Raw genomic sequence first — 127,725 nt, 5'->3', positions numbered from 1 at the left:
ACCAGGACAGTGCATGGGAAAGCACTTTCAGTAACCTGAACCTCAAACTCCCCTAGAGTGGCAATTCTTCCCATAAGTCCTCATGCTTCCTATATAGCAAAGGTCAAATGATCCCCACCTGGCAGATTTCACTTCACATGTGTGGAGTCATGAGACCTTGTGGAATAGGCTCATCAACCTCGTTTCAATGTTTAAGGTTCAATTGCTCCTTATTGCTAACGGAAAGAACCTGACAAGGAGCTTAGTGGTTAGAGTTGACCTAATGAATTAAATACAAAAGGCATGTAAGGGTCATATTTCTGCTAGTCATTCTGTGAGGAAAAGTAGTACAGAGCCTGTTAAAATAAGAAAAATAAATATAAATAAAAGAAATAAAAGAAAAAAGGAAATGACCTAAAAGGCAAAATTGGTGTCATAGATTTTCATCTGTCTAGTCACAACAGATAAAGAATATAGCAATCAGAAAGACTTTACTTGACATTAATGTTGTTTAAATTTGCTTTTCTGAGATCTCTTCTTTATGCAGGACTTTTCAAAATCTAGCGCCATGACCTCCGACTGCAGTATTTACTTTGGCTGCATATAAACTATCACGTATAAATGCCAGGATCTGGATCCTCACTCCCTATTCAGGTCAAGGGCCGGGCTGAAAGTTTTGGCTTTAATTTGGTTACATGACTACATTGCTGTCGTCGTGGTTTCCCCCATCTGGCAGCTAAGCACCACACAGCCGTTCGCACAGCCGTTCGTTCGTTCAAGGCTTGTTGGAGCTGTGCCGGGGGAACAATGGGGGCCCCTGCCTCCCAGCCTAAGACTCTCCCAGCCTCACAACAGTGCCGTCCATCCAGCTGCTCTATGTTGGCCAAGAATTACCCATGTTTTACCAACTCCACAGGTGCTGAGACCATGGTGGGGAATAGGTTGGGGTTAGCTTATCTGTCCTGTAGAGCGTTGACACATTTTCCAGCTGAGGTGTCAAGGGGAGAGAGGCCAGGAGTGTGCCATGGTCTGGTCCCATCGCTGTCTGTTTCTGGCTTTAAGAAGAGAAGGAACAACAGAGCAGCATCCCCCTGTGACCACGGGCAGCCCCTGCCTCTGTGCCCAAGAGTCTCTAGCAACTCACCAAGGCTGTCCATGCCCCATCATCCTGATGCAACGGTTGACTCCCGTCCTGGCCCGATTCTGTCACCTTCCTGCTTGCTGTTGGAGCCTGGTGGGTGTGGGTTGGGGCAATCTTACCTGTCCTGTAGGGCGTGGAGAATTGTCTGGCCCAGTGCTGGCAAGGAGCGGCCAGGAGCATGCCACGGTTTAGTTGGGTCCGTGTGCTGTAGGGCGTTGAGAGCCATTTGAGGTGAGGGCCTGAAGAGAGAGGAGAGAGGAGCTGAGTTCCTCTGGTGGAGTTTGTGTCCAGAGCTGAGGCTGAAGCAGGAGCAGGCAGCTGAGCAGCCTCCCCATCAGCACGGGCAGCCATGGCAGGGCTGTGTGGCCGTTGGGACCAGCGTTCTGGGGCCAAGGCTGTCCCCGCCCCTTTGTGACATGGGGCACCCCCTGCCTGCTGTGACATGGGCGCTGCATCCCCATCCCCATCCCCGGGGGGTGGCAGCAGGTGATGCGGAGCCCAGGCCCAGGCCGGGCGGTGGAAAAGGTGCCCAGGTGTTTGGGCAGGGCTGCGGAGCCGTGCCAGGCAGCTTGCGAGTGTGCTGGGGTCTGGCTGGGGCTGTGCTGCCCACCCTGCAGGGCTCTGAGAGCTCCCTGCTGAGGGGGCCAGGAGCGTGCCCCAGTTTGGTGCCATCGCTGCCTGTGCTTGTGGCTGGGAGAGGAGAGGCAAGCAGACAGGAGGCCCCCAGCTGCCCCCATGTCTGTGCAGGGTGACTCGTCTGTTCCTGCCCACTGTGGAAGCGAAGGAAGAACTAAATGTATAATAAACATTGAGAAGCCCAGAGCCATGGGTTGTGATTCTGGGGAGGGGAATCAAGTATTTCCAGCAGCAATTGCAAGAGCAGCTGCTCAGCAAAGGGGATTAAAATGAGCTTTTTCCAGCTAAAGAGTAAAGTTGAGGAAAGACTAGGGAGAGTTCTTTAAAGGAAACGTTTTGCATAGTTTGGGACAATATCACTGAAGAGTAGGTCTACTTACATGATTTGAGGCGAGATGAATTCATCTTAAAATTGTGCAGTTCCATTGATTTTATAGCAGGATCTTATTTTTTCCTGGTTGTGAATCTTCAGTTCATTGCTGCTTTTTTTTTCTCTCTCTCTCTTTTTTTTTTTTTTTTTTCTTTTTTTTTTTTCTAATCCCTCTTCTCCTCCTCGAGCAGAAACCAGGAGCGCACCTCTGTGAATGCCTCCAGCTGTGCACGGCTGAGTTTCAGTGCATGGGGCATCTCTGGATGCGCCTCCTACAAGAGTCAGGAGCGTGACTGTGCAAAAGTAGCGTCCCCTGGGCTTTTGTTTTGAATCCGTCCCAGTTTGTTTCTGGCAGTCGGGTTTGTAAGCAGGAGGTAGCCAGGCTGACTAGGAAGAAGTTGGCCTAAAGTGAGCTGTGATGGCCAGCCATGGCAAGGCTGGTGCATGTGAGAAATGTGCAGCAAAGCTATGAGAGGCACTTAATTTCCCAGATAGAAAGCATGGTTCTCTCTTTGATTTCCAGCAGTGGGGCAGCCCCCGCAGCAGCTCCACCTTGGGTCCAGCCCTCAGGTGTTATCCAAAGGCCCGGCTTTTGGGCCAGAGGTGTTTGTAGCAGCCTACGCTCTTCGTGGACAGTGACAACACTTTTATTTGGCTTTAAAAAAAAAGGGGGCAGCTTCTGAGTATGGGGAGGGTTTGGCATGTGTTTTTTTTTTTTTTTTTTTTTTCCTGTAAAAAATTCAAAGGGAATTTTCTGGTTTAGAAAGTAGGAAGGGGACTCTCTTGATTGAAGAGTGACAAATAATAGCATACAAAGAAAAAACAAGATGAGAATATATCACAATGATTAACTGAGAAACATATATTCAAATCCAATTTTACTACTTTTATACACATTTTAATGTGATTTTCTGAGTTGTTGTTCCAGTTCTTGTATGTTCCAGAAGTTGGTGTGCTGTTCGTCACAGAACTGAGCGATGTTAAGGCGTAAGCTGCCTCTAACAGGTTGTTGGCTGGTCTTGGCTCCAGTTCACTGAGAGTAGAGCACGCACTCAAGTATTTTGCTGAGCTGCGGTATTTATGATTTAGACATGCAACAGCCATTCTGATATTTCTAGTAATAAGGGTCCAAGAATATCTGGTCAGCCTGAGTAACTCCTAGCAATTACCAGCTGCTGCATTTATTTGTGGAATTGCTTCATACTATTCATTAAGCATCTTTTAATGTCGTGCATGAGATTTGCTGCGTTTTAGGTTTTGTCCTCAGAATTTGGGCTGTATTTTGTCCTCTGGCTCCCCTGGAAGCATTGTCAGCTGATGGAAACCCAAGCAGGAACTGGCTGAGAAGACAAATTTCCTTTGTCATAGCACTGTACAGTGTAATTTCTTGGTAAAAGAGAACACCATTTGTCCTACCAGCTCCCTGGCAGTAGCAGTTTACTTCTCCACCTTGAAGTATCTGGTTTTGTCCTCTTATACCTATTTGATTTCTGCAAGGGGAAAATTGAGCCCACAAATACATATGGAATAAGGCAGGCATCTGCTTTTTGAGATCCTATTTCTAGTTTCCTCCTCTTTTTCCCATTTTTTTCTGTACTAAAATACTATCTTTTTTGGATTTCCAAAGACTTGGTGTTTTCTGTAGCTAAACTGGTGTCTCCAGATTTATACCAACAAATTTAATCCACGTGCTGTCCATCTTTCCTTAAGTCTCACTAGACCTACAGTAGCTGTTAAAGCAGTTCTGCTGCTAAAACTTATATTTAGCTTCGCCTTTTTTTCGACATCTCTTTTGGAAAGATTGATGTCTGCAGATACTTTTAAGCTTTAAATCTTTGAGTTTCTTCAGGCCTCGTAATTAGAGATGATGGGGCAGTTACCTCTGTCATGGAGCCTCTGCAGGATGCCCCGAGTGCGTGCAGCCACCTCTGCTCTGTAGATGGGGGTTACAAGGGGAGCCCAAACCCTTTCATGGCTGGCTGGTGTTAGAGCATTTTACCTGCTTTATTTATTTGCCACAGCTCCAGTGTTTTCCAAGGTGACCAGGAGATCTGCTTAGGCATGCTGACGGGTGTCAATGTAAATGGTACTTTCAGCCCACTACAGCTAGGATAGCGGTCCCACCGTCCCCTTGCTGCTAGCAGAAGAGGCCCTCTTGCTGGCAGTTGCAGTAGAGCAGCTGAGACTTGAACAAAGCCCAGGAAACAATTTTTCAGTTCCTTTCCAGGGCTGGTGCTTTGCTGAGGATTTAGCTTTGTGGCTACTTGTCGTGGTTCCGCTCGAGTGGGCAGCCGAGCACCACCACAGGCACTCTCTCACTCCCTCCCCCTCCTCAAAGAGGAACAGGGAGAAAATATGATGAAAAGGGCTCAGAGGTTGAGATAAGGAGAAGAAGATCATGCAGTAATTATTGCAACTGGCAAAACAGACTCAGCATAGGGAGATTTATTGCTCATTACTAACAAGCTAGAGAAGTGAGAAACAAAGGAAAGAAACCAAAAGCACCTTCCCGCCCCCCATCCACCCTCTTCCACCTCCTCCCCCTGAGCAGCGCAGGGGAACGGGGGAATGGGGGTTATGGTCAGTCTACAGCACTTCTTCTCTGCCGCTCCTTCTTGGTCACTCTCGTCCCCTGTGCTGTGGGGTCCCACCCACGGGATGCAGTCCTTGATGAACTGATCCGGCGTGGGCTTCCCACAGGCAGCAGCTCTTCCAGAACTGCTCCAGATATGGGTCCGTACCACGGGGTCCATCCCTCAGGAGAAAACTGCTCCAACCTGGCTCCCCTACAGGCAGCAGCTCCTGCCAGATCACCTGCTCCTGCGTGGGCTCCTCTCCACGGGCTACAGGTCCGGCCCAGAATCTGCTCCGGCAGGGGTCTTCCAAAGGAAGAGGCGGCAGCCTCCGTCAGTGCAGGGCCATCTGCTCCACCGTGGTCTCCTCCACGGGCTGCAGCGTGGAACCCTGCTCCACCGTGGTACTCCATGGGCTGCAGGGGGACAGCCTGCTTCACCATGGTCCTCACCACAGGCCGCAGGGGACTTCTGCTCCGGCGCCTGGAGCACCTCTCCCCCTCCTTCTTCACTGACCTTGGCTCCTGCAAGGCCGTTCCTCACTGCTCTCTCCCTCCCAGCTGCTGTGTGGCACAGCATTTTTTTCCTGTCTTAAATATGCTTTCACAGAGGCGCGAAACAACATCGCTTATTGGCTCGGCTCTGGTCAGCAGTGGGGCCCTTACCAAACATGGGGCAGCTTCTAGATCCTTCTCACAGAAACCACCCCTATGGCCCCCTGCTACCAAAACCTTGCCATGTAAACCCACTACAAGTATTAGTCCAGATTGCTGTATGCATAAAGTATGAAGGATTATTTTCTTCTGTATACAGTTACCTTTTAAGTATTTGAAAACTTAATATCTCAGTCTTGTCTAGAGCCAAAAGTCCTATGTCTTTCTTTTAGATGGTGTGCTCTAAACCTTCACCTTTCAGGTTTGTAGAGCTGGATATGATGTCTTTGTAGACTGTGAGCTATGTTTGCTTCAAAGGACCTGGTAACTGGTCAGCCACCAATAGCACTAATAACAGTAGTTCTATGGTTACTGCCCGCTATGTCATCACAGGCTGATATGATCAGTGGTAGCTGCTAGGCAATGGAGATCAACATTTCACAATGTTTGCACATGAGATCTCATTATTATTATTATTTTATAATTTATATTTTGCTTTACTGGATTTTTTTTTTCCTTTGGAGTGGAGATTTGAGTGAGATGATGCTTGGGTTAAAACCTACCAGGGACAATTAACGTGCAATACCAGACAAAACTGTGTTGGAATGAAGTAAGGGACACCAATTATAGATGGGGGGTAGGGGGTGGGGAAGGAGTCTATTAGAAAAAACAATTGAAAACATGGCAGTATTGTTGCTAATTTGGATTTGAGCAAGTACCTGTTCTTATTGCCTATAGTACAGCTAACAAACAGAAACTATTTGTCTAAGGTAGGATTTGAGAGTTTCCTGATAAATACTATGTGAGAGATGAACACTCACCATTCCTGACTAGTTCTAGAAGTATGTTGGTCCTGATCACAAGAAACAGCACCGAAGAAGTTTTCTGAATTGTAACCAAGATAACTGGAGAGCAATTTAGAATAATGAACCTGGGGCTGGGTTTCAGACACTAATAATAATCAAGAACTTCTGCTGAAGAACAGTGTAACTAATTTCAGAACATAGCAGATGTTTTAAGGCAAAGTACACTAAATTTGATGCAATGAAGGCAGACTTGTCAAGCATACCTGTACAATTCTTTTGGAGCTAGTGGAGTATAGAGACACAAGAGGCAGAAACGATTCTTTTTGAGCCTTAAACCTTTTTACCTTGATAATTAGCAAGTATATGTTGTTTGGTACTCTGTTTTCCATGTAGGTGGCAACAACTGCATGTACCAAGTATTAAGGAGGAAAACAAAATGCAAGGAGACAGTCCAATGCAGTACGTTCAAATGCATTAGTGAATACTAGGAACTCATCCCAGATATGGTCTGAAAAGAAAAATGGTTGGTTGCACTTGCATTTATCCAAAACAACAGCTGCTGCTGTTCTCACTGGTAACCAAAAGTAGGCATTAGAAAAGGAAAAGATCTCAAAATTTTAATTTAAGAAAATGGTGCCATTTCTGAATTACAAAGGGCAGAGCAAGGTATTTTTTTTTTTCCTTATTTTAAGAGAACCATATGAGTATCATCAATTTTGACCTGGACTATTTGGTGGTATGATTTGTGCCACTCTTGACATAACAACATGAAGCTTAACTACCTATTGTTACATTAAGAGGAAAAAAAAAAAAGGTAGTACATTCACAAAGCAGGATGACTTCTACACTAGCTCATATTGACAACCTGTGAAAGTTACTACAATCACACAGTGCAAGTCAAAACAGCTTCTGTTTTAGGAGTTGTACCAAGACTACACATGGTCATATATATGTTGTTAAGCCATAGATAATTGTAGTGTCATAGAATAGCTCACACCTGCAAGGAAGAAGCTGTCAAAACACATAAAAACTTCAGGTTTCATGATAGCCACCTTCCAGATGCTCAGAACAGGAGCATCTGTCAGCATAGTGAAAGTGCTATCCTGTAAGAAAGAGTTAAAGATATGCCACTGCCTGAAAGAAAGCATGTGCAAGCTCATGAGAAACAGAACTGGCACCAACGCATCTGAATGATACGTTGCTCTAGTGGTCAAGAAGTGAGTATAATGCTGTTTTGAAATAGAAACCAGATTTTTTTTGTGCATTTGATTTTATTTTTTTCCCCAATTCTCTTACACACTGTACCTAAAAGGTCACCAGGTTTACTGTTTTAGACATGTAAATTGAAAAATAAGTCAAGTCAGTAGTCTAAAACTTCAGGACCTTGCAGACCTTGGCTTGCAGCAACAGTGTGGGTGTGCTCTTGTGTGATGGTGCTGGAGTCTTCCTCACCCAGAATGATCAGGTCTTCTCTGGTCATTCTCATTGTTCAACTGTAGTAAAAGACAGCCTTTAACAACAGTCCGTAGTTGAACTTGTGGGGACAGTTCCTGGAATCTTTTTTTTTTTTTTTTTTAAAGATTTATTTGCTTTCCTGAGAGCTGTGTTCATTTCAAAGCACTGCAGAATGATATGCAATGTTTATACATGTTGATTAAGTAAATCAGCTTGTCAGAAATTCAATTAAAAATAAACACATGAAGTACAAAAAAAGCAAACTGGAATAGATTCATGCTAAGAGCCCTTTTTGTGACTGCTGAATCTGTAGCATAACTTATCATAGAATCATCTAGGCTGGGAAAGACGTTCAAGATCATGAAGTCCAACCATCAGTGTTATGTTTCTTGGCAGCTGAGGGATTTCAGGTGGGCACATTCTCATCTGTAAGTTTAATCCTTGTATGACATACTCAGTTTTCTCAAATTCCAACATTAACAGCCTAGAACCGATTTGGTGTCACACTGTACATGTAGCCTTGCCACAAATGGAAGATAGAGAATCCTACAATGAGGTGAAAAGTCTCATTCCCTGTTACTCAAAGTTTCTTCCTTCATAATTCACTGGCTTTGGCTCATTTGGAATTTTTTTTTTGCTAATTTTAAAGGCCATAGCAGATCCCTGTTTGTACCATGAGGGGTTGCATGCTTTGGCTAAGGTGCTTCCGTAGGAAGTTTATTTGGTGCTGCTGGATGTGCCGTGCTCTCTTCATAAGGAGGCACTGGATCTGTAGAGAGCTCAATGTGAGCCTCGTCCAGGCTGGTCTTCATGGTGGCCTCCTCGTACGATGGAGGCAAACACACAGAGAGGAATGTGGCATCAGGGACCAGAGTGGAGTAGTGGAAACTCTGTTCACTGGTCCAGGGCAGCACGGAAAGGAAATTGGGCACCTCGTGCTCCGGCAGGGCCTCGGGGAGGTCGATGCTGAAGATCTGCCCCTGCGGGGTGGGGCGCTGGCAGCGGCGGTACAGGAAGAGCAGCAGGAATGCCAGGAAGAGCATCATGGTGGCAGGCAATATGATGCACAGAAACGGCTCTATGTCTTCTTTGGTTGAACTTATCTGCTGTCTGCTCTGTAAGTAAAGAAAATAGATAGCGCACTAGGTTCCTGGAGACCCCTTAATATAAAATACATCCTCCACCCCCCCTGCAGTGACTTAGCTGATACACTCCCAAGTTACTTTCTGCCTGTATTAGTGACACTCACCAATATGTTTTGCAGTCTAGTGATCTGTCAATTTTTATTTGCCCATTAAAACAAAATACTGTGACAACTAGACACAAATAAAATGAAGTTGAGGAAACCCACCTCCTTGGGAAGGGGAACAACAGACTGGAACTATATGTATTTTGGTGTATGTCTTTATTCCTCTGGAATTATGCTGGGACTAGTCCTCTTTGGAAGAGAGGTTAAACTTTTAAAACTTGAGACAACACTGAATTGCAGAGTAGGGCTAGTGATCCGCTGTCTACTGTTGTTTCTTCCTATTTGGAAAACTGTACTGTTTAACAAACAAATATTGTGACAACTTCCCCTTTCATCAGGACCTACTGCCTGCCATACCTGTTGTTTGGCTGCTATATTCTCACAGGCCAGCCCCAAATAATACTTGGTTTGTCAGGACCGCCTGGACTGGAGCCCTTTCTTGTACTTGTTCTGCCAGCTACCCAAGAACCAGTTTCCCTGTTTAAAACTGTGGAAAAAGAACTTCTAGGAATCTTGGTAGCAGCTGTGACTGGCTTGTCAGCTTTATCTCCTGCATAATACAGCACAAACGACCTCTGTCCTACAGCTGCTGAATTGTGCTGTAGTATTAATAGGAGTTACAAGCTAGTTTTGTTGTTGTTGTTTTTTATAACATTTGAGCACTTCGGCTGTGTTAGTTTAATTTTCAAATGTTAATATAATAAACTTTCCCATTTAATTTGCTCTAGCTCCTAATAACTGGATCTCATTCACAGTTTAGTTTAGAGTAGGGAAGAAAACCTAAAATGTCACTTACTGTCAATCGTTCCCTTTGCGAGTACACAAAGAGTAATCAGATTGCTTTTTCACATTGTCATGGTGAGACTAAATAGATCAATGTGTCAGATTTATTTTTTAATGAAGGTGGTTATTTTCAAACCAGGAAAATTCTAGTGTTTTTTTCCTCAGACTACTTGGAACAGGAATACAATAGCCTGTTTGCAGCAATGCTTCTTGGGGGTGGGGGGGGGGAGGAAGGAAAAAGAAAAGGCAGTAACTGATACACCTTTTTTAGTCTACTAATACTTTCTCTGCTTATTAAGAATCATGGTCATTCTGTTAGCTACAACATCAGTGTAACCTATATTCAACTGATTACCTACCGTGCATTTGTTACCTCTCCACTGCATAGTCATATTATTAAATTATTAGTATGTGGTCATGCTTCAGAAAAAAAAAAAAAAAAAGTTTTACTTTACAGCAAAAGAAATAGTGTACAGGAGATTTCTGCTTTTTTTTTTTTTTTTTTTTTTTTTTTTCCTTTTTATTTCTTTTCCCCTGAGGTATTGTGGGTCTGTGGCCAAACCCATTAAAGTCATTTTAAAATACACTGAAACTGTCATGGACTCACTATTAAGCTTTTTTTCCTCAGCTGTCTTTTAACCACAGAAATACATACTAAAGAGTTGTCTCGTATCTACTGATCATTTCTTATTAAAGAGTTTCTGGCAGTACAAGCAGTTGTCTTACCTCACCGTTAAATGAGCTACAAGAAACAGCAGGGTTGGAAGAAAATGTTCATCTATTACTCTAATGCAGACACTAAATTATTTAATAAAATGAGATTTTTTTCTTATCAAGTTTGCTACTTTTTTTGTTGGTTGTGGTCTTAGAAGGTGCATAAAACAGTACACAGAAGAAATGAAGGAAGGATTGTGTTACTTCTGTGCATTATGGATATTGAGATTCCCTCATACAGTTACGCTAGCATGGCTTTTATAATGGATATTTAAAAGAGCTGAGCTTTTGTACAGCACTTTTCATGATCCATGAAGAGTACACTTCTGAGGTTTAAGTTTTGGGTTTAATTTGTGGGGAGCATGCTTTTGATCAGATTTAACTGTTGTTCTTAAGATCTGTGAGTTGCACACTTGTGGTTGTTGGTGAGGACAGAAGGTGAGACTGCTAGCATTTGATATATGAGGCTAGTAGAATCTTAGAATCATTAAGGTTGGAGAAGACCTCCAAGATCATCTGGTCTAACCATCCCCCTATCGCCAATATCACCCACTAAACCCTGTCCCTGAGCACCATGTCCAACCTTTCCTTAAATGCCCCCAGGAACGGTGACACCACCACTTTCCTGGGCAACCCGTCCCAATGCCTGACTGCTCTTTCTGAGAAGAAATGTCTCCTCATTTCCAACATAAACCTCCTCTGGCACAACTTGAAGCCATTCCCTCTAGTCCTATCACTAGTTACCTGTGAGAAGAGGCTGACCCCCAGCTCCCCACACCTTCCTTTCAGGCAATTGTAGAGAGCAATGAGGTCTCCCCCGAGCCTCTTCCTCTCCAGACTAAACAACCCTAGTTCTCTTAGCTGCTCCTCACAGGACTTGTGCTCCAGGCCCTGCACCAGCTTCGTAGCCCTTCTGTGTACACACTTCAGGGCCTTGATGTCCTTCTTGTATTGAGGGGCCCAAAGCTGAACACAGCACTTGAGGTGCGGCCTCACCAGAGAAGAGCACAGGGGGATGATCACCTCCCTGCTCCTGCTGGCTGCACTATTCCTGATACCAGCCAGGATGCCTTTGGCCTTCTTGGCCACCTGGGCACACTGCTGGCTCATGTTCAGGTGAGCATTGACCAACACCCCCAGGTCCTTTTCCTCTGCACAGCTTTCCAGCTACCCTGCCCCAAGCCTGTAGCGCTGCATGGGGTTGTTGTGACCAAAGTGTAGGACCCGGCACTTAGCTATGTTGAACCTCACCCTATTGGCCTCTGCCCAATGACCCACCCTGTCCAGGTCCCTCTGCAGGGCCTTCCTAACCTCTGGCAGATCGACACTTCCCCCCAGCTTGGCCTCATCTGAGGGTGCACTCCATTCCCTCATCCCAATCATCAATAAAAAGGATGGGTCCCAACACCGACCCCTGGGGAACACCACTGGATTTCACTCTATTCACTACCACTCTCTGGGCCTGACCATCTAACCAGTTTTTAACGCAGCAGAGTGTACCTGTAAAAGGAATATGAAGCCCGATTATCTCACCTTTAAGCCCAGTGAGCTTCACTGGAAGGAAGCTTATATTTTAATCAATAGCCAAGGACCACTGCTATATCCTTCACGTGCTGAGGAAAGCACAGCCTAGTGTTACAGCTGCATGGTGCTTCCTGGTCTGAGACGTGGTCTCGCACAGGGGCTCCGTTGTTGAGAATCCACAGGATGGCAGGAAAAAAGAAGAGGGACTGATGGAATAGATGCGAATTTGCTGATGCTCATAACTTGAAGGATAAATCATGGTGACCTACAGTACATTTTGATATTATCTTCTGCCAAGCATTGTACATAAACTGGTTTTACATTGAGATGTGGCACAAGAAGTATTTACTGTAGCTGATGTCTTGTGGGTATATCCAAACACATCATAAGTACTGGGAGACAACTGAGCAGTGTTGGTCACTGTTTTTCTGCTCTGTTTTTGTGCCTTTTCTGAGAAGAGTGGCTATGGGGCTACTGAAGAATGTTATGAAGATCTTAACATAAAAACTTGGAAAATCTTATAGCCGTAAGAACATGTATACCAAAAACTATAATTAAACTAAACAAACATCTTTTCTGAAGCTTTAAAGCTACAAAAGAAACAATGGGCTGGTGGCTATAGGTACTGGAAAATAAGTGCTCTAGAAATGAAACTGAATCTTCAGTAATTGAAAAATGTAAGCAAATTAACCAACTGCTGTACATATCAAAAGTAAAATTTTAACATCTGGAAGTTTCCAAAGCAAACATATTAAGTCACTTAGTGAATTACTTTGTAGCATTTCCTTGATTGGTTTCTTTTGATACTATAGCTTCAGGTGAGGTCTGTATGCTCTGCCTGTGTTACCATGAGCAGCTATGGTGGATTTGTTAATTGACATAAACAAGACTTGGACTTCCAGCCTGAGATAAGCTACAGACACACAAACATAGGAAAAACAGCCTGTATAAAGAGGAGAAAGCAGAAAAGTGTGCAGCAGTAAAAGGAATTAAGTCTCTAAAAAGTCCTCTCTTTTCCCAGAACTGATTTTTAGTAGGATGGTTTGGCCATTGGGGCTTATTTCCCATCATAATCATTCTTTTCATTTATACCTTTGTGAGGACAGAAACAAGGGGTCAGTTTTCTGCTATGTGTTCAGTATTTTAGAAGTAGTAAAGCCTTTCATTAGTAATCTGTCTGCCTGTGTTTGTGTTTTTTTTACCATGCTGAGGATGTACAGTCGCCAGCTTACAGATTACATGACCCATATCAGTTCAGATGAGCTTTTGTTCATGTCTGTTGATAAAGGAATGAAATGGAGAGTGCAGAGTTGTGTGGCATTTCCATAATGAGTAATTTAATGGTTTTGGAACTGAACTTTTAGTATAGACAAAAGAAACCTAGTACCTACTTTAGAAGGGAATGACCTAATAAAGCATGAGTTTAAAGGAAGCTTTTGTGTAAGGATAAGGGGGAGAGCGGGGAAAGCTTGCTTGGCTTGCTTAAATTCCCATTGAAGTGGCTGTTTGGTGCTAGAATTTATTATGTGAATGATTTGCTAGGGCACTTAGACCTTTATTTACATGACTTTTAAAATATAGTCCATATTTATGCTAATAGTTTTGATATGGTGTTTGAAGTTGAATCAAGGAACAGGTACTTCTGAATGTTTTAACTGGATTTGGAGCAAAGTCTCCTTTGAAGTCAGTAGGCTGCGGCCCATGCATAGGTGCTTTCCTAAGTTCCATTCTGCTTCTCAGAGATGATTCATTATTGCTTGTAAAAAGCAAAAACATTAAACTTTGGAGAACAGAAAAACATTTTGACGTGCTTTTGTATCCATTAATAACTACACAATTTTAAAGAGATCCTAGACTTAAACTGCATTTTCAAATACTTGTTAGAATGTGCTGCTGGTGCTGCTGTGTGTTTCCCATTGTCAGACAAAAACAGCTTCAGGGCGTGAAGATGTTGCCATTCAAACTCTGGCAGTCTTAGTGATGAGGTAGACTATTAAAATCATAGAGGCATTAAAAAAAAAAACTCTTACCCCCTTTCTTTTTACAACAGTATACTTGAATGCTAAGTACCATGGCCAGTTTATTTGCTGGTGCTACTTGCCTCAGACATTTACTAGGGGTATATGTGAACCTGAAATTTTTATTCCTCATCAGAGAACCCCTTTCTCTGCATCCCAGCCAAAGACAGAAAAGCAGGCTGTGTTTTCATCTCTCCTCCCCCCACTTGCCTGCCTGTGATCCTCTCTCTGAGAAGTAATCAGCGCACAGCTTAGAGAACAAGAGTTCATTGCCGCCTGCTACGGACTGTAAACGTCTGTAGAAAGGCTTCATGGGACCAGATCCAAAGAGTAAATATGTATTTAAAAGAAAAGAAATCAAGGAATAACAGAATGAATTATGCTTAAAAGACAAAAACTTCTTTAACTGACACTCCAGCAAGGTTTTCCTTCTGATGTTTATTTTTTTTCACCATATCTATGGTGAAAAGAACTTAACAGCAATAAATAAATGCTTTGATGATATGTAATTGCACATTACTGCTTTGATACAGCTTGATACCCATGTATTAACTATGTACGTACACTGAGGCACTGTACAAACACACACACACATGCAAAGTCAAAGGAGATGCCACAAACACGAGCAGGAGGGTACAGACCTGGAGCTCTGTTTCCAGCAGTGGCCCACCTGGCTCATTGTTTAGCCAGTCGTAGTTCCCCCTGTCTGCGTGTCCAAATTTCCTCCAGTTGCTGCCCAAGAGCCACCTCATGCTTTCATCCAGCTGGTCTTCTGCCTTCGTGCCTCCACCTTGCTTCGCTGCTTGCCACCGCGTCCCCGCCTCCCAGCCTCAACCCAGCTGGGCTGCTCTCAGCTAATGATCGCCTGGAAATTGTATCTCTCCTTTACAGCACCGAGGAAAGAAAAAAAAATAAATAAAAAAAATTAGACCCCCACCCCCCATCAGGAAGCCATGCAAGCAGATCTCTGATTCTCTCTCCACTTCCAACTCAATCTCCCTGGATTTGCTTCAGTGGCCTACATTACCAGCAAAGCTGGCATCAGGTATCAGGGCGCCGTGGCTGATAGCGCTCTGATTGGAGAGCTCCCCGCATTAGGATTATTAAAAGGGGAATTTGCATGGGAAGCTGAGACCACATGGTCCTGGCTCCATGTGGATAAATAACCGCCTATATTTAGGTATCTAATAAACACTTTTCCAACAAAAAAAAAATAAATAAGAACTTCTGTGTCAAGAGTGAAAGTTGCCTCTCAGTTGCAGGGTGTGAGGAAGCACTGAGGATCCAGGCAGGTTTTTCTTCCCTGCTGCTGGCTCATACAGTAAACAGTGAGAGCAGCTTCTGGGTAGACAAGCAAGGACACAAGGCTAAATGCTATACTGAATTATTTAGCAGCTCGAGAATGTAAATGTTAATGATAAATCCAGAGAGAGAAGTCTGCCAGAGCAGCTTTGGTCACTGAGAGCACATGAGCACTTTCAATAATGAGTTGTCAGTGTAGTTAAATCTGGACTCACTAGGATGTGTGTTGTTAAATGGAGATTGTTTCAAGTGAGAAGCCTTTGTGGTGTTTTTTAAGGAAAGAAAATGTCAGTGATGTATGTTAACATCTGAAGGGAGCAATGTTTAATCTAAGTTGAATGAAGGTTTAACTCTTACTGAGAAGTTGGAACTGTCTTTTCCTTTTTTGCTCAGAGCAGAGGGAGAGGCTGTGGTTAATATCCAGTTCAAGTGTAATATATCTTGTGTGGCTTCTCAAGGTCAATGCATTAAAGCAAAATTTCTGTTCATGACTGATAATACAAAATAGGGGGTCATAATTCTCACGTTTTATTTCTTGCTTGGGCTTCCTTAATTCACTGCTCCCAGAAAACTGTAGGCCTAACTGATGGCAGGCTGAATTCTCACAACTCCAAAAGAGTCAGTAAGAAGTGTCAATTCTTGACATGTCTAATGAGAGGATTCTGGAGGAGTCTGTTCAGAGATGGGCTTTGATCCCTGCAGCTTTGGCATACAGGGTGGATTTACCCTGCAGATAAATCTGGGCTGTAGGAGAAAAATGAGGTTGATAAATGCAGCCTGTGTTGTTACAGAAGTGAGCAGTGAACAGTGAGCAATGCTGACTGAGAGTTTGCTCTCAGTGCTAAAACACCTGCACCGTTCATCAGAAATGGGATCCTACTCTTGCTGCTGCTGAGGAGGTTCTGCGTGAACTGAGGAAGGTCACCTAAGCAAAGCTTGTCTGAAGACTCCTCCTTTCCTGGGACCCTCACTTGTCATCTTGGAAAGCACTTTGTGAAGTGGTGAAAGCACACATCTGTGGGGCCAAGGTGTGAATTGCAGTGTCCCCTGAGCAGCTGGGTCCTAAACGTGACTCAACAGCACACGCCAAGATAGCCAAATACCTGCCATGATGTCTCAATACCTTGTGTGGAAGCAGGAATGACAACTATATTTCCCAAATTGTGGTGTTAAAATAAATTCCTAAAGGAGTTTTGTGACTGCATAGTTTAAATCTGTCATCTCACTAGCAGGAAACTTTCATATACTATCTTAATTAGGGTCTTAATACAGCCCCTAAGATTATTAATGCTATTTTTAAAACCTTGCTGTAAATTTGCTTTGGGACTGTCATGAATAATGAGGAGAAGTAAAAGATTATGTGTACTTAGAGTGTAAACACTCTGTTTGGCGCTCTTAGAATACAGTTAGATGAATTTTAGCCAAAATAAGGTGTGCGCTTTTAAGACTAATTGACTTGGTATACTAAGTGCTTTGAATTCTTTGTCTCTGGAAAATATTTAAGAATGATTTAATTTAGTAGAGCTATGGCCAAATGGGAATTTGGGGAAATGTGGTCACCTTCGTCATGCAGGTAATTGGAATATAAAATAGTAGTTCTCTCTTTGGCTTTATAATCAGTGGACCCAGCAGGAAAATTACTGAGAGGATTGGAGAGAGTCTTTCTGCTGCCAGTGAGTGGTCTGAAGCTCATGTGGTATACTGCATTTGCATGTAAGACCTGCTTGTGCAAAGCTGAAACATGGCCACTCTGGACTTATGTTGTGATGACCAATCTGTCACAGATTTTTAGCAACTCCGTGAGTCACATGTGACTTATTTCTCCTTCTCAAAGAATTCATAGATATCACCATAGCTTGGGCATGCTTTAGTGTGGAGACTGAGAGGAGGAATATCCTTGAACCCAAGCATCGTGGCCAGGTGTTGGCTTCATGCATACGAATGTGGGGAAGGCAGAACATTGGAGGTCTTCAGACTTTAACAGGGTCAAAGCAGTCTCTTCACCCTCTGCCTTTTGTTCTTTGAAATAATTCATTGACTCATTGTGATTGATCCTGTCAGTCTGGAAAAAATAGCTGGCATGGAATGGTACCACCAAATTGATTAAAGTTAGGTAAAAACAAAGAAAAAATTACATTTGTCATTATCATTTAGAGTTGCTAATATCACTTCTAATGAGGAGGGAAAGAAGCCAGGGGATAGGAAGCCAGTGCAGAAAATGGGCACCTCCTCTGTTCTCCATCTGTGATAAATAATTCATATTTCTGATCTGCTGAGATGTTTGGGGCTAGTAGTGTAATTCTACGCTGTATTGCCACTAATATTAGCATGGAACAGAATGTTCACAGTGCCCTAAATGCCTTTGAATTTTCTTGCTTTTTTCTTTCCACACTTTTTTTTTTTTTTTTTTTTTTTTTTTTTTTTTTTTTTTCTGCTTCAGTGGCAAACCTTCCCTGCTATAATGACCCCTCTATTTGAGGATGTGTGTGAGGGCCAACCTGAATAATGTGAATGTGATTAATTGTAGGGAAGGAGGTGTTACTGCTGTAACTGTATGATGTTATGAGGTGTAGGTTTATTGGATGAAGTGGAGGAAGATCCTAACTCCTGCCTATAATCAGCTTATAGGTTTAAGCCACAACATAGGTGTTTCTGTGTCCTTTGGGCAGGAGTGGTGTTTGCTCCTGTCCCTTCCTCTTTACTTGTGCAATTAAGCAGGTCCTAATGATGTGGTCTTTACCATATTGAGATTTGAGTTGTTGTTAGACATCAATACCTTTATTTTTCAAACTTTTTCAAATATTTTCAAAAAGAAAGCACCGTCTGAAAAGCAACCCTTCCCCATGCCCCACAACCTATCAAGCTACAAATGCGGTCACTCTGTGGGGTGGAGGGAATTGGGCATAACCCCACTGAAAACCAGTATCCTAGAGAGCAGCGTGTGTTGACAGGCTGAGCACACTTGTGGCCTACAAAAACAGAGTCAGGAGGAACTGGTTACAAAATGCTTCCTAGCCTGGGAGCTTGGTGCTGCCTGCCTTGGCACAGAAGCAGCAGCAGGATGTTTTGCTGAGTGCTGATCCAAGGCTGGGGGCTGGCAGCTGAGAGCAGAGCAGTGGCAGGGCCCCAGGGCAGGGCTGCGGCCGCCCCTGGGCTGAAGCAGCCAGGACTGCTGCAGGCCGTGGCCTGGGGCTCCATGGCGTGCAGCTTTTGTATTTTTTTTTTCTTTATTTTTTAAATGTTTACCATTAGTTTCTGTCAGATTTGAGCCCCTTCCTTCACAGCTGGTCATCCTTAACCTGAATTCTTGTTTTCTCCTATTTAAGCCTGCCAGTGTGCTTTTATTTTTGCTTGAGCCCATGTCATGTTGCGTAACCTCTTGGCCATCTTGTCCATACTTTGTAAATCTTTCAGGGTGCTGGGGCACCAGGCAACTGGCTATATAAGAGCACCATACAGCAGTGTGTGGCAGCCTTTGGTCTCAGGCAGAATCCAGTGCCTGGTACAGAAAGGTGGATACACAAGGGGATCAGTAGCAGCTGAGGTGCCATGACTTCCCCTTGCGTGGTAGGATGCTGAGTCTACAGAGAGCTGTAACGCAGGCACTGTCTGGATGATTGAGCCCATCAGAGCAAATCTAGCAAGCAAAATCCTGAACCTTTCTTTGGGCCTGAGTGTGCAGTGACCTCCTGTGAGCGAGCATCTGGAGGACGTTTCGCTCCTCCAGGAGTGGCAAAGGCTGGAAAGGGTGAATGTTGTCAGGAGCCATGAGGTTTAACCTTGAGCAGTGTGACATGTTTTTCCTCACTCTCCTGAACTGTTTGTACGTGTGTGTGTGTGTACGTGTGTGACTTACAAGTTTGGGAACTGATTTCAGTCCCCATCATGTTTTAGAGAAAGGGAGATTGGGTTGTGAGTTTTTTGGGGGAACGAAGGATTAAAAGCTGTTGCATCTTTCATATTTTCAGCCTGAGATATGCCTATTTTATTTATTCTATCGTACTGATGTTGTCAAGTGCCTCTCCTCCTTGTGATAATGTTGGTGAAAGTTTTGTTACCATCTTTGGCTCTGACTCTTTGCTATCAAAGTTGGTCCAAATTTTGTTATCAGTTCTGCATGAAGGGGCAGATAACGAGCTCTCTATGTCATTTTAACCTGTCAGAGCTTAAGTTCTTGCATGCCCCTGTTCAGTGGAATGGATTTTTAGTTGTGTTTATTTTAGTAAAGTGCAACTCAGAATGTATTTATCGGGCATAAGGATTATACTCCAAACATATCCAAAGCAGTTCAGTTTCCACTGGTGTCCAAGCTGCATGTAGCTCCATGTACCTGAACACTTACATAGGCTAACTTATCCTAGTGACTGTGTGGCCTCCTGGTGATCGTGTGGCCTTGTGTCATGGTGTCTGTGCTGCAGCTTGTCAGAGGCTTTGCCTTTGGTCCTGAAGAAAGGCCATTCTTGACCGATTCTGCTTTTCTGTGAGGGACTGAGCCTTTCCAGCTGCCACGCACTACTTGTGCAGCTACTGCTTTTCCAAGGTATCTAACAGCTTTCAGTCAGCCTAAGTTGCAAAAAAATCTGTTTATTTTCATCAATAATTGAAACTGAACCTCCTAGCATGGAGACAGATAGCCAAAAAGTAGCTGCAATGAATAATAAATTAAGATATGTAAGTATGCATGAAGTACAGGAATAGAAAAATGATACTTAATTTGTATAATAACACTTCCACTATTTTATCATAAGTTTCCTAGCCTTGCTGCTGAGTGCTGGATTTAAGCTACTTTTGTGTGATTCAGAATTACCACTGCTCTCCTTGGAAATCCTATAGACCTTGTAAGCAATCTGTAAGTTTTTTGACTGTGTTTATTCAGCGTGTTAGGAACTGATGAAATCATGTATTATAGTGAAAAAAAAAAAAAAAACCAAAAACAAACAAACAAACAAACAAAAACTAGAAAACTTAGATTACCCAGATTTCAACTTCTCTTGCAGCATTTTTGAAAGATAAATACCAAAATGCCCATAGCATCCTGACATCTCTTTTACTATCATAATTGCAGGAAAAAAAATATATATATAAAAGGGAGACTTCTCTTTTCTCCTGAATATTCTTGGGGTGCTGATTAAAAGTTAATCATCCTGTTTTGCATTTTTTTTCCATGATCCAGGAGTTCTAACTGTCTTTCATGAGTATATCTAAGTACTTGTTTCTTGATCGGTAGGTAACTGTTTGTTTTGTTTGCTTGTTTTTTTTGTTTTTATTAGATGTATGATTCATCCAGATCGAACCCCACTTTTTTTCACTGCTATTTCAATAACCTCTTAGTGCATTTGGATTTTTCTCCTTGTATGTGGTTGCAGCATCCTTCTGTACCATGCAGGAATTTAGTTAGTTCTTTATATTAATTATAATTAGTTATATTCAGGTTTGCTAATGACAGTGTGACAGAACAGTATGTAATTCTGGCTATTCTATGATCTTACTAAACCAATTCATCCCAAACAATTGCAGTCAATAATGATATGATATTTGCCTACCGTGACTGAATTTCAATCCATTTTACAAATTTTTGTGCAAAACTTTTTAACTTTCTGATAGACTATTGTGCATTCCTGCATCAAATCCCTTGACATTGTGTCTAAATACAGCAGTCTCCATGTCAGTATTTGTTGCTAGCATGGTATGTCTTGTACAAAAGCATGATTGTATTTTCATAGCCAGGTCTGGTTAACATAATTTGCTGCTAAAAAATTATCAAATCTCCATGCCAAAGGAACAGGGTTCTTCCTAATGTAGGGAGCCATTATGGCCAGAAGCACTGTTTGAGAAGGGAACCCCTGTCAGCTCTTCTGACTACTAAAACCCACTCAGTTCTTCTCCAGATTGGAAAAAATAGATATTAGTGACTTCTTACTCCTTTGTTATAGCTTTAAGGTCAGGAGCATCTCTAGAGCAGAACAACTGTATGTATTAACATCCTCCCTTGCAGGATTAGAGAAGCCTTGGTATCTTTGCTGTCATTAACAACGAGTCTGTATGACTACATTTGCTGTTGTTGAAACGCTCAAAACTTTTCAGAGCTTGAGAAATGCAGCTGTTGAAATACATTCCTCTCCCAAAGCATATTTAGTGATAACAGTAAGAATGTGTGAGCTGAAAACTCTCAATATAACCTGAAACAGCTGATGTAGTACCTGAGCTTGTCGAGCTGAGTGGGTTGCAGTTGCACATACACACATGAGGATGAGCTGCATGATAAACCTGACCAAGGACATGGTAGCGGGAGGCATTCAAGATCTGTAGAAAGTTAGGCAGTGCTTACCTGCTTTCCCTTAACCCCCTTTTATGCCTGGTGAGGCAGCTTTCCTGCAGCTGCAGTTTGCACCTGTATGGGACTGTACTGGAGATACTTGTTCAGCTCTATGCTCAGCTGTCAAGGAAAGGCCCTCCTTGGGGGAGAGGGAGGAAATTGCTCCAATCTGCTGACTTCTGCATGCATGTGAAACTTTCTGAATTGGAGTGTGCATTATTTAACAGAGCATCAGCTGAAAGGTTTTTGGCAATTTTGTGCTGTTTTAATTTAGGTGAACTGGAGCAGGACTTTGCTTGAAATAACACACGTTTTGTTTCAAATAGCACATGCACTGTTTCAATTTGGAGTTCGTGTCCTGAAGCTGAATCTGTTCTGAATCTGGAGATTCCTACTTCGAGCATATGGAGGAGGTGCACAGCCCACTGCAACCTGTAGGATAAAGTTTGCTATTGAAATGAAATACATGCAGAAAATCTTAAAAGTCCTGAGACATTGCAAAAGCTTTATTTTCTCAAGTGTGCTTGTTAATGGTTCAACTTCTCAGTAAAGTTAAGTCAAACCTCAATTCAAGGATGCGACCCTTGTTGCACAAAGGCAGGTGGGATAGCCTTAAGTGCACACAGCTTTACAAGCAGGGCTGATGGCATACATTGACCTCAATGCTATCTGAAGAGGCAGAAAGGGAGAGGGAAAAAAAGAGAGAAAAATTATTCCACCAGGCAGCAGGGAGATGTGAGGGAGTCCCAGGGAGGTGTCCTCCTTGGGGTGTCCACTTGGTTCAGGAGCTGCTCGAGCTCCCTGATGGTTGCTTTTGCTTATGATGCTGTCAGCGTCGACTGCATCAGCTATGATGTGGTGCACCTGTGCATGCTGGTTGGCCAATTACAAGGCTTTGTGCATGTGTGTTACTGGGTAATTTGTATTGGGAAGGCAAACAGCCATTGCCTGAGCAGGTGCTAGAGTTATCAGTGAAAAACTGTGAGGGGAGTGTTGAAAGGATCTCACTATGGAGCTGTAGATTGAGAACTAAGATGTGATAAGGCAGAGAGGGAAAAGGGATGATAAGAACAGGAAGGGCAGATGTTTTCTGACATAAGGGATAAAAAAGAGCTCCAGAATCAAGCTGTGCAAGGCCATGAGGACAAGAGCACTTGGGACACCAGGGAAAAGGCACTGCCATGGTGTCCTCAGGCTGGGAGACAAGGGTTGCCAGAGGTGCTAGTGGAGAAGACTGAAAGCAAAAGGCCCTTGATATTAAAAAGGTAAGGCACCATGCAATGCCCTGGAGAGGAAACCATGGGTGCGAAGACAAGGGCTTTAATTGTGACTTCTTAAAACGAGTGTCATAGCTGGGTTTGGCAATGGAAAAAGGAGATCACAAAATAAACATATTGTCTGGGTGATTGGAGGGGAATAATTGTAGATGAGAAATATTTGGGCTGTGTAAGGTGCTGAGGTATACTTACTCAGTGTGGCTACCATTGTGGATAATGGAGTATTCTTTTCCATCTGCTCTCGTCCCCCTGAAATGCTAAAGGAAGTTTGATTGGAAGCTTGTAAGAAAAAAACATCAGCAAACTAGATTTTAACTTCTGCTTTTCTTCTCCTTCTTCTTTTCCCCATGGTTGGCTTTGCAAAATAATAATCTAATAATCTTTATTCTCTTGGGCTTGGCGGCTGGTCACAAGAGCCTGAGACCTTCAATTATTTAGCATCCTTTCAAAAGAAAAGATATTGTATACAAGGGAGAAGTAAGATCTGCTCTGATGAACATCGCTACAGCTGGGACTGTAACAGAATATTTTTATCAGGGCACACAAACCTTCCCCTTGCTCTTATGGCGTGACCATTGCAATTCTATCCGGGAACTAATTCTTGTGTTTTCTCAAGAGAAAATTAATTGTTTTTGCAGGTAAGAGCCAAGAGCCTTGTCACCTTCCTCTCCTTACACAAGTTACTGCACTACAAAACCATTTTTTACTTTCTCATTATGTTTGACATTCTCATTTCCCAAGTCTGATAGTTTGTCTGTTCTGACCTCTTGGGCTTACTTACAGGGACAGATTTTAGTACAGCATCTTATCCACTTGTATTTCATCTGTTGGTCTCCCCAGAGTCTCTGGCACAAAGGAGACTGCTCTGAAGTACAAAAAAAAAAAAAATGGCCAGGAATGTAAGGTAACATTTGAAAATGTAGTAAAAATCATTAAAAAATGCTATGTGGGATAAATATTTTAAATTATTTTAATCTTAAGTCATTTTTTTTGACTGTGGTGGGAAACGAGGATGATGAGAGACAGAGGTGGTCACACTAACCACAGCAAATAAAGAGCTTCAGTGTGTCTCCCTAGAGCTGCCAAACCAGAAGCATTGTTCCTGCTTCATGGATACAGATCTCCTTTTTCTTTTTTTAAATGACCCAAGCCAAAACAATAAAAACACATTTAGTGCCTTGGATTTCTGAAGATTGCACGTGCAGCCTGGCTTTGATTTGTTCAGGATGCTGTTGGATTTTGAAAGCTGGGTGCCAAGTGCGCTGTTCTAGGACGTTGTATTGGGCATATGGATAAAGAGTTCAACTTGTGTTTGTTTACAGTGACATTAGATGTTAAGAGGTTTATCCTGATGCTAGCTTCTTTGCCAGAAGCACAGACACTGGAGATCACCCTGTGTTTCATGTGACTCAGCCGGCAGAACCCAAACCACCTTTTATTTCTACTTCTATCATAGGCATACTCAGTGGGCCAGTAGAAAGGTTTCTTCACCTGTAAAATGTGAATACCTATCTTGGAGAGAACATGCTCCCAGCAAGGTTACTGAAAATCAGTTCCCATTATTGCCATAGTTCTGAGTGCACGAGTGTGCCAGCGGTGTCCTATATGACCCTATAGTGCATTAGCCAAGTGTTTCCCTTCTCTTTTGTCCCGTTCCTGCTATCCCGCTGGATGTGCTGCAGCTGCTCAAAGTGTCTCCAGTATTTTCTCTTAGGTTGAAATTCAGCTTCCCCTTTGTCCCCACATCAGTGTAAGATAATATTCTTTGAAAAATACTGTGATTTAAAGTATCAGATTTTTAAACAATTTGGGAAACTTTGAATTTCCCTCCAGGTAGGTCAGGACAACAGAAGTTTTAGTGTTTAGTTTGCCTTGCTGTTTATGCTTCCCATAAACTGTCTGTACAGCGGGTTGTTGTTGTTGTTTCTTTCCCCCTCTGGCCAGATTATCCCACATGTCTACTGCCGTGGGATAAGCAAGAGGCCAGAGGACACAACATAGATGCTTGGGGGCCTTTTGAAGTCAAGGACAAACTTTTGACTTGCTCACTTTGTTTTCATCCCTTCTTTCTTTTGCGTGTATTTTATATATATTTGGTAACAGCTGTTTTCTTTATAAGTGTTTTTAATTAAAGCCAACAAATGGGAGAAGTACAAGTGTCCTATGTGTAACTACAAAGAAACTTCACCATTTCCACCCTGTGTAGACCTCTTCCTCTCCCCGCAGTGGCAGCAGAAGCCAGGCTAACCTGACCCCACTGTCGAGTGAGAAGACAGACAGACCTTGTTCACGTGAAGAGTTGGTGAAATAGTGGAGTAGAATTTTCTGTATTTAACCCGGTTGCTGTTTTACATTCATGAATGCTGTTGAGGAGGAAAAGAAAGTCTTTCTAATGGGATCTGAATGAGACATGTAAAGCAGCAGAAGGCAGCTTCCTGGAATTGAATTAGATCAGAATGTTGGGATTTAACAAACTCCCGTTTTGCCAGAAATGCCATAAGATTATTAAAGCGTCGCAACCTCATTTAGTTGCTTTGTAATCTGCTCTAATACATTTCTTTTAACCTTCCTGCTGATGAGGCTGTTGTGTAACAAACATTGATGGCCAGACCTCGTGGTGCTTCGGTGCTTAAAACATTGCAGGGAGTAATATTATGGTGGGAATAGTTGAAGAAAATACCCATTCAGAAGAACAGAGGTGAGATGTTTGTGTGGGCAGAGAAGCTCCTACTAGCTTTAATTTAGTTAGCCAGAAGGAATAACAGCAGAAACCTGGCCGTGCCAAATAAACTCATTGTGGCAGGGAAATACAACTAGGGAGTGCCTGGCTTGGAAACCCAATGCAATTTTGCTGTGAACTTGCATGCTGAGGATCTCCGTGCCCGCTGCTTGTGGTATTTGCAGAGCATGGCTCTGATGCTGGGGGCATGGCAGGGGACAAGGCAGTGCCTGGATTTCGGTGGCAATGGGGTGGTGTACTTTGATTTGGAACTGCTCTTCTAGAGTTCAGTCCCTACAGCTTTTTAGGGACACTGGTACGACTGGTGCAATTAGGACACTGGTTTTAACCGAAATAGATGTCTTTGCTGCCATGGTGTTTTCTCAAAACTGCTAGCTCCAATGAAATTAAAGTCAAAAATACTTTGCTGGATTTAATGAGGGGAGAAATTCTTGGCTTGTTCTGTGAAACTCTGCATTGTGTCCGCTTGCTCCTTCAGCTGTCTCAGCAGCTGGATCCTTCTTCCCACCCCTCCCCGCCCCTTCCCAGCCCAAACTCCGGCTGGAGGTGGTGTAGGGCTTACTCCTTGCAGTGCTTAGATCTCAGCTCCCACTGAGGAGAGAGAAACAACAGCAGCCTGCCCAGTTCTGTTACCTTGTACGTAGCCAGTAACCGTGAAATAACTACCTTTAGCCAAAACAAGAGCCAGATGCATTTTGCATTTGCTTCTTTATTCTACAACACAAGCAACATAAATAGTTCATAATTTTTCTTTTAAAATATTTCCACTTCAGGATTCAGTCTGAACAAAATATACACAAAATACAGGTTGCAAGCCAGCTTACAGCGACTGCTGGAACAATGGACGCCAAGGAACCAAACAAAGCTAGCAGCACAAAGGGACGCGGCGGGCACGGGGAGTTTCTCTGAGTCAGAGCAGAAAGGCAGAGGGAGGAAACATGAATGAAACGGGGGGACTGCAGCTAGGTATGAGCTCTGTAGAAGGCAAACCCAATGTAAGAACTCTTGACAAGGCGATTTACGGTCTCTCTCAAAAATGTTAGTGGCTCCTCCTGAATATACAGCTATAGAGATGAAGTCCTGGGAATAATGTTTTGTAGTAAACTGCTTCGTATGGCAGCCATCATCACGGAAATAAAACTTGTTTTTCATTTTGGAATAGGAAGGATTAGGTCTTTGGCAAAATGGAGTGTCCACTCCCTTTGGCTTTCGTTCAGTTTTCAGTTCTGGTCAAAGGGCCCATGGAAGTGCATCTGCAGTATCATAACTAATGATAAAAAGGAGGTGGATGGGGAGGGGGGAACTGAAAGAAGGTGCTCGCTCCTGTCATTGCATACTTTCAAATCTCTAGCTCCCACCTGCTCCAGCAAACTGTGCAGTCTGGGGCTCAGGTACCGCAGGGGTCTGCCCTTTCCCTTTGGTATCTCCCTTTGGTGCTTTCCTCCGCAGAGCTGGGGCCTCAGGAGCCACAGCCCAGTTGTGGAGGTGATATTTGTCCCTTGCTGAACCTCTGTACCTGGGCTTCTCTGCTAGCTCTGTGCTCTCTCATTTCAACTGGCTTCATGGGGAAGCTCAGCATTTCACTGCAGCCCAGACAAACCAATGTGTGAACAGAAAATAGGGCCCTAGTGCTTCATGGTATTGGGATGAAATTTGTGGAAATACATAACTACTTTTTAAATGTGATATTGGGGTAAAAGAATTGAAACAGAATGCTATGTTTCTTAACAAAAAAAAACGCCCTCCATAAACCCAGTTCCCTGAAACAATGTGGCAGTGGAGACCCTGCAAACCTCAGCCCGTGAATTTGCCAAAAGTAAAGAGGATTTGAGAGATCTGGTCCCACAGGCAAGCTCATTATTGCATTAATCCAGGATCATACAGTGTAGCTCCACTGATATCCACAGTCAGAATTAGGACATTTTCTCTTCCCTCTGCTTTTAGTTCTTGGACCTCTGAGTGTTAACTGAAAAGAATGATGCATGCTCATGCCAGGTGCTTTTTTTAATTGTCCTTTTAAATAGCCAGCCTGCTGTGTTTGTCCAAAGCTGTTTGTTTAGTATGAAATGAAATCATACAGTCAATATCACGTATAAAGTGTATATTGAGGGGAATTAGTGGAAACAATACAGAGGGGGTAATGCTTCTTCCTTGCAGCCATACAACTTCCTGGAGAGCCAGGTGCGTTGCTGGTGAGGGCTGCTGATGGACCATCAGGTTGTATCCCTATAGAAGATCTACTCAAAATAGGGGGGGTCAGAGAAGAGGGGTCAGTCAATAGCTGCCAGATGTTATCTACATTGCATAAAATCCAATATTTGTGCTTCTGAGCTATGGTAACTTGGTCCTTTCCTATTAAAAAAGGATGATAAGGTATGTATAATTGATGGTATCATTTAATTTTTTCAAAGAATTGTGGAATGATCAAAAATTGGAAAAAAAAAAAAAAAAAACTATCTCATTTCATGTGCCATGATTAGCACTACACACAGATCTTCCCAGAAATGATCATAATGAGAATGATAAAACAGTTTGCTTAAGCATAATCTTATCATACCCCCACAAAAATAAAGACAAGGGAAGAAAGGAGGTTCTTCTTTTTTTCTTTTTAAATTAGAAACAGCTTATCACTGAGTAATAGCATCTCTAGAATGGTTTGCTAAAGGTGAAAACAACTACACGGCATGCTTAGTTTCTGAATAAGCTTGTACACAAGAGCTAGGTAAAAGTAAATTACTTTGGCTCACTGTGGTCAGCTTCTTACACATTAAAGTGTAAGAAGCATTTTGCACTTCTGTGCAAAAGTGGAAGTTTTATTGGGGGGCACTGGGATGCAGAGGAGTATGATGTGCTGGCCCTTGTGGATTTTCAAGCAGAAGGGTATAGAGGACCACAGCAGAGAAAAGTGACATCAGAACTATATAAGACTTTCCCTTTCCTGAGAACTTGTGAACTTGAGTGCAGGGACTGAAGGATTTCCCCTGATTTCAACAGCTTAGGCATTTTGAGCATGGGCTTAAGTTGCAGCAAGAGAGCAAGTGCAGGCAGCAGGCAGAGCTGAACCTCTCTACTTGTTAGCTTGTTGGCCACTCAAGTTTCATACTGGTCCTGCTCTGAGCTCCACAGCAGAGATACCAGCGTTGATATACTACTATATCAACAGCAAATGGAGATTACGTAGGGTAACACAAGATATTAATAGGTGGCAGTTAACCTCTGTGGCAGATGAAGACTTGTCAGTGAATTTTACTCTAAAATTAAACAGAACTTGAAGCTCAAATTAAAGGCAAAGTACCTTACTAGATCAAGTTACGGGTGTAAACTCTGCTTGGCCTTGCCAGGAGCCAGCTATACTCCAGAGGACGTGTATTGTGTAGCTGTGATGAGACAAAAGCTGTGTTGCCAGCGTTCGGAGTTTTACAAGGAAAGTTTTGCCAAGGTCTATGTAAATCTTTCTCTAGTAATTATTTTTTGACGTTGAATTAAGTAAATTACTCTAAAGTGTCCATTCCTAGCAGAGTATTAAATTTGTATCTTAACATCCGAAGACGTGAAAACATGTCAACCAGGAGATGGTGTTGCCAATTCTGTGGCTGCTGAGTGCTCAGGGAGGAGTAGGGAAGTTACCAGAAGGACTGTGCTAACTGCTGATGCCAGATGTCACTGCTGACCTGATGCAAGCATTGCCAGAGTGCACGGTGAACATCCTGGCAACGTAGCTATCCCTCTGCTAATATGCAGAGTGCTCACAGTGCCTGGAGCACAGGCACAAGCACACCTCTCCTGCGGTGTGTCTGCATGTAATGGCACTGCAGAGTGACGTGACCATGTGCTCGAGGCCTGCAGCTGGGTCGGGCCCTGCTCCTGTACTGTGCAAGTAACTTCTGATGGATGGGTGTGCCACTTCTTCCAGCTTTAAATATTCGCATGGTGAAGTTATTCCTTGTGAGTAGAGGTGTTGGTTTCTGGCTAATGGCAGCTTTCTCTGTCAGTGGCTGCCTGAAACATCCTCTAGAAGACAACGCTGCCTCTCCCTGCTGCAGAGGCCTGCGGGGATGGCGTGAACTGAGCCAAGGCAGTGGAGCCAGCGTGCGGCTCGGGTACCCGAGCAGGGCTGCAAACCACCATGTCCCTTTGGAAAGCAGGTCACCTAAACAAAAATCACTGGCTACAGAGTTTTAAAAATAGCTAACTTGCCAGTTAGTTAGATGAAAATCAAAAAACAGCTCCTACAGAAGCCTGTGTCAAAAAAGAAGGTGCGAGATAAGAACGTGGTCGTTAACCAGAACAGAGGATGTACAGACTGCAGGTGGGTTGGTTGTTTTTGTTTTCCCCGAAAATAAATGTTACGATTCAACTGTGAAGCTGGTAATATGCTGCTGTTACCCTGTGCGTTAGGTGATATGAATTTGAGATGAAGAAATTTGGTAAGAATTTGAATGAGTTACCCAACAAAGACTGACATGTGGAGACAAGGGCTACTTTGTGCAACTGTCTGAGGTGCCTCCCCACTCAGCAGTGGAAAGCAGAGAAATGGCTGTAAGGTGGTGCAGCTGGCCATGCCTGGTGAGGGCAGAATTAGGGAGTCCCCTTCTGAAGCTCGTGAGGGGTTGCTGCCAGTACCTTTCTCCTGAGCCTGTGCTGCACGGGCACCTTCTTTGGGCTAAAAGCTCACAAGCAGCCCTAAGTATGCATGAAACAGAGTGCACAGGCCTGTGAAATGGTGACTTTACACACTTAGCATTTTACTTCTTCGGGGCTTGCTGCTTTCTGTGGCTAAACTAGCAACAACAACAGCAAAAAACTGATAAACCAATGCCGTGCTCTTTTTTTCTATGCATAAGATTAATGGTTCCTGAAGTGGCAAGGAGTTGTTGTGCTCACCTGCTTTACATTTCACAAAGAAAGAAGGAAAAGGAGAAGTGGCATCTGCTAGGCTTTGCTCATTTAAAGCCTGCTACTACAAAGGTTCCTTCATCCTCATCCCATTTCTGGAGTTACTCAGTTACATCCTCTTAGGGCTGCCTACGGGAGGGGTGTGAATGAACAGAGGCACTGAGGGTGACAATGGGCACTTAGTGCGTAACGTGGAAGGAGAAGTTTGAAATAGGGCAACAGCAATATTTTGAGTCAAGCAGCTGGCTAATCACATAACACCAGGCTATGCTGTGTTTGTAGGCCTGGGTGGGGCAGGTACTTTCATTCCTAGAGCTTTTCTTTCTGACTTACAGATAACATAACCACAGTGCTTCCTAGATACTGGGATTGCTTCTGGACTCCTGAGTGATTCTATTGGTACTGCTACCAATTACACTTCTCTAATGTGTTTCAGGGATTTGCTTGTTTTAGGTAAGCACAGTGAAGAGTTGAATCCCTTAAATGCAGATATAATGAAAAATAGCAGTTAGGGGTCTTGCATAAAGTTTATTCTGATTTTGGTTGCTGCTAATTAATGTACTGCTTTAAAAGCAGTTATATATAGATGCCCTATAAAAAAGATTAACAAAAATATAACCACCCTTTTACTTTACCTAACAATGTGTAAGAAAGACATGGCAACAGAAATCAAACATTGTCACCACTCCTATATAACAAGGCCTAATTTCACCTGGCCCCAAGGGAAGGACTCGATCTGTTGTGAAAACTGGCTTTGTAAATAAATAATTTAATGCCTTTATCAATTGACAATGTAGGTGGTGAGAGAGAGTTGTTTTTAAGGATTTTTTTTTTAATGTTCCTGAAACAATTTAACAAAAGGAAATTTTGAAAGAGAGGGAAACAGTGTGACTGACACTGTAGGACGCTGTAGGACCAAGTATGACCTGCAGGAGTCTAGCAGGTGACGGACAGGGAGTGGGTGATGGAGGGCAAAGGCAGGATGGTGGTGGCAGACTCTTAATAACACATCAGCTTGGGTGATGGCTGGTCAGTAGATCCTCTTGGACCAACCCTTTTTTCTTTTTTTTTTTCTAGTTCAAGATGCTAAAAACCAGTTAGATGTGCAAAGTCCAGGCCTGATAGAGATGATGTTTTTGAGGATGCTTTGTAGCAAGGACTGAAGCTGTATATTTAGTTGGTGTGCACGTTTTAAAAAGCCTTGGGATAACATCATTAAGGGGTCACCCAAGATTAAATTCAATTTAGTTTCAAGAAATTATTTAAAAGTTTGATCAAATTATGTAGCATGGGACTAGGAGATGGAATGTCCCAGGGGCTGTGACATAATTTGGGTGGCAAAGTAACCCTTCACTGTGTCTAGTGTGAAGAGCACCATGTACAATACAAAGTCAATCCTTCCCTTTCTCCCCAGTAACCATGTTGGTAAACCATAGTAGTCCTCATAGAAGCGCTGCACAGTGGGGTTGTACGTACATGAGGCTCTGTCCCTTTCTGTTTACAGTAACAGCTGAGAAACAGGGAAGTTAGTTACCTTCTTTTCAGACTATTTTCCATCTTGATTAAGCTCAATGTGGAGTGATAGGCTAAGTTTGATGGAGGTGGTAAGGGTCCTCCTGGCTACAGCAGCTCTACACATAGCTCCATAGAGCTCCAGTAGAAATACAAGCCAGCTTAGCTGCAGTGGTGCTCGAACTGGAATGCTTTATTCTGCTGAGTGTTGGGGACTGTCATAGGGCCTGGCTGTAGCTTTGCTCGTGGTGTCTTCCCCCGTAGCATCACAGGAAACAGAAAAGCAAACTTCCCTGGTGCCCCTGGGGGGAACTAGTTGCATGTCAAAAAATGATCAGCTGAAGTAGCCAGGGTGGTGGTGTTAGAGGGCAGCCGGACTGTGCATTTTTTTTGAGCAATACTCCACAAGGCCAATGAAAGGATGAATAGCCTGTGCTTGGTTCACCAGTTTTAGACCTGGGATACATGAATTGTCACTCACTAGCTACCCTGAATGTGGCCAGACTGCAAAGGCTCTTCTCAGAGCAAAATTACCTTCAACTTTCTCTAGTGATCAGGACACATAGTTATTACAGTAATCTTTATTTGGCTTTCTTATCTCTTGCTAATTTCAGAAGGGAAGTTACTTCAAACAAGTGCCACTGTTTTACTTGTCCTGCAGCCCTCACCTTTTTCCTGCCTTTTATTTATTTAGTTTTAGTTATGTAGGCTTATTTGCCTGGTGTGATACCTAGATGACAGTTTCATTCACAGCTAATTGCAAGTGTGGAAGTTCACCTGAGTTTGATGTGGCTCCCACTGTTGCAAATTTCAATGAAAATGAAGGCTACTGAAATGTGTTATGCCTTTAGGTGCCAGCCTGATTTACTGGCAGCTTCTGGGCTCTGGGGCCGTTCTAGAGCCCCCTGGACACATTCAAGCTTCGCCTCCTTTGCTAGTGAGTGAGGGACACACAGTCTCAAGTGGATAGAGGATACACATCGACAAGCTCATTGTTTCTCAATTTATCACCAACGAATAGGCAATGAATGAACCCCTAATACGTCTTTGCTGTATACCTTGGATGTCTTCTCCCCTTCGCAACAGAGCCAAGCGGGTTTACACGATGATGTCGTAGACACGGCCCACTCGTCCCAGCCATTCCCGCACCGCCTGGCGGACGCGGATGTCTGTAACGTGGCAGGTCAGCTGGCTGATGCAGGGGAACACCGCTGGCTGCAGGGCCGTGAATGTCTGGTCTGGCAGGGCCTGAATCTGGTTGAGAACGGTCAGCACCATGTTGGTCCACGCCTACGAGCAAAGTGGATACAAAAGACTCTTTAGAAGACCTTTCTGTGGAGAGGGGTCCATCTGTTGAGGCAGAAAGAAAGGGATCTTGTGGGTGCAGCCTCGTGAAGAGGGCTGAGTAATGCCAGCATATTAACTTAACGTTCACCGTGTATGCATAATTCAGCACTGTAAGGCACTGTTTGACTTTGTATTGCAGGTATCATGCCCACCCTCAATCAGCTATTATTTCATCCCATGGTGAACAAAGATTTCTAAATTTGACGCTTCCCCTGATTTGCTTACTTGGACATGCAAGTAGCAAGTTCCTTTTTAGCAACAGAGCCCAGCACTTCTGCTCTGGAATTAACAAAAATCTTCTTAAATAGAAAAGCATTGCAGCAAGTACCCTCACATTTTCAAAAGCCTGTAAGTGGCATGGAGGCCATAGCAGCAAGCAATGAGGAGACCATGGGTTGATAGCTCTCAGGGAAGAACAGCTCTGGCTCCAGTTACAAAAGCATTCTTGAAAGATGTGCTAGTATATGCCTGATAACACCTGCCCTGAAGACTGCTCTTCTTTTGATGGGAAAGAGTTAGCTTTTTGTCAGTGTGAGACTCTAAAATAATCAGCCCTCATCATGATGACTTCTTTAGGTGAGGAAGACATTTAACGTAGAAATTATAATCACTGTAATAAAAGCAACAGAAAAAAATATTTATAGGTATCTTTAAAATTATTGCTATTAGTATGAGCATTCTACAGGTGTCCTACCTGGATCTGGGCCTCGGCATCCCTAACAGATATATTCAGGGAGCTGACTGTGGATCCTGAGCGTGGTCTCTTCTCTTGTCTCAGGACCTCTGGTCCAGCACTGAACGAATGCCTCATTTGACCTTGGTCTATAAGATGTTGTGGCCGCTGGAGTATTGGCGAGTCCTGCCCTCTGGAGCCCAGGAGCTCCCCTTTCTTTTCCACTTTGACCTCTTTGGTGAAGGATGTCATGGCCTGTTGCTGCTTTCTTTTCTTGTATTCTGTCATGAACTTGGAGATGGTTTTGTCAGCGGCTATGGTGTAGATCTTGTTGCCCGCACTCTCCCACCACTCTTTTCTCCTTGTTTGCTCTTTTTTCTCTGGTTTAGGACTCAGGGGCGGGGGCAGCAGCAGCATTTCTCCACTTCGGGGTGTCAGGCTGTCTCCCAGCTGGTCCCTTATTTGACTCCGGTCATCTTCTGATGGCGTGTCCTTCCCAGACTGCCCTCCAGTTGATGGGGTGGAGGTTTCTGAGTGAAAGGATGGTAAAATAAAGAACGGGTCGCCTTTGAACACTGGAGGCTCCTCTACGTTGTTCTCCAGGTCTAGATGCATCTGGATGTAGTTGTTGCACAGCTCCATGCAGAGCTTGTGAAGCCGCTTGATTAGCCACCCCCAGTCTGCGTTGCTGACGGGCTGGACGCTCAGAGATGGTATCCGAGCCCTCCACTGCCTCTTCTCCTTCCCCCGGGGCGGGCTGACCTGGGCGGTTTCTTCAAAAATGTCTTCATCTTCTGAAGAGCACTGCTGCGATGAGTCTGTGCTTCTCTCGTCATCTTCAAAGAGGATCTTCTTCACTTGCTCTGCAGTGATGTTCTCCTGGTTTGTCAGGATAGCACAAATTAAAGCATGGAAGTAGATGTTGAAGCTCATGGCTGACTGGCGGTACAAGTTGGCAGCTCCGCTAATGCCTGACACTTTTTTCAGCAAACACTTCAACCCAGGTCTGGTGTCAAACTCTCTGGCTGTTCTGTAGGAGTCCAGCAATAAGTCAAAGATGACAGCCAAGTTTTGCATGGAGATGTACCTGAGAAAACCCGCCAACTTGTTTTCTGGTACTTGTATTGTCATTTTCTCCTCCAAGTTAGAAGGACCTTTGACAAATTCTTCCAGTAAGATGTCATATAAATTCTGGAGCAGTACTTGGTGGGACAGCAAGCTCACCACTATCGTCCTGAAAGGAATACTTGGTAAACCAAGCATGGGAAGGAAAAAATATATAATTGTATCTTATGCTTTTACTAATAATACAGGAGTACTTAATAGTTAGAATCCAACATGAAGGATGCAAATGAAGGCTCAAATTTTCAGAGCCTTGTTACAAAAAAAGTGGAGGAATGTGAAGTGGTCTAGAATGGTCTCTCAGCTATTCTTTCAGACACTTTCCTAGAAGGGAAGGCACTTGTAGGTGTTAAGAAAAATAACCATTCACAGCAAGCACTCTACTGGAACTTAATGCAGAGGCAGTATTAAAACAAAGCTCTGTTATATATATTTTTTCCTTTTCTTGAGACAGATTAAATACTCTGTATTTTGATTTCATGGCAGGTGCAGGTACTCTGAGCATTTCAAACTCCTCTAATTGAGGAATTTGTTAACATATTATGCAGCATCTCTGCCACTGGACCCTAAATATATCTTCTATTGTTGTTGTTGCTGAATGTCAGTTAAGTTGAATCACTGCTAATACTCCTCCATTGGCATCTCAGCAAATTTTAACTTTGCCACGACAAAATGAGCCCTAAGCTCCTTTACCACTTGGCTTCCATTTCTAGTAATGCCAGGAGTACCTCTTAAAAATAAAACACAAAGAGCCAACCAACCAATACGAAAAATGTGTAAAACCACCAGCAGTGCAATGGAACATGCAAAGAAGCTCAAGTCCTGCTGAATGTTTACTCTTTAAGACTTCAGCCTGACTATGGAGGTACTACCATGGAAATGTCTATTCCTAGCCCTGATTCTCACATGTAATACTGGGTGATTCTCTCCTGTTAGGGAGATGTTTGAGTTCTTTATCTCACTGATTTTTGATTTGCACAGGGAACCTATGAACAGCAAACTCTGCCAGACAAAGTTTTTAGGTAATTCATTAGTAAATAATATTGAGAGGCAGAGGAAGTTAGGAAGAAAATGCGGATAGGACTGTTGTTAAAGCATGACATTGGTATCTCACAGATTAAAAATTATAGACTGTGAAACTTCTCTGAAATAATTTTAATAGAAGTCTTTTTATCAGGTTACATCTGTTTCAAATACAGATGATACTCTCATAGACGTAGCAATAATTATTTTGATTTAGGGAACTATAGCAGATCACATTTTAAGTAGCACTGCTACCAGGTGAGGAAAAGGTTTTTCAGTTTGCTTGCAATACTGAAGTCTTAGGTCTAAGTCAAAGTAAATCTTCATGCAACATGAGATGTTCAGTTGTTGGCCTATAAAATTTTGGTGCAAAATTATTCTACTTTCATTAAACAACTTTCAAAAGTGTTTTCAAAGTACCAAAACAAAATGTTTGAATTCTTTTCTGGATTGCTTTTTTTGGGGGGAAATTGTATCAAAAAGTCAACTTAGAGAATGTAATGTTGACTTAAAAAAAAAAAAAAAAAAAAAAAACACAACCAAACAGAAGAACAGCTGCTTTAACTCTCAAAATTTTGCCTTATATTAATTGATTTGTTGATTGATTCATAAAACCAAACAAATGGTCCTGATTTAAAAAGAAAGACAGTCCTAAGAGTTTCAAGGGATTTGCATACACTTGACCATGGAGAAAGTTAGATTAGCTAACCCTAGAAGCACTGTTATTTCTGACCTATGTCAGCTCACTTACCATGACTATAGCTGTCAGTGCTGATACATCAGTAAAATTTAATAGTCTTATTATCTGACAGTGGAAAACTCTTGATGATTAATACATACATTGGAGCTCTTTATAGGGAAGTAGTTTTATGCTGTAAAAACTCTTGGAAGCCTTACTCAGAAAAGCTCTTAAGAGCCCATATAAAGTTAAATGAGTGCTTCATTTCGGGAGGCTAATCCTGTTCCAAATGCAGGATCAGAATGAAGGAGATCTGCTTTATTTGCAATAGCCATAAAGCCCAATTTACATGGCCAGTTTAAAGTACTGCTTAATTCTGAAAGAAACTGGTACAGAGCTGGTGGTGAAAACACATGATGCCAAAGCTGGATAAGGACAGTATTTTCTTATTCTGCCCGAAGTTTGGAACTGGAATATATTATTACTTTTTAGGAAGAAGAAAAGCTCCCTTACCCCAGCTTCCTGTGAAACGATGCAGCATTAAGGAAACAAAAGCAAAAAGGGAGAAGAGAAACTCCACTAAGGTTAAAGTAAAACTTTTGAAAGGCCACAGTAACTAGCATGCAAGACTGGCATATTACTGCACTGCTGTAGCAAGTAATATGAAAACTAGTGGCACAGTCAACTTTTTAGCCCCATTTAGGTGAAAAATGAACACTGCTGGGGTAACATTTCCCTGTCAGGGAATACACTTTTTGCAGTTGTTTAGACAAAGAGCAGTGTGAAAGCATTCAGAGTTTGTATTAATTGCAAGCTTCATTTCTTTGTTTAAAGACAAACATGCTGCCTTTACAAATGCACTGTTAGACTACATAGCATTATGTGCTGTGAAGGGAGTATTCCAGTCTTTTGCTTTGCATTTGTTGTTACAAGAAGGAGGATCTGCAAACATTTAGGATAAAAAAGGTATTTTCCCACCAAGAAGGAAGGGGTTAGACTGTAATCTCAACCTTTCTTCATCTCTGTGCAGGGCCCTGTCCTGTGACATTAATTAAGGCAACAGAGCACCTGCTCTTGGGGGAAACTTGTGTGCACCTGCATAAGAATGGAAACGTCTTGCACGGTCTTTCCTCCTGTCCATCACATTCTGTCTCCTTGTTACATTCAATAGCTTAGTTCTGAAGAAGGATGCCTTAAGTGGTAGCTAGCGTAAGGGCCATACCACTTACACTAGTGTATCTAGTATAGGACAGTTATATGCCATATATTACATACCTTGCAATACAAACACAAACCCTGAATGCAGAATGCTAATTCTGAGCCCTATTGATGTTATAGTGGTTGTTCAAACAACCAAGTGCAAGCAAAAAGAAATATTGTTCTGCAGGATAAGACTAAGCATCGTGCAAACCCATGGGTCTCTGGGGTGGTAACATACAGGAGGATTTCCTTAAAAAATGAAAAAAGTGCCAAGCAAAAAAAAGTTCCCTAGATCAATATGTTGACAGTTTTGCAGCTTTGGGTGTGACCTCATTAATTTATACTAGTCCAGTTTGCCCATTAGATTTTCTCCACCTCCTTAATCTGACAATAGTGAATTAAAGACTATCAGTGAAGCAGACGTTATTTCATCTGCTAAGTATTATTACAAACATAACAACACTTCCAAAATTTTCTTCAAAAGAGTATTTTTACTCTACTTTTTTTTTTTTTTTTAAATATCTCAGTATGAGAAAGGTTTTTTCCAATATTTCCTATAAGAATTCTTTTCCTTATTTCATCTACGTTTCCTTTACTTGAAGGGTTTTTGTGACCTTGTATATATGTATTCTTCAGGTATTTGCAACCTACCAACTCTTACTACCTATTAAGAGCATTTTCCTCATCTAGTTTTCTAAAGGTCACGTTACAGAAACTGCCACAGGCCTGTCTGTAACTGTAACAGCTCTTGCACATGCCTGCCCTAGTGAATGATGATGTAAACATTTAAAGAACATATAGCAGCAAACAGTTGTCTCCTGTGTCAAAAAAAATAAGTAAGTATACATATTTCATCAGTGTATTTCTTGTTTTTGATGAGACCTGTAGAGAGGCGTAGCTTGCTAAGGCCCTGTTCATATCTGACAATATTTTTATCTAGCTTTTAATACAATATTTATTAATACAATATTAATGACAATATTTTTATCTAGCTGAGAAGCTGCTTTACCTTCTCTGGGTATGCCCATTTGGTTTTTTATCTGGTGGCAGATCAATAATGAGCACACACGACTGGGCATGTTCAAACCCTTCCTTGTTGCTGGGGGTCTTCGGGGAGCACTGAGTCTCCAACATGAAGACCTGGAAAACAACAAGTGATAGAAAACAATCAGTTTAGCACTTGCACTGGGCCCTTCAAGAGCCTGACAGTAGGATTTCCTGGATTGTGACAGATCTGGTGTGACAACTTATTTATAGAGATTAAAGGACTGCAAGGTATCCACAGCAAACCTTCCCTGGAGCATGCTGCTTTGATAAACAGCCTCAAAGCCATGGGCTGCCTCCAGACACCCAGCAGAGCACATGGAAAATGACACATATCTTTTTTGCTGAACTTGTAAAAGGTATGAACTAAAAGCCAAAACAAGCTTTGTGCTGTGTGCTACTACCTGGAAGCGTAACATATAGTAGAGACAAGGACCTGTCTACATAGTTCATCTGTTCTACCTAGAAAGGTTGGTTGATGGAAGGATCACTTTCACCCACAATCAGACAACAGACACCTTGCTTGTACTTATTTGGGAGGGAAATGGGGAAACTGCTCTCAGTTGCTGTGGCTTTGTTTCACAGCTCAGTAGCTGTGTCAAATTCCCACTCAGAAGGACTCAGGCAGTGCCACTGAAGGGAGTCTACTACAGAAGTCTAAATGCTACGTTCCCTTTTTTATGAGTTTTGCCTCTTTAAAACTTTTATTTTAAAACACTTTTTCCATTCAAAGCCTACCACTGTCACATTGTTTGTGATCACAAATCTGAGACATCTCAGATTTTTCAAGCAGCATCAGGGTATGATTAATCAAGTCAGAAATCGACATCAAACATCTGTTGGCTCTTTAATCCATCTGCTTTCTCACACTGAAACTGTCATATAGTATTGACAGTTTTAAGGCACCCTGTAGGTCATTAAGTTCAGTCTGCTATATTTCAAGGAACTTATTTTCTATAACCACTTTCTCAGAATGAAAAATCTATGCATTTATACTTAACCCATGTATTTATAGATATAAAACCCAACTATATACTCCTCTGCAAACTCTGCTTTGATTGGTTGAACAAACCTAGTTTTTCTAGCATCACATCACAGTCTCTGTTCTAATTTATTTTTTGCCCTTTGAATCTATCACTCTTACAGAATAGCCAGAAATGTGTATGACATTTTAGATGAGAATTCACAGTGATGCTACTATTTCTCTATCAGAAACACTTCCAAAGCTGTATGCTAGGATTGCCTATTTTAGAGCTATGTTGTACAATAGGCTCATAGTCCTGATTCAGGTATTTTCCCCCACCCAAGCATTCCTTATTTCTGCTTATAGGGTAACAGTTTTATTTATTTATTTATTTTCCTAGCTCTTATTTCTTTTTCTCACTACTACTGTTAGATAAATAAGTGTTAATCTAGTGACGAGGAAGTATTTTTCAATTTGCCCATAGGGTTTGTGAGGAAGGTTGCGGTAAAAATGTGCTCCAAGGAAAAGCCCCAAGTTTAAAAGATTCTCTGACTTTCCCTGAAATGTCAGTCTCTACCTGTTGTGCCATGGCTCTGATTCTCCAGTATTCAGCTTCAGCACTCGGTGAGAGGGAAGGGGCTGCCACCTTCACTTCACAGGCATCTCCACTAAAGCTTTCAGAACCACTGTGGAAATAGCCCAATAGGTTCTATAGAGAGACACAACATCAGACTTTCACTGTGCGTTAAATTAAGTCAGTGACTGTAGAGTTGTCCAGCCTGTTCGTGGTAATACAAGATTCGTGGTGATCTCTCCCAATACCATCAGCCGATCACCTGCTGTTTAGCATTCAGTGTATTTGATGCAAATGCATTACACCTTCTTATGTAGTCTGGCCTGTGATGACTTAACAGGATTTTTTGTTACAAGACAGTGAATTGGGAAATAATCTATATGGAGCATGCAGCAACAGCATCAAGTAAGCAACTTTGTCTTCTGTCTAGTTTCAGACAACCCAGAAGAAGAACTGGATCAAAAAGTAAGTAACTCTTCTGATTTCATATTGGCAGGGCAATTTAAAATAAGTCTGCACTGTTAGTGACTACTGTTGTATGTACCATGTTTAGAAAAACTGATTTCAGTCTCCATTGTTGATCCAACACCTTTCATCTGAGTGAATCAAAAGATAACAAAAGCAACAACATAATCTTTAAGCCTCTGTTCCTGGCTCAGTACCCAAATAACTTTTATGGGGGGAAAAAAAAAAAAAAAAGGAAAAAAAAAAAAAAAAGCAACCTGTCAAAAGTTAGTGTCTGTAATTAGTTTTGACTGATAGCAAAAAGGCAGTTTACCTTCACTGGCTCCAGAGTGGCAGAGAATGCATCCTGCAAGGCACAACATGCAAGCCTCCACATCTCCTCAGTAAAAACAGGTCCTGCTGTCACTAATACATACCTATGAGTATGGGACACAGGAAAACATTACTGTAAGAAAGAACTAGACAATTCTCTCCTGTAATGGGAGCAGGTTGAAAACTAAAGAAAAGGCCCACTCAGCAGCTAGATAATGATGAAGAATTACCAGTTGTCCTGACCTATTTTTGTAATTACACTGTACTTCTGAACTACTTTTTCCTTTGATTTTCCTCTTTAAGCAGCCATCTCTCCAGGACAAGAACCATAATGGAATGCTTATTTTGACTATGATTGCAGTAACCTGGAGACTGTGAAAGGGATTAACTACATCCAAAGACCTGTGAATTCCAAAAGAAAGCTCCTGGATTATGTTTCCTAAGGACCAATTATTGACCAACTACAGATAAATACTGTACAAGTGCTTTTCACGGGAATGTTACACGTAGCAATGCCCAAAATTACAGGTTCTGAAGAAGAGAGAAAACAGCGAAAAAGGCTGGTAAGTCTAAAATTCATTGTTCAAATAAAAAGAGATAGATATATTGTAGACTTCTTTTGGGATGCTAGCCAACTTACTCAGTCAGAGTATGACTTCAGAGTCATCTTCAGAGATAATAAAGACACGTTTTTTGAATATTTTACAGAATAAATAGATTGTTACCTGATACATGAGCAGCCAACTCTGGAAATGATTTCTGTTGGCTCTGCTACACAGGCTACCAGTAACTTGAAAAGATCTTTTAGCATAGCATTGATCATATTTTCATAACCAATATCTGTAAGGAAAAGATATGGACTGGTTTTATTTAACATCATTGCTTTTCATTATAATTAAAGACAGACTTGCTAGACTTACTGCCATTCAGAGACATTGCAGAAACAATTATTTTTATGCCAATAGCTATAGAGTTCAATTTGAAACATGCATCGCATCAAACTGAAATAAGAACAGCCCTTTTGATGTTAACAATACAAAATATCTGGATTTAAGTGGTACTAGAGAAATTATGTTAGCTCCTGTTTCTGGAATATTAGTTCTTTAAGATCAAAGTCTTGCCATCCTCTTTTGGAAAGCATAATACAGACTGTGATGATTTAATTTTGAAGATAGCCCTGCTATGAGTAGGAGGATGGACTAAGTAATACAAATAACCTCCATAGTTCCCTTACAAGTTACATTTTTCCATAATTACAACCCCTTTAAACACTATTAAAAAGGAAAGCAACAAATTCTCAACCCTCCTCCTCTTATTTTATGCTTGAGTGACCAAAAACCAATGAAATCACCCTTCCAAGAAGCTGTTAATTAACATGCCACCAATGACTGTCAGTAGAGGTGATGGCGTAATGACATACCTGAGTGGATGAAATTTTGGATGTGCTCCACTACGAGTTCACAGGAAAGGCCAATGGCATGCTTGAAATTAGCGGATGCCACATCCCAGTAAGAATGGTCACCATGGCTGCGATGGAGCCAAAGGGACATCGTGGGAAGAAGAAGATGTACAACTGCATAAATGCCAAATCCTGGGCCTTAAAATAAACACAATGATGATTGTATATTTTTGCTTACACAGCCTACGTTTACAAAGTTGTTCCAAGGTTGAGGCCAGGGGTGATGCTAAAGAAAGGAAGTTCTGGAACTTTTTTTTTTTTTTTTATAGGATGAGATGGGGAGCAGTTTTGGATTTAATAACGAGGTAGTATATGAACATTTACCCAGCTGTGTATCTCCAGTGCTGCCCAGCATGTCTACGGGACTGTGTAACTTTATCAATTTCCTGGACACCAAGAAAACTTCTTCCATGGCTAGAACATTGATAGAGTACTGCACCTCTTTAATTGTGCATGTGGAACTGCAACTCCTACAAGGTGCCTTTTGTCACCATAAACCAATAGGCTAACTGGAACCACAAATCATGTTTTGAGAAAAGCCCTTTGTATTTGAGAACATCTCTGTACAGCTCTAGCATGAGGAATGCGGTTTACAGAGGTTGTTTAGGATTCTAAGAGTGTCAGGTCAGGGCTCTAGTAGCTCACAGTTTATCAAGACCTTTAATTACCAGGAGTCTTGGCAATGTCCCTCAGCAATTCAAAGAGCAGATCCAGAGTCGGAGGTTGGTGCTGGCGGGGACAGTTGGATATGGCAGTTGTTAATTCTTCCAGTAGAATAATCCAGACATTGATAAGACCTAAAAGCAAGGAAGCAAAAATTATGAGCGAGGGAGTGCATTGACCACAGGTGGAACTTGCCCTCAGAAAGTGATGGAGACTAAGAAATTAATTAACTTAAAGATCACGGGTTCTTACTCAATCACTGCTGCTGTATAATGGTGGTGGGCAGTATCACTTTTTGAAATGATGGTCCGCTTTTCTTTCCTTTTTTATTAGGTTTCCTGTGTTGTCCCTTCCATCCTGCTCCACACACACCTTGTTGTGGTGTTTTTTATTAATCTGCTGCTCCCACTGGTCCAGATGGTTTTTTTTACTCCCTCCATAATGTATTTTAAAGTCTAGTATTGGCATCAGCCAAGTCAGTCGGTGAAATTTGTATCTTTTAGCTTTTTCCTTACAGAACATACAAAATGTGAAGTCCAATAACCAAATGAATGTCCTCTGAAGTGTTTCACAGCAGTTTTGTTTTTTTTTTGCTGTCCAAAAAAAAAATTCTCAACCTTTTCCAAAGACTTTGAATCACCCCTACAGAAAGATCTTATTAGAGTAAATACTGTGTTTTATTTACATCTTGAAATTTCACTTGGGAAAAATCAAAACTGTAAGAATATGAAGCAAATCCTGCAAGCAGTACATGCATAATTAGACATGAAGCACAGAACTCACTAAAGGATCTTATAAAGAGTAAATGCTGCCTGGAATGGTTTTGGCTATGCTTTTAGATAAGGGTCCTAATGTGACCATCTGTAATTTAACTGACTTGATTTGGTACCCAGAACTGAAGAGTAATAATGCCTCATGAAGTATCATCGGGCTGCCTCATGTCATCTTTAGGTCACTGAGTATTAAATATGAATACAGCAGAAAACTGCTTGAAAAGCAATCAGGATGCAAGCAGTACTGAGACTTTGAATGTACATTAGCAAACCCTTAAAACATTATAGGATGCAACTATTTTTCAATATGAATTTGAGAATGATTAGGAACTGCTGCCCTTTAATTTTTCACCAATCACTTAAGTACTTGCTCATTTCCTACATTATATCAATGTTTAGAAGGATCTTGCACAGTTACTCACCGCTCCTGTAATGTATTGTGTTACTCTTGCGGTAAGTCTCCTTAAAAGCTATGGATTTATTAGGTTAAAATTGATTTTACTTTGCTTTGCTAACAGGCCCATCTTCTCTGCCACCTGTAGCCATGCTGATGCAGTTAGTTTGTGTCTGCATGATGCTTGCTGGTTAATTATGTTACACAAGCAATAAAAAAGTCTGTGAAGGATCGTTAAGATGCACCGAATGTGCTGACTGCAAAAGTCTTCCTGAGAACCAAGGAAAACAGAGTGGGATCCTTCCTCAGTTACTGCATTGATCGGTCATTTATTCACACAGCTTTCTCGGGGTACATTCAGTATGTGTGGTGACATTGTCCAGAACCATACAGATTTATTTAATGATCTTTCTAAACAAGGAAACAGCACAACTCACTCAGCGCTAAGTCTGGCTGTCTTCAAATCTGGAAGAACTGAGAAATATCCTTGTTTAGAAATAAACTCGAGGAGTTTGTCATGGAATCAAAGACAGCATGAAAACACACTGCACTACCATGCAGCAAAGTAGGCTAAAATGTTTTGTTCCTTCTTGGTACTGACTTTTGGGACTTGAGTACCAGGTGAAGCATGGTCTTTTGTCTTTGTAAAGTCAATTTTCCTAGTGTTCTTTTAATACCATTGCCAGCTAAATAAAAATTGGGTGAAAGTTTCAGTGGTTAGTTTTGATAAGAACCAGATCAGAAGGCTTCCCTGCTGCAGGGTGGCATTTCTAATCACAGCAAGCAACGCAGTGACAGGCAGAGCCACTTCATAACAGTAGGTGAGTAGTGCTCACCTGAGGTGGGGAAACCCTAGATTAAGTTCCAAGCCTGACTCAAAGCAGAGAATTCAGTGCTTTGGGTTTCCCACATCCCAGGTAAACATCCTAAAATTTCCAGAGACAAATTAAAACTCAAAAAAACATAGAAAAAAGAAAGTCCAAGTGTTTCTTTCTTTCTTTCTTTCTTTCTTTCTTTCTTTCTTTCTTTCTTTCTTTCTTTCTTTCTTTCTTTCTTTCTTTTTTTTTTTTTTAATGAGGACTTGTGGTTTGCTTTTTCAGAGAGCAAAAAAAAAGGTTTTCTTTATCAAGGGCAGCAGTAGAACAGCATAATCCATGTGATGAAAAAGCCTAAATAAAAGGAGGTACCAAGAACGGCTGCTGAGGCACCTAAATTAAAGGCATTGGAGTCAGCCAAGTTTTCTAAATGGTTGGAGCTGATTTTTCAGAGTTATTTGGATCTGAACAGCTCTGTAATTCAGAGGTTCAAAAGTGACTGTACTGCTTCAAAGGGCCATCACAGGTCCAGAAGCACAAAGTCTGCATTCCTCTACTGCTTGGCTCCACACACATCTTGTTCTGAGGTTCACCTGGTTAATCCACAACTCACATGAGCAACACTGATAATCAGGAGGTGAAATGCTGCTTGTTTTTTTCTGGAGGTCATAGTGCTCTTTATAGATTTTAGAAATACATCATTTGGTTCAATAGACCACAGGACATAAGTTTGGGAACATATTTAAGCAAGTATTTTTTATCTTTCCAAACTTTAACTCAACACTGATAATTTTTTTTTTTTAAAGGCAGGACTGCCAATACCAACCTTAAAAGGTTTCACTCCTTTAATGAAATTGTGGTCCAGAAGGTATTCTTATGTTAGCTCTTGGAAATATATATAGTTTGTCTTATGAATGTCAGGACAATTAAAATATTATTAAATTAATTACAGTGTTATTACCTTGTCCCAAGAGACAGGCTGTATTTTTCTCATATATAAGCTGTGTCTTTTAACATAAGGGTGTTGACAAGTTCCAAGCTGTGTGTGTGTGGGTTTGTGTGTGTGTGTAGACAACAGAGGCAAGCTATGAAAAGCTTTTCCCTTCCCTTTTTGCTTTTGGCAGCTGGCAAAATTTATGGTGACGTGTGGAGGAAGCAATCGATTCATTCCTCATTTACTGCTTTCAGTGCACTTACCAGTGTCGTCATCAAAGTCAGAAAGGATGCACTCAATACCATCCTCACTGCTGGCTGATTGTTCCTGCACTCGTCGGGGCAAATTAACAAGCCGGCCACTGAGGAAGATAGGTTTCAGGGGCATTTTATAGATTTTGGCTAACAACTGGAGAAAAAAAAAAAAAAAGAGAGAGAAAAAATACATTAGAGAGAAAAATATATACAGGAAGGTGTGCAAAGGCTGTCACATACTGCACAGATAATAAAATAAGATGAAATGAAATGAAAATGAAATGAAATAAAATTAAATTTATGAAAGCAGCATAGTACCAACATCTGCTCTGATCACCCAGCAACAGTGTAAATTTAAAACACAGCGTGAACTCAGTGACCTTCTGACTATTGACAAGAAAGGGGTTGGGGTGCAGGGGGGGAAGAGAAGGAGAAAATTAATTTAAAGAACATTTTTTGGGGAAGGGTGTGTGCTCCTTCCTCATTTGTGGAAGACAAATGCTACTACTTACCAATTGCACCTATGTCCTGGGAAGCTCCATTAACTGTACACAGAGTACTTTGGAGCTCTGAAGGGCTACATAAATACTGATAAAAGCACCTGTACTGGTCTACTGCAGAGCTTCCATTACACAGCAAATATAAAATTTGCAGAATTACGGTAATAGAGGAAGTTAATACTTACAAGTTTGGTAAGCTGGGATGCTTACCAGAGTTTTATTTCATGGGACTTTCTAAAGTAAACCATTTTTCTGCAATATACAAACAGGCTTTCTTTTTAATCAATCCATTTTTTCTTCTACTGGATAGTTAAAATGTATAGCAAGACAAAAATGCCATAAATGCTTTATTTTAAAATGGAGAAAATGTTTCTGCCTCGCAGTGGACTGGGGTTTGTAAGGATGTGATGTGATGCACATAACGTATAGGTAGAACATACATTAGATATACACACTATATTCAGTATTTTTTTTTGAGGCGAGTGTTTATTAGACTGAGCTGCCTTATTCTTTCTTTTTCTGCCAGTCAGTGTACTGAATACACCTGTTATCACTGAATTTAGATAGTAAGTCATTTCAGCTATTGCAATGTCCTTTGCTAAGTGTTTATTATACCTAGAAAAAAGATGCCCTGGGTCCAACACAAAGACCTGCAAGTACTACAGAAATACAAACAACACCATAAAAATCACACAAAAACATCCTAATAACCCTGGACAGTAATCTGTGCTACCTGCATGGAGAATACAGGGAAGATGCCAATTTTCTAATTGTTAGAGATTTGCCCAGAGCTTCAGATGTATTTTCATGGTACAGATAAGCTGCTGCTGTGTTCTAGGAGGGTATAACTTGTCACTCTTCTTAAGATCTGAGAACTTTAATTGACTTTTTCTCCTTTATTTTAAATTCTGTTTACAGTAACTGTTTAAACAAGAATTAATGTAGCTTTGGATGTGTTGCTACTGGGTTTTAAATGTTCACATTTTCCCAGGTGCTCCTTGTTTCTGAGTGCTGTTACCTCCTCTGTTTTCCCACTGTTTAGCTGGCCTAGAATGCACGACACTTGTTCAGATTGCCACTCTATCTGGCAGTGCACCCTATTACTGCTGGATTTATAACAAATTCTGTGGTGTTCATGCAAATTATCTGATTTTTGATACTGATGCAAAGCCTGGAGGTAAGGACTGTTTCCTGTATAACATTATTCAGCATACCTGAGAACATCTCCTGAGGTAATCAAGCGCGGGAAGGCACAAGTCTGTAGATGCTGATCCTGGCACACAGTCACCCATCTCCTTACAATCTACTTCCCCTGAGGATGGCAAAGGCAGCATTGGGAGGGACAGAAGAAGAGAAACAAAGTTCCAGTTGACTGCTCATTAGAAGTTTTGCATTTCACAGAAGGAAAAAAAAAGTCAATGCCACAGTTCAGTGAAAAGTGTCAAATTCTAATGATCAAGGCAGCATTCTGGACTCAACTTCTTCACTGCCTCTCTCCTCCCTACCACACTCTGCATTATGTAATAAGATTCTCAGCTTCTGCAGAATCTGACGTACTATGGCTTAACAGAATAAAAGGAAAGTAAGAATATTTACCCAGTCCTTTCACAAACTTCATAAGGCACATAATATAACTGGTGGCGGCATTAGCAAAGACCTGGATGCTGTCTGTGTTTAGAAATGCTTCAAAGACATCAAACACCGGGGCCTGGCGTTTCCCTGTGGAAATAACAAGATGAGACCTTACCCCCATCCCCCATAAAGGTGATGTTCCCACAGTTTCTCAACAATTTAATTGAATCTGTAGAATATCTTCTATTCTGGGCAGAGACAGAAATGCTCTAGAAGTAAAACCTAATATGCTTTCTTCTCTTGCTCCTGAGGCAATTTGTGTAACCCTATACAGAAAGTAATACAGACTGCCTTGTCTTATCACTGCAGCTTACCACTGCACAAATAGCAAGGAAAGGTTTAAGCTCTTGAACTCAGGTGAGTAGCTAACAGTTCTGTTTAGTGGAGGTTTGTGGTTCAGTCCTCAATATAACTGTCAAGATGACAGCACCCTCAGGGAAAACTATTCTGACTATTCTGATACAAAATACCCTTGTTTTTCCTAAGTAGTTTATCAATCTTCAGAAGCTATGTACACTTGCATTTTGCCATTGATCGTAACCGATCTGAAAGACAAAATTTAGGAGACAAATCATATCAGTCACTACTACTAGAGTTCGCTGTATACTTCTATACTAGTAATGTGAATCCCTGTGGTTAAGTGCTTGGACAAGCACCTGCCTGGACTATCACACTAACTGACCTTGATGTGTACAAGCACCATGTCATAGTAAGAAAAACCGTCCACATAAGAAATGGTGGCTATATGCACTATGCTTCCCTGCCCAAGCCCTGCAGTGATGAGGGCCCAGCCATGCTTGGTACTCCTGCACTACCGTTTTGCTCAAAAATGTTCTAACAGGCTTGAAGCATGTTTTTCTCATTCTACTCATCTGCCAGAATCTAAGAGATAAAAACAACATTACCTCTGCTTTCCCTCCCAGCCCAACTAATAAACCAGATACTTCACTACTGTCTTAGAGTATTACAGCACCACCGCTACATTGTGAGCTGTACTGTTTCAGAACATCTGTTCAGGTGGGGCATTTAAAACATACCGAGTTATTTGCTATGTCCCCAAGGAATAAAGTAGTGAAATAAAAGCACATACAAATAAAATGCACAGTCAGTGCAGTAAGTCCTTACCCATAGAGTATTCTCCTACAAGGTATTCTTTAACCTCTGACTTATTGCCGCTGTGAACTGTTTCCAGGGCACTGAACAGAGGTCTCCATCCTGACTGGATCTGGGTAGAACACATTTCCACCAACTCACCTATAGAGGTGACCACCTGCAGACAGAGTAGGAAAGGTTGAAAGAATAAAACCAAAAAACGGAACTGATACATAGCTGGACCCGCAGAAGGAATAAGGATAGCTTTAAACCCATCTTGAATTCACTCTGTTTTATCTAGATTTGAAAATCTAGGCTATTATCTTAGGTATATAATAGAAAAATGTATTTAATCACTTTAAAAGCAGGTGTACTTCTACTGAAGAACTGGTCTAACAAAAAAACAGGTAAGTGACCAGGTGTAGAGTTCTGAAAACACAGTGCTTCTGCGACTCTGCGTAACCATTCTTTGAAGGCACTGTTCTAATTAATATCTGTTATGCAAGAATCTCAGGAAAAGAAATACTGTGGTAGGTGTGAATATCGCCTTTGGGTCTGTTTCTGAGGGAAGACCAAAATGAAGAACAGGGCCTCATAGACACCACTCAGCAACTGCTTTGCAGAAAAATAAAACAAAACAAACAAACAAACAAAAAACCCACAAACAGTAGGTTACGCAGAACTAGAGTAACATGTCAGTGCTCTTTTCCCGTACAGAAAGATACCTGTACTCTACCACAGGTCGGCAGAGTCCTTCTGATTCCTTTAAGATAATTTGGGGACACCATTTAAAAGAAATTTGGGAAAGGAACCCACAGACCAAGTGCGCTATGGAGACCATTCTTCTTATGGGCACGGTGGGTTAGATACAGATACACTAATCAGGGCTGACTTGCCTGGTCCTGAACATCCTCGTCACACAGCTCTAGCTGCATGATACGCTCAAAGGGGCGGAAAAGCGACTCGTTAAAGTGAAAATGAGAAGGTTCACTCCAGTCTGTCAGCACTTCAGTGAGGATGTCGTGGATGAAGGAGACAGCCTTCCGAGACACGTGTCTCTCCTTATGACAGGCAGCCTGCAGGGAGAACATGAGTGTAAGACTTCGCTCAAACAAAAAAATTGCTTTTAGTAAGACAATTTTAAGGGAGGCAAGCATTTCATGTTGCTGAACCCTGAAGATAGCTTCACCATTAATGTGACTGGGGACCCCACTGCAATGAAAAAGGACTGCTATGGAAACAGATGACTGAGAATCTGAGCTGCCTGGGATCCTACAGATGCCTGAAGGTTTGATGAAAATTCAAGAAGCACAGAGGCTAAAAATAAACAATAAAACCCACAGAACAGATCTCATGTTAAGTGCTGTCTTTTGTTTCTACTATGTGACCATTTTTTCCCTTCATAAAAGTAGTTTCTGCATATACACACCGTAATTGAAATATGCATGATCAATGCCACTTTTTATTTGGCTACTTATGAAAACTGAAAGTGAAGAGAACCTGCTCACTTTGGAAGGGCTGTGAAAAAAATAAGTACCAGTGAATCTGGACTTAAAGTTGCTCTATTTTGACCCACCATGCAGGTTATACTGAATTCCTTTCCCCGATGTTGCTCCTGCCCAGTAATGCCCTCATCTTCACTGAAGTCAGCCACAAAGATTGACCACCTCTGCCTTTGAAAAACATGGAAATGATTTGAGGAGTATAAACTGGTTTGGGATATTGAAAGGCTTAAAAGTGCTGAAAACATGGAGAGTATTTAAAATGGTCTCAAGCTGGCATCCAAAGACAAGTGAGACTTAAATTTTCAGGATAAAGGGCTGTTAAAGCGTACAACAAAATTACTATCTGTAATTTCTACTTCACTTAGAGGTATTCCACTGAGATTCCCCAACGTCTGAACTCTGTTGTAAGATGCTCCACACATTTTCTTGAGTCAATGAAATTAAGCGCTATGGCAATTTACTGAATTGCTTGCTCATCTTAACCTTTCAACACACCTAGGCACATGATACCAGGTGCCTCACTAACAGCAAACAAGTACTGCACATTTATTAATATCAATGATATAAATCAAAAAGCTCTGAGAAGTCAATGCACCAGCATTTCACCAAATAAGACAGAAAGTTTGGTTGAGGAAACGGATTATGTGGCTGCTACTGGCATGCCACTGACCAGAGTACACAAAGAATAAGAGGAAAAAAAATTTAACAATCTTCTCAGTTGTGCTGTCTTTATATGGGCTTTTTATGCATCCTTTTATAGACAGACTTGTAACGATGCAAGCCTTGACTCAGAAAATAGATGGAGAACTTGCTTGTAACCTCTTCGGGTGGTTTCAGTTTTTCACCACAGACAAACAAGAAGTATCACATAACAAAAATCCAATGTGCTGTCCCTAGACCTAGCCATTTCAGTTAGTTATTTAGAAGTACAATCCTCGTGGCAGTATGACAAGATGACACAGTATATACAATACTGCAACAGGACTGAGACAAAATTGGACATAATGTTGAAGGTTAATATACATTTTAAGAGCTATCGAGCCTTCTCCATCTGTTTCAGCTCTGCCATCTCTTGCACCCATTCCCATTTTCTCCCCCACTCCTACCTCCACCAGGTGAGGTGCCACCAGGCTCCAGCAGCGCATGAGGTGGAGCAGTGGACGGGATTTACTCCTTACGATTCTGAGCATGGCATCACCAAGACGAAACAAGTGAAGTGCGCTTCTCCTGTCCTGGGTAGATTTTACTTCACCTACAAGGAAGTAAAAGCAAATAAATGGAAGCTAACAAACAGCTGTTCCTCTATCTCTGGATGTCTAAAGAGGAATTTAAATCTGGTTAGAAATTAATACAACTCAGCTAGAAAGAAATCCTAGTTATCCCTGTGTAGGTAAAAGAACAAGATATGGACCGACCCAAGCTTTAAGAACAATGTACTAAAATCACTTCATTTTTATTTAAGTGATGAATTTTTTGGGGAGCACTTTTAAGACATAAATAAGTGGGAAGCTAATGCATTATAATTCTGTTATGATGTCCAGTACAGGTAAGTGCAGACAAATTAAGCAAGGTGTTAAACAATTGATACAGAGAACCAAAACAGTAGTTGCAAAAACCTTTAGTGACATCTACAGGAAAGAACACAGACTGCAGATTATTTAGCTTTGGCTTGTCTTTTGTATTTCTTGCCAAGCAAAGGATGTGAAGCAGAGAATTTGAGAAAACGATCATCTGCTTGTGAGCCACTAATACACTTTATTTTCTATTGAAAAGGATTCATTTTCCTTTCCTCTTACAACATTTGGAAACACACTTCATTGTCTCATTAAAATATGGGCACAACACTTTTAATAAAAAGATGTATGTGCAATTAATTGCTCTGTCTTATTTTAATAGCATTATTACTAACTACTGTTGATTTACTGCTACATATAAGTCACTATTTATTAAAGTGACATACACAGTTACTATTTATTAAAGAAAGTGATCAGTGTTGAGGCCTGGAGACAAGACAGAACAAAAAAATGAAAAATTATGTTTCACATTGAGATAATGACAGATAGTATCTCAGGGAGAGGGGAAAACAATTAAAGTGGAGACATACACAAGATAAAATCCATGTCTGCCACAGAACTGACAACATTTTACACGCTTTGTACTGTAAGGTATATGCTCCACTTTTCTGGGGAAGAGCAAGCAAGACAATTTTTCACATTCTTCAGTTGTGTGCTTTGTTTGCTATCATTTATTTTATGAAGACATCTAAGGTTATCCCGAGTGTCAAATATTTAAGCTAAATCCACTGTCTTAGCTCTACATTCACCCTGAGTTTCCTTACCAGATCTGGTTCGAAAATGGAGCTGTGATTAAATATTGGTGAATAATTAATGCCCCAAAGTCCAATAACCAAATGAATGTCAAGTGTGGATGTAGTCCCTGTCCAAAAAAAAATTCTCAACCTCTTCTAAAGATTCCTACAGAGAAATCTTACTAAACACTGTTTTATTTATACCTTGAAATGTAACTTGGAAAAATCAAAACTGTAGGAATACAAAGCAAATCCTGCAAGCAGTACAGTTGTACAAGAAACACAGAACACTGAAAGGGATCTTTAGGCAATTTACCTGGCATTGCTAGAGAGTAATCAACTGTATCTGTGACTGAATGGAAAAGCTGGGCCTGAGAAGCCTTCTTGAGCTGGTAAAGAAAGCCTGCCAGTGCCATCAAGTTTAACTTGTCAACAGCATCTTCAAAGAGCCTGTGACAAAAAGAACAGAAACCAATTGAAAAATTCATGATACAGAGACTTAAATGTGCATATAAGAGGAAAACCCTTATGTGTCAATAGCTTCAGTGTGTTGCCTCTGGCAAAACATTGGTTTATAAGGGGTTTCTTTATTTATATTGTGCTACAGAAAGACTTTGATACCGAAATATTAATTGGAGAGTGGGAAGCAGAGTGCCATAGGACCAACCAGAACCTTTCCAATATCCAACTGCAGCACTAAAACAAAAAGTCACTTTTTCAAAGAATCACCAGCTCCCCATTACTTTATCTGCCATAAGCAGTTTGCGAACAGTGATTCAGAAAATTGAGAATATGCTCAGTCCTCACAGTTAACATCACCATAGCTTCAGTGACTTTAGAGTTGCCGCAGTTTGTTCCATCTGAAAAGCCCCTTACATGAAAACAAATTAATTTAAGTCTTAAACTTAAAGTGGCTGTATCTGAATTGCTATTTAGGAATATAAACAGTTGTTATTTTCAGCTGCAATGAGCATTTACGATTTAAGAGTTAAAATATGTACCCTTTAAAGCAGTGAAATTTTGCTTAGATAGGAGGTAGGTTTCCACAGAGATCACAAACAAATTCACGTGGTACAGCCAGAAGTACAATTTCCTGCTGCTGCTTTTCATGAAGAAATTTCTATTGTCCTGGGAAACTAGGCATTGAGTCCTAATGATGTCTGCATTGAAGGAACAAACCTGTGTCCTAAAATTATAGTACTGCTGTTATTTAATCCTTGGAATGAGGCTGGAATCGTGAGCTTAGTGAATAAAAGGTACCGTCCATGCACAGAATCAAACAGCTAGATAGCTGACACAAAAGGATATTAGAATCAAGCAAAACCAGGAAGTTTTCAACTGTATCCTTGGCTGACAAATAAATGGCAGAAATAGCAAGAAAAAAGTCTGTGACACATCAGTCTGCAGACTGTGCTGTAGGGACATTTAACCTAGCCAGTCTGTGACCATGCATGGCAGCTTTCCCTCCTGCAGCACCTTGGGGCAGGCTGACAAGCTGTTCACATTGTCTTGACATTCCTAACTGACAACTACATTTTTGTCTGCTCTAAGGAGCAAAGACAATAGATGAATGTACATGCCAGCAATAAATCTTCTACTCCCAGGATGCATGTGATTTACATGGCATATTCACTGTTGTGTATGCACGGACATACTCAGCCCAGTGCTTCCACAAAGCAGGGCAGGTACAGCAGAGGTGCAGAAAGGCAGGTATTTTAGGAACTGCTGGTAATGACACGCACGTAGCTCTCTTGTGAAACTCAACTGAAACAAGTAGCTGCAGCAGACATAAAAATCAGGCCCCACTGCACCACAGAAAGGTCTATTTCATCCTGTCCTGTGAACATGGACTCTAGTCATGCTTTTACCTATCAGCTTGTGTGGAGAGTGTGAGAACAGCCTTGGCAGCACTGGTCCCACACAGCAGGCTGCCCCCACGGAAGTCGAAAGCTCTGCCCTTACTGCTCTCCTTGATGAGCTCCTGGATGGAAACCGGCTGAATAACAGGATTGCTGCTGAGGGTGGTCTCTTGCTCAGGCGTCAGTTCCTGGGGGGACTCCCCCAGCTCCGAGTCTGGTTGCAGGCCTCCAGGTGCCTGCTGTGACTGGGTGATGGTAAGGGAGGGCTGGGAAGCACCATCGCTGAAGTGGGTGTGCTCCAGCGTGCTGATGTACTCACACACCCTGTGAACAAGCAGGAGAAGGAAAAGATGGATAAACACCCCAGAACATCAACTCTTGTATCCCTAAAATCAGAGGGCTCGCTGAAGAAATGCTTGGATCTGTACTCCAGAAGGAGAGTGTAAGTGAAGCTCTCAGCCAGACCCAATACAACCATAGGTAACTTGTCTTCTTATAGTCTAATAAGTAACTTATGGTTACTTATAGTCTAATAGTAACTTGTCTTCTCTTCTCTGTCTTTCTTTGGCCTCCCATGCTTCTCAACAGCAAACAGCTTAGCTGAGGAGCCTGAAAGGCCTTTTGAGTTCCTGGGTCTGCAACAGTTTTCTGGTAATGCTGAAATTTCTAAACATTGATTTGAAGTTTCTAAGCATTGATTTCATCTCTAAGCAGTGGTGAAAAGAAGTGTCTTTTCTCTTACAGATAATAACAGTTAATTCACTCTGATACTTGTTATACAGAAGACTACCAGAGTATGTAAAGTCTTTAATCTCATTCTGGTACTTTCAGGCAACATGGTATAAATTCGGTTTCTTTTGGGAAAGCTGCTGAGTACCTGAACACATGAGGCCAGCAGTCCTGATTATGGCTTCCCATCTCCAGGCCCACGTTAAGGACTGCATCCATACACAAAACATGAGCAGTGTGTAGGCAGACTCCCTGCACTTTCCCCATCTGCTCCAGTTTCTGCTCCACTTTCTGTTTCACTGCAGCATGAAAAATAAAAAGAACGTTACCTTATTCAGCTTTTCAACAAACATTTGTTTGGATGTATGGTGGAGGTAAATGCATACAGTCTGAAAGCTACAAAAAAATGGGGATTTCAGACAAAAAACAAACCACAGCACCCCATTTCTTCTTCATAAACATAGGGCAGTTTTAAAATTAAAATTCCATTTGGATTGATTTTATGAGCATGAAAAATCAGTCTGAGACTGACACTCCTCCACCCCCAAATTCACATCTTGTTGCCTACAGAACAGATGCAGCATTGCCAGCAACATTACATGTTTCTCTTTTGAGCTGGCTGGATTTTTATTTATTATTACCAAAATCTTCTTTGCTACAGAAAAAAGGGTTTACTGATTTTACATCTATTTCCATATGAAATTGTCATCAAAGAGCTTTTGGTAATAGATACTCTGTCAAAGCAAAATTAATCCCGATCTGAACTACCAAGCATTTGGATCTCATTCTTTTTCATGAGAATCTCTGAAATTTTCATGTTGCATTGGATTTGAAACAAATTTTGAAGCTTTTTAGGCTTTCATAAAACAGATCTGTTGGCCTCTGGCCACCACTGCTGCCTCCTCTTTGCCTCAGTGTGGCCTGGCCAACTTGCTCCAGTTATATCAAGCAGAGTGATCCCAACACAGATTGTGCTCAGGCCTATTCAGTTTTGCTTTCTCTACTGAGTCACCAAGCAGGGTCATTTGTGCAACACTATGTTCTGTTATTATTTTTTTTTTTGTCATTAGAAATCAGATGTTATCTCGTTTCCCACCAGGCATCAGAGACAACAATTGACTTACGCAAGCTCAGCTTCTGTTACCACACAACACATTACCAAACTACTGTTTCTCTGACGTCCTCTGGTTGTACCAGGATCATAATTTGTAGTGCAGGTTTCAAAATGCAGTTAGCCTTATCCGTTGTTTTACTGATTTCAGTTCTCTCTATATAACAATCAGCATGACATAATGTTAAGAACTCAGGACAGCAGGACATGTATTGAAGCCTCTAGACTTACATCCTGTATGCTTACAAGTGAGTAATGCACAATAGTGACATCTCCTTCCATCGTGCTTCTGTGTATAGCAAAGTACCTTCCAGCTGCATCTCTGCAGACAACGTGAGATAAGGTGAATCACTTAATCACATTGTTACCTTGAGCTATAGCATCACTGGGCTCTTGGATTTCTTTCTCCTCTTTCTCTTCTTGGACACAGGAGGCAGCAGCCATTTGGGCAAGAGCAGACGCACAGTTAGCAGCAACACCTGTAAAGCAGCAACACAATGTTGAACCAGCATTTCCTCCCCATCCCCATGCAATCTGAGCAACAGTTTGTGTCAAGGGAAAAGATGGATGCACTTGTCTATGCTGTAGGTCAGAGGGGCTCCAAGGGGAGTTCTACAGTCCAGGTTCCTCGATCATCCTAGACCACAACAGGATGCTGCTTTTCTCTCTCCCAAATTAATTCAATCAAAGTTATCCTAGTTTACAAGCCTGCCATGACAACCCACATGCAGCAGTACCTAGAGCACAGCTCAGCCGGGCTGCCCTCCTCAGTCCATCCAGGCTCACACAGATGGAGTCCTTCTCCTTTTGGTTCTGCTCCTTGGCTCCTTCTGCTCCCAAGATGAATGCCAGCCCTTTGGAGCTGCCTGCCATGCGACCAGTTAGCGGTGTGGACAAGGTGTCAATCATGTTCTTCCAACAGCCGATTAAGAGGTATCGGGCAAAAGCAACTCCTGGAGTGAGAAATGCATCACTACTACTACTGGAAAATGACTTAATAGCATTGGTGGTTAAAAAAAAAAAAAAGAAGTCGTAATTATTCTATGCATACTGGACTGTCTATCTGATTCACATGTAGGATGTACTAACATACTTCCCTCAACCCTTAAATTGTCCCTTTAAAACCCAATTTTTATAAGTTTATGGTATAAAACAACGCATCGTCGGCAGATACACTTGTACTTACAGTACAGGCTCAATACCTGCAACAACAGAATCATCTGTCTTCCGGCTTTGGGAAAGAGGAGATTGGGCTGAAGCAGATGCCATCAATTGGCCACCAATTGCACTGCTTCCCAAGCCATCAATGTCTGCCAGAACATTAAAAAAACACAAACAGATTATTATGCAACACGCAACACAGAGATGACATAGAGAAAGCATCTCTTACTGGTTCCTTGTTCAAGTAGGTTCTAGTGCTCCTGATTTCTCAGGTATGTCTTTTAGTTCCTTTTTTCTGGCAGCCTTGTGAAGCCTTGCTATAAACATAAGCTGTGGCACCTTATGCTTTGCCCAGGATAACCAACCTTTTATTGGAGAAGGGAAATAACCCACTCAACAGAAGTTACACAGTCAACAGAACTCTTAGTAAAGATTTCATGGTATTTCTTACAGTTTAGAGCCTCCTGCACCCTTAAATCTCTGTATTTCTGAGTATTTCATTTCAAGTCTTGCTAAATCCTGTTACTGTGTGTTCCTAGACACACTGGGATCCTATGCCCTAAACGGGATTTTTAGTAGACTTACGTGGGTTCAATCTCAGAAGAAACACAACCCTTTCTCCAACACAACAAGATTATCTTTGTAACAAAGAATTTAATATTAGGGACATCACATTGATTTGCTTTCTAGAAATTCCCTTCTCTCTCTTCTCCACACAATTCACACCTATTATTTTTCTGAAGTGATTTCTTCAGCTTTCCAACTGACTATTTATCACTCAACTCAATATTTAAAGGCAACTCTGAGCTCAAAATGATAAGCAAAAACTTCTCAGAGCATTGTTCTTTGATGGCGTTGCTCTTTGTTAATGAAGCCAGTGTTCTCCCTGCATACAATGTTTTAATTACCTCATCATAATCATACCATACATACATTCAAACAGTGCATTTTATATCAGTACAGTATCATAGACATCTTGCTGCCTTTCAGCAGATCCCATTTAATTTCTCTCCTCAAATGAAGCTAAGGGTTGTTTTTCAGCACTTGTTAGAGGTGCTGCGGGTCTTCAGCTTCTTACTACTGCCATTTGGCATACCTCTGGCATAGCACAAATCTGAACCAAGGGGAGCCCAATCTTTGGAAGGCTTCCAGGATCAGACTCCACTACTTCTATTTGTATTGCACCACAGGCATACTGAAATGGCTTCGCTACGACATCAAGAAAACAGCAGCCTTATTGCTTGTCATTAACAGGTACCAAGCCTACCATAGTTGAAGCTGAAAGAATTAAAATAACTTTGGTTCAGTGAACAAATCTACCCTTCCTGTCTCCATTATACTTTTAGTTATTAAACAAACAAACAAACAAAACAAAACAAAACACCACAGTATGTTATTTTCTAAAGGTAAGCAAAGTTTGTATTATTTTACAGATAGGTTTTTAGGAGTAATAGTAGGTTACTGGATCCAAAAGTATGTAAAGAAGCATATTTCTTCCTGAAAAAAATGCCTGAAGTCTATCTGTACCTCTTGAAGTATCAGGCAGCCACCTTTCTGAGAAAATAACAGAACCATTTTTTTGGCTATATCTTGATTATTCATCTCAATTAGCAAACATTCCTCTGCAGGCAATAAAGAGGGGGTTCTGCTCATTTGGATCCTGATAACTACTGTGACTTTGGGACACTGCCATCACACAGATGGTATTGTACAAGTCAAGACAACAGGACATTCCAGTCTGTTCAGCTTTGGATGCCACTGGCCACAGAGAATCAAGACTACTACTAAATTTCAGGGGTTTTGTTTGTTTTTAAACCCAGGCTCCAAAAGCTTTCTGCCTGATTCAGAACATGCACTTAGTATCTGCTGCAGCTGAGTCTGATTCTTTCTTTACTTGTACTTCAGCGAAACACCACACATTGAATGATTACACACTGTTATGTATGCAATGTAGTGAAGCAGTGTGCTATTGTAGCTTTAGACACACGTTTGGAAGTTATTCCCTGATATCAAAATATAGTACTGACCAGTCAGCATGGTGATAAGTGGAAGGCTGTGCTCTTCAGGGCTTCCCCAGTATCCAGCTTCCCCCAGCATGTTCCTTTCTAGTACCTGGTGGTACAGCTCTTCAACCCAGGCCTGGGAAAACACCATCAACACTCCGCTGGACTGGACCTGCTTCATGAACTCTTTCTGCAGACAACCATAAAAGCCAGATGTAAGACAACAGTAAGTCCTATAGCACGAGCACTTCAGGCACTAGATCCATTCCTGTGCATAACATAATGCAGGAGTAAAAATGCAGTTATAGAAAAATAAGAATAAACCGAGGATCACAACGGCTGCCCCTAAAGGAAGTTCTGAGTTACTGATTTGCTCTTGCAGCTGCTGAAAAGCATACCAGAACTGACGATGATGATCATAACCAGTTGTTTTTAGTACTTCCTAGAAAATATATTATCTTATGTGGGAAATTCAGCAGGAATGGTACTTTTTGACAGAATGTTTTGGCTTGTTCCATATATGTTTGTTCCTTGGTTTTGGATTATTATTTTTTTTATTTCTAGGAAAACTGGAATGACTCACCTTCAACAGCTTAGTTGAGAAGCACAGATTCAAGTTTTAGAATGCCTGTAGCCTCTAAAACAATTTAAAACAAAACAACAACAAAACCTGAGGAATCCCAGGTGTCACAAAAATTACCGGTTATATGACTAAAACCTAATTATCTCACTCAAACTTCTCATGTCTTCATCTATGTAAACACAAAGCTAGTATTAAGCAATAAATTTGTCATTATGCTCAAACGGAGTTGCAAGATTAACGTTTGTCCCTTGACAGTGTGCACTAACAATACTTGCTCCATTACACGATGGTAATGAAGATTTGTTTTGCAGATGCAGTATCCATCAAAATGACTGTTACTGTAATGATCATCAGTAAGCAGCATTCATTCCCCCTGAATTTCAGAGAAGCTGTGTAATTCAGAGGCATGACATTTATCATGCAAGATTCATAAGTAGCGTGGAGAATGCTTCATTTGCAATTATTATTTCTCCACTTAGCAAGCACCATGAAGAACATTTATGTGTGGGCTGCTTTATGTGAAAGGAAACAAAATTTTTTTTCAAAACAGTTTTCCTGTATTCCATAACTCACCAGCAACACAGGGGCTTGGGCAGGCTTCTTCCTGTAGTAATCCGAGTTGGCCAATTTTAGGTTCAGCAGCAGAGTATAATGTGAGACCATGTAGAGGCTGTCTGCATTCATCAGAGTCTGGAAGCTGAAATTTGGGTTTCCCTCAAATCCTGGTGAGTGCATCATACCTAACAAAAACACCATGTGAGCTCTCACATTTAACAGAGAATTTGCCTGGAAAAAAAAACATCAGAAACTAACCCTAGCATTTCAGCAGCAACAGATTGCTAGAATAGTTAATGAATCATCAGTAGAAGTGACTCTATTAAATGAACTAGAGTAGGGAGTAGAAAACTAAATAGTCCATCTAGAATGCAGTGCTGCAAGGGAAATTGAACACTCCAGTCACAGTCCAGCAAAGCAGCAACAAGCTTAATTTGAAAGATGTGAGTAGTCATCAGGATGACTGCCAGGTACAAAGCAAAGGGCAGGATAAATCTACAACCCTAACCAGAAAGGTGAGCTGGGAAGGGAAAGAGGCAAAGCCTGTGTACTTATAGGAAACTGAGCATACATGGCACCAAATGGTGCTAATGAGGGACAAAGCTCCTTTAACTTCCCAGCAAATCGGTACCAGATACATGAGTTGTTGGATGGGGACTGGAGTGCTCAGTACCTTGCAGGATCAGGCTGTAATCATCATCCTTTCCATGGCCTAGAGGTACGTGGACAAATATTTAGGGTCAAGCTGGCTGGGACTTGTTACAACTCCAAACCCTGCTTAGTTCATACAAGACCTGCTTTCTAGACAGCTGAGCACTTGCAGCTTTGTCAGACCCAAAAGCCGTCGTCTGAAAGCGCTCAGTACTCCTGAAAACACTATTTGTATGAAACTACGCCCCTACAACCAGGCCCAGTGGTTCAGTGCCTCCTTCCCAGGTGGAATGGGCAGCACATACATTTTCCTTGGAGTTAGCTGACCTACTGGTAGAAAAAAATACATGGAGTATGAGAGATACTTAATCAAATCCCTGGGATCTGTCATTTGAGACATGAAAAATCCAGAAATATTTGACTCCCTCCCCCCAGGAACCACAATATTTCATGGTTTTCACAACAACTGTGAAATCCATTCATATAACATCAATTAGGGAAAATTAAGGAGTGAGCTTTCTCCTACAGGAACATTTGAAATGAAACAAAAACAACAAAAACAAAAAAACAGCTTCCAAGGTTAGTTACATGATGAAGCAAAGCTGTGTCATTTGGTAGCTGCTGAAGTGGTTTTCTCTGAACATACTCCTCCCACCACAAAGCTCATGCCTGTTCTTAGACAAAATACAACAAACCATTAACAGTAAGAAAAAAATAAATAAAAAATAATCCACACACAGAAAAGAAGCAAATGTTTTTCTTGCCTCGTGAGGGTTTGAAAGCTCTGTGCTGCTGCCTTCTCGGACTTTCCACTGACGTCACTTTGGGGGCGTGGATAAGGTGAATAACTGTTTGAGGTTGGATTTAGAGAGAGAGTAACTGTTCCAGGGTGGGTCCAAAAAATGAACAACTCTTTCAAGGGAGCAACCTTTGTGGAAGAGGGGTGAGAGGGCTGGCCACACACTACATCCACACAGACCTCCGTGCATTTGCGGTAGGTTTCTTGTGGTGAATGTTAACAGAGAATCTTTGCCTAGTCCCAAAATCATGACCTGGTGCTTCAAAGGAGGCCTGTGAGTAGCTGCGGTGACCCCACCACTCAAGTTAAAGATGCTTTTTAACATGTTACTGGGTGGAGGAACATGATATAGATGTAGCTAAACTATGCTGTTTTGATGTTTGATGTCTCTTAAATAAGTACCTCAGGGACTACAATCAGCTACAGTAAAAAAAAATAATAATAATAATAATTCAAAGTAGAGAGGTATATATAAGAAAACATGGGACAATTGCTTAAAAAAGCCCACCTATGTACAGTTGCACATAAAAGTGGCTAGTACCAATAAGGTATGTCTTTGAGCACCCAGAAGTGTTTGTAAAAAATCAGACCCCTATCTCCCTCTGAAATACTGGAGAACAACCAGTTACATTTGACAGAAGCTCAGCTCACAAAAGGGAGAGGATCAGCTGATGGGTAAACTTGCACTAATGCTTAACATAAAAACCTTGCCACTAAAAGCTGTGGAATCAGAACTGAAACAAGATGCTAAAATTTTTGCTATGCCTATTAACACAATGGCACACAATTGTTAGAAGTAATTCCTTGATACTGCAATTCGTGACAGTAGTTGACTCTGAATTAAGATAATAGTGATCATCAAGTTTAATTATAAAAATCTGCCAGCCAGAGCAAACAGTGAAGTTAGCACGCTATCTTAAAGGAGACAGCTCATTTACATTGGCAAGGTCAAAGGGGGTCCACATAAAATGCAAATAATATTTTTTGCAAGTCAACACAATATTAAGAATTTTCAGATATTTCAGTATTTTTAGATAGACATCACATTCCAGTGTCACGAAGGAATTTTTTTTAGCATTGGTTTTATCTAGCAACAAGTAAGGAGGCGCTTTCTAAGGGAAGATCATAACCAGCTGAAAATGGCTTTTAACCAACTGACTTGCAAATCTTACTTTTAACTCTCTTTAGCTTCACTTTTTTTCCATGCTTATGTTCCTGTGCCAATGTCTCAAATTCCTACCTCCTTTCACTGTGCTTCAGACCTATGAAAATACAACATTGCAACACTGTTTAAGCACCTAGCTTGTAGGAAAGACTGCTAAATTGCGTACTAACCTATTTCCCCCTCCAACATAAGAAAAACTGATGAACAAATCAAAGCAGCTGGGTAAAGACTCAGAAACATAAGAATACTTCTTTCTGTCCTGTATGGTCCCAGAACTGCACCTGTCTCTTATTCTCAACTTGGATTTTAACTGCTACTCATACTTCCTAATGCATTCTTCAGGAATTATACATGAAAAGACATTGTCCATAAAAGTAGTAGGACCATTTTTTTTTTTTTTATATTCATCACCTAATTTATGTATTGAATTTCTGGTGCTAATGAGGAAGCCCTGGAGTAAATACTCCCTGTGAAAGTACTGATGAACTTCTGCTTAAACGGGCTGTTTTCAGCTGGACTGGGTCTCATGCCAGGTTTCTGTCTGAAACATGAACTGCACAGACTCTCTTTGTGAGAGTTCAGAAGTATCCCTCTTACAGAGGGAAAACACTAAGATACATCACATAGCTGTAAAAACAGCAGTAACTTGTTATTGTATTTGTCCGTGATTCCTTGCTGAGTGGTATTTTGTCCATTACTTCACCAAGTCAGACTAGAAATGTGGTGCACGTTTTTAAATAGAGGGTTAGCCACGTGGCTGCCTTTCTTAGGAATGCAAAGGGCTTTCCTCAACTCAATGGTCTAAGTCCATGATGGTATCTTTTTAAGAGAGAAACCAGGAATTATGGACTTAATGCAGAAATTAAGTAATATCCTTATATCTTTGACACTGTATTAGTCATACTGAATGATAACTGAAGATGCATTTAGCCTTAAGAACTGGCAATCTGTTAGGTCTACCTCTTCCAACACTTTAAAATCTTCTAAAGGGATTTGACAGACAAAAGGTTAAGAGAAAACAAGTTTTTTGCTATCAGGCAAACAAAAGTTAGAGCAAGAGTTCTAGTCCTCATCTTTTGCTAAAACCTCACTATTTTACAGGAAAAATAAATTCTTTGTGACAGGAAGGATGCTTCTGAACACCTCAATTAAGAATGTAGTTAATATTAATGTCCCTTTTAAGATACCCCCTTTCTGTGATATAAAAAGGCTACTGTGTTTCTTACAAATGTCATTTACTATCTTCCTGACTTAGGGAAGGGCTTATTTGGGCAGCATTTAAACGGAATATCAGGAATATCAACTTTGTGTGGTTTTATCAACACATTCACCCAGCTTCGTATCTAAATTATGCTGTATGATGATGGAAGGCATCCCTTCTGACTGTATCAGTAATGTGTGTGAGAGCACAAATGAATGAAGCAATGATTAGGAGAGGAGTGATGGAAAAGGCAGTTGTGAATTAAGAAACAGAGAAATATATTTTAATGAACATTTCCACCTTGGCCACTGTCAGGAAAAAGAAACCTTTCTGAAAATATGTATATTTGTACACATCTCAAATATACTATCAACATGACAAACTTGCCTTTGCACAGCCCTTTTTTGTTTGATTGACCAAGTAAAGATCCCAAAGAATCTAACCCTGAAAGAAGAGCAATTATTTCATATCTTGAAAGGTAAGATCTTTAACTATTTTTCACTGGGACTGGGCTTTGAGCTTCAGATTTCTGACATAGATAGCAGCATAAAATAAGAGAAAAACAGGAGCTGCTCCTCTTCTCTTACTCTTTCAACAGCTTACTGTTGCAGGATTCTTATCATCTTCTTTGCACGGCTTGGGTTTACTAACAGTAATGAAGTAATATATTAAGCTACTTGAACCCCTTTCAAAATGGGTGTTGGTCCTCCCCATTCCCCAGTTTTCATGCTAAGGGGCAACCCCAACCTCTCCCTAATGACAGCACATGCAAGTTTTGTCAAAAGATCTTCACAAACCCGTGAAGAGGTATCTCACTACAGAAAAATTGATTTTTCTATCCACTGAGGACATAATCCAAAGTCTTCTAAGAGTGGATTGATCTCCCTTTGAATCATCATCTGCATATTCAATTTGCTTCGCCCTAAATGAAATGTGCTATTGTAGACGAATGTGCTTTGTAGAGCACAAACCACATGATTCTGAATATGTTCTCTGAAGATGAACTCCCACAAGAGAATCTGTGTACAGTGCTGTAACAGTGTGCATATTGGTTAGACAGTAAATATTTGCTTGCAAACCTGAGCAGAAAGTTGAAGAGAAGCTTTGCAGTGCTCCATCTACCTCCTCTATGCTGGGGAGAGCTATAAGCCGAGGAAGAAGAGCTTCAAGTGACTGGATGAACAGCCGTGCACTGTGCTGGTCTGCTTCCTGGTTTTTCAGCAATTTCAGAGAGAGAGCAGCACTACGTAAGGACTTCTGACCTGGACAGTCCCGTGGTGTCTGCTCCTCATCGGCCAGGGAGCAATTGTCAGAGCCTATGTCCGAAACATCTGACCGGCCAGAGTCCTTCTCTGCTGCCATGGAGTACTGATCGCATGAATCAAACTCAGTCCTAGAAAGATCTTGGTCGTCAACACTGAAGTTACTTTCACTGTATCTGGATCCATAGGACCGGGTCTTGCAGTCCACTGATAAGAAGTTAGTTATATCTGGATAGACTATGGTGTGGCTTCTCTGAACGACATCTGGCTGGTCAATGGTTTCTGACTCTGGTTCTCTGTAATGAATCTCTTTGCTTTCATGTGCAGCTGGAGATGACAGTGAGTTTTTTTGACTTTCTGGATTATCCTCTGGAGTTGTCTGTCCCATATCCCCTTCCAAAGTGGTCTGACCAGTGTCTGTGGTAACACTAATGCTAATATCAGGACTCTTCTCATTTCCTGATTCCCAGGCAGGATTTTCTGAGGACAGGATACGCCTCTGCCACCGAAAGTCAGCATCGTTGATCTCCATGGAGTCCCTGCTCGTCTCGGTCCCATCCTTCAGTTCTTCTTGGCGCCGTAGGAGCAAATGGACCTGCTCCTCACTAAGACCTCTGCCTTGGCTTAGCTCATCCAATGCTCCGAGCAGGGCAAATACACATGACACTGAAGCATAACATGCTTCAATACCACCCTTGATGCATGCTTCTGTCATCCCATCCATGATACTACAATTAAAACAGAGAGCTTTTCTAAGAGATGCAGCCTATTTAGTGAGCTCGTTGCAGTCATCCAACACCATCCCTCCACAGACAATGAAAAAAAAAATCATCCTGTAAGACTACTTTTGAGAAAGACAACTAGTATTACACAAATAATTACATCTCCCAGGTGGACATGGCCATTCTGTAAAGGGACTGACAACCAAAGAAATAGTTACTGTACATTTGTATGCACAGCATATTTTCCCTTACAGACAAGCCCTTACACTGGAAAAACAAAAACACCCAATTGAAACTAAATATAAAGTCACATGAGTCTTGAAAACTACCCTATTGACAAGATACATTCTTTATAAGGACTGAGAATGCTTTTTGCCCAATTTGACATTTAAATTTGGATCAAATTTTTTGACCTTAGTACTTCCAAATAAGCATGATTACTTCATTGAAAGGTTACTACCCGAAACCTAGAGTTTCCAGCTGTTAAACAATTTATTACAGGGTATTCTGGTAAACTCCCCAGGGTGGTTACCTATGGCTTTACAAACAGGCCCAGACTCACTTTAAACCAGAGAAAGCTTTTACTCGTCTCATATTTTCACAGCTTATTTAACCCTGACTAATTTTTGGATATGCTTCAGAAGGTACAACTGTTTAACCATCATGTGTGCACACGTTTAAGAGAGAAGAGGCTAAAAGAGGAAACCAGGCATACAGCTTGAGAAGATCCAGATGGGACTTCCTTTTAGAAATAGACCTCTTCCTGGATTCTGACTCAGAAGAGCAGGGCCCTGCCAAATCACAAAGCCTCCGAGGACTGCCAAGTATCTGAAAGGAAATAAAGCAGAAGTTACTAGAAGGTGATTTAAGCATCTTTTAAATATAATGAGTCATAATTCTGTCAAGTCCTGGAACCTGAGGTAGCAGTACTGTAAATTCTCTCAGCGAAGGAAAACAGCACACTAATGTTCTATATATTAAAGGTATCCTTCCTCTTTTTAAAAGGAGAAATACAGATAGAGAAAAACAGCATATGCAACATGAATCACACACAAAGTGTTCTCCAGTGCTTTACATTTTTGACTGAATATGCTTCAGCTGAACTGCACACAAGACAATCTCTATGCCAAAATACAGAGCAAGTATCTTGCATTATTTTATATTGTATACTGAAGAGAGCCTTGCTCTTCAGTCACCCAGTTACAAAATGGTAGTCATTGCCTTCTGACTCAACCTGCTGGGTGGCAAGTCCTGTTAATGCCAACCAGGACATACAGGGAGAGAGCACATTAATGAGCAGAAAGAGACAACATATCCTGCAGAGAAAAAACATTAGCTAATATTTTCCTAAAACTTCCTGAAAATGTAATGCAGATTGTCACGTTGCTATTGTTTAAAATTAGAGGAAAGCAACTGCCAGCAATGACTGTGAGTTCAGACAGCAACCCAGTGGGTGGCTGTGTGGTGTCAGGTGAGATCTTCAGATGCAGAGCAGCCTATCCATGTACAGCTAGAGCAAAAACCTAAAAAAGACTGCTGTTCATCAAATTATGTAAGCTGCTTTGCATTCCACAACAGGAGAAAAAGGCTGCTCACGTGAAATGGAAAAGCCCAGGATTTCAGCTGCTGCTCAAAGAGGTCTCACACATGTTGTCACAGATACTGGGTGACAGGCCAGAAAGGACTGTTCTTGGCATGGCCACTGGAGACATTCCAGATATTGTAATACAGCTCAAGGAAACAGCATTTCAAAAACCTGACACAATTAAAGCATATGCTTAACTTAATGTCTAGCATACTATACTGTGAGGATGTCTCCTTCTAGAGGGAGCAGAGAGTGGGGAAAGACGCCAAAGAAGTTGAGAAGAGGATCACTACACTGTATCTCATCCAAAAGAGCAGTCATGACTCAGTGATAAAGGCCTCCTCCATGCAGTACCACAGCATGAACAGAGTTGCCATAGCAGCTTGCATTATGGAGACAAATATAGCTATTACGATTTGTAAAACTAAAAATGTTTGTCAGAGTGGCTTTGACATATGAGCTGTGCTCAGAAAGGGCAACTTCAACATCCCTAGTGCTAAAGAATGGAACGGACAGGTATGTGCATCTCACCAACATTTACCATTAAACAAACGTTTTGCTTTATTTGCCTGGATTTGCACCTGCGATTATCCTACCTCTTTCATGATTTTGATGGCTTCTACTCGGTGCTGAGGTGGTGGGTAAAGCAGCATGCGGTGATACAGAGACTGCAGCACGGGCTTCATGGATTCCACCGACCCCACCAGCCGAACCAGCTCGGCTGCAATGTAGTAGATGGTCCGTGCAACAGGCCCACTAAGGGCAGGTGCCGTGGATGAACAGCCTGAACCCCGGCCGTGATCAGAGACCCCTGAGGAAGGCGAATCTGCCTCAAGACAGATGCTGCTGTGGGCAGAGGTGATGGTTTTGTCGTGGATCGGATTTCCCAGGATTACTACTAAGGCTGGACACAGTTGCTTCCTGAGAAAAAGAGAAAAAGCAGCAGATGGTAACTGTAAAAAAAACTCGCAGGAACAGACTGAAAATAACCCACAGTTAAATGAGATACACACTCTTGTTTTAATGATCAGTCAACAGCAGTGGTTAGATTGAATAACAAACTGTGCCAGGCTCTTTTAATCTCCCAAGCATCAGCATACTAGTATGTATGGAAATACTTTTGGGTGCTTTATAAACACGATACCGATTTTGTAAGGTCATTAACTGCACCATGCTGTCCTTCACAGGATAGCGTACCTGCCTCTTTAATTGGCTGCAACCTACCTCAAGGTAGGAACACTAGTTTTCTGCTGCCAGGTGTATTTTCTTCTGTCCAATTGGGAACTTAAAAAAAAACCAAACTGACCAAATGAAACACAATCTCTGTTAACTAGAAGGCCTGATGTTCCATAACTGACCTGAACATGCAAGTATTTTAGTAAGCACCCTTAGTTACGAGCCTCTGTTTTGATGGCTTTTTACAACATAATTAAAGCCCCCTACAGAAACTCAAAGTGTGCACTGTAACTCCTCACGTGCCACTAACCACACCACCCTTCCTTAAACTGTCTTTTGGCAGAACACTCAAGTGATTCCACACCAGCAGATCACTTCTCCTCACCAACACAGTGGAACGAGAGCCAAAATCAACTCAGCACTTAGCTCAGCTGTTATTTCAGCTTTGCCCTCATGCACTTGTCATTTTACTTTGGTGCCCTAATTTAAAAATCCAAGTGCTGTATGAGAATGCAATCCCAAACTCAATTTTCCCCCACGTCTCAAAAGTTAGCACCTACAGCAAGCACTCAATGACACGTAATGCTTCACCATAAAAAGAGGCACATCTTCATGGGTATATACATCTGATTTCCCAAGATTTTCATGTTGCCTGGAACTTTCATTGCTTCTCTTAAAGTGCTTGCTAAATTGCTAAAACAGCTTGGCCTCCTGAAGTCACAGTAAGAAAATCAGTTTTTAATCAGACATCAGATATCCCATGTCTTATGGAATATCTGCTTAATCCATTTCTTTAAAATGTACCCAATTAGGTACATTTCAAAATATATTAATACACTGCTTAAGAAAGGTGCCTGTCTCAGAGCAGGTATAAGCACAGATTGCTTAAAAAGTCCTGACCCTCATGGCTTGTCCTTATGATAAGCATGTATGAATACAAATACCTGTAGATTTGTAGTGTGAACTGGATCATCAAAATAATAAATTCAAAATAAAACAGGAAGTGTTTTCGGGATGGCCCCACAAACAGTCAGATAAGCATCAACAAATGTTGGGTGAAATTCATGAGCAGAATCTTCTGAAATGGGCTTGCCATGGAAGAGAGAATGCTGCTGTTACATTGGAGCTCCCAGAGGCTTCAGGACAGGGTCCCCATGCAACATTGCCAAGTGTTATCAACCTGGAAGAGCTCCCAGACCTGTAGCCACTAAGCATCAGGTTATCTGATTTTTTTTTTTTTTTCTGGGACAGCAAGGCATGCTGTAAGTGCTCCTATACATTGCATCTTTAAAATTGGGCCAGAGCCTTACAATTCAGTTTCAAAATAACAGGGTAGAAGTGCAAGAAACACGTCTGCCATTAGCAGTCCCATACAGTATTCTTAACACAACCACCTGCAAGATCAGAAGATGGACATAGACTTGATATGGGCTTTACATTATGGGTTTATTGTTATGACTTAATTATCTATAAGCTATAAAAAGAACTATTGCAAATAAAAAGACAAGGATTACTTCAGTCACTCTGAGGTGATGGCATCAAACAATCTACAGGTAGAAGTAAACATTAAAGACATCGAGTCTTTCTGGTGAAGCATACTAAAGAGGATTTCTTGATAAAGTGGAAGTACCATAAAGACCATTTAACCTGGGCCCTTATACAATACAGGTCATAAGTATTTTTGTTCTCCAACACAGCATCTGACAGTGATTCTGCTTACCTTCCTGTATTACCACACTGGACCAGGATCTCTACAGCACCTTATTCTACTAAGCAGAAAAACTGTGTGTTTAACGCCACACAGCTCCAAACTCTCGCAGAAAGTATATGAGATTTTCTCTTCTGTGTGAATATGCCAGACTTCATGACAGTGACAGTTCACTACAGGATTTAATGTGCTAGCTGAGCTTGAGGTCCTACGAAATCTTGTATGAGGCACAAAATGAACTGATAGTAGGTCAACAGAGAGCTCTGCTCACATCTGGTGATTTACTACAGGTTCGTTTGTACGGGTGGTGTTGGGGAAAGGCCCTTTTATACTTATAAACTGAGTATTTGTATTACTCTTCAGATCGACTCACCATATGAGATCTGTGAATCCTTTATGCTGGTGCATGCTTGGAGAAGAGCTATTTAACATGGAGAGGATGCACTCCAAATAAAGAAGCTGAAGCTGCCGATTGTCACTGGCAAAGAGAAAATACGCCATTCATGTTGCATTGAAACAAAGATTATTTCATTTAAAGTAACTACATTAGTTCACTTGAAAATTGTACCACAGTTTATAGCAGTGATTTATTTTGCTTCTTCCTATGGACTTACAATGGTGTGATCACCTTTATCACCCCATTTATTTTGTATTGATCACATGCAGCAATCTACTACTTTTTGTACATACTACAAAGAAAATGGATTTCAATCATCAAATTTCAGAGTGAAGAACAAGAAATCTGTGTGACAGAAGATGAGAAAATTCACAATAATTTTTCACATTCAATCTGTAAACTTGAGGTAGAAGGAACCTTTAAACAGAGGAAAAGGAGACAACCAGAAGATGTTGGAATATCAGACAGCTTCTTCAGGTAATTTGAAAGGCATTTAGGCTGCTCTCTTCCAGTTATTTTTTCTGTTTTCTTGATGACAACCACATTGGTCACAAGTCAATGTCTATGGGCATAAAGTTACATGTTCACATGGCTACCTTTGAGGGACTTGTCAGTTACTCTATAAATCAAACACAGCCTCAAGAGGAAGAGTGTGAAAGATCCTGTGGTCATTTGGAATCAGTGTGATTGTAATGTACGATGTAGTTGTACCTATTCTCAGAATTAGCTGCAGGATTCAGGAGACAAACAAAGCTGAGGTCTGCCATATGAAGGTAGCTTCCCATGCCAATTGCACTCACATTCTGATTTCCATTTCTAAAAAGAAATGCTTGTCTCCACGCTTTTTTGGTCCAAGACGAGAGCTGGAGGAATGCATTTTATAACATATGACAGTAGGTAAAGAAAGCTGTAAAGAATGGATTTATCTTAAATGAAATTAAGGAATGAGAAATGTCTGCTTTCTGTCACTGTCTGTCTCAACACCTTCTGTTCACCTCAATGAATTTTCATCCAAGTAGAACAGCACACATTTCACATTCCATATCAAAAATAATGAATCCTGAAGTTGAAGCTAGATTTCTAACTCTGTGCTATGAAGGGCTTAAAACTGATGGCTGGTATCTTTTCTTGAGGTGATGGCCTTTTCTTCACAACATTCCATACCTATCTGCACAGATGCATGTATTTCAGTTACAATTGCCTTCTTTCCCGACAGCTTTTTTTACAATATGTCTTAATGCATATTATCAACATCTTTCAATTGATACTTGCATGAGCATGCACAGGGCATCCTACATTCCTGATTGCTTTGATCCCTCTTACCACCGAAATGTTGTGCTAAGAAATTAGTAGTGTACTCCTGCAAAACTCAGTGTAGCTAATAGATTTACATCACTGCTGCCACAAATTCCAGAGTCACCTGCATCACCAGTGGTCCTGCGACAAATTTCAGCTCCCTGAACAATTTCTCATCACTCATACTGTGCCTCCCACAAAATAAAATTTTAATAAGCTTGAAATTTAGAAGAGAGAATTAAAATAATCTTCAGACTAAGAAACTAGAACAGGCTGGATAGTGTACCAAAACCTCACTTCACTGACCTGGAGGTTAGAAAGGAGTATTAGCTGCTGCCAGCAAGGTCTTTTGAAGGGGGTACCAAAATTGGCCTTGAAAGAAATAAAGGCTTTTCATTCATGAAGTTCGTTCTTTAACAAGCCTCATTAAATTTATTTCCCTCAGATTTGGTCAGAATTCTTCACTATACTTTGCTCATAGAGATGCTAACAGTCTAGGTACGAGCATGAAGTAAATCATGGATGAGTGAGTTTTTGTAAGTCCTATCAATTTCATACTGTGCTTTAACAACATGTCTGAATCAGTTCCAATTTAGCACAGTTTTACAAGGAGGGGGGATTGCAGGTAACTTTTTAAGACTTCTTGTGATTTTGACATATCCTGTCAGTCAGTTTAGTTTTGTTATTTCATGGTAATTCAAAGTTATTATCATTTGGTGGACCATACTTAGCAGATGATAGATGTTTACAGCTTCACACATAGGCAAAATTACAGTTTGATACAAAGAATGAATCTTTCAGCTGTTTTTGCTGTCTGCTATTTTTAGACACACACCTTTGAAGGTGTCATTTTATTGCCCTGTAACTATGCACACAACTTTAAAAAAAGTTCCTTTGGAAGATTCAGAAACACGCTTTCGCTTTCCCAAATGCTGATACCAATTAAATAGTGCTAAGTAAGGCACTTGTCCCTTTCAAATCATGCTGTAATTAGATATGCTTATGGGAGAAAAGTCTAGAGAAGAATAGTACACAAAGATGTTTGTACAGACTTCAGCTCTCATAGCTCCTAAGCCAAAATTCTCCTGAAAAGGGTAAAAAAAAAATAATATAAAAGGATGCATCAACATATGCTTATTCTTTACTTTTCTCCCTTCCCTGCATTCCTCACAGGCTGCTTTCAGAGACATACAGAGCCTGGTGGTCCAACCAAGGAGACAGCATGATGCTAAATGTAAAATAGTTTAAGATCACTTTTTTCACTAGCATTCAGATAATATTCTTTGCACCTGGCAGGAGCAGCAAGTTAGTTTTATTTTACTGACATGATAACAATGCTGTCAAGTATGAATTTGTTTCTCCCCTTAAATTTGAAAAAAATAAATAAATCTAGTTTGCTATATTTATATTATTTAAATAATTTTTGTATGGTTGCATTGCTTTTGGTTGTTTTTCTCTCTCCTATATTACTTAAGGCTTTCTTTTTTGGCTCATTTCTTAACAGACAATTAGTCAAGCAATGCTAGAATGCCACAGGAAGTAATTCTTAATGCATCAGTAAGTATTTACCAACAAGAGACTCTAGTATTTTAATGCAATGTAACATCCTATTCCTGCACATAATAATCACATTTTAAAGTTAGACTCATGCATTTTTAGGTAGAGCGTATGAAATTTCCAAACATAAAGAATGCTTTTAGTAATGCAAATTATTTCAATCTGATAAATGCTGCCTTTCCAAGAAGGACATGTTAATTCATTCTGCATATTAATAACTGCCATTATGTTTTTCCACGTCTCTTGTAATTGTTCTCTCTACAATGACTGTTTTCATGACACCCAGCAAGCCAGAAAAGAAAACTTCTCCTTTGACAAGCATTTCACTATTGCATGGAAGTTACTTAGAGATTAGATTTACTGGAGGCTCTTTAAAGCACAAAGAAAGCAAATTAGTATCTCATCTCAAGTGAGGATTAAATTAATGCGTGATGAACAATACTTCTAACAAACACTTCATTTAATCACAGCTTTGCTCCGTAATCCCAGAACTACAACAGGATAATCACACGTATCAGTGAAACTCTCCAAGTAACAAATTCAAATTATAAACTGAAAGAACTCACTTTATGACAGCCTGGAGCTTCTCACAGAGCACAGTGAGGACAGATACAACATCATCACAAAGAGACTCAGCTGAAGTACCTCCAAAAAGGACAAAAATCATGCATTACATATGCGTAGCTAGACTGCAACCTCAATTCACTGCACGGACTTTCAAAGTTGGTCGGAGCTTCTAAATAATGAGCAGGACTGTCAAAATTTAGATGAGATACAGTAGGAAAAGTCCAAGATTGGAAAACGATCTCTGTACAATGAGAAACCAGTAGTCTTAAATCCAGAGAGAGCATTGATCACTTACATGCATTTACAGAAGGTTAGCTGAAATCTAGTTAAGATAATAAAATAAGCAATCATAAATAATAAAAAAACAATAAAAATAAAAAAATCAATAATAAAAAAGGACTTGCTCCAGTACTTCTGTGAGGCAGCTAAAAATATCTGCATCTCTCTACACAGTTTGTGTCTACACAGAGGATAGTTGTGTACTTCTAAGATTTTAGCCTCCATCCACACAAGTTCTCCCACAGAAATCCCTCAGAGAAGATGAAAAGCAGAGAATATTTTAAACAATCAATGAAGATGGCGGATGTTAAACCAGAATGGGAGTAAAAGAAAAAAATCTGTTATAAAATAATTGTTTGGCAAGTGTGAACCCACTTTTGCTAGTGATGAGCTTTCAGAAGCTGCCATTACCAAAACCCTATCTCTAGCCTGAAATACAGTAACACAGTCATTTCCAGATTCTACATCCTACTCTAAGAATCTGCTTCAATTTAGGAATCCACTTAATAAATCTTCCTCCAGAGCACTGAAACACCTTAATTATGGAAGTTAGTGCCTTGAAGCGATCATTTATTACTATATTGAGTACAGTGATGTTAACATGGATCAAGTGAAGACACAATTGGAAACATCAGGAGCTAACATGGCTGTCTCAGTTCTTATCCCAGGTAAAACACACAACATGAAGCTATGGAGAAGGTAAGAAATCCTTAAGATGAAATTTCTGTGATACCAACAGCAGCGTGCTGATGAAAGTAAAGTGAACATTAAAAAAGCTGGATTGGAAGGAATCACTAAAAAAGTGGTAGATACCTTGACTCTTGAATTTCTGCAGGGTGTCATTATTTTCAATTGTCTGTTGAGGAAAGAAAAATGTCATATAATTAGTGCACGTATTAGGAAAAGCCCTGTAAAAACAGTGCTGTCTTAACAGCAGAGCTTTCTTAACAAACCCATGTCTTCTACTTGTTTTTTTCTTCATTTAAATTTTAAGTGAAGCTTTTGCATAATGTTTTCAAAAGTACCTAAAGATCTGTTTAAACAGTCATTTAGATTTAAGAAACTCACATCTCATTTAGCTAACCTAGGACCTCTAAGCCCTTAATGGATTTACTATACCTAGGAGAACACAGCAGTAAGCAGGCATGTAGGTCCCACTGAAAACAACTGACAGGAAAGTACAGTCTAGATTTCACACAGTACTTAGAAATTAAAGTAATTTAAGTATTGGAGTGTTTATCACACCTTTATCACTGACACTACAGTGCCAACACGATTAATGGCAACCTGGAAATAGAAACAACCTCTTACATCATTTGGTTCAGCTGTGGTACAGGACTCCTCTATCAATGTACAAAAGGTTCAAGCCAAATTCTTCTCTCAAACATCAAAAACAAATTGCAGGGAACTAAATGCAGCTATCACATACTTTCAATTACTCTGCAGTTAAGAACAGAACTAACAAAATTCAATTTTCAAACCCAAACAAAAATTTCAAAACTACCATTTTATTTTTTTCTAAACGTTTTGTCTAGTAAAATGAACCTACTTAGCATAGAGAAAGGATAAGTTTAAGTAAACCTATGAATTCCATTCTGCAGGTACTTATTAGGATAAAAATAGTCTAGTCTAACAATGTAAAACAGAAGTGGTCACCTTTAGCCAAAACTGGTGTAAGGAAAATAATCTGTACAAATACAGTCCTTAAAGTTTCCTAATAAACACAAACTATAAAACCCTGTGTGGTACCAGGAGTTGGACTTGATCATTTTGTGTCCTTTCTAAGTCAGGATACTCTATGATGCTATGAAACAGAAGTGGCCCTTACAAATAATACTTTTTTGATTATACACAAAGAAGCATGAACAAATACAAGAAGCTGATGCTGTTTCAGATACTTAGAACTTTTACAGTTTTCCTGATGATGTGCTGGGATTTCATTCAAACAGCTCTCATGGATTTTAATAACCCAATAAATGGAACTTTTGGGTAACAACCAGGCAAAGTATTCCTTTGAATTATCTTCAATAATAATAATAATAATAATAATAATAATAATAATAAAATAACAATATAAAACTCCATTACCCTTTCAACAATTGAAAATTGGTTTGAATTATGTAAATATTTATCATGCAAAATATTCTGGCAAAAAAAATTTCAACAAACCTTAGGAAATCAAGCAAACAAAATTAAAAAATGGTAAGGAAAAAGGCCAAGGTAGTCTGACATCAGGACAAAGCCTCTTTTGCTTAATGGAAGGACAACAAAGATCAGCCAAGCGGGGCTGACAATGCGAGATTTGCGTTTCTGATAGTCTGCTCTGATGCAGGTGCCGAGTCAGAGCCCAGAAAAGCTTTCAAACAGGCTTAGTTGTGGAAGTTTCAAATAAAATCCATAAGGCGCAATAAGCCAGTACAATACACTGCATTCCGAGAAACAAAAATGTACGCAGTCATGGAGGTGGAACCATTTGTTCGTGCCAGAAGGCTCACCATATTTTCTTGCTTTTGTCGTAACTGTAAAGTCAAGTCACTCAACATTTGGCTGAGGGTTGCCCGCACAGCGGTGTTTATGCTCCGCTGGTGACAGCTAGATACATATGTCTCAATGCACACCTGATGAGGAAACAAGACAGCAACACATAGATATGAACTATAACTTACCAGTAACACACTTTTTAAGAAGATACCAAGGTCTCTTGCACGCAGATAGTCAGCCGTCCCTATTATTCCTTATTATTCCATATGACTCTTTATTAGCACACAGAAAGTTTTCAGCAATATGGATAACTGAGTAAAAAGCATCAAGAAGCAGCATGCAGTTCATCAGTCAGTAAGTCTCACAAGCTGCAGGAATGGTAAGGCAGAACTGGAAAATCTTCCCCTTCTGTCAAAACTAGGTGAGTTTGGCACTTGCACTGTACTGTAAACAATTCTTTAAATAATTCTTTAAAACATAGTTTGATTGTTCTTTTCTTGATACCTATTTGTTACTACCACTCTGCAAGGCTGTATCTGTAAGATAAATATCCTCCAACTCCTAAAAGTTGTTGCTATTGTCATATACCTACTTGCCACATTTTTCTATTATTAATTAGTAAATACTGCAGCATATATGCACACACATATATGTATGCAGTATTATTTACCAAAGCGTGTGTACTTACATCTGAAAGCCTTTGAAGGGCTTTCCTACTACCTGGACCAACTGTTTTCAGTTATCTCCCAAACTCCAGTGGACAAAAAGTCCTAAAGCCACATACAGCCCTTTGCAGAGGCCAAACCACACAGTGCTGCTGAGCTGCTGGCAACAGTGGCATGATTATTCTCTGGAGCTCTAACTCTTTTTCTAGAGTTCCTGAATTAATTGATGAAATACCATCCTCAGTGATAGGCTGACGTTCTGGAAAGAGCATGGTTGGTATCTTCTTCTTCCCTCCCCTCCCCATGCCTGCTGATGAGCAACAGTACGGTCCAACTGAGCTCTGATCTTACAGGCCTCTGTAACAGCTGGGCAAGGTACCTTTTGAAAAGCCATTGATGAAGAAGCACCAGTAAAAATTCGAGAGCTCAGGGCCCCAAGGAGGTATGCAATGGACATTTTGATCATTTCATGCATTCGAGGACTTCCAGCTCTATGGCATGCAAAGCATAACTACAAGCAAAACACAGAGGGGTTAGCCAATGAGACAACAGAGTCAAACACGGCAAACTTACAAATGGTAGATGGGAGCAACAAATACACACATAAAAACAAACAACAGTCAGAACATGACTAAACTTTCTTGCAGGAATCCAGGCAAGCATGAGAAGTTGCACACAGCAAGATCTAGTCTGTTTTCAGTACTATTAATACTTAAGCCACATAACGTAGTACTCTTCTTGTTGCTTCATTAATTTGCGACTGATAGTATTCAGTAGGATTTGAGGTGCCAATGTTTTGTATACATGAATTGAGACTTGCTTGTCACAGGGAGTCCCCAGAGGGAGTTCCACGTACAGGCAGCACCTTTCCAATTCTGCAGTGGCTCCCACTTTGCTACAGAGGGCAGGCGAGGAGAAGCAAGGGACTTGGAAAGAAATGCCAAACAGCAGGGGCACCGGAGCATAGAGCTCCGTTCGGCCACCTTTCCATTACAGCGAGTCAGAACAATAAATACTGAGGTTAAGCAAATGCTGAACTCTGAAATCATTTTTCTGTGTCCTACTGCCTACACCTTGCAGAATTCAGATAGAAAGCAGTATTGAGTCCAACTGCTAAAGCCTTTGTCTTACCTAAAACCTGGCTGGGAGGAACCCGAGGAAGCATATAGGTGCTTGGTGGGATTTGCTAATTAGAAAGAGCTAGGCATTCACTGAGACAGCATTTTCTCAAGGAGTGAGGGGAAAACAGCTGTACCTCTGAACACACGGAAGACAAACACGTGACTGCATTACAATTTATTCTAATTCCCTGAAGGAAATAAAAGTTCTGTTTGTTTCAGTGGCAGATCTCATCAGCCCCCATCAGGGATCTTGCACATTTCAAAAGAAAAAAAAACTACCATTGTGCTAAGTTATACCATTATACTAGCAAGGGGTTTTAAGAGCCAGGCTAGCCTTCTGGGAAGTGAAGTGCAACTACCAACAACAGCAGGGTTTAATTCCAATCTATGAAAAAATATTTTCAGGATGCTTTAAATGAATAGCAGGCCTATTGTTATTCAAATTTACAGAGAGAACAGAAAATATGATTTTTGATACAGCTTATAGCACATGGAGCATGACTGATGGATCATTTTCCCCTAGTCTCAGGCACTACTCTTAAAGGCTGAAATCTGAAAGGTTTAAGAGCCATTAAATGTTCTTCCCAGCATGTATTTTGTCTAACCTAGAGCTCTTTACCTACAACAGAGATGTGTTAAGCTGAATTCATCAGTTTTTGCTCTGCATGTTAGAAAGTTTGCTGAGAAACACTGCAGGAGGGGAAACTATCTGTATTTTTTATTTTTTTTTTTTGCTGTGGTGCATTAATGAAAAGAGGGTTTAGTAAAACTTAAGAAGTTGTAACTGGCTCTATATACCAGTTCATCCAGCTGTACATTAGAATTTTATTTTCCTTTTTAAATAAAAAAATTCCCTTCCTCCCCCTCCCCCCTCAAAAAAAAAAAAAAAAGAAAAGAAAAAAGAAAAAAAAAAAAAAAGAGAAGGAGCACAGCTCTAAGAGTTTATATATATGAATTTCACTTGGAGTTTCCAAAGAAGCGTTTTAAAGAATAAGGGGCCCCTCGCCATAGTCCAGGCTGAAGTATGGCAATGCTAGGGACTGACAGGCCTTTTTTAAAAAAAAATAACAGTTAACAAATATGTTGGAAGTAAGGAAATGGTACATGAAGACCACAAGGACATGATGTATATAACCCTTACATTGCTCCATGGGCATCAGCTCTCCCCTATACCACATTAACAATATAATTTTAGAACACATTCCGCATATATGTGTGCTGTGCAGGAGGTTACGTGTTCCTGTGCATTCTCTCTAACCTGAATAAACAGTCCAGTGCCTTGCTACACACTGCACTAAAAATAGTACCCATGTAGAAATGATCACTTGATAGATCTGCACATTTGTTTTTCTACAACCAAAGCTACTTTATAACTTAATTTGGACTAAAAACTAATGAAGAAAAAAAAAAAAGGAAAAGAATGACTAGTACCACCAGGACAATACCATATATCTAGAGTTGTAATAAATCCTTTACCTGGAAGCATTAGGAAAAAGACAAACACAAGGCTAACGAGGCACACTGCAGCACTTGTGCTGACAAAGCACTTTATAGCCTATGCACCTCTCTTGATGAAGATTCAGTAGTTTTAGAGTTGCACCAGGTAAGCAATCAGCACAGTGCTGCTATAAAGAACTCAAGAAAATTTTTTCTATTGCAAAATGCAAATCAAAATAAATATGAGGAATACTGAACATGCAATGCTGTAGTATACAACTGTCAGTCAGTTTCCAAAAGTGTGCCTTCTCATGCAAGCCCATCAGCTATGTCCATTTTCCAGCTATTTCTTCATACTAGACATAAGATAGTATCGGTCCCTAAGATGGCAATTATGATATGGACTACTTCAGTTTCAGGATGCACATGGAAGACACACAACAGCTAGCGGGGAAACACTAAGTGACACCAACAATGGTATGACAGAGGCACTTACCTCAGCAATCTTCAACACTGAGCTCCCATTCAGCTCGAATGTGGAGGTATACGTTATACAGAGCAGGACCTTGAATTAAAAGAGAGAGAGGAGGGAAAGAAAATTTAAATTTCATTTGTAATTACCTCCCTTCCCCATCCACGTGCTTTTAGCCACAACTCCTCCTATTCTTACAGCAGGTAGCAGAAACTTTTTAGCATCACATGTTACTGGAATAAATGAGTTGGCACAATCAAGGTGCTTAGCTTTTTCTTTCTGAAAATCTGAAACTGTTGGCCCCAAAGCCATAGCCCAATGGATTATTTTTCACTGTCTCCTGCACCTGACCAATGAAAGTAAGACAGTTCTGTGATCATCTCTGGCCTTGAAAGCCAGAGTTGATTGCCAGAATCTGTTCATATTTTATCCACAAGCTTTGCTGATTTATAACCAGTCCTTCCATTTATTTCTATTAGTATGACAAATGAGAGAGGAAAAATGCATAAAATACAAATTATCACCCAGGTGACACAGATACACGTGTATTCTGCGAAAATAGCCATTAATTATTGCTTGACGTGGAAAGTATTTGCAAGCCTAGGATATTTCCAGTAAATGGATTGTAGTCACTTGATAATGAGCAGCTAAAACACAATTCATAAGCCCCAATTTATGAGGGAAAGCTTGTCCTGTATTGAACTCAGCAGGAGGAGTAAGAACTAAAAGCTCTGTACCTTCCCTCGAAGAGAAGAGGAGTGGAAATACCAGGGGGCAGTGTGGTGGGTGAGTGGGGCAATGTGGTGACATGCTGAGGCGTGATGCCTTCAGAGGCTGGCGATGTCCTGACAGAGTCTGATCTACTGTCCTTTCTCCTTGAATGTCTAAAATTCTCTGTGTTGGAATTTATGGTTTGCTTGAAAAAGCTGAACCAGCCAGAATTTCTTAGGACAAGTGTGCCAGGAAAATATCAATCACACTAACAGTAATATATTGGTCCCTAGAACTTCCTTAGTCCCTAAGTACTACTGTTCTCTACTTCAGAGGAAACTCAGGTCATCAGATAAGTTAGCACTGCTGACTCTTAATCATTTCTCTCATTTATTACATGCTTCTCAGTGGAACTAGGTTTTTATTTTATGGTTCAATTCCTTGACAGCTATACATGACATCCTGGGGTAATCTCCTTAGCATAGTGTGCAAAGCAAATAACTTTACCACAGCATGTCTGATCAGATCTTGCAAATTACACAAACAAAAAAAGGAACCAAAGGGACAGATTTGGGAAGGTTATTGCCCTTGAGCATCATTTTTCTGACCTTTCATTGTATTGCACAGTTTCCACATTACAATGGAACAGTAGAAAACTGTAAAGTAACAACTTGAAATAGCAAACTAGATTCACCTCTCGTTTCCAAGCTATAACATCTCTCTAGGTAGTAATGATCTCTACAATCATCTCAGAGCCTTCATAAAGAACAACAGAAAAAGCAGACAACTCCTCACTGTAGTGCTGCTTAAGCAAGCCGCAGCCCCTGAGCCCCCATCCTTCCTACTTCATCTGTTTGGGAGAATTCTCCTCTGTGCAGTTATTTTGTACCAGAGGGGAGAAAATCCATTACTGGTAAACATGCATTTAATAACTTCAGGGGAATTTGAACTCTGTACACGAGAAGTTTTGCTCTTACAGATGGGGATAGGAGAACCTGTCCATGGATGAGTGCGTCATTTTTCTGTTGAAGGACATAAATAACCTCCTTTGCATTTTGACAGTCAGTATGAAAAGTTTCTATGCACTGAAATGCACTGCATCTTTACATTTTTTTCTTTCTTTTTTATTTTTATTTTTTCCAGCAAAGCTGTATTTCACTTCAGGTTGTCACACTGTCACGATTTTCTTTGCTGTTTGCTTTGTTTTAATCAAGAAAATACCCATTAGGAGCTTGATCCTATTCTTACAGAAGATGATGGTTCTACTATAAGAAGTGTTTCAAGAAAACCATATACAATGGCAATTCTATATTGTCTATATATGCCATCCTGCCCTGATTCTCACCCAGTCCTTCACAAACAGAAGCTATTAATTTGGACAAACACTAGAGGTAATGGGAACACAAAAAGTCATGCTACTCTTCTGAAGTACAATAGCCCTGGTGCTATAACCTCATTTTTAGATACTTAGCGTTTAGCTTTAGAGCAAAACAAAGTTTCGGAGCCAAGTTCCTTCACAGCTCTCAAACCACAGAAACTTAAGTTATCAGTCAGACTTTTTGCATACTCTTGGCTTACTCCACTTGTTACCATCTTTCCTTACAAATCATTTCTAAGATCTGGAGGATGGTCTTTCACCGTGTATAAGACTGCTCTCAGCTACGATTTTCATCAGGAGTGCCGCAGGGCTCATTTATAGTCTTGGCAGTGTTCCAGACACTTAACTCACGTGTCTTCCCATTTCTGTGGAACAGAACAGGAAGAGAAGCAGACTTCTCTTCAAGATCACTGGGTGAAAGATGGGATTAAACAAACAAACAACCCCAAGTCATTCAGTTCTGCTAAGGACACTGATTCTCCAGACAGTAAATCCAGACAGTAAATCCCTGCAGTGGGTTAGCGTTGGCTAGTCTCCAGGTGCCCCCCACATGGCTCTCCCCCTCCAGATGGAGGGAAAGAACACGACGAAAAACTCATGGGTCAGGGTAAGGACAGGGAGATTGCTCACTGGTTACTGTCACTGACAGAACAGACTCAACTTGGTAAAGATTAGTTTCATTCATTGCCAATTAATAACAAAGTAGGATAGTGAGAAATAGAAACAAAACTATAAACACCTTCCCTTCCACCCTTATCATCTTCCAATCCTCAACTTCACTTTCAACTCTACTATTTCTCCCCCCCATCAAGGGGGACAGGGGAAGGGGGAATGGGGGCTGCGGTCAGTCCCTGATGCTTTGTCTACACCACTTCTTCACGGTCACTCTGCCCCTGCTCCACATGGGGTCCCTCCCATGGGATGCCATCCTTCCTGAACTGATCCTGCAGTCCTTCCACAGACTGCAGCTCCGGCCCGGGGCCTGCTCTTGCGGGGGCTCTCCATAGGCCGCAGCCTCCTCCAGGCCACATCCACCTGCTCCACCGGGGGCTCCTCCACCCATGGGGGGGCTGCAGCGTGGAGATCTGCTCCATGTGGGACCCATGGGCTGCAGGGGGACAGCCTGCTCCACCAGGGGCCTCTCCATGGGCTTCAGGGGAACTGCTGCTGCCTGCCTGGAGCACCTCCTGCCCTCCTGCTGCACTCACCTGGGGGGCTGCAGGCTTACTTCTCTCAACATTTTCTCACTCTATCCTCTCACAGCTGGAACTGGTCCTACCCAACATGGGGGCAGCTTCTGGTCTCTTCACACAGCGGCCACCCTGCATCACCCTACTACCAAAACCACATAAACCCAATGCGATCCCATAGGCTGCTCCAACTACTCATGAGAATACCTCAAGCAGTCTGCATTTAAAAAAAAATAAAATAGAAAAAATAGAGAAGCCTTCTTGTGCAATGGCATTTTGTTTTCACAACCACTTGTAGTAGAAAGGAATTGATTTGTAATTTTTTCCCTTAGCACCTTCAGTACAAAACAAAATTGAAAATCAGCCTTTTCAGTGTGTTACATTTTAGAGTCCATACTTTTTTTTTTTTTTTAAGAAGGAACTCAGATAAATGTAGAGTTAATTTCAAAGTCACAAAACCTCCAGGATGTTTTAATTGGCTTGTATTATCTTGCAAGTGCCCAGATGAGATCGGATTTCTATAAAAGGCTTATCCATAATGAAAGCATTCATTTTAATTACTGTTGAAGCTTTGCCTGCCATGGAACAAGAAACACAATTCCAACCCTCTGGAGTTTTAACAATAGGTAAGAACAGAAAAACAAAAAAGTGTTTCTGATGATATTCTAAGGTCAGTGGACATAAAAACCAACTGTACAGTATTTGAACTGCAATGGAATTAAACTTATGTTATAATGTCTATCCCAAATCTTAAGAGGTCTTTTAAAGAGGGAACATTTTTAGGTTATAAGAGGGCTAAGTGATGCCAGCCAAATTTCCTAGATGCTTAGTACCTATTTGCAGTAAAAAGCAATTCTCATATTGAAGAGCTTACAGTGGAGTCACATGAAATCAACAAGGTCTGAAAGAAAGCAAGCAGTGTCCCCCAAGATGGAGAATGAGATAAAAGGTATAAAACTTGAAAGCAACTATAATCTACTGTCACCTGAGGATGCTTCAGTGATTCACTGCATGTAAGTGCCCAAGTCCAGCATCAATACACCACTGCCATCCTTCTTCTGTTCCAGCATTCAAAGTTCAATTAGCAAAATCCTCTAAACATCTGTTTTTCTCCTAGCTGGGAGGAGTGCAGCCACTTTAGTCCGGAGAATGCTGCATTTTGCAGCCACCTCTAATCCCTTTACAGCATTCATAAAAGAATCATTTCCTGACTTATTTTACTTGCAGTCTAGTAAGCTTGCATGCAATGTACACTTGACTGATTCTCAAAACCTCCTGCTGCCCCCAAAAGAGGGAAAACACAGAAGACAAGGCAGGAGTAGTCTTCTTCTCATTTAATAATTCAACATTTAAGGCAGTCACTCAGTATTTCTGCAAAATAGTTTAAGCAAGATGTGTCCTCATATTTGGCAGAATAATTAGTAACCTGGTCATGCCTATTTCTTTTGCCCTTGTTTTCCTAAAAGGCTAAAGAATGTAAAGGCATAAATGAACTTATGTACATCGTGTCATCATGTATCCCCGCACAAAACACAGCAAGATTTTAATTATGCAGAGAAAGAAGACAGCATCTCCCATGAATCAGTCAACCCATAAAAGGTCTTGCTATCACCAGCAAATGGTGCTCAGCATTATAAATGCACCAGGGCTTCAAACAAAAGGATTGTATCTGGTACAGAAGGACCTCACAAATTATCAGTGGTGACATTCTGAATGCTCCCAGAAGACCATGCCCATTAGTTCACTAGACTAAAACAGAACTACTGCTGAGCACTATTTATGGTGGTATGAAACCAAGTGAAACTTCTGCTTATGTAGTACAGTTGTAAGAGGGAAAGAAGTGATTTAAAGCAATTGCTTAATAGACAGTTAACAGGTTTTCTTAACAGCTCTGACTGTGTCTTTTATCTTATTCGATTTATAACAGTTAAGAGCAAGGAAGATTAAAAAAAAAGGCTGACTAGAACTGCTACGATTGCAGATTACAATGTACTTAGGTATACCACATTATTTTATAAACTAGAAGATTGTTAAACTGAGCAAAAGAAAACTGAAGAAGAAGAAATACAATTGAAAAATGTAAAATGACCAAGTTTTAAAAGTTTAAGAATCATGGACGTTCTAATGCTCCTTCTCTCATGAAGAATGAGATTCAGGAAATTCAGGAAATATTCAGGAAATAAGTGCTTTTTGGTCTGCTCATGGTGTTAGGAACCTCACTTAAGTAGGAATTGGTAGTATTATGTAAGAGGGAAAAAAAGAAAAAGGGGAGAGGGGAAAGTATGGAAGAGAGAGAAAGACTATAACCACGAAAAAAGCAACTGAGTAGGAAAACAGTAAAACCCAAAAGAAAGAAAATTATAGAAAGGAAATATTAAGTGGGGCATCTTAAAACAAACAAACCTTCAAAGCAATGATCTACTCAATGACTATACAAAAATAAACATTTTTATGACAATCATTTTACATTAAGATAAGCAAAAGTAATTGCACTTTTTTTTTTTTTTTTTAATTTGTTTCTGTGCTATGCTGGTAAACTATGCTGGTATAAAAAAGAAAACTGTATAATTGAACAGAAGTTGTAGGTGGGGGAAAAGGCCAAAAAAGGAAGGAAATAAGTGACCACCAACTAACATATACTGCATACATTCATGACAGTAATTTTGCTATTTTTTTCTTCACACATGGTGAAGCTTTTCTTTCTGTATCAAGTTAGTTCTTTCAACCACTTGGCAAATTGCACTAATTGCCCTAAATGTTTCTGGACAATAAATAAATAAATAAATAAACAAACAAAATAATAATAAAAATAATAATAAAAAAAAAAATCCTGCCTCTCAACTGCAATCCCTTCCCTTTGAACTTAGTTCCCAAGTAAAAATGAAGTTATATGCATCCACTACCCAAAATGACTGGAAATTAAGTCAACGTAGTGGTCTAAATAAACCTCAAGCCATGAAGGAAAAAAGAATTAGTGCATTCCTTGACTAGAAGATTTTACCACTGAGTAAATCTTTTTGGACAGGGAAGAGGGATGAGAACTTCTTTACTCTCAGCTATAAGGAGAGTAGTTGCAACGTTTCAACTAAAGTACACCAAAGGAACCAACCTTCTGTATGGCAACGTACTTTAGGAGAGCCAAAATAAGCTTATTGTTTTCAAGTTGCTAGATTTTTGGCAAGATGGCCTGAAGACAACCGAAGGAGTGGTGTCCCACAGGTTGTCCAGCCTGCCAGACCACTTCACCCTGTCCAAGACCATCTCCTGACCTGCATCCAGGAAAGAGATAACAAGAAGCCAGATAAACTGCTTTGTGGTTGCAACATCAGCCACTACCACCTGAAGTCCCTGTACAAGTGAAGAGCCCTAGGGAAGATGACCCAGAGCTGGCTGGCAGTGTCACAACAGCTTACTGGGACACGAGTTCCCTCCTCAGCTGCCCCCAGCACCAGGCATGCTGTGGTGGCAGCAGCCCTCATCCAGGAGCCTCCGATGGTAGGCTCATGAGCAGGGGGAGTCTGAGCTGGGTGCACGTGGTCTGTGGCGCATTTACAGTATGTGGAAAACTGCAAGTGAAAGCTATGGCAAGAGACCCTTCCCTGCCCCTGTTATGTGGCCAGCTTGTACTGTAACCCTCAGTAAGCAGTAAAGTCTGGCTGCAGGGCAAAGATTAAATGTCAGTATATGAAAGTTAAAGGGTTTCTATACTGGGCTTTGTCATCAGACAATGCCTTTGTGGTTTACCTCCGTAACAGGTAACTGATCTCCATGTTCTTGCTGTATAAACAAAGACTAAAAGTCTGTAAGAACTTGTACTTCCCCTCCACATTGGACAGGTGTTAATGACACTTTCCAGAACTAGAGACCTGCCTATTTTCCACGTGGCACAGGAAAATCTGCAGGTATGACTCAGTGATTCATTGCTTGCGTATGCTTCACTGCATGGAACAGCTCTGTGATAAAACTGCTGGTGTTCCTTTATTTCTCTTTTTTGAGACAGTTTTTCTTCAAAATCAGCACTTTTGCAACAAAGAATGCCAGTCAGAAGCACTCCAGAATAACAAAAAAACTCATATGAACAGCAAAATCTATGCAGTATTAACTTTGCTTCTGAGCATACGTACAGTAATATAGCATTTGATCTGTGTATAACAGGATTTTTAAAAATTTATTATTATATTTTTTTTCCTTCACAGACCAGTCATTTGTTATGTAATTTAGGAAGAAAAATATTGCTGAGCTAACCTAGCTTACCCATGCTAGAGACTGAAGAAGGAATCACCACAGAGGGCCAAAGACAGAAATCCTGCCCTCTTACACTTTCCTTCTTTTGTACCTGATATGGAGAAAACTCGGGTATTTAATTCAGGACTGTGGATTCTGCTACAATGACCAGGCACCTAAAAACCAGGGGAGTTCTTTATGATTTTATAGGCACATCACAATCTTAATTATAAGTACAAGGCATTTACCACAGCCCTAATTAATTCAGGAAAGGACGAGCTTATCTTGAAACACACAAGGTAGGTCACTCAATCCACTGGAATTAACCTGGTTATGTAAAATTAAGCAAAAGAATAAAGTGAATTAAGAAAGGAACCAGAAAAAAAAAAAAGGCAAACCCAAGAGAGTCTGGATTTGTAACTGGTCTACATTACAATTAACATAATGAAAAGGCTGAACAGGGGAGACACTAAAAACCCTAGCTTTGCTAGGTAGGACTGATCTTAAATGAGAATCTTATTTGTGTGACATTATGCAAGTTTTTATAGATTTCCCTCTTTGACAGTGCAGACTGCTAATGTATTTCTAAATTAGGGACTGGACAAAAATCAGTTACTGCCTATTGCTCATATCAGGCAGCATTGTTACAAAACCTGATGAACTCATTCAAGTGAAACTTTCATCTACAGATTTTCAGCATGTTCTTTACTATTTTTTCTTCCACCTCCATTTAGAAGTTACAGCTTTACTGCTGCACCGATGATTACTCATTTTTAAATGGGCAGTGGAATCACTCTTTTTACTCCCAAATAAAACCATTATACATGCCGTGTCTCAAAGAGGCAGTACAGAGAATATAGTTTATATATATATATGCACTTTTAAATCCAAGTTGTTTCAGTCCAATTTCCTTTTCCATGTGATTTTACAGGTCAAGCAAAACACTTGCAAATAATATTCTATGAAGCATATTCAAGTTGCATGTGGAAAGACATTTCATAAACATTAACCTTAAAACAATGGGAAGATATGCATATTTGTGAAAGTTCATTATGCTGATCAGCTCATTTACCAGTATCCAAGAAACAGGTGTAAAATATAATCAGAGAGGCTGTGATTTTACAGTTGTGTTCTTTCAACATTACAGATCAAACAGTTTAGAACTGCTTTTCAAATACGTACTATAATTTGTTCTCTATCAGAGAGCCACAACAAGAAAGAAAGAAAAAAAAAGCACAATCAAGCAGCCCCCCCACCTTCCAGCAAACCCTCCAAGTCTTGAAAAATAATAAAAAGAAAAAAAGAAAATTGAGGCTTCTTGGTTCAACAGCAAAGTTCCTGTCAACTTTTCTGAAAAAGTCAACAGTCAGTTTTGCTTGGTTGCACGAACGCAACCCAGTTTAGTCCAATATTTGCATTAGATCAGGACGGTCTACCTGAACCTATAATGACGTGGTTGTGAAGAATGTAAAACAGGTCAGCTCTGATTGTTAAAAAAAAAAATAAGAGCAAACAAAAATCTTCCCCAAGCTTTCGGCTATTCTCTGTTTGTCTTAAATAGGGATCTTCTCAAGTTGCAACTAATTTGACTGCAATTGCAGCCCATCCAATAAATATAAGCTATTGATGGATAAAAGGAAAAAAAAAGGACGAGGAGTTAGCTCCACCCATCATCTTTTAGAGCATTATGGTAGTAATCTTGGAAAGAACAATTACAACTACTCAACCTAAAAAAGGCATTTCAGAGGCAAAGTTATTTGTTCCATTCTGCCAGTCCATATAGAAGCTAATTTTTATCACAGAACTCTAATTTAAATTTCATTTCTGAATATAGCCAAAACCAAGAACTGAAATCCCAAAAAGAACTGTCTAGTGTTATGACTGGAGAGTTCCCAAATGCTGTATTAATGAATCAGTGAAGAAGAAGCAAAAAGATTGCCGTAACACAGCAGATTTAGCAAGGATCATTAAACCTCATTCAAAGCTTAAAAAGAGTTTTGGCTGACTGTTCACAGAAAGCCTACAGAATCAAACCGGAAAAGTTACGCTCATCAGCGTACAGTACACCTAATCCACTGACAAATGAAAGCTGGAGTCACTGGGAATAAACTAACCTTTTCTAAATGAAATTGCTGTTCACCGTGAGTAACAGGTAAATACAGGGATTAGAAGAGCCTTCTCTCAAGCCACTCTGGAAGAACAGATTCTGGTTCCAAAAGATCCACAAGTCTATTTCAAAAAAACATCACAAGCACAGTAGCCAGAAATAAATTAATCTTCTCAGAACTGTAAAAGCTCAATCATGCCTTTCTTTTTTTTAAAAGAAGTGCTTGTTTGCTGTCAATTCCCACCACATTACAGTGTATCCAACTTATCTGGAGAGCTTATTTCTGGGTGATGACTCATCTAATAATTAGCAATTATTCATTAAATGTTTTTTCCCCCCTTTTTGTTACTTAGAAAAAAGCTATAACAGATAAATAGGTAGAGATAAATAGGTAGAGGTGCTGCCTTGTTAAGAAGGTTGTCAAATCATAAATGAAAGTCACTATAACTTTAGTGGAAAGAGGAAAAAAGCCATTGTGGCTTTGGATTCTTTCCACCCTAGCCTCTTCCTTCACACTGGGTTCACCTGCTTTGGCACCAGAGTTATGTACAAAGCTAAATTCTAGTTCCTCCAGCTGAAAAATAACCAAAAGTCAAAGGAAAAATAAAAACGCTCAGCTACGCTTTAGTTTCTTTTTCCACTGCTGATCTGGCCACATCTGATAGTGCTTTTGTCAACACTGCATGTGTTCCTGCAAACAAAGGTCTAATTACACGAAGGAGAATTACTTCAGCCATTTTAAATTCTGCAGCCAGAATTTGAAAAACACCTAACTGGGAAAGAAATCAGGATCCCTACCCCACAACCAAACCCAAACCCATGATATTTACCTTCAGCCAAGAACTTGTCCAGTAACACTTTCTGCTGCAGACTATCTGTTTGCTTGTTTGTTTTGAGCATAGGTAAACAAAACATCCCTAATCCTCAACACATAATACATCCTGGCATTTCTTGCAGTGTTCCTAATTCTTCAACTTCTGTCCTGTAACACAGTGCCCAATGTGGGATCTTGATTGACTTTGGTCACCTTTTCTGGGCTGTATAGTTGGTCTAAGGTAAAGCTGAGTTACTCCCCCCAGCCCTTATTTTTTCTATAAACCTGTATGTGTATATTAATAGAGCAGTGAGTCACTTTGGTGCATCACTGATAAAAAATGGAATTTGATTAGTGATCGATATATCTCTCCCTTCCCAACTAACATGAATAATGCAGTGTAGATACGCAAGTAAAAATATTCAGATTATGCCATTTTAAACTGTAATCAAGCTATTGATGGATTTCAGGAAGATCAACAACAAGGTACTGTAGGGTTGCGTTATTTTCCATTCCCTTCACACAGCCAGCTGAGCATATTAGAAGCAAATTGGCACTATGTATATGAGAAGACTTTTCAGTGTGATAGTGAAGTATCATGGCAACAGCAAGGTGAATGCTAAGGCGGCCTTGTGTCAGATGCATTGCTCCCTCTGGTCGCACGTTCTGGATTCCTTGGTTTCTCAGCACCCTATTAATATGAGTTAAAGCACTTAAATAACCCCTTTTTACTTCGCAGTGTGAAAATACTTATAAATCACTGTCAAAATGTATTAGAGATACTGAGAATACACAGACAGCATAATCACTGAGATACTCTAAAGACATACTAGGCTCAGCAGTTAAAAGCAGTCAAGTCTCATACACCACAGATGGCTTTTGTTAGTATGTGGGAAATCCAATGCAGTTTGTATGTCTGTGTTTGTTGGAACCCTTGATGCTTACATTCTCAATACTTGTGCAACTGTGCAGCAAGCAACAAGGAACCAGGCCAGTATCACTGCTGACCCACTTTCACACACACCTCACATTCAGGGGTGCCTGAGATCTGCAATGCATAAAAATGTATTTAAAGCTCCTCTGGATGGAATAACCCAGTCTAATGTGCAATCACACGCTGCCTTCAGGACACAATTTAGCACAGATTTAGGGATAAAAATGCATTGCTGAGACCAGCTGCTTTAAGCCCCCTGAAGGCTTTACCACCGCTCAGCCAGACCTAGATTACCTACGATATTTTCAAGTGTTGCAACTGCATCCGTATCCTTCAGGTTACAATGTAAAAAGATCTCTTGCTTAATTTGGCTTCTAGGCAAGTCTCAGATGCAATGCCTCTAGAATTTTAACTGCCCTGCTTACAGGTTTTGGCCCTCTTTAAGTAACTAAATCAAAATACAAGTCTTACGTTATTCTCAGGCTGTAAAGATGTGGCCTCATTTTTACCATACATCCATTTTTGCCATTCTTTTAGACAGGACTTTAGGAAAGGATTTATACATTAATGTTTCCACTCAGTGGAATGAAGACCATGTCCCCCTTTTTCTTTTGCAGTAAACTGGAACTAACCATGTTGATTTTTGTTGTTGTTTTTAAGTGCACCTTTTTTTTTTTTAATTTATCAAGACAACTTTACAAGATATTCACTAGTAACTGTGGGAAAACATAGCATTCATATTGTCCTCAGTGTGGGGCCAATGCATCACAAATCACAAATATGTATCAGTCTTCAAAGAAACAGTGTACCTGCAGATTAAGAACCTGCAATACTTAAAGCTTAAAAAAAGTGACTTGCAAAAAAAATACTCTGTACCAAGAGAGACTGGCAGTTCCGAGGTGCCACTTCTTAACCCTTTTCCTTTTCCACTGCAAAGAGGAGGCAGGAAAGAGGCATGCTGGGTCAGGGCTGCAGATGGAAGTGCCTCAAATTAAGCCTGTATATGGGCAAAATCCTGCTTCCATAGAATGAGGAACAGTTCAGAAAAATGCTCATCCCTTTTCTCTATTGCTAGGCTCAACCTTCTGCATGTTCTGGCACAAAGCACATGCTGAAACCAGGCAGTCGGCCTCGTTGGCAGAGTACAGCTAGTACAGAGCCATTCAACAGTGAATAACATACATTCATTAGGACAAGGATGACATATGTAGAAAAGAAATAAGACACCCAATCTATGCACTCAGAAGTAAAGGACAATCAAACAAGTAGGCTCAAGCATATCAATCAGTGGTAGGTATGGCAAACATCCAAAAAAGAGGTTTGTTCTGGAGGGGTTTCCACCAGTGATCAGCTACAGCACAACAAACTGCAGTACAAATTTTTGTGGCAATACTATCAAGTCATATCCCAACCCAATGACATGGCAAGGAAAATTCACAGCATCGCCTTTCCAAAAGAATACCTCCTGGAACCTAGGCTTCCTAACACGAGCCAGAAGACTGCTACAGCATTTCTAGAAATGAAAGTTTTCACTGAGCATTCAAAGCAATAAGCTCTTATGCATTAGTCCAGGAACATTTTGGTGCCTAGCCAAATGATGCACCCTCTTTAGCATCTTACAAAGGGAACATATAGCTCACAGGCTAGGAAGCACATATCCACATGATCCAAAATTACAAGGCTTCACAGCCCAACTCATGAGCACTAATGCCAAACACCAACTTCCATATCTGCAAGTCATTTTCACGTGAAATACCATAGAGTGAATTGCTTGCCCTGTTTCAGTTTGCTAAAACTGGGACTGCTACTGACTCTTAATACAACCTTCCTCCTGTTTAACACAGGGAAGCATACCCTGAGTAGAAATGAAAACAACTGACATCTGCCAACAGGAAGGAAGAAAGGAATCAAATACTGTCCTAAGGTGAAGATTTCCAAGGCAACAGCTAATTTGTTTGCTAAGCCCAGCATTCAGTCACAGCCTCTCTGCTGCAAGCACTGACGTGTGTGAAACACTAACCTTCATCACTTCAACCTGCAGGTCTTCGTTGAGCGAAGGAGTCACTTTGACGGCATTCAGCATCTGATTAAGCAACTGTTTCTCATCTGAGTCTGTTTCCACAGATACAAACCTCTCATCAGACAGCAGCTTCTGCAGAGAGAAAATGGCAATGCACAGGTTGAAGACAGAATGCCCTTAATTCTGCTGTAAACTGCTACACCTAAACCTATTAACGTTTGATACTACAGTGCCTAGGTTTTATGTACAAATTTAATGGTGATCCAGTATCATCAAATAAGAAAGCGCAGCAAAACCCGAGAAATCTATGCCCTGAGTAAACATCTTTCAAATCAGCTGCCATTCCCGCATTTCCTTTTCCCACCCCACCTCTTGTGTGTCCAGAAGAAAAAAGAGATCACAAACCACTCCAAGTAATGCTTCCCATCCCCTCTAAATGAATTTAAGCAAAAAAAACCCAAAACGCTCAGGCTAGTGTCCTGTGCTGTGCCTAGCAGATACCCTGCCTGGCAGGAGACAAAGATTCAGGTGTCTAAAATCCTGCTAGGTACAGAACAAAAGCATGGTGGAGGTGGCGTTTCTGATCACTGACGAGATGTGTTTTGTGTCATTCAAAAGCTGACTAACTGTGGATGCTGTCAAGTCCTTAAAAGGAAGAACACTGCTAGGGAGTAAACAGCACAAGGACCACAAATGTGTGGGAGGGTACCCAGGAGTGGGTTCAATACAGATTGAGTGAACTTCAGACCGATCAGATATCCTTTGCCTCAGAAAAGCCAGTACCAGAGCCAGAGTCTCCCAGCACCTGGGTATATGCGAGGCTGAGGGATAACTGAGGAATCAGCATGAAAATATTTGTGGAATCAAGGAGACTGTCACTAGGTTTCTGTGGAAGCCTATTTTCATGCTTGAAAGCAGGACTTGGAGCATCACTTAACAGCTCTTCGTATTATGTTCTCACATCCCTGAGCTAACCACATTCAATTTCAAGATTTCAGTTATTTCACACTTCTTCCATAAGGACCAACATGTTTCTAAAAAAAAAAACAAAAAACAAAAAAACAAACAACGTCCTCTAACATTGCAGCCTCAATTTATTCACAGCCAGTTCATGACCATAAGCTTTCCTCAGTTATCAGCTGTCAAAATAGAACACTATTTTCTCTTCATGCTTTCCTTAAAGTTCATTTTTTTGTTTTACTTTTTGTTTTTCTTGTTTGTTTTTTTTTTAAGTATTTTTTTCTATTGCTCATTTGTTTTTTCTTTGTATTTTTTGTTGTTGTTGTTTTTTGTATATTTTTGATTTTTTCTTTTTTTGTACTTTTGTTTTTAGGGGATGTTGTTTGTTTTGCTTTTTGTGTTTATTTTTGTTTTTATTGCTTTTTTGTGTTTTTATTTCTTTTTATTGTGTTTGTTTTGTTTTGTTTTTCTTTGCTGTTTTTGTTTGAAGTTGTTTTTTTGTTTGAAGTTGTTTTTTTGTTTGTTGTGCTTTGCTTTTTGTTTTAAAACCCCTGCTTTTGTTCACTGGACCTGGACAAACCAGGCTCTACAAGAATTCTCCAGCAAGACTGACACTCTCTCAAATACTGTAACAGCTCATCCCCAAACTGTTTTCAGTGCAGCCTTAATAAGAAGGGAGTATTAAATCAGAACCATGTAACTGAAGCACAGGGGGTTCTGACTCAAGACAAGGGGGCAACTTCTTTACTGTGAGGGTGACAGAGCACTGGGACAGGTTGCCCAGAGAGGCTGTGGAGCCTCCTTCTCTGGAGATATTGAAACCCCGCCTGGATGCCATCCTGCAAAATGTGCTCTAGGTGATCCTGCTCAGCAGGGGTGTTGGACTAGGTGATCTTCAGAGATTCCTTCCAACCTCAGCCATTCTGTGATTTGGTAAAACATCACGAGGACATGGCCAGTGGCGCTATTTCCTCAAAGTTCTACTGAAAACACATCTTCCATATAGTCCAGAACCACCTTCGCAGGTACCTCTCACTGGTGACAGGCATCCTGCAACAGATGGACCCACTCAAGTCTTTTCCCAGAACCAGCCTTCTTAGAAGCTCCTATTGCAGCACAAAACTACCCCGACTTCGTTCCCAGGAACAAAACCTTGCTCTGTCCCAGACCAGACTTAGAGCAGCCCACTTTACCCTTTACATTCTGCACCACTTCTGTCCCAAGGCTCCTTCCCAGCTTTAAGTCTGTAGCACATTTCACTGGTTCATTCCTACTTTATATTTTCTGCACTTATACTAGTTTTAGGCTGTGATAAAGTTAATTTTCTTCACTGTAGCCCACATGGTGCTATGTTTGTGACCAAAACAGCACTGATAACACGCTGATGTTTTAGCTATTGCTGAGCAGAGCTTGCACAGCATCAAGGTCTTTTCTGTTCCTCGTGCTGCCTTGCCGATGAATAGGCTGGGGATGCACAAAAAGCTGGGAGGGGACACAGCCTGGACAGTTGGCCCCAGCTCAAAAAAGTAATATTCCCTACCAGTATGGCATTGTGCTGAGCAATAAAAGCTGGGAGGCAAAAAAAAAAGAGTAATGGGTAATAAAAAAATGTCTGAACATCTGCCTGCCAATGGCAAGTAGTAAATGAATTACTTATTTTGCTTTGCTCGTGTGTGCAGCTTTGCTTTACCTATTAAACTGTCTTTATCTCAACCACAAGTTTTCTTACTTTTGCTCTTTCAGTTCTCTTCCCCATCCTGCTGTGGAGCAGCAAGTGAATAACTGTGAGGGGCTTAGCTGCTTACTGGGGTTAACCCACAACATTTCAAAGAGTTTCCACACAGTAGTATTATCAATTGTTTTATCAGCATCCAGCCTAACAAAATGTAAGTCAGTGTACAAGGAAAATATGTTTTTCTATACAAAGGAGAAGACATTTAATTTGGTATGAGAGATATGGAGCTAGTGGAGACAATACAGTGAAGGGTCACAAAGACAATTAAGGTTCAGGAGCATCTTTTCTACAAGGAAAGGCTAAGAAAGCAGGGCCTCTTCAGCCTACAGAAAGCTCAGAGGGATCTTATTAATGCATATAAATACCTGAACAAAAAGGAAAAAAGGTGCAAAAAGAACATAGATGGGCTCTTTTCTGTGGTAAGAGATGGGTTTCTTTTCAGTAGCAGGACAAGAGACAGTGGGCACCAACAGAAGTTTCCATCTAAACATCATGAAACACTTTCTCGCTGTGTGGGTCATGAAGCACTGGCATAGGTTGCCCAGAGAGGCTGTGGAGTCTCCTTCCTTGGAGATCTTCAGAAGTCACCTGGACATGGTGCTGTGCATTTGCCTCCAGGTGGTCCTGCAGGATAGGACCAAGTGACCTCCAGAAGTCCCTTGCAACTTCAACTGTTCTGTGATCCTGTGACCTACTTTTGCTGAATGCAAGTTGTACTTTATCTCATTTGTCCTTCTATCCTACTTTTATAGTATCCCCACGTGTTTGTTTGTTTTTGTTTTTAATTTTTCATGAATCTACACCTATCTTAAATGCAGATGAAGAACTGTTTTGTTGTCTTGATTACTCTTTTACTCTTCTAATGGGCATTAACACTTACTTACATGTATGGTACCATGCTGTAAATCCAAAACCTTGCAATTCTAGTTCTTACAGAATCCAAGCATACGTACAGCTACACATTGACAGAGTAAGACAGAGTAAAAGGATAATAAATTTTATCTTGACTGAGTGTTCCCAAGAAATGCAGCGCCTGGACCCTTTAGTGACTCTTCATCACTTGACTCAGTTTAGTTTTTAAGAAACTAAGCTTACTGAGAGTAGCACAGGGCCACACAAGGAAGACTACACCTTCATCTCCATGCTGAAAGCCACGAACTTCTATGTATCTCCAGAACATTTTAAACTTCCACATAATCTACAGCTTTTACTTGCACCCTAGATTATGAACTCCGTTACAGAAACATGAACATCATTGTTATACCCACCAGGAGACAGCCATATTTTCTGTAGTATTTTTCAAAAAGAAAAGCCTAGATCTCCTTGGCACCTGCTACCTTTCCTACTACCCCCTTCCTGCCCCCTCCTCTCCCCCCCAGATCCATACCTGCATCCCTGCTAGAGCCTGCTGGGCCAGCTTCATGCTCTTCGATTCCAGCGCCAGTTGGAGAGGAAGGAGACACTTCTCCCTGAAGTAAAATAAATAAATAAATGTGAGAGGTAACAATAGAACTAAAAATTGGTATTCAAAAGAACTATGGTTCCAGAAAGGCTGTATCACTTCCAATAAAATAACACTTGGATGCAGTAAACAAGGACAGTTTCACAACAACTCTGTGAGACACTTTTCCCCCTCTCAAGAAAGCTGACATATGTCTTCACATTCTGTTAAAAATGGCCTTTTTAATCGAAATTTCACAAAATGCTTCCTAACTGTTAGCCCTCTGTATGCATACCCGAATGTGCAAAGCATGAAGGGGAGGTTCACAGATCACTGGTGGTTCTTCAGCTCAGTGCTGTAAGCATTATGCTTCAGTCTCTTGACTTCTGTTTAACATTCAGACTGACAGAAAAATAGTTTCATATTCCACTTGCTGCTTTTGACCCAGTGCTCACACACTGAACTTTTATTTGGTGACCAAACCAACAGTGCCTGCAGCTGTGACTGCTCTCTTTACTCCTTGTTATGAATCAGAAAGGGTCTGCAGCACCTGGAGACCCTGTAGCAGCCGCAAGCCTTTTTAAGCAAATCTTGCTAGCTGGCAGGAAATTCATTTCTAATCAGAGATGTTTAGTCCATGTCTGACCAGTCTCCCTGAAGGTTTGCAACTCTTTATTAGGTCACATATCATAAGAGGTCCAGTTTTTGTATTTGTACAGACATGCTTGCTTATGGCAAAGCATTCTGTGCCAGCCATTTTGTGGAGAGCCTCAGCTCTCCAACCTTCTTTGGGATCACCTGCATGAATTTCCCACCCATGGAGACAAGTAGGTGGAAGGCAAGAAGGAAAAGACAACAACTAGTTACTTTTGTATTTAACTGGAAACTAAAAAGCCCCAGATTTGTTCCATTCAGAGCATTCTCTTGTGTTAAAGTCTCAGTGCATTCAAAACTAAACCCATTGGTCTTCTCAAAGCAGAGTCAAAAAAGTGTTTAATCTCTAAAATACCAAACTGAAGAGTTTTGCCTCTTTTTCTATTATTTACTGTGAGCCGCCTTGGACTTGATTTCACTTAGTTTCAGTTGACCAAATGATGATTATTTGCCAAAAAGTATATAAAAATAGAATTATCTTGGTATTCTTAAGGATCAAGTTCTGATGAAAACACATGCATTACACCAGGGTGCATGATCTGCTGCTCCTTTTGTAAATCCTCCCTTCCTAACTAGCTAAGGAGAAGCCCTAGGTTAGAGCAGCAGTAATTGCTGCAGTTTCAGGCAATCTTCAAAACTGCCTAAGATCATGCTTTGCCACAATCTGCCCATAACCTACCAGCCTCCCTCCAAAACTGAGGGTCTACAACATGAACTTGCCTTTTTTTAAAAAAAAAAAAAACAAAACAAAACAAACAAACAAAAAAAAAACACTAAAGGTGGGATTACCAAACAGTGGCCCTTTCAACTTCAGGGAACCTAGCTCACAACTCATTCATTAGATACCATTTGCAGCAGGGACTGAATGTCCACTGTGAAACTCTTTTCTTTTTTTTTCCCCTATGGGTTCAGTTTGTATTCCTTTTTCTCCCTCCATCTGACCCAAAAAGGCACTCAAATCACAAGGTCTCCTAAAGGGGCACAAAACTGCTGGTTGTTCTTTGAAATGCAGACCCTCTTCCTTAACAATAAATTAAAGACTGGTGTCACAGGTCTTAACAATAAATTAAGGACTACTGTCACAGGCATGGCTCAGTTAAGCAATCTAGTAAGCTTCTGTATTTGACAAAGATCTCTGGAGAATCTGAAGGTCTACTGTGTTTGTACCTTCCCAGGTTACAGGAATTTGTAAAAGGTCATTTGGCTTAACACCAAAAGCAGCTTGAACATATCCTCGAATTAACATAGATTTCTAAGGACCTTCAAGCAGACTACATGTATATCTCAAACTAGGTTTCCCACAAAAAGCTCGCCATTTGCTTCACTCAGGATATTCTGAGAAATAGGCAAGCATAAAGCCCGATTTTCTCAGAAAATCCTTTCTTGAATGCTTCTGGAATCGATTTAGCTAGATGGACTCTTAAACCCTGCAAGTTTCACATCCAAAACACCTACAATTATTCAATATCTGAGATACATGTCCTCAGAGTGTTCAGTCATCGAGATCTACAGAAACTGCCAAAACATCTATTCCATGGTTCAGACAGCAATTCTTCAGCCAGGATAGAACTGAGCACCAGCTACAACTACTGCCAGCTTCGCCTACGCCTGGGAACGCATGTAGTGTGCAGGTAAATTGGGAGAAGACTTACTGGTTTAGAGAGGTGCCACAGCCGTACTTCTCTAACACACAAAGCACGTTTAAGTGCTTACCTTTACACAGGCACTTTGACTTATGGTCTCTTATCATCAGTAAAATCAGTAGATCAACAGGTGCCAGAACCAGGTCCCTGTCCATTAACTAGTATTCAAACATCCAGAAACACATGGGAAAAAAAATAAAATTAAGAAAAAAAGTCACAATAATGTATAGAACTAACTGTAGGGATGCTAAAAACTGACAGTTATTTAGACCTGTACCTCCTGAAGGAAGAACATGGTTCTTTTAGACTTTCTACAGTTCACTGCAGCAACATATAAAGATTTGAGGCATTACTAACAAACAACAAACATTCTCATAGTAAAGCGGATGGAGTAGAGGAGAAAGGGAAGGCAGTCGTAAGTCACTGGACTGCATCCAGTTTAGTTTCATTATAATGAAGACAGGTGGGAGCTCCTATGGCTTATGTGTAGCTACCCTGCACACCAGCATGGTGCCTGCCATCTGTCGTCACATACTGTAATCAGCAGAGAACAATGAGAGCTGCTTCTTGAGATACCTCCCAAAATGAAGAGCAAAAAATGACAAACAGGAGGATGGAAATTAGAACAGATTCAATTAGATGAACTTCTCATCCTTGCTAAAAATATTTTAACTGAAAATCTAATTAAGGTTGCCGCAGCCTCTGTGCACACTGTATTTTCAGAGAAAATGAATTGCCATTGTGTCACTTCCCGTTCTTCTTATACATTCAGCCTGTTAAATCTTCAGCATTTCCATGCCAGAGCTATAAAACACCTGCAGAGATACCTCACAACCTCTGATTAGCTTGAGCATCTTCCACACTTGGGTTTGACCTGCCATTTAAGCTCATCATCTGCTGGTACGAGAACACAGAGGGTCCAGACAGACAATCCTCAGTTAGAACGGGAGATGATGTAAATTAACACAGTTGGTCCTTATTAAGATCTACCATTAAAAACTGGATTCAATAAAGTTGCACAAGAGATAACATCAACCATAATTTGGTCTCAGAATGCAATTAAGGAAGGGAGTGAAGTTTCCCTTATGCCTTGCAGCCATTTTACGGCAGCAGCCAGTTCTGAGTGGTCCCATGGTCCCCTACCACAGGATCACATTGCTTACTCCCACACGTGCAGGTCTATACTATCAAGTGACAACTCATTCAGCTTGCATGGTGCTACACATATACGACATTTCATGTGAAGTTCTCAGAATAAGCTAGTGCACATTGATATACTTTAAAACAAGTATGTTTTCTGTTTAAGTTACCGTAGAGATTCCAGTTTCACACTGGAACACCTAAGTTTCCTTATTGATACGGGCAGGTGTTCACACATACCCTTACAGATATTGGCACAAATACCAGATTAAACCTGAACGAGGTGAGTCAGGTACAACACTGAGGGGGCATGAACAGAAAGGGGCACCTCTGACTTGCAGAAGAGAAAGCTACCAAAAGCTTCAGGATATGGTACCCTAGTCACGAACATGAAACAAAGTACTGAAAATGGAAGCTGGAAGGAAGCTTAGATTGTATAAAGACAGACTGACAATGAAGAAAAAGTGCACTCAGATTGAAGTAGTATATTATACTGAAATCTACATCACACATTGGAAAACATTGTTTGCATATGTCCATGCAGTAGTGCTCCCAAAAGAGCTCAGTTTTAAAAAAAAAAAATAATAATGTGTGGCAATAAGCATGGTAAGTGTGGACCTTGTTTCATGCAAAAGAGTCAGCAGAGAGCACTACAGATAAAAACTCAGCTCCTAATGAGGCCAGCTGGAGCTTTGCCACTAGACCTCTGTGGTGTGTGGACTGAATCCCAAGTGGCCTGCCCAGGGTCAAGCAAAAATGTCAGTGACAGAAGCAAGCACGCACCCAGGAGCAGTATCTTCAGGAGCACAGGTTGTCCCTCCTGAGTCACCCCAGCCCACCACTGACAGCTTCATGAACTGCAGAATGAGCCATGGGAAGGTAAATAGCCTTTATGTTCAGCACTCTGAGTAAAAACAACCTTTCTAATAGTCCGAGAGTGCCACAGCTCATCAACCTGCCTCTTACCCTGCAGGTCTGTCACAAGGGATGATCCAACAGGCCAGTCAAAACACAGTGCCAAAAAGGGCAGGCAGGGCAAGGCAGCCGACTATTTTAAATAAGAGATCATAAAATCTTTCTATCCTCATTATAGTGGAAAAAGCTGAGAGAATAATGGCTAATTATTCAATCTCAGGATGAAAATCATAACGATGACAGGGAACAGCACATTTAACTCTTTCTTGTTAGTGCCCAGCACGCAGCCGAGGGCCCACCATCACCTCCACCACACTGACTCCAGGGCAGGGGCACTACGAACCAGGTATTTGTAACCAGCACAGAAGTTATTTCCTTTCATTTAAACCACGTTAGTTGTTTTAATCTCCTTTTAATCCATTTCCCAACATCTCCCTGCGTTATCTTTGCCCTGAAAATTGTATCGGAGAAGAAAAACTCAGAACCTCGGGGCTGATTACCTTAGTTATCAGCATGCAATTTGCCTTCTGCAGGATAGCTCACAACCCAGTCAAAGAACAGGTAATGACTTGATTCACTGTTGTTGCCATTTTTCCAATAAGCTGTTTGTTAGGCAGCAACACAGTCGTAGCCAGAGCCTGACATTTTTCAGTCAGAGCAGCACTGACAGCGGAGAAGGGCTCCTCAGTCCTGGCTGCTAAAAGGAACAAACTCTCACAGCATGCAACTCCATTAACCTCACTCACTCAAGCAGAAAATTTGGCCCACCACGAGAAAATAAACGGTAAAAATAAATTCGCAAAATTCTGGACATACTCCCAGCTGTTACCATTAAGTACACTAAACACAGGCAAATATTGTCCTCACATGAAAGGTATGGATTTAATTTGTGTAAAACAAATTCCAGCAGGGTCAATATGAACACATAGGCTTGTAGAAATAGAAACATCCGTAATTCTTGTCAACGTTCTTCAAGCCACCATAGGAAAACAAAAGAGTCCAGAAACAACTTTACAGATCAAAATGGAAGCACTTAAACCCTGGAGAAGTAGAAAATAAATACTACTTTTTTCAAGCAACAACTCTTCATGAAGAAAACAGATTTTCAATCTTTGCTCATGTTCAAGATAAGTGGTTAATTTTATCTACAGAAGAAACATGAATGTCCCACTTATGAAGACTATTAACAGTCAAGCTTAAGACAAGTTTGGAGCTCACAGCATACAAGCACAGGGCAAGTTCTCAAGCCTCAGTGCAGCAAGTCAGACCAAATGACTACAACTGCCATGTCATTGCAAATACAAGATCTTGGATAGCATTTACAGAACTGTCTTTTATCCTACTGCTCTAAAACCAAAGCCTTCCAGTGAGAACCCTCCTTTTCAGGGGAAGAAAAAAGCAGAACAAAACAAACAGAAAACTTTACGACAACCATGCACTGTGAGACATCAGCATTACAGCACTGCATAAGAACAAGCAGTGCTGAAGTTTACAGGTCCTAAAAAAAAGTTGAGACACTGATGTTTTACTAGTTGATATCAATTCTGACTTGCTTTAACAGGGCCAGGATTTTACTCAGCTTACTCAGACAAGGAGAGTCGCTTGTGAGCATGCTTTTCCTATGAAGAGGATTCCCCCACATAACCCGGTGAGATTCCACCCTCACTAATAAAAGTTCGTAACTTCTTGCTGAAAGCATTTTCATTTTTCTTCCTCACCGCTTGCAGCTTCTTTTTTTTTTTATGCCATTCTTTTTCTGCCTACACAGTAGAAAACTCTTCTGCACACGTATCATGAAAAGGGTTCTTGTCACACGGCGTGAGGTTTAGCTCTCCTCTTCTATCCATCCCTGATTCTCCCTCACCTGAACTGCTGACATCAGCTCTCTCCAAGTTCCCGCTAGGTCTTTCCTCCAGCTCTGTATTTCCTTCCTTTTTACTTCACGTATTCCCTCATCCCTTCAGTGCTTTTACTTTACAAACCAAGGCACAGAGTAATATCGTCACCCTACAATCAATTTGTCTCTGGAGGGAAGCATGAGTTGTACATCAGAGGAAACTTTATGACACACAAGAAAGGAAGAGGGAAACAATGCCTGAATTTAGCTTCATACAGTTTGATAGCTAGAACTTGAACAATTATTCAACCAGAAATATTGAATGAGGTTGTAATTTAATGCCTCTTGGTATTAAAAAGGTTAATTTTTTATTACCTACTTAGTTTCCAAGAGAAATGCATTTGCCTTAATAGCAGAAGTATAGGTCTACATACTTCATGGGAAAGTCAAACGTAACCAATTTAATCTTCAATCTAGCCTAAGGCGGCTGACACAACAGAATTCAAACCGACTATAACAATTAAACAGCTCAGAACCATCACTCAGCTGGAGAGTGCTTTTAAGGTCGCCTGCTTCTTTGCAACACTGACTAATAACATCTTTATTTTAACACAAAGTTCCCAGATAGTAGCCTGATACTGTTGTCAAGAGAAAAAACATAAGAAAACATAAGCACGCTGTGTACCTTCGCTTGAGAGAAGGGAGTCAACAAATGATTATACACATATTAAAGCGGACAAGGGTAAAATGCTAATCAGGATGCTTCCAGTCTCCGAAGCTGTAGCTGTGATACATTATCATCACTCTCCCCAAAACATCCATCCCAGTAGATTTTTGCCCTTTGTGCATGAGGTATGACAGCCACTTAATAATTCTGCTCTTGAGGAATTTGATGACACATGTAAACCCCACAAGGTCTTCATCATAGAACAATCTGTATCCTTTCATCGATTTTATTTATTATCATGTGAAGCACAGCATAAAGATGAGGTGAGGATCACTGCGTCCATCCTTAGCCTTAGGCAGAGCACACGCTGGACTAGCTGAGCCTGCAGTTCTGAAAGCTGATCGAGCTATTCCATGCAATCTCCTCCTCACATTTGGTGAGCCTGGAAGGGAAGCTGAGGGTTTTCCACTGAAAATGTTTGTTTCAAGATTTCAGTACCCTGAAAACAACAAATAAAGCATTTCACAAGAGTTAAACATCCAACAGAAATTTACAATGCTGGGACATGTATGATAGGAGCGACAGAGAAAAGAAACACAGAGATAGAGCAGCATAGACATCCCGTTAATGACCCTATTTTCTCCATTGCAGCTGGATGACTTAGTTTCAAAAGTTTGATGAAAAATAGGAAGAAGTATATTTCTGTTTGTTATAGATATGTTTTGAAGGTTAATACTGCAACCTGTAATCTCATTCAACTTTCACAGCAGTGCAATCTTAAATCTTGACAGACCTAGGGGATAGTTGTTAAAAGTACCATCACATTTGCAATGCATTGTGTATTTTACACTCCCTGCACCTTAGCACGCTCAATTCCTTAAACAAACAAGCATTCAAAGAAACCAAAGGTAGCATGTTTCCTGCTGCTTTGTTGCCTTTTATGGAAGGTAAATAAAAACTGTGAGAAAAGACCTTTATTATTCTCACTCACCCCTTCATTTTCTAAACAAATAAGAGTCGTGACTTGCACAGCACAACAAAGACCACAGCATAGTTGAGCCTCGTTTTTAAGGAAAACAGTTCACACAGTTCCAGAGCCACTTTTCTTACACCCCCTGGATCCTCACCCCCAGCCATGCTTCTTTCTCTAAGGCAATTATCAACAGCTTCCTGATTTTCTCACTTTCTTCACCTTTTCAAGTATTAAAAGCCATCAGCAGTTTAAAACACACTGCTGTCCTATTATCATCCTTAGATCCTGAGGGCAGTATTTCAGTTGTTAGAAATTGGACAAATGTTCAAATCTGACTGCTTTAATCCTTTATTGGTGCTATTCCTACACTGAACAAGTTGCTTAAATCATACAGCAACAGCATGCTTTTGTCATAAATCTAGAATGGACTTTCAGTAAAACCCATAAAAGGTACAAAGAGCCAATGCAGTGGTAAATATTAAGGTTCACTGCAACAAAAAGTGTCAGGAAGGGCAGGAAGTTAGCCTATGAAACAACAGCCACTATCCTTTAAAACCTTTCCCTGGCCCCAAATAAGAGTAACAGAAATAATGTTTCAAAAACCATGCACTTTTTTCCCCATGACAATACCAAACTTCCTTTGATACCTTCAAGAGCCGTAAGCCTGGCTGACAGGTTTTTAGGGATTCCTAGATCAGGAGGCCTTCCAACATTTCCAAAACCTCGCCTCGACAGCAAGAATTCAGACACGCATAACAGACACTGGCCCTGTACACCCCCTTCTTCTCCAACACTTTTCTTTTGTGATCCCAGAACAGATGCAAAACTCTTTTGAGCCAAAAATACCCACCCATCAGGCAAGAAATTGGGCCAGTTACATATCTCAGAATAAACACCCAGACTGATCCAAATACAGTATCAGACAGTGCTGCACTGCCTTTCCCAACACTTAGTCACGCCCTCCACGCACGCCAGAGCTGGGAATACAGCTCTTAAAATTGAGATCAGAGCACGTACACCACTCAAATACACCAAACTGTAAGTGCCCCCAGAGGTCTGGATCCAGACTGACAACAGAGGAGATGCAGCTCAGCAAACCACACTGCCTGTAAAACCTCTTCTTGGCCGGATGCCTCCCAGGCAGCTCATCATCCACCTGCTGAACGCCAGACAGCGGCTCTGCAAGGGCTGAGCAGCATGAGCCACACAGCCAGCGGTCAGGTTCAGGAGGAAAGCCTGGGAGGAATTACTGCCAGGTGGCTGTGGCACCAAGAGCAGGAAGCAGTGTTTTAATAAAGTGTAACACAGAGAGATATGTCCAAAACATCCCCCTGAAAAAACAAAACAAAACAAAACAAAAAAACAACACACAACTCAGTCATTACTCCTTCCCCACTCCATTCTTCTCGTCAAGTCAACCTCTACGCTCATAAACCACTCCCAAATAAAGCAATAGGGGAAACTCCGGGAAGCCAATGCAAGGAGGAGCCCTCAGAAACTAGCACCAAGATGAACGACACTTGGACATAAACACAATACACAGAACTGGACAGAAGCTGGTTATGATTGACAACCCTGCTCACCACAAACTCCTGATTTTTTCCAGCTCTAATCCCCAGAAGAGCTGGCTAGTTTTGAGAGGCCAATATGAAATACCAGAGGGATGCAAGCTTTTGCAGTAGTGAATACAGGCACTGCTTCTGACACAGATTTACTAATGCTCAGCACCTCTGAAAGCCAGGATCTGGCCAGGTTGTGTATCTCTCTGATTAGGCACACAGAACTGGGGTCTTGAATGCTTGAGCCTGTTCCTCCATTTAATTTCAAGTACTTCCTGAAACTTTACAGTACAGAAATGTCCAGTGTACAGATATGCTGAAGAGATAAGTAAGCATTTGGAAGGCCTTTCCGGTTCTGTGAAGAAGGAATGCAAACGGGATTAGTTACCGTGCCAAAACACTTCACCCATCAACCTGTCTCAGACATTACTTTAAAGTCCATAGGGGAAACTTTAAGCTGGCACTGACAGCAGCATATGCTATTGACAATCTTGTCTATGCATCATCATCTGCTTTCAGTCACATTTCTCCAGGAGGAAAGAAACAACAGCCCAAACTCAAGTCTGCAATGATGTTTCCGCTCTACTGGCTAAAGGGTAGAGGAAAAAACAAACAAACCACAAAAAGCAGTAACAATAGGATAACAATAAGACCTGGAAAGTGCAAAAATGTCCTAGAATGAGACACAGTCTCTTGATTGTCAAAATGTTTTTCCAAACAAATTACAGCAGGGATGTAGCAAGAAATTCTGTATGCAAGATTCCAGGCTCCAGTGGGGATAGCAACACCAACGCACAGCAGCTAAACTAGCCACCAAACCACAGGCTCCCCTCACAAGTCCCAGTCAATCTCCTCTTTGCAGGACCAAGTCCACACTGTCAGAAAGCCACTAGGTTTTATACAGCCTATAAGGCATAGCAATTATATAAAGCATGCTAAAAGCCCGTTGCTTAACTAATTTGTTTTAAAGTGGTATGTGACTGTTAAGCAATGTCTAGACTCTTATTTTATTCTGGTGTGTGTATACATATTATTTCCTCATGAATGATGATCTGCTTTGATCAAATATTCTTTTTTAACACTTGTTTTCTGTGTCTGTTCATTTACCTTTTATGGAACATATTTTTAAAAATCACAATGGAGAAACTCGCCAGGAATTAGCCAAAAAGAGAGACCAGCTCAGCATAGGTGGCTGGCCTTAGGACAGAACTTGGCATTTGAAAAACACTGAAATGAACGTGGCCCAACTTAGTAGCAAATTGCTGGTTGACAGTTAAGCTCTTTCTTAAGCTATCTTCCATGATCAGTTCACCAATTAAAATATCAGCACATCAATTCCTTTCACCTAATTCATTACTTCTGTTATTCACCCAGTCTCCTCAAGCACTCAGTATATATGTAATTTTCACAACACCTGTTCATCAAAAAACATCATTCTACTGCAACAACAGCCCAGGTGGGCTATGACTCTTCCTTCTCAAAAATTCAGAGGACATCTGTGGGAAAATCTTGAACTAACTTAAGGGCATTCTCATCCCAGTCCACTCCAATTGTCTTTACTATTTCACACCCTTACTCAACACCCTGTTCAGAGGTTAAAGTACTAAAGAAGCACACACACATTTCTACCTCAAGGCAGAGCTGATGGGACTCGGTGGGGAAGTCTATATTTGTTGGAGATTTGTAACTCTTTAGGAAGTGAGTCATTTAAATAATGCCCCTCTCTAGAATTAATATTCAAGGTCATTAACTGGGATTTGGATTCATAAGTCCAATTAACATCAAAGGAAGCTGAACAGCAAAATAGTCTCATTTAGCTCTCCGAAGACATGCCCAATAGATCACCATTAAACTAATTAAAAAATGACATTCCATGCTGAACATCCAATCACCACATTCCCTTGGGGAAAAAGTATCCCAGGTGCTTCCAAACATAGCAGGTATGTGCTGTCTAAACCACCACCAGACAAATGCTGGAAACAGTTCCCATACAAATGCTACAGCTGAGCCTGCTAAATAATTGCATGGACTTCAGGAAAAAACTGAGCATTGCCTGCCTTATGCTCAGTAATAGGGGCTGAAGACAAGAGAAGAATCTACAGATGAGAGCAACCCAGGACAAAGAAAGTCTACCCCAGGACTCTAGTAGAGATAAGCATGCAGCTTACTTAATACACGTGAAATACCTGAACTCATTTAGTCAGCTGAGGAAATGCAGAAACATTTTGTACTCCTATCCTCACACTAGGACCACTGTCTTAAAACACTATAAAAGACCACTACTCGTCTAAAACTGTGGTTTCAAAAGCCGCAAATGTCCTTTCATATTTTAAGGGGGAAAGGATGGAAATGGCGGGGGGGGGGGGGGGGGGGGGAGGGAGGGAAAGGAGTTAGGCAGAGAAAATAACTTACACTTTCTCTCTCTCTTTTTTTTTTTTTTTTTTTTTTTTGTGAGCAGAAATCATTATTCAGTTCTAGAAGGAAAAGGATTTAAGTAACGGCATGGTGATTCCATTAAAAGGCACAAACACCAGCAGAAGCAAATAGCTGCTGATAGCAGAAGCCAGATGCTGCTTTGTGAAGAAAGAGAAACTGACTGAGGTACTTACCAGATTTGCTATTTCTGGAAGTGAGCCAGCATCCACCTCAACTGGACATGACAGCTCATGAATCCCTGTCCCACATTCTTATGCAGTAAAGATGTGCCCCAGATAGTGATTATTGGCAAATTATAATGTAGGAAAATACTGACGTATTTTCTTTGTATTTGGTATATTCTAAGGACACACCAAAATTTCCTGTTAAACAAGTTGGAATATTCTCTCTTCACATACAGGACTCAAAACATTCATTTAGCTGCTATTCTTGGAAGAGACCTCACAGACACATATTCTTCTCCTGAACTACCTTCCACATTGTCTTTAATACCTTCAGCATGTTGCAACTATGGACTTCAGATCCAAGTTGTGGGCTAGGGTCACTAGATGGAAAAGTGATACATACCTACACACTAACTCTGGCACCACAGGGTATTCTAGACTACATCCCAGGCTCTGCTACTACTCCCAACAATGTTACAGCAGAAAAGGTGTGAATGGCAGATTCGGGGTGGGTAAGCAGCCAAAGGCTGGTGTGTGTTTAAACAGATGATGCAATCTGCCACCGATCAAGACGAAATAAGGCACGGTGCACGGCTGGGATCTCTCCATGGTACATCTATCTCGGCTGTATTTCTGGTCTTTGTCTTTGCCCTATTTTCAAGGCTATCCTTTTGCAGTGTTATGGACCAAGCTGTCATGGTGCTGTTCTTTAACAAATACCAAGCAAAGATGAGCTTTTATCACATTTTCACTGGTACATTATAAAGGCAAATTCCAACCCAAGAACTGGCCCAGAGTGCTCATTTGGAAAAAACTTAACAGTAGTTTGCTAGAAAATGAAGAATAAACTCAGAGTATTGGGGAAGTTAGTATTTCTCAGGCACCATCTGAGGTTACATCAGTGCCTACATCATAAAGACCACATTACTAAAGCTTTTACTCAAGTTTTCTAACATACTGTTTATTTTGTTAAGAAACAAAACCCACCCTCCACCACACACACTTGCTTCACAGCTACACTTGCCAAAGTATTACCTTTATATAAAAAATAAATAGGATTTACAGTGGAAAAAAAAAAGCTAACTAAAAAATACAACATTAAAACATTGGAAGAAGAAGAAAAGGAAGATGCATCTGTGAAGAGGTAGTGAAAAAACAAAGAAATGTATTAACAGCTAGCTAACAGTCTTACGGAATGAGAATAGTACTTATATACAAAAAGACCATGCTCTGTATTAAGTATAGAGGCTGATAAATGAAAAGATAAAGAGTTAAGTGTTTGTTTTGCACTGTAATTTGAGAAAAATCTAATTCTAATGGAGCTACTGGGAATTACTGATCCAACTGCTCTCAGCTGTTCAACCCGTGTCAGAAACGCAGGGATCTGGGATTGGTCATGTCAGACCCGTGCTACATCCATTCCCTATTGACACCAGGCCCCTTGTGGACACTGTAGCTGGCAGTCATGCAGAGCAGCAAGAGAACTGCTCTTATTCCTTCCCTATTTGATGACTAGTCCGGAATAAGAGCAGTTCTCTTGCTACCTCTCCAATTGTGTAATTTTCCCTGCACAAAGCTGCACCCAGAGCAGTGTAGAGAAATGAGGTGGTAAAAATACTCCCAGGAGAGTAATACTGTGGTTAAAAGCATCACTTCTGTCAGCAGCTAGTAGTGATTATCCAGAAAGACTACAGGACAGCGCAAATTCATAGCAACACTCCTACATATTCTCTTACAAGCTCAATTATCTCTTGCCAAGATACTTCTGAATTAGAAGGGGTACTTTTGCATGTAACAGATCTCAATCAACTTCCTCCCTGGATTTGTTGAGGTGCTTTTCGAACCAATGCAACCTTTAGCATCGATGACATTCTCTACCAAGAGAAGTTTAAGCATTCCACATCTTAACTATAAACTGTGTGAAGTAGCATCCTTCTGTTTTGAGCACTGAACTTGCTAGTTTCTGTTATGCTTCCTAGTGAGTCCGTTGGGAGGGACAGTGAATGATTTTGGCTATGTACTTTCTCCATAGCAATCAATTGCTAAAATGAGATACTAAATAGCTTTACAAAAGGGGGCAGTGCCTCCTCCACCATTTTATAGGTGGCCAAATGAAAGCAAGAGGAAGGGACAAGACTTACTCAAGATAACCTAACAGACTAAAGGAAGAAGCAGTCATAGGAACTATATTATTTAAGTTCCTACCCGTTGTCCTGGCTATATATTATGTTTCTGTTTCTAGAATACTTATTTTCAGTAAACAAGAACTGATCTAGACTTAAAAGAAAATATACACGCTGAAAAGATTGAGACACATTGTCACTCTGAAGACTGTAATTTGGAAGACAAATAGTATCAGACCATAGAAGAGCCCTCCTTTCTAACCAAGTATCAGCATTATAGATACTGCTGCCCATTTTAATACTTTTCCTTACAGTTTATTCACAAATGGAAGCCAAGGACACAAAGTATTCATTACAACTAACCTAGAAATATGTATATATAAACTAAGAAAAACACGCAGATTCAGACCCTTCCTAATTACTTAGTTTGTGATTCCAATTTTGACTTCAATTTTACAAATACTCACAGCTCCACCAGTCTCAACATTACGTGTTCTTACCTTAGCTGATATGGAGGGATCTTGACAGCAGCATCAGGAGAATCCAAGGTTTCTGCGTGATCAAAGAAAACAATAAGATCTTTAAAAGAGACTTTGAGTTCAACCCTAGTCTTACATCCAGCTACGATCTCTGAACCAATGATCCTCAGGTTCATGCCTTCTGCACCTGACAGAACAACAGTCGCAGCCGCCTGTAGGATTTACGTGGCTATCAGGACACCCGGCACCCAATGAGAAGGCACCAAGTACCATCTTTTGCTCAGTGAGTTCCCTTTCACGTATCAGCACTCCAGCAGCAGCACGTCTGCTGAAACTAGAACAGCACGGAGGATGCTGGCATGGCTGCTGTGCAAGGATAACACCCAAATCCGTGGAGCAATCTGCAGAGCATCCAACTGCAGGGCCAGCAATGAGACAGCAACAGGTGTGAGATTTCACAAACTCTGCTATAACCAATATAACAGATAAAAAAAAATAAAGATTGCCATCTCTTGAAAACTAAAGCAATGTTATGTATCACGGTCTTGCTGATGTAAGTTAAGGATCCTGCTGGCTAAAGCTCCAAACAGTTAGTGCCAAAAGCACCTCAAGTCACAGACAACCCACACTGAAATTCACCTAAGCCTGTGTTTCCTTGGAGGAGCTCCTATCAGTGATTATTAGTCCCATTACACAGCAAGAATAGAAGAGCTCATTGCATCCAGCCAAAATAAAAATGCAGCTTTTCAAAAAGCTGTCAGAACACAAGCCAGCAGTAAAAAAAAAAAAAAAAAAAAAAAAAAAAAAAAAGTCAGTCCTAGGGCTTCCTTCACCTGCGATGATTTCGGAAGGGGAGATTTAGGATTTCGGAGGAGACAGCTTGGGGCAGACGACGCCCCCGCCGGCCTCGCAGACCCCCGGCAAAGCCCAGCCCGGAGCCGCCCGGGGCTGCGCACCCTGTGCGGGGAGCCCTCCTGCCCCCGGCCCCATAACAAACACCTGCCCGGCCCCATACCACCTGCCCGGCCCCATACCACCGCCCCCGCCCCGTACCGATGGCCCAGGTGCAGCTCTCCTTGATGGCCCGGTGCTTGCTCCCCGACGCCTCCTTCTGCAGCTTTCGCAGGATTTCTTCCATCTTGCCTCCCCGGGGCTCCTCGCCTGGCCGCGGGGGCACGGGAGCGGGCGGTGAGGAGGAGGAGGAGGAGGAAGGAGAGGAGGAGGAGGAGGAGGAGGAGGAGGAGGAGGAGGAGGAGGATGAAGGCGGTGCGGCGCTGGGGCTGCCCCCGCCGCAGCCGTGCCTACGCGGGGCCGGTGCGCGGCTCCCCGCTGCCGCCCCGCCGCCGCTGATGAATCACGGCGGGCTCCATAACGGGGACACGTCAGTCGGTGCCGAGCCGGAGTCCCTCCTCCTCCTCCTCCTCCTCCTCCTCCTCCACCACCCTGTGGCGCAGCCGGGCTGGGGCTGAGCCTGGCCCCGCCCGGGGAGGATGGAGCGTGGCGGGGAGGCTGCGGCCTGGCCGGCTGCCATGGCGACCGCCTGTGCCCCCAGCGAGCTAGCTCCAGCCTTCCTCCTCCTCCTCCTCCTCCTCCTGGCCATGGGGTGCCCGAACTCCTTCCCTTTCCACTTTCTCGTTTCCCTGCCTCATCCCTAGGGAACGCAGCCTGCTCTTTGTGTGACTGCACCACTGAATGTTCAGTCACGGCTTTGGTGCCGTTGCCTTGTTGCAGGATGCGTTATCTCTCAAAAGGTACGGGAGGACAAACAAGATAGGGAAGGAAGACAGCAGGTAAGGGAGGCAGCGCAGGTAGCAGCTGGCTGCCTTAGCGGTTATGTCTCCTGCTGCTAATTGGAAGAGTACCAAGGGTGAATTACCATACAGAATATTGGCTCCCGGTGAATCAGCCGTAGCATTTCCCACAGGATATCGGGCTTTCAGAGGCTGTCCCTTATCCAAAGTCTTACAAGGGTTGATCCTGCTTGTGCTTGGAAGTATAATGAATGCATAATCCATAGCTGCATTTTAAAGCCAGGGTGTAAAACTTGTGTCTGAAGAAAAGGATTTAAAATGATGCCAGAGAGGTCTGTAGATGGATAGGAAATGTCTAGAGTTACAATACTAAGGATTAAAAAAAAAAATGCACTGACAGAAAGACCTTTATGCTTCAGATTCCAGGGTGAAACCAGCCTCTAAGCAACTGGAAGCAGTTTCCCGGAGTTTCTTGTATCTGACCATGCCTCACCACCTTCCACTGTGATGGTGTTTGAGGTATTTTTAATATAGAAATGATATACCACAGATAATTTGGACCCATAGAATACTGATAGATAAGTATGTGTCTATTCATTATAAATAACTAATTGCCTATTTTCAGGAAGCCACTGATGAAACTGAATTTGTTTGGAATTTTAGATCATTTTCCTGATACATAAAACAAACTCAATAGTTAATTTCATTGTGGTCTCTACAGGAAACACTTTGCAGCAGAAATCCTTACCAGAGCTACAGCATTTTCATAGATGCTGATGTCACTGAATCAAAACTTGCATTTATTTCATTATTCACTGTCCGATCACTTCCATGCTGCTAAAATAAAATAAATAAAATTCCATCATGCTGCTAAACACTTTTTTTTTCCCAGATGTAGTCAGCAGAGTGAGAGAACCAAAGGTCATGTTCAGGCTCTCAAGAGCCTCTTAAGATATGCCTATAAGATAATGCAGATGAAAAAACAAGTACGCCATGATGAGTTTTCCCAAGGAAATGCATTTCAGGATACCGTGAGTCTGTTTGCTGACACTTATAATATACATGTAAGGCGTTCCATCTCCATGAACAGATCATCAGTCTTTGTTGTCTCTAGTAAGCACATGAATACACAGTAACCATGTTCTGGTAGAAGTCCAGGTACAGGGCAGGGAGAATGAAGCATGGTCACACTCTTGTAGCTCATAAGTTCTCCTTGCCATGGCTTGGCTGTCAAAAGCCAGCAACCTTCTGCAGTGGGAGAAGCTACATAGGATTCATCTCTAGCCCCTTGCACATCTCGAGGCTTGTCCAATTGGAAGTCAGAAGGATCTATGCAGATCTCATATCTGCAGGATGCGGTAGTTGTATATCACTAACTCGCAGAGGCAGGCATGCAGGCCATTTCCAGAACTCTCACTTGGCAGTGCTACTGATCTTTTGCATTACATGAATGCAGGTTATATTCCAGGATATATCCGTGACTGAAAACAGCTTGGAAGTGTGTAAGCAACACGATGCTACTCAACATACCTGAAGAGCTAGAGTTGTATTAGTGCAATTCTCCATATAGGCTTGTAAGCAGAGTTAAGGAGCAGTATATGCTTGCCTCCGTGCTACTACAGCTCTGCTGTTTCCAGTAGCCAAGGAAGGCTATGTGATGCTGGTTTAAATCTCTACAGCATATGGCTGTAACATCCATGCACCCACTTGCCCTGTCACTGTAGTCTTTGAGATCCTAAAAAAAGGACTAAATGTATAGTTGAAAAGCCAGGAAAAAGCACGTTATTCTGTGATGATGACATGTTACCTGTGCTTTAGCTGGTTTAACAACATGCTTGGTCAGGATCTCATTGTACACTAACAGACATTGGGCAGTATGGACTAAAGAGGTGGGCTGTGTTCCTAAAAAAATCCAGTCTAAGTAGGAAATGCAAATAAATATCCTCCAATGACACAAAAAAAACCCACCCAGTTCCGTGGCTCAAAAAGGGGACAGAGCCAGATTTCTCAGAATTAGTCCTCTCCGAGAGGTGCTGCCTCTCCCTCCCCTCCATTGACCAGTGACCAGACTTGCAAAAGATCCTTGGGCTCAGTTTTCCTCAGGAAGCTCTGCACACGTGGCTTCACTTATGCTGGACAAATTGCTCAAAAATGTGTAGTAAAATGGGTGTAGCTGGAACATGGGCTCACCCGCACCTTTGTGACACCTGATAACAGAGGAAGGTACCCTTTCTTCCCTCTCCTGAAAGGCACTAGAACTTTGGCAAGCAAGACCTTTGTTAGGGTTTGCTTTTAGTCTTGGTTATATAGACTTTTACCACGTCATTGATGATAGGGTGGCATCTGTCATTTTTTGCTTGATTACACAGTGAGTTACCAGAGGCTAGCTGAATGCTCAGTGAGGTTGTTCCTTGTCAGGTGCTGCTTTCTGCACCCTCCGCAGCATGACCTGGCTAAACAAAGGCAAAATACTACAAAGTGCAGTGGCAAAGGGTGCTGCTGAGAGCAGGGATTAGAGAGTTAAGGAGAAAAACCCTCCAGGCTGGGAGCTGCGAATAAAGCTAGCATATATTCAGCAATGCCTGTTCAACATAACCTTACATGGTTTATTCTGTAAAGAACACTTGAAGCAAAAGTAAAGTCTTGAGATCCATGTCAGGAGAGAAATATGAGACTAGACTCTCTGGCTCTGCTGAGACATACTTTCTGCAAAGGCAAATTAAAAGCAAAAATCCCCTTAACTACCTTCAATCTACCATAATCTTCTCATCTCCCCATAGAATTGCAAAGGCAATCAACGAGGGTATCAAGAACACGAAAGAGCCATTCTGGGTCAGATCAAGGTCCTTTTTACCCAGGAGCTCATTTATGACAGAGGTTAGTTGGGATTCTTATCAGGGATAGAAGGAGTATCCCTTCCTCTGGTATCCTCTGGTAAATTCCCTCAGTTTCTATTAATTTGCAGACTGGGTACTTCCTGAGACAGGGCTTTTCTCTTTATCTGTTCAGTAATAGCTGACAGATTTTTCTTCTGTGAATGTGTCTAATCCCTTTGAACCTTTTTCATGCTTTTGACCTTTACAGACATCCCGTGGCAGCAAGCTGCATAGCTGAGTTGCACATAAACAAAATAAATTGTTTTTGTACTTTTTTTTTTTTTTTAATAAGCATTCCCTATTCACTTTCTCCACACCACTTACAATTCTTTATTCATTGAGCATGTATTTCCTCAGCTGCTCAGCCATTTTTATTCCAGCCCACAGTGCACTATTTTATTTAATCTTTTTTTCCTGTATGATCTTTGGTCATACTAATTGACCTTCCTACCATTTCCAGTTCTGTTCTACTGTGAAATGAGAGAGTTTGGAAAAAAGAGTGAATATGTAGGATACAGTTAGCACGAAGATTTGAACTATAAAAGCTCTCTTTCTTTGGTCAGACTCTACTGAAAAAACCTCAAGGGGAAAGAAAGTTAGAAATAACTATGGAGTTAATATCACAAGAGTTCCAAGTTGGCCAAAAGCTAAACTCCCATTTTTCTCACTTTAATCCAGAGGATTCCCATAGTCATAATCTATGGAAAGAGAGCTAAAAATGTGTAACTGCAGTACGTTCATGGGCTAAATGCAAAAACAGGGATTGTACCATCTAGCTATCATATATTTACAACATCCAAAATGTTCAAAAATAATTGCCTTAAGCTGTGTCTAGAAAGAGACTGAACTGATAATTTGTCGTATTGCAGTATGAAATGTAAGGCATTCAAAGTTACAAATGCATTAAACATATTTGGCGCCATATACTGTTGTGGCCTTTGGTGAAAGCATGACTCTCATTATGAGGAAACAAGGACATCATGGCATCTACATCTGTCAGATGCTTGTGAAGAACAGTTGAGAAAGGTCAGCGAGACCTGAGTGCATCTCTCTGCTGGCCAGGAAATGGATTGTGATTTACATACTCTGCTAGGTGTTAAGCATATAAATAAATGTGTTGAAGTGCTAGAAATATAACCAGAAAGGCTCAGATTGTTTTAGCATTCAACCTATTTATTTTTTTTTAAATAGATATTCATATCACTATTTCAAATTTTAATGTATGGCTCCTCTGAGACAGATCCCTAAATTTGTTAAGTATAGTGAAAAGTAAACAGAATTACAAAGAGACAGGTTAAATAGAAGTTTATTTAATAGTGTTGATTTGCAGATTCTGTTCTGCCACAGACAGATCAGTTTAAAATTAATTTTCTGGTTTCAGGGGAATGTTGCCAGTTTTACAATGCAACAGCGATAAAATTCAAACCAGAGTCTTCATTGTATGCATTCATATATTATTCACATATGAAGATTAAACTTGAGAAAAATTTCTGTTTTCTTCTCTGTGCTACTCTCAGAATGCTCAGAGGTGTAGTTTGACTCTGGGAGTTGATGGTACTTATTTGGCCAACTTTGCAGACCAGCTTAGAAGATTTAAAAGCAAAAATGAGCAAGTTAGCTCCTGAACATACTTTAGCTCCAGTTTAGTATATTTTTTTTCTTCACGATAACATGTAGAAATTTATTTCAAGGAAGGTAAGCCTTGGACTCCAAAAGCTCTTCCAAAGGATCTGTTATTCCCCATTTGCTCTCACCCCTGCAGACACTACTTGTTATCTCAAAGCAGAACATGTTCAATACTTCCAACATGCGTCAGACTATCAATTGCTTAAACATCTATTTCTTCCACATGACTAAGCTCAGGACTGAATTCCTGAATTTGACACTTGTATCTGCATATTAGCAATAAAGTTGACCTGTGGTATAGCCATATGCTTGGAAGTTTGTCTTGGAACATTTAATAAGCGCAGCAATAAAGCATCCGCTATAATCTGACCAATGAACTTGCACATTGAGTGATGCCCTTTTGTATTTCACTACTACTATTAACCAATGTGAGGTCAATGCTCAGATTGCTATTGGCATATCCTTTCTGGAACGGTCATTGAGGCAATACAGCATCCAGCTTTCAGCTTGCTAAGAGTAAACAGTAATTGCCTTGAAGTCATGATCTGAAAATCCAATGCAAAGTGGCTATTGACAGACAAAAGCTCTTATTACAGCAATAGGCACACAAACACACAGACTTTTAGGGTTGGGGGAGAGCACTAGTATACTAGTGTGTATTTTTAAACACTTTTGGAAATTCCTAATAGGTTAAATGGAAAATCTAGCAGAATGACATGGTGTTTTCCAACATCTATTTGAAAAATAATAATAATAATAAAAATCTAAGAATGGCATTGCAGAGTTCTGTGTTTGGGTTTCAGGAGCTTCCATCTCAAATATACTCTGTAATGAGTATATGGGGAAATAGGGATCAAATAAGGCTACAGATTCATCTAGTTTCTAGTAGTCAAACTGGATTTCTTGCTACCTATGGTATACTTGAGGGTAAGCAGAAAGAAAAACAGACAAAAATGGGAGATTATTAGAATGATTGTCCTCTAAAGCATGATGACTATTTATAGGGATACTGTCTGAATGTATTTAGCTGGCTTGATCTTAGACATACCTAAAAGAAGCCTTGCTCCCAGAACTGTTGTAATCATCACTGATGTAAGTAAGCTTCACCTACTTACAGTGAAGATTTCAGTGGTACATGATAGGACCTTTTTTCCCTGATGTTATCTTGCCACAATTGCAGCCATCAGAACTGTCTGATTTAAAGTCTTGATATAAAGAAAGGGGTGTTTTTTGTTTGTTTGTTTGATTGATTGTTTTCTGTTATAGCTCGTTATCTTTGCAATCTTAACATGGAAGTTCTCCTGTGTGAAATGTAAACACCAACAAATGTTTCGATGTGCACAACAATATTTGAGGTTTGGCTTGAATCAGTGATGGTCTCAACTAATAATGCTATGATTTGCTGTCAGACAGATAAAGAATAGGTGACAATGACTGTCATCCTTTCTTTTTCATCTGTCTTTTGCTACAAAGACCTACCTTCATAGATCTTTAAAGACAGATGACATATTCATGTGTGCAGGACAGTTCTACTCTGAATTTGGTTAGAGTAACTTCAGTACTCTCCTATTAGGACAAGGCAACCAATTTATGTCTACCTTGTGCATTGCTCCATTACTTGGACACCATTATGGTATAAGATAAACAAGTCTACTTGCTCTCCTGTGTCACACACAGCCTGCAGGCGTGCAGATTTACAAATACAAGAAAATTGGTGTTTAGTCCCTTACAGTGTAGAGTATTAGCACATAACTATTAAAAGACTCTTCAGATATTTCAGCCAATAAAACATGTGTGAACTGTTTTTCTGAAATTTGGCAAGATTTGGGCAAGTTTTCAAAAATGCAGCAAAAAGCATAACTATGATACACAAGCCACTTGTACATTTTATTTTAATTCTTCATGCCAGCAAACAGTGACAGCACATCTTCTCATAGAAATGTTATCAAATTGTATTAATACTGGCAAAACATTATCTTCTTTCTTTCACCTGGAAACAGTGAAACTAATCTGATCGAAATGTAAAGCAGTCACTCCTGCTCCCATCCAGATGGGAGATTTCAGCCCCGGTTAGTGTTTGGCAAAGCAAGTGAAAATGAGATTGTACTCTGGCAGTTGCCAGGTAACCTTCAGATAGTCCCACCTATGATGCCAGCCAACTTCATACATGCATATATATTGCAGATACAATCTTTATTTCATACAGCCACAACATGTCGTTAGGAATAGCAATATTGTTCATTTCATATACTGTGGCTTTTCTGATCTGTGTAGAAGATGAAAAAGTTATCTTCTTGAATACTAAGTGCCTAACTTGAATGATTGCTTCATTCGGGAGCAGATAGTCCAATAGTTGCCCATGTGAAGGGTGAGCTAATTTTTATGGTGCAGAGGAGCAGAGCATTGTTGACTCACTAATGAATAGCAATGCAGATATCAGAATAAGAGGATTTGGGCATGTTGCATAGGGAAATATAAAGGCAATATATATGAAATATAAATCATTCTCTCTCTCTTATTTATTTTGTAATTAAGTTCCCAGGTTCTATTTGTTTCAGTTTAGCCTTGTACAAAATGTTGTTAACTAATTTGCTGTTGTTGGCCAGTGAATCAAGATCTCTTCCTGCAGCAAAGGCCAATCACCATTACAGCACCTCTCATCAGTAGTGGAAGTGAGTCCTGTAGTTGTTACAATCCTCCCCAATAACATGAGTTAACATACCTCACGTATTTCATGCAGTTGCTGGATGCTGTGGGGTATGTACATACACTATACCTTCTGAGGAGGACAACAGTAATTCCTCTGTTCTCTGCCCTCATTCTCAAAGGCTGTTGCTTTAAATAGAGGTTAGCCACCGTATGTATTTGCAAGACTGTCTGTATGTATTCTGCATGTGCCTCATCATTGATCAAAATGTAGCTGTGAGACAGAAATTCAATGCATATCCCAGAACTGTATCATAGGCAATCAATCCGTCGGATGCTGTGGCTGACACAGGGCCTTCAAAGTCACAGCAGATGGTCCAGTAGAGTTACACCAGCAGAAGAGGTAGGCTTGCGTTTTTTTAAGCTGCAGCATATGCATACCACATTTCAAAGCCTCTAGTTTCATAATTCAAAGAGAAAATCAAATGCCTTGATGCTTTCTGTTTTATTAAAAAACAAACAAACAAAAAACAACAACAAAAAAAAAATCAAAGAGAAATTCAAGGAATAGATATATTGCTTGTTAATCTTTTTATTAATGATCTTTCCCCATTACAAGCAATATACATCTAGTTCTGCAGGAATCTGCATTCCACAGATGAGTGCAACACATTAGATTATAATTTCATTTCTTGACGGAAAACCCTTAAGTGGGCATTACAGTGATTCAGATTATGCTGTATGGATGATTCATATCTTTTTCTCTGTGCTTGACAAAGCAGCAAGAATACCAAAGTGGCGGGTACGCTCTACTCCAGCACTTCACACAAGTCTTGCTTAGGCTCATGAGCCATAGTATGCCTTGATGTGACTGTTCCTTGGACTGGCAAAGCCATGACCACGAACAAAGAGAGGCACTGTCTAAAGCAGGTACCCATTGAAATCCCTCACAGGAAAATGATGGATCACACCAGAGTCCAAGAACAGCATGGTAAGGGATCTGAGTTTGACTACAAGTTGATCACTTAGATCCCCCTGTGAGCTGGGACGAAGCTCAGGAAACCCCTGAGGTGCACCTCAGGGCTGACCCCTCAGGGAACAAGCTTATCTGTGGACAAATGCTAACAAGAAAATAGGGTGAGTAGTTCACCTTAGGGAGTATTTTGGAAGCATGCAACTGGAATTAGAACCTGGAGTAAATCTCATGTGAGCCTTGCCATTCTCAGACCTCTAACTAAATCGCTGTTTCTACTGTAGCAAATCCTGTTGAGATTGTTGTGTTAAATTGGCTGATGATTACATGCTGATTAAGTGCTGTTAAAATCATACAATCTAGCCTTGTTATTTACAATGAAAGTAAAAAATAAATCCTAAATTGCTGCTACATTAAAGTCGTGTAAAATCTAATTCCAAACAACCATGTGACAAAGCTGCATGTCATTATATGGATTTATCTCAGAGTGCAAAATGTAAGATTCCCATGGATGATACATCTCCATTGACATCTGCATGGCTGAAACTCATCAGTTATTTTTTTTTCCACTCCTAATTATTTGCTCCATTAATCTGTTCACCTCAGTGCTCAGTGCTTTCTGATGGTTGCTCACTAACAAGCCAGCTGAATAAATTTCCCAAGTCCTCATAAGGCCAGAAAGCCACATTTGTATTTGTTTAACTTTTTCCTTGTTGAACATGGCATTGGGACATATTTTCAACAAATAAATGCCTTCTGTGCTTCTCAGATAACTCGCGGCCTTGCTGTGGTGTTCAGTTACCTACAAAAGCCATTTATTGCCTCATGCATTCCTCCAACATGGGCATTATCCCTTAAATAATTCACACTCCATTGTGCCTTACTGCCTGAGCTGCAACCAATATAAAAGATATTTAAGGACGGTCTTTACATAAAGCTCACATAATTTCATATAAGCACAGTTGAACCCTCTTGTGGAGTCAGGTTGGCTTCAAGAAAACTCCAGCTAAGCAGGAAATTTACAGTGTCATGTGTGAACTGTTTTCCTCATGATTTGTTTCCGAATCATGAGGAAGAACATCTTCACTGCAAGCTGCATTGTTAGAGCAGCATATACAGGCAGTTAAATCACATTTATCTCCTTGATGTTCTTGTGATTTGTTTTTGTGTTCCCCCCCCCTTTTTTTTTTCCTTTTTCTTTTTTTTTTTTTGCATTTACAATTGGAGCAGAGCAGATGGCAATGGCTCAGCTTGCTGTAATACACCCATAAAATAAGCAAAACTGTCAGTGAGCCTTCTCTCCATCAGGAGTTTATTTCACTTTCAGGAGGATTTTTCTTTGACTGGAATGAACCTCAAAAACTGTGTCTTTAGGAAACAATGAATAGAATTTAATGATTCTGCAGTTCTCTTTGAGTTCTCTGTAGAGCTTCTCGTTTAGGGGAGGAAGGTGGTACTTTGGGATTTTCTCCTCTACAGGCATTGCATTCTGACAAAACTTGTAGAAATTCCTCAGTTTTGCTGCTTTTGCTCTTTTGTCATTAAAAATGTTTTTGGAAAGTATGGAGTGGCAGGAAGCTATCATAGAGACATCAGAAGTGCATGCGTTTGAGACTTGACAGAGCCAATGACATAAGGAACTGTAATCTCATTAAGTTCTTCTCATCAAGTTCCAAAACAAGCCAGCACACCAAACAAACAAACAAATAATCTGAGGTAATTCCTAATTATCTTATGAAATTGTAACTAAGACGTAGAGATGATGGAGATTTGTTATTTCTGCTACCAGAAGTGCCCAGAATGTGCCAACATAAACAACCCTTTACAGATAGACAGTAAGGACAGGCTTTGCCCCCAAGCATGATCTAGACAGAAAGCACAGGTTAACCACATTTTAATTTTGCTTTTTTCTTCCCTAAAGAATCTATGGCATAAACTGCTGAAATGATTTGCCTGAAGCCACACACACAGACTGAGAAAGAGCTGTGTCTGAAGCAGAGCTGCAGGCAGAAAACCTCCTGAGCCACAGTTCAGTGCATCACCCACAGTTCATCCTTCCTTTTCAGAGCGTTGCCATGTAATAACATATTATTCGAAGTTGCTGACAAGTCTGAATAGGTCTTTTTCTTACAAATGGAGGAGTGGCCACTGGCAAAAGGTAGTAATAGCACTGGGCAGCAAAGATTATAACTGGCCATGCCGTGCACTGTGCTACATATTTTGTCTTAAAATCTCCCTTGGAGAAACACGTACAAGAATACAAAGGAAGCTGAAATCTGACCTGTCTATAATTTATAGTACTCATTATATTTTTGGGACAGCCATCTCTTGGTAAAGGTAAGTTCTTTTATTTATAGGCAGAGGCTGCTCATGATTTTCATGCTAATGCATTCACATCTGCAAAGCCTATAAATTAGCCTCCAGCTCATTATGGCAATGCCATTGTCCTACTTGCCAGTATGTAATCTGATCCCAAATGTTTCATATGACCGCAAAATAAAACCAGCCTGAGGGAAGAGCTTCACTCTTGCAGTAGTAGCACACAAAAAATGTCCCCCCTTCCCTTCTCTCCCTCCCAAAAAAAAAAAAAAATCACCATAAAATTACTGGAGGAGAGGAAACCACTAAGTGTTTCAGAAAGATGAGCACAAAAGCCTAACACTCTAAAACTCAAGAAAATGGAATGTTGTTGCTACGTTTTGAGGTGCTAATGCATCAGTTCAAACAAAAGGATGAATTTATGGCAGCTTTTTAATGGGCTCCCAAATAAAAGTATCTTCATAAAAGATTAAGTCGCTTGGTTGTCAAACTGGTTGCATCCTAATGTATCATACAGGAACACCCCTGTTATTATTAATGTTTAACTTCTGCCTGAGCCTAGCTAACTGGAACAGACACTGAGGTCCTTTTTCTGTGCACTTGATAAAGGCATTTTCATAGTCAAGAGTTTAGAATTATGTCAAGATTTTGCTCCTTCATTAAGCTGGCAAAAAAACAATGTGCAGTGCAGACAAAATAGGCACACGTGCATGGCTCACACTCCTGTCCGGAGGTGTGGATGCCTCCTATAACAATTCACTTTGTCAACGTTAACTGGATGGTACAAGACCACTTGCTTCATGCTAAATGTTCAGCTGCTGAAGGCTCTGCAGGCTCGGCTTTGCTGCTGCAGGTAAGGTGAAGAGTAGTTTCACCTGATCTCAAACACACTTCCACCTACTCTTGTAATTTCCATTTGGTTATTTTTAACTGTGCTGAGGCACACACATGTGCCCATCCTTTAAAAAGAGAAAAGTGAAACCCTTATAAACAAACCCTAAACCCTTCCCATATCATTGGAAAGATCTTAAACAGGGTGCAGTGATAGAGCTGCTGTCAGCAAGCTCTTACCCACTGCCCAGACTTGCCTCTGCATTTCCCTACTGCACGCATCACATGGCCTTTTCATCTCTTTCTCCTAATCTCTCTACCTACTCTTCCCTGGCTGTAGATTCCCTAGAAACGTCCATTCTTCACTGGCCTATCACTAGA

At 40.9% G+C, this 127,725-nt stretch overlaps 2 protein-coding genes and 1 long non-coding RNA gene across 10 annotated transcripts; 1 reads left to right on the top strand and 2 right to left on the bottom strand.

Moving 5' to 3' along the window:
- Positions 1-7,486: 7,486 nt before the first annotated feature.
- On the bottom strand, positions 7,487-18,158 carry SMIM28 (small integral membrane protein 28). The gene is made up of 3 exons (XM_084515721.1): positions 18,059-18,158; positions 14,543-14,784; positions 7,487-8,728 (listed from the first exon to the last, which is right to left on the bottom strand). The coding sequence occupies exons 2-3, from the start codon at positions 14,651-14,653 to the stop codon at positions 8,309-8,311; spliced, it is 531 nt and encodes a 176-aa protein (XP_084371847.1). The 5' UTR covers positions 14,654-14,784; positions 18,059-18,158; the 3' UTR covers positions 7,487-8,308.
- Positions 18,159-22,432: 4,274 nt separating this feature from the next.
- Positions 22,433-44,040, top strand: LOC311433461. 3 transcript variants are annotated; one of them, XR_014690758.1, is made up of 4 exons: positions 22,433-22,784; positions 41,001-41,035; positions 41,651-41,910; positions 42,676-42,971. It is a non-coding gene; the product is annotated as an uncharacterized lncRNA (long non-coding RNA). The 3 variants fall into 3 exon arrangements; XR_014690756.1 differs by lacking the exon at positions 42,676-42,971 and adding an exon at positions 43,076-44,040 and having other exon boundaries at positions 22,436-22,784; XR_014690757.1 differs by lacking the exons at positions 41,001-41,035; positions 42,676-42,971 and adding an exon at positions 43,076-44,040 and having other exon boundaries at positions 22,458-22,784; positions 41,709-41,910.
- Positions 26,229-115,704, bottom strand: ARFGEF3 (ARFGEF family member 3). 6 transcript variants are annotated; one of them, XM_084512610.1, is made up of 36 exons: positions 115,376-115,704; positions 114,344-114,395; positions 99,679-99,760; positions 95,597-95,728; positions 82,243-82,311; positions 79,568-79,699; positions 78,538-78,660; positions 76,856-76,898; positions 75,763-75,841; positions 72,320-72,424; positions 69,659-69,983; positions 68,193-68,305; positions 66,573-67,483; positions 63,093-63,176; positions 61,696-61,862; positions 60,564-60,729; positions 58,578-58,685; positions 58,113-58,328; positions 57,744-57,854; positions 56,413-56,563; positions 55,545-55,859; positions 53,993-54,126; positions 52,475-52,620; positions 50,760-50,939; positions 49,897-50,041; positions 48,736-48,858; positions 48,354-48,451; positions 46,649-46,793; positions 43,475-43,603; positions 42,768-42,944; positions 42,073-42,187; positions 41,349-41,451; positions 40,574-40,705; positions 38,998-39,128; positions 33,986-35,210; positions 26,229-33,234 (listed from the first exon to the last, which is right to left on the bottom strand). In XM_084512610.1, exons 1-36 carry the CDS (start codon positions 115,458-115,460, stop codon positions 33,043-33,045), a joined length of 6,744 nt encoding a protein of 2,247 aa, XP_084368736.1. In that variant the 5' UTR covers positions 115,461-115,704; the 3' UTR covers positions 26,229-33,042. The 6 variants fall into 6 exon arrangements, with proteins under 6 accessions (XP_084368736.1, XP_084368740.1, XP_084368737.1 ...); XM_084512614.1 differs by lacking the exon at positions 115,376-115,704 and adding an exon at positions 115,156-115,297; XM_084512611.1 differs by lacking the exon at positions 63,093-63,176.
- Positions 115,705-127,725: the final 12,021 nt, after the last annotated feature.

Source organism: Aythya ferina, assembly GCF_964211825.1.
Source record: "Aythya ferina genome assembly, chromosome: 3".
Lineage (NCBI taxonomy): Eukaryota > Metazoa > Chordata > Aves > Anseriformes > Anatidae > Aythya > Aythya ferina.
This window is presented reverse-complemented; position numbering and strand designations above follow the sequence as displayed.

Excerpts from the sequence above, each read along its gene's own strand:
- SMIM28 (XM_084515721.1), bottom strand. The coding sequence starts at position 14,653 with ATGAGGTGGCTCTTGGGCAGCAACTGGAGGAAATTTGGACACGCAGAC. Across the intron at positions 8,729-14,542 it reads TGCTGGAAACAGAGCTCCAG|AGCAGACAGCAGATAAGTTC; the intron begins GTCTGTACCCTC and ends CTTTACTTACAG.
- ARFGEF3 (XM_084512610.1), bottom strand. The coding sequence starts at position 115,460 with ATGGAAGAAATCCTGCGAAAGCTGCAGAAGGAGGCGTCGGGGAGCAAG. Across the intron at positions 114,396-115,375 it reads GAGCTGCACCTGGGCCATCG|AAACCTTGGATTCTCCTGAT; the intron begins GTACGGGGCGGG and ends TTGATCACGCAG. Across the intron at positions 78,661-79,567 it reads CATCAATGGCTTTTCAAAAG|GTGTGCATTGAGACATATGT; the intron begins GTACCTTGCCCA and ends TTTCCTCATCAG.